Here is a 144,179-nt window from a genome sequence, read left to right on the forward strand (position 1 = left end):
TAGGAAACGTAAGGGCACAGTATCCATTTCAGTGAAATCCAGGCTAGTAAGAAAGACTGGAGCATCAGTGGCTAAGTGGTGTCCACTGCAGTTTAAAGGTAGAGCTGTATATCTAATATCTGAAGGAAATGTTAGTACTATGATCACAGATATGATCTTGGAGTCCATCTCTGGTTTACAGGTCAATCCACGTGTCCGTGGAGGAGAAAATGGAGGTCCTAGTATAAACGCATCATCCACCGCTAGTTGTATTATTGTGGACTGCATTAAAATCATTTTCAAAGCATCCATTTGAGTGCCAGGTTTATTTTACTATGTTACGGTTTGGGACCCTACCTGAGCACCTCATCCAGTAGTGCCACGGTTTACTTCTATATCCAGAGGTCGTCTTGTCAGAATAGACATATGAGTGCTGCTAGGATTGCTGCAGTGGATCTGCAAGGAGTTTGTATGTTCTCCCTGTGTTTGCGTGGGCTTCTCTGTGATCTCTGGTTTCCTCCAACGTCATACTGATAGGGAATATAGATGTGAGCCCCAATGGGCATAGTGATGATAATGTATGTAAAGCATTGCTGAATATGAGAGCGCTATATAAACAAAGCATAATGATAAAGAGTTTGCAAGGGTGGGAGGTCAGCTTGTCAGTGCTCAGACAAGCCGACTAAAGACATGGATTCCTGGAACCATGTCCTATGTTCTGATGAGACCAAGATTAACTTATTTGGTTCAAATAGTGTCAAGTGTGTGTGGCATTAACCAGGGGAGAAGTACAAAGACAAGTTTGCCTTACCTACAACCAGGGCTGCCACTAGGAATTTTGGGGACCAATACTGGCAACATTTTCAAGCCCCCCTTGAGACTCCACCCAGGCGCCACCCCAGCTCCACCTCCACAGTCCCACCGCCCACTCTTGAAAAAACTCAACTTCTCCACCATGTTCTCACCAATCAGATATTAGCAGTTCCCATCAAACACCTGATCACATTCATAACCAGCAGCTTTTGTACTGGCCAAAAGAATTTTTAAGCCGCCACCATGACACAGTAGATTCTTTTGGCTGGGCCCTACTCTACTCTAAACTATTAAATATACATTTTTTATGTATTTTTCTTTAAAGGAATGAGTCACAAACATTTTTTTTTAATTACCATTAATACCACATACAAGGGACAAATACCATCACACCATGACTAGATCACATATTACCATCACATAGTGACCGAATAAAACCACATACAAGAAACAAATACCACCACACCACACCATGACCAGATCACATATTACCACCATATAGTGACTGAATACTAAAATACTGATCATTAATTAAAAAAATAAACAAACACAATACTTAGTGCCATTATACACAGGAACTCTGTATTTACGGTCAGTGTACAAGTAATACAGTGATCACCGATGACATTATATACAGAAGCTCTGCATATAGTGTTAGTGTACATGTAATACAGTGATAACTGGTAACATTGTATACAGGAGCTCTGTATATAGTGTCAGTGTACAGGTAATACAGTGATCACTAGTGACCTTATATACGGAAGCTTTGCATATAGTGTTAGTGTACAGGTAATACAGTGATCTCTGGTGACATTGTACACAGGAGCTCTGTATATAGTGTCAGTGTACAGGTAATCAGTGATCACTAGTGACATTATACACAGGACCACTTTACATAGTATACAGTGTATAGTGTCAGTGTATAGGTAACAAATTAACTCACCAGTGACATCTCTAGCTGAAGTCCTTCATTTTTGCTTTTCTTTTTCATCCAGCACAGACCGCCGTCACTTCTTCCAGCCAGGACTCGTCTCTGCATAAAATAACACAGTTACCTTGAGCACCTCTTCCAGAGCATATTCCCTACTTTGATACTGTGGATCATCAGCTCCTCCTCACTATGCTACACTCCATCGGCCTCAAGGACACCGTTCTCTCCTGGTTCTCCTCCTATCTCTCTGACCGCTCCTTGACTGTATATTTTGCTGGTTCCTCCTCCTCTCACCTTCCACTTACTGTTGGGGTTCCTCAAGGATTAGTCCTATGCCTCCTCCTCTTCTCTTTGCATACTGCCCCTATTGGACAAACAATCAGTAGATTTGGTTTCCAGTAGCATCTCTACGCTGATGACACCCAATTATACACTTCATCTCCTGATATCACACCTGCCTTTTTAGAAAACACTGCAACTGCATCATTTGCAGTGAGATTTGCTGGAAAGAAGACAGCAAAGCTGAGATTTGTTTATGAAGAGGAGGAGCAAGTAAGCTTCCAAACCAAAGAGCTTCCTTTGACCAAAGAATCTTGCCAAGACACTCCAGAGCCAGTGGTCAGTGATGAACACTGTGGTCTGCATCGATCTGATATTTATGGGAGATATATTTTTGGTGTCGTAGCAAAGGGACGAACATAACGTTCACTCACATCACTATAAAACCATTCTAATACCTCCAACTTAATAATGGTCCGATGGATGATGCCGGCCAGGCTAGGTCTCATCTCTATATAAAGGTAAAATTACTGTAAGAAGCATTCCAATACCTACCGCCTGCGACCTCTATGGGAGAAGATATCCTGTAAGTCGAGGAGCTCATAAAATTCTGAAGGACCAAGCACATCCCACAACCAGCCGACATATGAGCTCACCAAGAGAAGGTAGTGCTGATAATTTCCATGTAACACAATAAATTTAATAGCATTTTAAGTGACAGTCACCTTCCGTGTGTATCAAGTTCGTTCCATCTCGGCCTCTGTTAGAAAGTGAATTTAGGAGATTTCTAAGAAACAAGTGCAGTAAAAAAAAAAACCTGCAATTCGAAAGAACTCTGCTGTGACAATTTCTCAAATTCCTTTCAGGTAGCAATGTAAATTCTTTAATTGACATTGTTGTACATGTATTGATTTTCAAGGATTAAATAAAAAAAGGTATATATAAAAGTTCATATTTAGAAAAAGTCTCTGCATACCGCCATCAATACAATAAACAGCGGTATGTGCGGCATTGCATCGACAAGTGACGAAATGTAGCACATATTTCTAATAAAGGACTGTAGGTTAGTCTAGTGCATTATGCAAACTTGTGGACGAGAATTATCAGTAATAACACAGCGATTTCATTTTAAGATGTTAATAAGAAGCTTCTTCAAAATGTAATTTGTCAGTCCTGGAAGGTGCAGCTTGCTGTGGGTTCTGTCCGTTTTCCTAAGTAGAAAATACTTCCGCTAAGCTCTGATCCATTTCCATAACATCAGGTTTAGTAATTTTGTTTTGGCTATCCCTTTTATTTTACGTAATTGTATGTTTTTTTTATAAAATGTGTGTACCTTTCTGGATTAAATATATAAAATGTATTAGCTCTGTTCCTCTTGCTCTGTAAACCGCACCCCTGAAATCATACGCTATCTGTAATGGGTGTCCAATCAGCCTGTAAAAGCAATTGATGGTGGCAGCTAGTAGTGGCTCCTTTTTTATGTTTTCTTATTGTGGAGCTGGCAGTGACCATATGGGGGTGTACATCCCCTTAGTGACGGGGTCAATTTTTTAAAATCTGACATCCCTTTATGTAGTAATAACTCTGGAAAGCTTCAACATATCCCATTGATTTTGAGACTTTTTTCGTAACACATTATACTTTATGATAATCGTAAATTTAAGTTGATATGTTTTAGATTTTGCTATAAATATATCAGAAATTTGACCAACATTTTTACAAAATTAGCAATTTTCAAATTTTTAATGATTATCCCTTTAATCCAGATAGTCATACTACACAAAAACATTAGTAAATAATAATAATAATCTTTATTTATATAGCGCCAACATATTCCGCAGAGCTTTACAGTTTAACAGTTTCAAACACAACAATCATAAGTAACAGCATTAACAATAATCTATATATAAAAAACGAGTGTATGTATGTGTGTATCGACGGTGAGGTCATAATGGTTGCCATGGCGACGATGTCATAATAGGTTGCAATGGTGACGGTTATGTCATAATGGTAGCCATGATGACAATGATGTCATAATAGGTTGCAATGGTGATGGTTATGTTGTAATGGTTGCCATGGTGATGATGGTGTCAATATGTGTAATCGACGATGATGTCATAATAGTTGCCATGATAATGATGATGTAATGAAAGTTGCCAAGGCGAAGATGTCATAATGGTTGCTATGGCGATGAAAATGTCATAACAGGTTGCAATGGTAACGGTTATGTCATGGTTGCCATGGTGACGATGATGTCATAATAGGTTGCAATGGTGACGGTTATGTCAACATGGTTGCCATAGCAAAGGTGATATCATAATCGGTATATGGGCACGGAACTATGGGATGGAGGATGTGTGATGGGAATATGGGCATGGGACTATGGGATGGAGGATGTGTATGATGGGTATATGGGCACAGAACTATGAGATGGAGGATGGGTGTATGGGAACAGGACTATAGGATGGAGGTTATGTATGATGGGTATATGGGCACGGGACTTTGAGATGGAGGTTATGTATGATGGGTGTATGGGCACAGGACTGTGGGATGGATAATCATTATAATTTGTTATACCTAACCACAGTTAGTTACTATGCCCGGGCAACACCCGGCTCTTCAGCTAGTACAATAATTAAAGCAAAATAAAACAAAATAATGCGATCCTGCTCGTGAGAGCTTACAATGTACAATGAGGTGGGGGAAGATACAAAGTACAGGGGTGAATTTACAATGAAGGTCCCGCCATCTTGAGGGGGTGAAGGATAGATAGAGATAGTGAATGGACTACACACACACTTACACATAAAATGACTTTGATTAGGGAACGTGGTAGGCCGCTCTGAACAAATGATTTTGAGGGAGCGCCTAAAACTGTGCAAGCTGTTGCTGGTCCTAATTTCTTGGAGTAGAGCATTCCAGAGGACTGGCGCAGCACGGGAGAAGTGTTGGAGTCGGGAGTGGGAGGTATGGAAATAACATTTCCCTCATGTCTGCTTTACATCGGCACCATTTTTGAAATGTTGTTTTATTTTGCTAGCATTTAAGTAGGAATAATAATGTAGCAGTCATTTTTCATTTTTTCAAGGTAATTTGCAAAATGTATTTTTTTACCACCTAAATGTCACTAACTTCTGAACAAACCACTGTAGCCGGCAGACTCTTAGGCCGCTATTTGGTTGTGAATTGCCATGACAAACACCAGGACCACATGATCAAGATCTCAGGGTGCCGGTGGGGATAAAGAGGTATCCTCCACACTCTGTTAACCATCTAGATGCCGTAGTCACAACCGACCGCAATATCTAAGGGGTTAAACGGCCACGGTCGGTGCCAACACTGATAGTGGCTGATGCAGCAAGTTGTCAGCTGCAGGATTGTCACCTGTCGGAGAATGCTGTTGGAGCGCCCCCAGACACAGGGCCACGAGTTCTTGGTACCGGGCCTCTCTGGTTCGGTTCTGAGGCTGTCACGGTGGCTAGACCCGGTCCGCGACCCTGCTAAGGGCGTCCAATAAAGGTGGTACAGTCTGTCAAGGGTTCGTGACGCCACCTGTGGTGTTCGGTCAGGGTGACCGACGCTGCTGTGGGGTCCGCTGGGGTGATGGAATGGCAGCTGGATGGTATACCTTCCCACAGGTGAAGTATGTCCCCAGGGCTTCCCAGTAAGGTGGATGGTGATGGTGTGAGGTGCAGTCAATAATGAGGACACAGGGATGCAGTCTCTTTACCTCTTTACTGAAGACTTCAGGATCCACAATCCAGAGCACGCTTAACAGGGCTATCTGAGACCGGCTGGTCCGATGGGCACATCCAGAGTTTCCTTCGCAGATGGAAATCGTTGCCTACCACTAGCGCCTGTTTGTGTTGTAGTCCTAGCCTGCTGAGCATTCGGAATAGTCCTCACAACTGCTGTTCTCGTTCGTTCGTTCTCTACAGCTCTCTCTTTCTTTTGGCTCCAGATCTTTCTAGTTCAACGTCCCCCAGGTATGTTATGGCTAGGACGCAACCGTATGACGGGAAGGCCTGGAGTTCTTCCGGGACTCTAGAGACGCCCCTCTCCCACAGTTGCCCCCTATGTCTTCGTAGGTGTTTAGGTGAGACAGCCAACCTATAATTAACTGTCCTGCGGAGTTCGGAGTAAGGCCTAGAGTCAGTTACTCCCGCGGTGTTCCGGCCACCGGCTACACGCCTCAGTAGGATGTTGCCTCGGTCTCACGGCACGACTCCTACTGGCTCTCCTCTGTGCTTGATCTCGTTTACACTGTTCCACAATATCCTTCCCTTCGTGTCTCTCTTGGATACCGCCGCGGGGTGTGCAGGCACGGTTCCGTTACGTTCTGTTCTGTTCGCTAGGCACCTGCCAGGTTCCCACGCCTGACAGGGACCCCCCTGTGTCTTCTCCCTGCAACACCCCCTGCCACGGGATGTTGCCTGAATCCAACCCAGTCAGCTTCTGACTAACTTCCTCCCCGACCCCTAGTTTTACCAGTGTGAGGAGTGGCCCAATAAATAAAGCCTTTTGCTCCCCCTAGTGGCCGGAGTGTGAAGTGTAAAGTGTTCTGGTGATACCTGGTCAGGAGAACTCCTTTAGTGCCATCGGACGTACCATCACTCCCCTTAGTGGCAGAGCATCATACTCCAACGACCAGGTCTCTGGGGTGCTGCACTATTCTCTTATATCGCAGGTCAGTAAAAAGACATTTAGGTAGTCATTAAGGGGTTATATATATATGCCCACTGTATTTTGCGGTTTATAACAGGCACTGGTTAATAAGGCGCAGCCCAAATTTTCTTTTTAATAAAATGGTGGTGCTTCTAATCCGGGCATCTTATTGATTACCGTGAGTGGTGGCTGCGGTGAAGCGGGGCCCCAGGGTCACTGATGGCGGAGACAGGAGTGGGGCGATGCTGCAGACTGCAGGTTGGAAGGAAGGTGTGTTCAAAGGGTGGATGGATCCGTTGACATTTTGTGAAACCCTGGAGCCCCCACACTTCCATTTTCCATTGAGGTGGACTCTGGGGGAAAATGGCTGCAGGGGGCTGCGCATGCACAGATGGTGATCTTGATGCCAAGAGCGCGCCACTCTTGCCTCCACCGCAGCCAGTAAGGTATATTTGAAGTATAATACGCACCTCAATTTTCTTCCAAAATTTTGGGGAAATAAAGTGTGACTTATAATCCTAAAAAAAACGGTAAAAATTATATTATATATTTATATATATTTATATACATTAGATTTTATATACATATATTCCATGCGTTTGAGTTGGAGGTGTATATACCATACACTCAGTGAGCTCCCCAATAACCAACATAGTACTGGAAGCAGCAGCTCGTGTCCATCACTTATCAGTCAATTGAGTAACTGTTCCAACGATTGGGGGCAGAGAAGTTCTGTCCCCTTGAGAAAATGGTGACAGTGGTAGAATCAGTGTGACACCCCATGCCCGACTGGCAAACATGGCTCCAATTAGGAATTTTACATCTGAATACAATAATACCAGCAGGTTTGAACCCTGCTATTTTTTCAGAAATATATATTTTTTTCTTTTTTTTGCTAGCAAAGTTTTTTTTTGCACTTAATAGCTTATTCTATTTTTTTTTCTTATTCTCTCATGTATTTTCATTTGGGATGATCACTTTAAGGGTTAAACCTTCTGGGAGTCCACAAACCAGTTGCGTTTTTTGGATTTCAGTCACAGCTGCTGTTCCTTAAATACTGACATGGTGTCGCTCATAGGGTTAATTAGCCATCTACTGTCTCCATATTGTGGGTATTTTTTGCGCATCTATGGGTTCATGGGTTTAACCATTTATTAAGAGTACATATCAATGTTCTGTTTTCCCATGAATCTTTGTTTATATGACATTTTTCTGCCAGTAGTATATACTAATATACTGCTATTTGGATTTTTGGGAACTTCTGTGGAGGTAGGTTATTGCCATATCAAGGGCACAACCAGCTAGTGAACCTGTTTTTGTTTTTTTTAATGTTTTTATCAGTTTGTCTTGTTGCACGTGATTTGTTGTTATTTACATTAATAAAGTTCACATTTTATATATTTTCCTGGGAGTTCCCAATTTCTTAGCATGCATCTTTTTCTCTTCTATTTTCTCCATTGCTATGCAGCATGCTTTAGGAGAACACCTTCAGTTCAATTATGAATTAGTGGTGCCCTCGGTTTCTTAAGTCTTGCAAACCCCATGCCTGGCTGTCAGGGCCGCCATCAGGGCATTAGTGCCCTGACTGACATATGGGGCCCGATGAGCAGAGGGGGCCCACAGCTGGCCCCATCTCTTCTTCTCATCGAGCCCCAGTGGCAGACGCAGATGCAGGTTCAGTTAAACTCTATTGCCGTGCGGGCCCGCATGGCAATAGTTAAAAGCCACCAGCCGATAGGAGGCTGGCAGCTGATGTCAGAGTGCACCTCGTTTGGGCGGCAGGATTGGAGACACATGGACCATGACTCTCCATTGTGCCCCATCTGTCTTCTTCCTGCCTCATGATCCTGCACCATGTGACATTGTGGAGGATGGAGACACATGGTGCAGTATCATGGGGCAGGAAGGAGACAGATGGTGCAGGATCATGGGCAGGCTGGAGACACAAGGCAGGAACAGGGGGCAGGATGGAGACAGATGGTGTCGGATCATGGGGCAGGATGGAGAAAGATGTAGCAGGAACATCGGGGAGGATGGAGACAGATGGGGCAGGAACATCGGGTTGGATGGAGACAGGTGGGGCAGCATGGAGACAGATGGTGCCAGATCATGGGACAGGATAGAGACATAGGGCAGGATGGAGACAGATGGGGCAGAAACATGGGGCAAGATGGAGACAGATGGGGAGGAACATGTGGCAGGATGGGGACAGATGGAGCAGGATGGAGAAAGATGGGACAGGAACATCAAGCAGGATGGAGGCAGATTGGACAGGATGGAGAAAGATGGGGCAGGAACATGGGGCAGGATGGAAACGTGGAGCAGGAACATAGGTCAGGATAGAAATAGATGGGGCAGGATGGAGAAAGACGCGGCAATAACATGGGGCAGGATGAAGACATATGGGGCTTGTACATGGGGCAGGATGGAGGCAGATTGGACAGAATGGAGAAAGATGGGGCAGGAACATGGGCAGGATGGAGTCAGATAGGACAGGCAGGATTAGGACAGATGAGGCAGGACGGAGAGAGATGGGGGAAACAGATTTGGAAGGAACATGGGGAAGGAAGGAGACAGATGGGGCAGGAACATATGGCAGGATGGAGACAGATGGGGCAGGATGGAATCATATGGGGCAGGAACATGGGGCAATACAGAAGCAGATGGGCAGGAACATGGAGCAGGATGGAGACAGATGCGGCATGAACATGGGGCACGATGGAGACAAATGGGGCAGCAACATGGGGAAGAATAGAGACAGAGTGGGCAGGAGACATGAAGATGGGGCAGGAAAATCGAGCAAGATCAAGACAGATGGGGCAGGAACATGGGGCAGGATGGAGACAGATGTGGCAGGAACATTGGGCAGATGGATACAGATGGGGCAGAATGGAAACATAGGGCAGCATGGAGACAGATGGGGCAGGATGAAATCAGATGGGGAAGGAACATTCGGGTAGGATGGAGACAAATGGGGCAGGATGGAAACAGATGGGGCAGGAACATGGGGCAGGATGGAGACAGATGTGTCAGGAACATGGGGCAGGATGGAGACAGATGGGGCAGAATGGAAACATGGGGCAGCATGGAGACAGATGCGGCAGGAACATAGGGCAAGATAGAAGCAGATGGGGCAGGAACATATGGCAGGATGGAGACAGATGGGGCAGGATGGAATCAGATGGGGAAGGAACATTCGGGTAGGATGGAGACAAATGGGGCAGGATGGAAACAGATGGGGCAGGAACATGGGGCAGGATGGAGACAGATGTGGCAGGAACATTGGGCAGGATGGAGACAGATGGGGCAGAATGGAAACATGGGGCAGCATGGAGACAGATGGGGCAGGAACATGGGGCAAGATAGAAGCAGATGGGGCAGGAACATGGAGCAGGATGGAGACAGATGTGGCAGGAACATTGGGCAGGATGGAGACAGATGGGGTCAGGATGGAAACATGGGGCAGGATGGAGACAGATGGGGCAGGAACATGGGACAAGATGGAAATAGATGGAGCAGGAAACATGGGCCAGGATGGAGACAGATGGGGAAGGAACATGGGGCAGGATGGAAACAGATGGGGAAGGAACATGGGGCAGGATGGAAACTTGGGCAGGAACATAAGTCAGGATGGAAATAGATGGGGCAGGATGGAGAAAGATGCGGCAGGAACATGGGGCATGATAGAGACATATGGGGCATGAACATGGGGCAGGATGGAGACAGATGGGGCAGTAACGTGGGGCAGGATGGAGACAGATGGTGCCGGATCATGGGGAACGATGGAGACATGGGGAAGGAAGGAGACAGATGGGGCAGGAACATTGGGCAGATGGATACAGATGGGGCAGAATGGAAACATGGGGCAGCATGGAGACAGATGGGGCAGGAACATGGGGCAAGATAGAAGCAGATGGGGCAGGAACATGGAGCAGGATGGAGACAGATGTGGCAGGAACATTGGGCAGGATGGAGACAGATGGGGTCAGGATGGAAACATGGGGCAGGATGGAGACAGATGGGGCAGCAACATGGGGCAGGATGGAGACAGATGGTGCCGGATCATGGGGAACCATGGAGACATGGGGAAGGAAGGAGACAGATGGGGCAGGATGGAGCCATGGGGCAGGAACAATGGGCAGGATGGAGATAGATGGGGCAGGATGGAAACAGATTTGGCAGGAACATATGGCAGGATGGAGACATGGGGAAGATGGAGACAGATGAGGCAGGAACTTGGGGGAGGATGGAAACAGACGGGGCAGGAAAATGGGGCAGGATGGAGACAGATGGGGCAGGACCATGGGGCAGGATGGAGACAGATGGTGCCAGATCATGGGGAAGGATGGAGACATGGGCCAGGATGGAGACAGATGGGGCAGGAACATGAGGCAGTATGGAGACAGATTGGACAGGATGGAGTCAGATGGGGCAGGATGGAGACAAATGGGGCAGGAGGGAGCCATAGGGCAGGATGGAGACAGATGGGGTAGGAACATTGAGCAGGATAGAAACAGATTGGGCAGGAACATGGGGCAGAATGGACATATGGGGCAGGATGGAAACAGATGGGGAAGCAACATGGGGCAGGATGGAAACAGATGGGGTAGGAAAATGGGGCAGAATGGAGACAGATGGAGCAAGATGCAGACAGATGGTGCTGGATCATGGGGAAGGATTGAGACAGATTGGGCAGGATGGAGAATGATCAGGCTGGAACATTGGGCATTATGGAGAAAGATGGGGTAGGAACATTAGGCAGATTGGAGACAGATGGGTCAGAATCAGATGGCAGGATAGAGACATACGGGGCAGGAACATGGGGCAGGATGGAAACAGATGGGGAAGGAACATGGGGCAGGATGGAAACATGTGGGGCAGGAAAATGGGCCAGGATTGAGACAGATTGGGCAGGATGGAAACAGATGGGGCAGGATGGAGACAGATGGGGCAGGATGGAAACATGGGGCAGGAACATGAGGCAGGATGGAGACAGATGGGGCAGGAACATGGGGCAGGATGGAAACGTGGGGCAGGAACATGGGACAGGATGAAAATAGATTGGGGCAGGATGGAGACAGATGCGGCAGGAACATGGGGCAGGATGGAGACAGATGGTGCCGGATCATGGGGAAGGATGGAGACAGATGGGGCAGGAACATGGGGCAGGATGGAGACAGATTGGGTAGGAACATTGGGCATGGTGGAGACAGAAGGGGTAGGAACATAGGGCAGGAGGGAGACATGGTTCAGCATTATGGGGCAGAATGGAGATATAGTTCAGGATGCAGACAGGTGGTGCAGGATTCATGGGCAGGTTGGAAGCAGATGGGACAGGATTGAGTTAGATGGGGCAGGAACATGGGGAAGGATGAAGAGATTAGGCAGGAACATGGGGCAGGATGGAGACAGATGGAGCAGGATGAATATGATGGAGACAGATGGGGTAGAATGCGGAGATCATATGGGGCAGGATGGGACATCACATGGGGAGAATGGATACTCATGAGGGCAGGATGGGAGAGCATATGGATGGAGCCATGAATGAGAAACAAGGTGGCGAGGATGGGGATTTTATTACCCTAGGGTTTAATTAAGGGATATTATTACTGCAGTCATGTATTTTATTTTTTGTAGCTACTGTTTTCAATGGGGGGTCCTGATACTGTGCAGAGCAACACTTTGTCGCCTTTTTTCTTCATCTATTGTAGTGTAAAAGTTGGGAAAAGATTAAGTAATGTGTTCTGCGAGCGGTGCTCTAGATCAGGGGTCCCCAACCACTGGTCCACGGCCGGCCCTTTGGGGTTCTTTTAGCGGTCCATGGCGCTGCTGCAGACCTGCACTAAACAATGACGGAGTGCTCTGCAGCTGCTCAGAGCACACTGCAGGTGCATGCATTATCATCGGGATGGGTCGTGTATACGCACGCAGCGTTCATCACATCTGAATGCTGTGACGCACATGTGGCTGCAGGCAAGAACTGTCTGTGGGTAGGAAGCGTGCACTCTGATTTCCCACCCGTGGACATAGTAATGCTGCAGCCGCAGCCCAACTGGAGCAGCAGGGAATGAAGAGGTTTTTTTGTTGTTGTTGTTGTGTGTGTATATATATATCTCAGTACTTTGTGGGCCATCATACTATACTGTATATGGGTGATTACAGGTGTGGGGATATCATTATATATAATAATAATGTTTATTTTTATACAGCGCTAACATATTCCGCAGCGCTTTACAGTTTGCACACATTATCATCACTGTCCCCAATGGGGCTCACATTCTAGAATCCCACATGTTTTTAGAATGTGGGAGGAAACCGGAGTACCTGGAGGAAACCCACACAAAATACAAACTCCTTGCAAATGTTCTCCTTGGTGGGATTTGAACCCAGGACTCCAGCGCTGCAAAGCTACAGTGCTAACCACTGCACCACCGTGCTGCCCAATATATATGGGGGATTACAGGTGTGGGGCCATCATTATATATGGGTGATTACAGGTGTGGGGCCATCATACTATATATTGGGATTACAGGTGTGGGGCCATCATACTATATATGGGGGATCATATGCGTGGGGCAATCACTATATATGCGGGATTATATGTGTGGGGCCATCATGCTATATATGGGTGATTATATGTGTGGGACTTGGGAGTTTACAAGTGGAACTATCATACTATAGACATGTCACAACTAAATGATTATTATGCACTAAATTACAACTCCGTCCATAACACCGCCCCTAAATGACCAAAGCCCCACCCCTGCCACACCTCCACCCCGCTGGGCCATGGAAGAATGATCTTGCTTAAAGCCAGTCCCTGGTGCAAAAAAGATTGAGGACCACTGCTTTAGATAACCGTGTTATTTCCTGCAGAGACGAGCCCTGGCTGGAAGAAGTGATGGTGGACTGTGCTGGATGAAGATGAAAAGCGAAGATGAAGGACTTCACCTAGATATGTCACTGGTGAGTCAGTGTGTTGCCTGTACACTGACACTATACACTGTATACTATATAAAGATGTCCTGTGTACAATGTCACCAGTGATCACTGTATTACCTGTGCATGGACCCCATATACAGAGCTCCTGTGTATGTCACTGATGATCACTGTATTACCGGTACACTGACACTGCATACTAAGTACAGATCTCCTGTGTATAATGGCAATTATGGTAATATTAGTATTGTGTTTTTTTAATTAATGATCAGTATTGTAGTATTCTGTCACTGTGGTAATATGTGATCAGTAATGGTGGGGTTGCATTTATTCCTTGTATGTGGTATTATTCGGTCACTGTGGTGGTAATATATGGTCTGGTCATGGTGCGGTGGTATTTTTCCCATGTATGTGGTATTATTGGTCATTTTAAACATTGAAAAATAAACCTAAACTGTATTGGATATTTTAACAAACGATTAATAGGATAGAATAGAGTAGCATAAGAGTCTGCCTCGATGTGGTGGCGGATTATATAATCTTTTTGCCAAAACAAAAGCTCCTGTCTATGTATGTGATCTGGTGATGGGAACTATTAATGAGTGGTGAGGACGTGGTGCAGAAATGGCGTTTTTCCAAGAGAGGGTGGTGGGACTGTGGACAGTTCGCGGGTGGAGGCGGGGCTTGGTTGGAGCCTGGGCGGAGTCTCAAGGGGGCCCTGAAAATTTTGCCAGTTTGGGGCCCCAAAATTCCTTGTGGCAGCCCTGCTGGCTGTTATCCTTCACAGGGATTTACCAGTGTTCTGATATAACTTATGTGTATGGCCAGCTTAAGTCATCTGCTAGATAACAAAGGAAAGGGTCAGAAAGAAGTGAATTTTTGTGTGCTCTGCAAGAGTTCTTCAAGACTGCTTCAGGACACAAACAGAATATAAACCCTTATTGTTTGTTTGTTCAATGCTAGCATTAGTGCTTCTTTAGTTCAGGTGGAAGCTCCATTTATCAGACACCGGATCCCCAAACCACCATTTCCCTCCATATGGTCAAATGGTGTTGTAGGGTTTGTCTGGAATTTTAAGATGGTTTTCTAGAACAAGAAGTTGGTATAACATGAGAGCTACTCATTGCTCAGTTATTAAAATCCCCCGTGCTCTGGTGATCTCACACTTGTTGTCATGGGGTTACCGCAACAGAGAGAAGCCAGAACACAGCGTTTGATTGCACCTACACCTGTTCATTTCTTTTGTCAGAACAGTGGTTAAATCGGCCTTGTTGGGAGCTCTCAGAGGTCTGAGTTCGATTGACCACTCCCATCCCCTTTATAATCTGGGTCCTGATTCAAACCCATGTCAGAGCTAGCTTATGCTGCATGGCTTGGAGGAGGTGTTTGTATGAGGAGTTTGGAGGAAATATCTGTGACTGTTGCGTGGGTTTGTATGTGTGATAATTCCCTTCCCTCCTCTTACTTTGGTTTTTCCCCCATCATCCACTCCCCGATGCATTCCTCTGTTATATGTGAGTGAATATTTGTATGCCTCGCATTTTAAGTTACCCTTGTTCGTTGGGTTGGTGTACTGCAGTGAATGGTGGCTCCCCTCTTCCCTAGCTGGGGGAAGGGTACAGACGGAGGACAAATACAGGAGATAAGGAAAGGGTGGTGGTCCTGGCATCTTCACCTTCAGAACTATCCCGGGAATATGGTGAGCCAAGATGCCCCTTTGTGTTAGGGACAGGGAAGAAGCTCCTGGTCCCGGGTCACCTGACAGCTGAGTCGTACCACTTTTTGATCAATCACTAACGTCAGTGATGACGCATGCATGGTACCTAAACTGTAGAGTACCTTGGAAATGTGCATTTGGGGATGTGATTACAATAATTAACGTCTTTGATGATTTAAATGAATATTGCATTCTTGTAGTGCATTGAAGTAAAATTAGCCCAATTTATTAAAATGTGCATGCTTAGTACTCTGTAGTAGAGAGTCAAATCTATGAAATCTATGCTAGGGAATAGATTTATAATGCATTTTACACTAATTTCTGGTGTAAATTTGTTGAAGCGCAGGAACTTTTTTCTGATTTTAAAAAAAGTTGCAAACTGTCTCTTCAGAGAGGCAGAGGACTAGAACTCTAGTGCCACCTATTGGAAGCAGCAATCCTAACAGTCAATGTCGACCCTTTAATGAGCCCAAGTCATGTGACAAGGCTCGTTAAAGGGTCGACATTGACTGTTACGATTGCTACTTGCAATAGGTGGCACTAGAGTTCTAGTCCTCTTCCTCTGGAGACAATTTACATATTTCCCAGAGGAGCATTGCAGCTTTAAGTCTCCTCACCTCGACATGCTTAACATGTCACTCTCCGCAAGGAGAAATGATACTTCTTGGATCCCCCCCAAAAAGTAGAAAATTTTTGTCCAAAAGAAGCACGTGTTTGTAGTTGTTACTTTTTCCGCTGGTAATAAGGGTTCTCCCTATATTTCCCCCACGTACTGATAATCTTAAACAGTCAAACAGTGAGAAATGTGGTAAAACATTGATGTTGAAGAGGCTATTCGGGACTTTGGCTTTTTTTTGGCTAAGGGGCTAAGAAATTAATGGGGTATTCCCATCTCCAAGATCCTATCTCTCTGTAGAAGGTGTAACAATAGTAATATCAAATACCTCCAATTAGAAATGTAGTATATATATTTTTTGCAGAACATTGCAGGACCTTAGGTATCCATGGTTACGTCCACTAGCAACTAGCTGATTGTCCCTACCAGTGGGCGTAACAATGGATACCTAAGGTCCTACAATGCTCTGCACATGAGGAAAAAGACATAGTGAATAAAAAAAAACTATACTATATTTCTAATTGAAGGTATTTGCTAATATTATTAATACACCAACTACATATTGGGATAGGATCTTGGAGATGAATATATCCCATTAATGGCAGGTAGTTGCTAACCACCTGCCTGTTCTGCCCTGAAACAATGATGTAATCCGGCTCAGGTTGTGATTCTCCAGCCTGCTCTGTCCACAGGGAGTCATTGCCAATGTCATGATGATTGATGCATGGAGCTGACTGTCAATCAGCGATGACATCCTGTCAACAAAGCATTGTGGAAGAGAAGAAGCTGCTCTGTTAGGGTGGAGCTACCAAAAGAGCCACTGGGAAGAGCGGTCTTTGACCGCTCTGAGCTGGAAGAGATCAGTGCAGGCAGGCTCGGACTGGCCAACAGTGGAACCGGTGACTCCTCGCCTCCGGTCGGCCCTAGGCCCCTGTGAAGCAGTGCTGATGAGCAGTATTATTACACTTGATTCACAATTTGCAGAAGGTATAATTTTAATCATTAATTAAACAAGCTAACAGAATTAATATTACATATAAGCAAATGTTAATTTGTGTACTAGGATTAGGTTATTTTTGCATGTAGGCGAATGGGTGGGCACCAAGAATCAATGCTACTGGTGGGCCCTTTGCCATCTCCGTCAGACATTGGGTGCAGGGCAGAACAGGTAGGTAGGTAGCTACGACCTACCGGTAAGTTCTTAGCCCCGAAGTCTTTACACAATGTCGCATTGACATCACAATCCTTATAGTAATGATACAAAGAACCACAAACGAGAACGTTATATGAATTCACATTTATTGATTTAAAAATCTCTAACAATTGCTAGACATGCTCTTTAAAATACATTGGTCACATTTCCAAAAAAGGTAGTGGAGTTACAGATACATAAAGCTACAGCAGGAATTATGCTGTACTACAATAAAAAAAAAAATAATAAAAAAAAATTGCAGGATACGGGGGTAGTTTTGCAATAGTGTCTTTCTTCAATAGGTACAATCCAAAGATGATGCATTCTTGCTTTTTTATATTAATTATACAAATACATAGAAATATCACAAATATATCCTATGGAAAAGGCAGTTGCCAAAAACACAGGAAAACTATACTTTATGGGAAATGTCCTGCCTTCCTGTTATTTGAAGAAAAAAAACAAATTGCTTCTCACAGTGAATCCATGCCATTGTGACTTAAGTACTATATGAACAGAGTTAAGAAGACACTACGGGTCGGTCGTAGTGAGATCACTCGTGTGAAGATTTAGGGGAATTCCTTTAATAAATCCCCTGCAGCTTCATAAGCGCTGAAACTCCTATAGCAGTTCAAAAAGGAGGTAGTTTACCGAGTTAGTGGGGTCCGCTCCCACAGCATCTCTACATGAGGTAGTCAGAGAAATGTTGAACTTTGGCTTCACTTTGAAAAAAAAAAACCCAACTTTGCGAACATTTGATATTCTGCATTAATTCCAAAAATACCATGGTTTTCTGAATGCACCATGACCAAGCATTCAGACGTATTTGGTAAAAAGGTCAAAATTAGCTGAAACTACACAGTCAAGAACTTAGCTAGATTTTGCTTTCAACGGTAAAATTGACAACATCCGCTAACTTAACACAATAAAATAAAATGAAAGCGTAAAATCATTAAAACATTTGGATGAGGCAATTATTTTAAAGAAATCCCTCCCCCGAGGAGTCAATTAAGGGATTTAAAAGTCCCCTTTAACTTGACCATGCACAAAGATATGGCTCCTTGGTTGGGCATCTGCAGTTTGTGTGATGCGTCTTTTCTCATTCTGAAACCCCTTGATCTTAAATTATATGCTAATTTACGGAATTTTTTTTTTTTTAACTTTTACTATATGCTGGTGAATTTCTGTGATCGCAAGAAAACATTAATAAAAGAAAATGGTGGACCATCTCATCCAGAAGACGTTCATCATTCGTATTTTTCTGTAAGTTTGATCATAATATACTAAACACTATAAGTGCACGTAATGATTTTAGTAAAGATCATCCATGGCATGGTGAATAGTATTTCAATCTACTCCTCCATTTAGAACTTTTAGGAAGATGTTCTCAGGCGTTTAAAATGGCTCAAAATTAGTCAATAAATCTATTTGTTCCTATCACAAACCCAATGGAAAAGAAATTCTTCTCCACTTTTGGAAACTACAAGATGAAAACCTGTTGAATTCGGAATGCCAAGAACCATTAAAACACGTGACTCTTGGCCAGTTTTCTCTAAAATCTGTAGAACAAGCACATTTTTAGGCACAACTGCTGTATCACATGCATCTTGGGCATCATGGCGTTTGAGAATGTAAGTGACCGACTCAGCCGTTAAGCAATACCCGTATTACCAGTGAAAAAAATAAAAAAAAATAAGGCTTTTCGGCAAGTACAGTCACTAATGGAGGGGAAGTATGCTTGTAGTAATGTGCATTATGGGTGCTCTGGGGACACATTTGTGCAACAGCTGCAAACCAGCTAGGAAGTCCCCAAAGCTAAACACTGAATGGGTCTACGACTTATACTATTGGCTTGAAGCAACAGGTTTTATCGGCCAAAATTGGGCTGCTCCATTTATTATCATACAGGTGGTTATCATGAAAAAAGAGATTTCTGGTCCCCTGTTATTTTTAAAAACAGCCAACAAATGGTATAAATAAATAAATCTCCGATCTCCCATCGCTCTTGTGCCGACCCTTCCTTGAGGGTGTCTGTTCATTACATTTCAGTTGTCTTGACATATTGAGGCTGAAGTCAACTAGTGGTGGCGTCAGTGACCTCAGTTGTGACAACTTATTATCATTATCAGTGCTTCTTTACCTGGCTCCAAAAATGTGGTGTGCCAACATGTAATTATTGCAGCCACAGGCCAGTGGAGTACTAGGGAATGGTTAACGCTGTAGCGGCAGGATATTGGTAAGGTTAGGACTATTTTGTACCCTTGTCAGCTGTTTGTAAAAATTCCCTGTGGTTGAAAAAAAACTAGTATCTCCTCCTGACTTTGTGAAGGAAAAAAGATGTTGACCATTGGCTTAGTACGAGCCATCTCCAAGACTAATCCCCAGGTTCTTGCATTCATCCAGTGGTGAATGACTGGTTATTTTTGCTTTGATAAGGAGAGAGGATTATGCAAAGTTAAAATGATAAAAATGACTAGAGCATTGTTGAACAGTGGGATGGTGGAGACTATATTAAAAATGAGACTGTTACCAAAAACTGATATTCTGAGGGGTCTAAGAACCTTCACTAGTGATGAGTGAACATGGTGGCAAACCCTGCTTGTGTTGTGGCTGTCGAACAGCTGTGAGACATACAGCCTCAGGGACTCAAACATATTTTTCGAGCACACCAAAGTCTATTGGCTAGCACATGTGCGTGCTCGAATAACACCTTATCCAAGCACAATGGCTCATCACTAACGACTACTGTAGCCTTTCTCGGATTTCCACTCCTGGTTTTGGCGAAAAGGACTTAATTTAACATTAGTTAAAAGCTGGCCAACCATCTAATATATAGGGTCCTTTCTTCTCTCTCCGACAGATGATGTCACAGAGAGAAGGATTGGGCAGTATGAATATAAATGCCCAATCCTTTTGCTTGGGGGCAGCACCGGCGCAGGTTTGGTCACCGCTCTGTGTATAGTGAGCGGTGGCCGTAACTGTGTCCCCAACACCGACTGACCGCAGGATCAGTGTTAGGGATGGCTGTCAGTGCTGGGGTGCGATTACAGTCTCCGTTCTGTATACACTGAGCAGTGACTGAACCCACTCCAGTGCCACCACGGTGACTGATACCTGAATGCTACTGGGAGGAATTAAGTTCCTTCTGGCAGCAGGGGTCTAAAGGTACTGTCACACTAGACGATATCGCTAGCGATCCGTGACGTTGCAGCGTCCTCGCTAGCGATATCGTCCAGTGTGACAGGCAGCAGCGATCAGGCCCCTGCTGGGAGATCGCTGGTCGGGGAAGAAAGTCCAGAACTTTATTTCGTCGCTGGAGTCCCCGTAGACATCGCTGAATCGGCGTGTGTGACACCGATTCAGCGATGTCTTTGCTGGTAACCAGGGTAAACATCGGGTAACTAAGCGCAGGGCCGCGCTTAGTAACCCGATGTTTACCCTGGTTACCATCCTAAAAGTAAAAACACAAACACTACATACTTACCTACCGCTCTCTGTCCTCCAGCGCTGTGCTCTGCACTCCTCCTGCTCTGGCTGTGAGCGTCGGTCAGCCGGAAAGCAGAGCGGTGACGTCACCGCTCTGCTTTCTGGCTGCCCGGTGCTCACAGCCAGACCAGAGAAGCAGAGCGCCGAGGACAGACAGCGGAAGGTAAGTATGTAGCATTTGTTTTTTTACTTTTTAGGATGGTAACCAGGGTAAACATCGGGTTACTAAGCGCGGCCCTGCGCTTAGTTACCCGATGTTTACCCTGGTTACCGGGGACCTCGGGATCGTTGGTCGCTGGAGAGCTGTCTGTGTGACAGCTCTCCAGCGACCAAACAGCGACGCTGCAGCGATCCGGATCGTTGTCGGTATCGCTGCAGCGTCGCTATGTGTGACGGTACCTTAAGTGATGATACCTGGCAGGTTCAGAACACTATTAACCTGCAGATTAACCCCATATCTGCAGGTTAATAGTTTTTCACATGACAGGTTCCCTTTAAGTACTTTTAAAATCAAATTTGTCCAAGTGGGGAAAAAAAAAAATTATGTGCAACTTAAAAAGCCAAAATGATGGACCGGGATTTTTTTCTTTTTTCTTATTTTATATTTCACTGTCTTCAGAATAACTCGTGGTCAATATATCCTTAAGCCAATGGGATGTATGAATTTTCTATCTTAGCCCTTCGTGCATTCCAGCTCTTTGACCATGACATATGCATAAACTAATAATTACTTATCAAAAGGGGCAACTTTAAAAGCAAGTAACATTGTATAAAAAAATGAACTCTTAAATCATGAAACAAAACTCCTTCCCCCAGTTTCCCCCCCAAAAAAAAATCACATAAGATAAAAGCACAAAAGGCAAAATAACAAAAAATATCATGAAATCAAACAATAAGACCGTTCTACATGTTAGAAAAGCTATGGAACATACAGATTCAGTCTACACAAGGAACGGGGTTGCTTTGAGTATTTCCTCCAATTGTACATTGTTCCATGGGCTGCGGAATACAACTTTAACTCCATGCCACTTGTAACAATTTAAGACCTCACTAAGGGAACCAAACTGATGCCCAAAATACGACTTGACCTCTCCAATGGAATTTCAGAAGTCTATTCGTGCTATTGTCAGGACCACTCGTGGGGTGGACTCATCATTGTGATCTTCTTACCAAACTATTTAAAAAATCACAATAAAATGTATGACTTCATACGATCACTGGCATGAACGTGACTAAATCATGACCTTCACAATCGAAGAAAGGAAAGAGAAATTGACCTAATGAAGTTACTCTCGTAGAACTAACCGTAATGCCTGAGCTTGGCATCAGAAAAGCTGTATTGTTACCCTGTTTAAAGCCACAAGTCATTGATACTTGTGATAATACGTTTTAAAAGGCATAAGACACTGACTTTGTGACCGATCCCCAATGACTACAGAGAAGACCTTTTTACTAACAAGAAGGTCTCCAAAGACTAAAACAGCAATGGCATAAAAGGTGCTATATAAAATACTAAATCTAAAGGATTTGGAAACTGTAAAATACTTAAATGTTGTGTTGTGTTCAGCAGCATGGACGAATATCCATTTATCGTTCTACATGTAGAATTGGAGGATAAGAAAAATGCTGAGAAAAACAAAACAAAGCTTTGACAAAGATCACTGTGTTGATCGAAACGCGTCGTTCTATCACCTGTCTGATGTTTTTTTGTCCCGGAATCCTTAATGGAATTTTAATATTTTTTTCGATTAAAGAAATTTGGAAATTTTATCCCAGGAGCTGGAGGTAAATTTTTTCAGTCTTTACCATAAAACAAAACAAACCCAAAACAAAAAAAAAAAAAAATCACATTTTATGTTATCAACTACTAAATCTTTGTGAAAAAGTTGCGTATAAAGTTAATATGAAAAACAGCATCTGTCTTCTGCAATCTATTGTGTAATTTATATTTCAAAGTATTACTGGTCATTATAATTTAGAAAATCAGGGCCCGATTACGGTAACCAAGACTGGTATTTTTCCCACCGGTCTCGATGACTGGGTGAGATGGAGTTTAGATGCTCCTGATTCATGAAAGCGTGTGCGCTGGAGTGAGATTTTATTTTCGACACGAATTCGAAGGGCTGTGGCGTCCCAGCTCTGCCCATTCCCGCGTAGCTGGGAGAAACTGGAGTGAACGCGCCAAAAGTGGCAAAATTTAGTTGAAACTCTTTGAGTTGCGCCTCATTTTTGCAACTTTTCCAAACTTTTATGGTAAAGTTATGATGTGAAATCTTTAACGAATCGGGCCCAGAGTGAACTAATTGAAACTTTAGGTGCCTCAGTGAAAGAAAGTGATGAAACTAGAAGACATTTATGGACCTTAATATGTGTTGGCCTCAGTCAGACATCGTTTTTTTTTTGACGTGTGAGAAAATCAAACCGTTTCAGCGTGACAACAGTTTTTGTACACTGATGAGAAAAAAAATAAATAAAAGGTCTTTCCAAAGAAAAAAAAGGACATAGACTTGCATTGGTAATTTTGATCCGGCACTCGGATCAATATCAGAAAAGCCTCCATGATTTTGCATGGACCTGTTTGTCCGAAAAAAAAAATCTGACATGTGAACAGCCCTATAAACCATCGGTGAAAAAGAGACAAAAAAACAACGGATAGAGCGCGTACGTGAAAAACGGGCATCTGAATGTGATCTTATTAAAACCATTATGTGAATTACTTTTAGTCTGAGCAAGGGAGGGGGGGGGCTCTTTTTTTTTTTTTTTTTAACGTATATATTTGTATGATCAAATTTCGTAGATTTAAAATCAACCCGATTGACTTATTGCTCGCTTGTGTATTTATAAAAAAAAACTCAGGGTAAAGTCCTAGACAGATAAAGATCACATACCAAGTATGACCTACACATTTTTTTTGCACAAAGCCAATATAATATTCCCCGTTCATTAATATCAGGTATAAACCAAAATTGCACAAGTTAATCTCAGCATTTTTTTTTTTTGCAACTAAATGTCTTATTTTCTTAAACTCAAACAAAATCTATCAATAATTAAAAAAAAAAAAAAAAACACAAACATTTAAAATCGAGGTAGTTTTCTTCGCTCCAGCTATTGAAATAATTTCTCACCCACTCCCAAGAAGAAAAAAAAAGTAAAAACAAAAAACCAGACACATTAAATGGCAACACTGTAACATTTGTATCCCCTCCCCGTAACAGGAGGAGAATCCCTCCCCTTAAAAGGCTTCAAAATTTTTCTTTTTTTAGGTCTGTAAACAACAGCAAAGCTGCATTTATGTTTGTGCACCCGTGTTGAAGATAATACATTCAACTCTGTCAAGAAATAAATAGATAAGAAAGAGTAAAAAAAAAAAAAAAAAATAATAAAAAAACTTTTTTTTTTTTCCTCCCATATAGGGATATGCAATAGTCTTTCTTTTCTTATTCAACTGATGCAGGGCAGCCCTGGTATCCAACTGTCTGCAAATCAGTTCTTTAGTTAATCCTTCCTGAATCTCTGCACACCTGTCTTGCATGAGTCGAGAACCGCTTTGAAAAGTATTGGTAATTGCTCCAGAGGTACATTCAGCAATTTTCCTGGTTAAAAGAAAAAAAAAAAAAAAAAAAAGTAAAATTACCACATCATGTAGCCACGGAAATTTCAAGTGTATCAGCACAAAAACCGTGGCAAAGAAAAAAAAACAAAACTTCTATGAAGGTTCAAATAAATCTATGAACGTAAAAAACAAATGCAATGCAAAGAAAAAGTCAACAAAAAGTTATAGTTTAACTCCTTAAAAGGATTATCTGGGACTTTTTTGGCTATTGGACCAAGAACGTAACGGTAGATAGTTGCTAGCCACCCGCCTGTGTTGAACTGCGACGATCAGTCTGGTTTAAGCGGTCCAGATTCATTTGATGTTACGTCAACAGACCAGCTACTTCTCTTCCAATCTGCTCTTGTGGCCTTACTGCACAAGTCATGCCACTTTAAAGCAGTCTTCCTGCAGTTTGGTGGCAGGGAGCAGGCTGTCGATCAGCATGACAGCCCCGGCAAAAACAGGGAAGACAAGAGGTATGTAGCTGCCACCTACCTGCCTGTTCTGCTGGGTGACAATTTCTCCCGACTGCTCTTCCGCCTCCGGTGACATTGCGTCAACAGAGGAGCTTTTTAAAACTCTTCCACTCTGTCGACCTCATGCTGATTGACAGCAGGCTCTCCGCAGCCAAACTGCGGGGAGTCTGCTTTAAGACTGCATGATGTTGATCGTGGTGCCCCCAAGAGCAGATCGGAAGAGAAAGAGCTACTCTGTTGATGTGAGATCAAATGATGCTGGAGAATGATCTTCGTAGTGCAGAACATGCAGATGGGTAGCAACTACCTACTGGTATATTCTTAGCCCAAAGTTCCGGATAACCCCTTTAATGACTTTCCCATTTTGGGGCTTTAGGATAAAGCAATTCTTCTTTATCACTTTTTTCATCGTCACCTTGAAGGAGTCGCGGTATTTTTATTTATTCGTCGACGTAGCTGTAGGAGGGCTTGGGTTTTGCAGGATGAGTTGTGTTTGGCAGTGGCAGGATTCTCGGGAGCATATAAGTTATTACCAAACTTTTATTAACTCTTCATAGGGAGAAATAGAAAAAAACAACAAACAGTAATTCTGCTGATTTGTGTTTTTACTTTTAACATTTCCCACTATTTACTGCACAAATTAAGAGGTTACCTTTATCCTGCGGGTCAGCACAATTATGGCGATACAAAATTCTGAGAGCAATAGGTTTTACAACTCTCCCTCAACGCAGCTACATGAGCTTAGATGGAGATTTCAGTGGTATTATTTTCTGACATACACTACTTTTTGGTCACTTTTTTTTGGAGATGGAAAATTCTGGATTTTTTTTGTGTTATTTTTAACATTGCTCATTATTTAGTTTAATTGACATCCGCTTTATTCTGTAGGTTGACCAATTTACATAGTGTATATTTTACTAGTGTCACCCAAAATATTTTTTTTTCTCATTCTTTTTTTGGCATGGATTTGCTATATTCCAAGACGATTCACTTTTATTTTTTTCCATAGACAGTTGTGTGAAAGCTTATTTTTTTTACGGAGAGGCTGTCATTTTTACAACTTTTTAATCACTCTTTGTTTCATTTTTTTTAGGCGTCAATATGAGCAAAATCCGGCAATCGTTTTTGTATTTTTTTTTGTCTTACAATGTGCACCACACAGGATGGGAAATGACATCATTTTACAATATGGGTCAATACACTTACAGTGATGACCAATTTGTAGATTTTCTTTTTTTTCAGATTTTTTTCCACCATTCACGATAAATAATAACAAATGGTTTAACATATGTTTAAAATGCGGTGATACCAAATGTGTGAATTTTTCCCCACCAGATAAACCATCTTTTTATTAGGTAAACTATTAGTCCGTCAAGGGGTCTTTAACATGCTTTCTTGTGTTTGCATTACTAATACACAGCAATTGCTTAGCAGTATTGAATTATTGACTGACAGCCCATTAGGCCCCATCTCCAACGGAATCTGATTGGCTGTAGTGTATTTAATGCATTCTATTGCCATAGCAACTCATCGGCATTCCGCTATCACACTACCAAGGTGCTGACGGTTTGACAAAATCATATATGTAGTTGGCATAAAAAAAAAGATTTTGTGTACAAATGAGGAGCTCTTTGGTGCAACATTGACATGACCAAACGTTCAGCGCACCGATACGCCCCCTATAGCGACTCGCGCCTTCTCCAGTGTTGTGCCTGCTATGTACAACCTCCTCAGGGGAGCAGCGCACAGCCTGGTATCGAAACAAGGTGCAGATTTACACAAGAAGCGCTTTCCCTATTTTTGTATTACAAATTTCTTAACAGCGACATTTAAGTGGCGTGATCTCAGTGGAGCGTTTGTTCCAGCGACCATCAATGGCCCCCTTGTAAAAGCTGTAAAAAGAAAAAAATTGAAACACCAGAATTGCTGTTTGTTGTTTACTGTATCTCACCCCAACAGATTAAACCAAAATTTGTTATGTACCACAAAATCGTTGCAATAAAAAAAAATACAGCTTCACGCACACCAAAAAAAACAGGTCCAGCAACAGACAAAGGTTTCAGAATATATCTATAATTGTACTGACTTAGAAATTGTATTGTTAGGCAGAGGCATATCTGGGGGGGGGGGGGGGGGTTGCAGGCAGGGAATTTTGCCCATGGCACAAACGGCTGCCTCATGTGGCTGTCCAAGGTATTTCCCCGGAGGCGGAATTTTGCCGCCACCCCGGACTGGGAGTCAACAGTCCTCTGAACAAGGTCAGAGGAGGTGCAGCGCACTGGCTCCCAGTGAACAATTGTACTCACAATTTTCAGAAGCGAGAACAATTGAAGCCATGACAGCCGGTCAGGGCGACGCCAGTATCATGATCAAGTCATGTGATGACACTGATGATGTAACTTCTGGCGCTGCAGAGGCTCAAACGGCATTGGTTGGAAGTGCTCCAGTGGAGACGAAAACACTCAAGAATTATTGTAACAGGTGGAGCAGGGAGACAGTAAGACGTGGAGGACACAGTTTGATGGTGGTTCTTGTGATGTATTCCTGTACTGATGAGGGTTTTGATGCTATGTTTCTGTACTGATGGGTGTTATACGGATGTATTTCTGTACTGCTGGTGATTCTGACAATTCATTTCTGTACTGCTGGAGGTTTTGGGGATGTATTTCTGTACTGATGGGTGTTATACGGATGTATTTCTGTACTGATGGGGGATCTAGTGATTTATTTCTGTACTGCTGGTGGTTCAAATTATGAATTTTTATACTGCTGGTGGTTCTGATGATGAATTTCTGAACTGCTGGTGGTTCTGGTGATTCTGGCTCCTGGATTTCTGTACTGATGGGTGTTATACGGATGTATTTCTGTACTGCTGGTGATTCTATTAATTTCTGTACTGATGGGGATCATCATCTAATGACTTATTTCTGTACTGCTGGTGGTTCAAATTATGAATTTTTATACTGCTGGTGGTTCTGATTATGAATTTCTGAACTGCTGGTGGTTCTGGCTCCTGGATTTCTGTACTTATGGGTGTTATACGGATGTATTTCTGTACTGCTGGTGATTCTGACTATTAATTTCTGTACTGCTGGAGGTTTGGGTGATGTATTTCGGTACTGATGAGGATCTAATAATTTATTTCTGTACTGCTGGTGGTTCAAATGATGATGGATTTTATACTGCTGGTGGTTCTTATGATGAACTTCTGAACTGCTGATAATTCTGGGTCCTGGGTTTCTGTACTGATGGGGTGTCTAGTGATTTATTTCTGTACTGCTGGTGGTTCTGATGATAAACTTCTGAACTGCTGGTGGTTCTGGTGATTCTGGGTCCTGGGTCTCTGTACCTGTACTGATGGGGTTTCTAGTGATTTATTTCTGTACTGCTGGTGGTTCTGATGATGGATTCTTGTGCTGTTATTGGTGCAGATCCTGTATACATTTAACAATTCACAAATTATAAGATTACATGATAATAGGCTATGTTAATAAAGTTTTATTGAGGTGACTATGTTTTTATTTATGTTCGGGGCATTAAAGGGGTTGTCCAAGTTTGTGATGAGTTTGCAGTCATTCTACGTGACTGCAGACTTCTGAATTCTCACAGCACGCGCTGCACGCTGTCGGGATTCTCTGGTGCAGGCAGTGATAGTAGGAGGTCACAAAACCGCAAGTATGCAATCTGTATACATGAAGTCACGTGCCGACTAGACAGGTGCGGCCTCACTCAATGAAAATGAAGTGAGACTGGACACATTTAGTCGGAATGTGGCCAGAAGTATACAAATAGTTTACTTGTGCTCACATAATCATCCACTCTTGCCACCAGCAAGGGAAAATCTTAAAAGTGTGCAGTGCATGCGCTGTGAGTATTCAGAGACCTAGGCACAAAGTGACTGCAGACTTTCATCAAAAACCTGGACGCGCCCTTTAATTATAAAATGAAGCCCTGTAGCAAATCCTAACAGCATGTAATATCCTCACTGTCAGGATTCAGCTCTGCTGGTTCCAGAAGTCATCACATGGCCACTTCACTCATACTTGCGGTCAAGTAACAACGAGCTTCTGTTCCTGCTTCTCTCATTTTTTCACTGAACATTGAGAGAATTAGGAAGAGCAGCTCGTTGGCACGTGAGTAAGGGTGCAAATCATATACAGTGGGGCAAAAAAGTATTTAGTCAGTCAGCAATAGTGCAAGTTCCACCACTTAAAAAGATGAGAGGCGTCTGTAATTTACATCATAGGTAGACCTCAACTATGGGAGACAAACTGAGAAAAAAAAATCCAGAAAATCACATTGTCTGTTTTTTAACATTTTATTTGCATATTATGGTGGAAAATAAGTATTTGGTCAGAAACAAAATTTCATCTCAATACTTTGTAATATGTCCTTTGTTGGCAATGACAGAGGTCAAATGTTTTCTGTAAGTCTTCACAAGGTTGCCACACACTGTTGTTGGTATGTTGGCCCATTCCTCCATGCAGATCTCATCTAGAGCAGTGATGTTTTTGGCTTTTCGCTTGGCAACATGGACTTTCAACTCCCTCCAAAGGTTTTCTATAGGGTTGAGATCTGGGACCTTGAAATGCTTCTTACGAAGCCACTCCTTCGTTGCCCTGGCGGTGTGCTTTGGATCATTGTCACGTTGAAAGACCCAGCCACGTTTCATCTTCAATGCCCTTGCTGATGGAAGGAGGTTTGCACTCAAAATCTCATGATACATGGCCCCATTCATTCTTTCATGTACCCGGATCAGTCATCCTGGCCCCTTTGCAGAGAAACAGCCCCAAAGCATGATGTTTCCACCACCATGCTTTACACTAGGTATGGTGTTTGATGGATGCAACTCAGTATTCTTTTTCCTCCAAACACGACAAGTTGTGTTTCTACCAAACAGTTCCAGTTTGGTTTCATCAGACCATATGACATTCTCCCAAAACTCCTCTGGATCATCCAAATGCTCTCTAGCAAACTTCAGACGGGCCCGGACATGTACTGGCTTAAGCAGTGGGACACGTCTGGCACTGCAGGATCTGAGTCCATGGTGGCGTAGTGTGTTACTTATGGTAGGCCTTGTTACATTGGTCCCAGCTCTCTGCAGTTCATTCACTAGGTCCCCCCGCGTGGTTCTGGGATTTTTGCTCACGTTCTTGTGATCATTCTGACCCCACGGGATGGGATTTTGCGTGGAGCCCCAGATCGAGGGAGATTATCAGTGGTCTTGTATGTCTTCCATTTTCGAATTATTGCTCCAACTGTTGATTTCTTCACTCCAAGCTGGTTGGCTATTGCAGATTCAGTCTTCCCAGCCTGGTACAGGGCTACAATTTTGTTTCTGGTGTCCTTTGACAGCTCTTTGGTCTTCACCATAGTGGAGTTTGGAGTCAGACTGTTTGAGGGTGTGCACAGGTGTCTTTTTATACTGATAACAAGTTTAAACAGGTGCCATTACTACAGGTAATGAGTGGAGGAAAGAGGAGACTCTTAAAGAAGAAGTTACAGGTCTGTGAGAGCCAGAAATCTTGATTGTTTGTTTCTGACCAAATACTTATTTTCCACCATAATATGCAAAAAAAATGATAAAAAAACAGACAATGTGATTTTCTGGATTTTTTTTTCTCAGTTTGTCTCCCATAGTTGAGGTCTACTTATGATGTAAACTGCAGACGCCTCTCATCTTTTTAAGTGGTGGAACTTGCACTATTGCTGACTGACTAAATACTTTTTTGCCCCACTGTATGTGCTTGATGGAGGGAGAGAGCAAAATAGAGTTCTTGATACCGCAGGTTGGAAAACCTAGATACACCTCTACTGCTGGGTAATTTTTACAGCACAATGAATGACGTAAAGCCATCACATGGTAAAATAATGAAGTTCTGGCAATTAGACGAAGGGGAGGAAGAAAACTCAGGAACAAAAATTAAAAATGAAGTCCCACAGAGGGAGGTTAAACGAGCAACTGTTAACTTATATTGTCGATCGTGTTCATTATGGGCATGCATCTTCCCATGTAAACACAGTTTATGGCCTCATTCAGTCTTCCGATCTTCTCACGTAAGCAAAAATGGACCAGTTACTTAGATCAGGGTTTCAATTTTACTCGTTTGTGGAGGGAGAAAAAATTTTTAAAAAGTTCACGCAACTTTCCGTTGAATGCTCATTCCACGGAGTGATATCTGTGAAAATAATGGAGAGCACTAGTACGAGAAAATCGGATGTCTCAGTGAGGCCTTAGATGTGTGTCCTGATCCAGTCCTGGTGTCCACCATCCACAGGCGTCCACTAGTTGCTGGATACTTACCAGCAATGTAGCGAATCTCAGGCAAACACATCATAAGGTCCCGGAATCTGTTGGGTTGATGTGGATACCTATACTCAGTGAAGTCCTGGCACACGTACCAATATCTCTTATTCAGCTGCTCGAGCTGAGAGATACTGCTAAGACCTTGGATATCTGTTGAAGAAAAAAAGCTGACAATTGAATGGAGGAAGGACCAAAGGTCAAAAATTCTAAGTTTGAACGTCAAACACTTGTTGCGTAAAAGGATAAAATGGCTGCAAGGACGACGTCACACAAAAAAGGTGGGAAATAAAAATGGGATAAAAAGATCACTACATTTTATGATCTAAATCAGAGCTTATGTAGAAGTCCTATAGATTGCCTTCTTATGTTATTTATTAAAAAATATATATATATTATTTTGAATAGTAATGTATTGTTAAAAAAAACCTCTAGTTTTTGGTGTAAATAAACATATGTTGTACCAGAAAAAAAAACAAAAAACAAAAAAAATCTAAAATAATTCACCTTCCTCTCTGTCCCAACATAGAATAATACTGAACAGCTCAGCCCACCATATAAATATCTGTAACTTGGTCAAATGACCCATTTTTGCTTTTTTTTTGGGGGGGGCAGCTACCACATTGCAATAACAGGCGATCAAAACATTGCATCTTCCGCAAAATGGTGTCAGTAAAAATGTCAGCTCAGGGCACAAAAAACGAGAACGCTACAGATATCGAAAAATAGCGACACAAGCAACATTTTTTTTTCTTCCGAGTTTCTCAACTTTTTATACACGTTTGGTATCTGTGAACTTGTACTGACGCGGACAATAGAACTCCAGGTCAGTTTTATCATATAGCGAATGTGATAAATCGAAAACATAAAAAATGCTTTTTTTTTTATTTTTTTTATTTTTTACCCCAATTTCCAGTACATTACGTAGTAGAATGAATGATGTCATTCAAAAGTACTGTTCGTTCTGCAAAAGAAAGGTCCTCGTACGGCTATATTGAAAAATAAAAAAAAAGGTATGGTTCTTGGAGGAAAAAAAAAACGAAAAGGAGGCCATGGCGTGAAGGGGTTAATGATCCGGCGCATCCACGGTCCTTTTACGCACCCCATTAAAAAAAATTTTTTTAATCTTGCCATTTTTTGGGGGGGGGGGGGGTGCGCGACGGTAGCAAAGGGGTTTCAGGCAAAAATGGGCCTTGAAGAAAGCAATACATCATATTAGTTCTAAGTTTTAGAATAGCAGTCGGGGGGGGGGGGGGGGGGGCGGGATATAAATAATAGGCAAAGTCAACAGAGTGCTGAAATATCAATCCTAAAACAAGAGTGACACAACATCAACCGTGTGTGGTCACTACATTGATCTACTGGTGTCAACATTCGCAGATAAAGTGAGAACAGCTGGTGATCCGTCACACAATCCTTGTTTGGATAGGGCTAATCTTCCAGCGCTGCTGCCTGTAATACATATGTGATATGACGCGTGTCCCGGCCTTGGTGGCAGCATTAAACTGCTATTAGATGGTGATTAATAAATGGAAAACTACGCATTGCCTGAGCACAACTTCCAAAAAAGTGCACTGCCACCTAGTGTCACGGAAAATCTGCCGCTGCAAATCACAAAACCCCAGCGGATGCTCACCTTGATTCAGGAAGTTAATGGCCTTCATGCAAACGTACTCTTCATTGCTCACTTTCATTTGCATGAATGTTCGATATAGGTAGATGAGTCTCTCCACCACTTCCACGCCATCTTCACAAAATCTGATGAAACGACACAATTTTATTATAAGTAACGGGAAATTTTCATTTCAATTTTTTGTGTTTTTGCTTGCAGTTGGATAAGTATTACATAGAATTTTGTTAGTTCGAAACAGAACCTGTCAACATGTCAAAAATGCCAACTGTTTGCTTTATTCGCCATACAATCGTGGAACTATATGCTTTTTTAGCGCAAATTTTTTATAGTGTTTACCAGGGGGCGTGGCTCACAGGCTAATTATGTAAAACTATGCAAGACAGACCCCAGAGGAACCAGTAATCCACACCACTTCGATAAACACCGTAAAATTAGGACTACATAAAAAGATGTTAAAAAAAATAATAAATTCAAGAAAATGGAATACTGCGGGGAGGAGCAGAATAAAACTGGTAAATTTTAAACCAGTGACAAGGCTTCTTTAAATAGAAGTAGGTATTGAGCCGCTGAGAGCAACTTCCTCCACCAAGATCATCTAGGATCTCGTTACTGCTGCGGATCCTATGTTAAAATTGGTAGCCATAGATCCCCATCAGCATCAGTTAGGAGGAGAGCGAGTGTGTGTATGTGGGGGTGGAGAGCAAGAGTGGGGGAGAGGGAGCGAGAGTCGGGGAGAGAGGGTGGGTGGGAGATAGCAAGAGTGGGTGGGAGAGAGCGAGAGTGGGTGGGAGATAGCGAGAGTGGGTGGGAGAGAGCGAGAGTGGGTGGGATAGCGAGAGTGGGTGGGAGAGAGCGAGAGTGGGTGGGAGAGAGCGAGAGTGGGTGGGAGAGAGCGAGAGTGGGTGGGAGAGAGCGAGAGTGGGTGGGAGAGAGAGAGAGTGGGTGGGAGAGAGCGAGAGTCGGGGAGAGAGAGAGTGGGTGGGAGAGAGCGAGAGTGGGTGGGAGAGAGAGAGTGGGTGGGAGAGAGAGAGTGGGTGGGAGAGAGCGAGAGTGGGTGGGAGAGAGCGAGAGTGGGTGGGAGAGAGCGAGAGTGGGTGGGAGAGAGCGAGAGTGGGTGGGAGAGAGCGAGAGTGGGTGGGAGAGAGCGAGAGTAGGTGGGAGAGAGAGAGAGTGGGTGGGAGAGCAAGAGTCGGGGGAGAGAGCAAGAGTCGGGGGAGAGAGCGAGAGTCGGAGAGAGCGAGAGTCGGGGGAGAGAGCGAGAGTCGGGGGAGAGAGCGAGAGTCGGGGAGAGAGCGAGAGTCGGGGAGAGAGCGAGAGTCGGAGAGAGCGAGAGTCGGGGGAGAGAGCGAGAGTGGGTGGGAGAGAGCGAGAGTGGGTGGGAGAGAGCGAGAGTGGGTGGGAGAGAGAGAGAGTGGGTGGGAGAGAGCGAGAGTGGGTGGGAGAGAGAGAGAGTGGGGGAGAGAGCGAGAGTCGGAGAGAGCGAGAGTCGGGGGAGAGAGCGAGAGTCGGGGGAGAGAGAGCGAGAGTCGGGGGAGAGAGCGAGAGTCGGGGGAGAGAGCGAGAGTCGGGGGAGAGAGCGAGAGTCGGGGGAGAGAGCGAGAGTCGGGGGAGAGAGCGAGAGTCGGGGGAGAGAGCGAGAGTCGGGGGAGAGTGGGAGGGGGTAAGAGGAGAGAGGGGAAATTGAGTGGGAAAGAGAGGGGGAAACAATGAGGAGAAAGAGGTGGAGAGGAAGATGGGGAGGGAGAGGCAGGGGAAAGGGAGAGGGAAGGGGAGAAAAAAACAGGAGTGAAAGAAAGGAAAGAGAGAGAGAAAGTGGGTGGGAAAGAGATGCTCTTTGGGGCTTATGAACTCAAAATTCCCAACTCAAATACCTAGGTTTGTTATTATTATTATTATTATTATTATACATTTTTATAGCGCCATTTATTCCATGGCGCTTTACATGTGAATACGGGGCAAATATAGACAAATACATTAAACATGAGCAGATAACAAGGCACACGAGTACATAAAGAGGGAGGACCCTGCCCGCGAGGGCTCACAGTCTGCAGGGGGTGGGTGAGGATACACTAAGAGAGGGAAGAGCTGGCTGTGCGGCTGTTCAGTAGGTTGAGGATCACTGCAGGCTGTAGGCTTGTCGGAAGAGATGAGTCTTCAGGTTCTTTTTGAAGGTTTCTATGGTAGGCGCAAGTCTGATGTGTTGGGGTAGAGAGTTCCAGAGTATGGGGAAAGCACGGGAGAAGTCTTGGATGCGGTTATGGGAAGAAGAGATGAGAGGGGAGTAGAGAAGGAGGTCTTGGGAGGATCGGAGGTCGCGTGTAGGTAGGTACCGGGAGACCATGTCACAGATGTATGGAGGAGACAGGTTGTGGATGGCTTTGTATGTCAGTGTGAGGGTTTTGAACTGGAGTCTCTGTTGCACCAAACTACCCCTTAAAGGATGGTGTGTCTTATTACCCTAAGAGCAGCATGATGCAGGGGCAGAGTCCCTGATTCCAGAGATGTTACTCATTGTGCTGCTTGCTGCAGTTTGGATAATTGTAACAAAACTACAGCAAGCAGCCCAGTAAGTGACACATCTCTGAAGTCAAGTTCTCGGTCTCTACATTATGCTGCTCTCAGATTATGGGGCAAAAACTTATCGACAGGCTCTCTTTAAATATTTTTCATGCAGAGAATCGCTATGCAGTTATACGTATGTTCCCACAACACTGTTTCCAGCTGAAGCAGCTGCAGAATACAGACCGGCATGGTCTTAGGTGGGAGTGGAGATGATCAGGACAACACGGTGTGCAGGAAATACAAGAATTACTGAGAGACCAGTCTAGCGCACAGACAACGGCTTTTCACATAATCCTTCTAATTAGATGGTTAGTAACTGTTCCCTTGAACTGCTCACCCAGGTGGAATCTGTTATACCATGTGTGCATTTACTAAACGCTAGTACAGAGCTGGCAACTCCTTCCATGCCAGGACAGCTCTGTGGGATGGATGACTTACAGACGCCTACTGAAGACATATATTATGTGCTACCTGCCCTTGTCTAGAAGGGTTAAACTATGGCATATAACTTTACAATCTCTCCTATAAACTAGCAAACAAGAACTCCTTATATTTAAAGGAGGAAAAAAACATGAAAATCCTTAACTAGAAAGAATCGGAATTCAGGACTCCAGTAAAGTGGGATGGTGACCTGTATGGTAGCATATAGGATTTTATGGGATTTTTGGAGTATGCTTGAAATAATACCCCACTCTGAAAATAAGCCCTATTTACAGTCAAGAGCAGCACTTGGGGTGTGTGGCAAACTGGGCAACTTCCCAGAAACCCCAATCTCCTAGAGGCCACCACCATTTCTATTCCAAAGTTAAAACCGATTAAGGACCTTTGGTGCCTGTGAAAAAAATTATCACTTTCATGTAACTATTAGGTCACCAAAGGTTCTTTAACTGCAGAAGTCTAGATGGACTAAAGAGGACACATGCTGGTATGCAGGTCTGGCATTTGGGAGAAGGGGGGTGGAAACTGGGCAATTTGTCAGGGCCCCTAAGAGAGTGGGGGCCACCCATTATTTATTTTCTAAGCTAGGAATTCTTTAGAACCTTTGGTGACATCACCGTCTTGTAATCATGATGTCACCAATTGTCCTTTTAACTGCATAAGTCTAGAGGAACTAAAGAGTAGACTGGCTGCTATGTACTGTTAGTGTGTGTGTGTGTGTGTGTGTGTGTGTATATATATACATACACGTGCTTTTCACAAAATTAAAACAAAGTTAAGTCATTTATGTTCTTGAATACAAACATTGAAACCCCTATATTATATAGATTCATAACAAACAGAATGATCTATTTCAAGTATATATTTCTGTTAAGGATTAACATTAAGGATTTCTGTTAATGCTGAGCATGGAAACGGGGTCATGACCTGTTGGAAAAAGAGTAGACTAGCAATCCCTTATATTTTGAAAAGCAATTTTAAAGAGTATTGGCAAGGGGCTAGATGTAATGTTCGAGAGGAGGTGGAGGCTGCTGATATCAAACAAACCTACTGATGCCAGGGTGATCGGACAATAGTCTAACGTAGGGATGGGCAATTAGTTTTCCCAAGGTGGCACATGAGATATTATGACTGTTGTAGAGGGCCAAACCAACGAGCCAAACTTAATTCTGCTTATTACTGTTATTATTGTTTTATATTAAATTTGTATCACTTAATATTGAGGTGAATTATGTCTACTGAATTGCTGCTACTGTTCATACATGTTACAGCAAGACTTATTGTAACTTGTATTCTTATCCGTAGCAGCTAATCAAAGCCCCAATGTAGAATTACGTCCCCCATACTGCCCTGATGCAGAATGACATTCCCAAACAGTCCTCATGCAGAATGAAGCCACCACACATCCCCCTTGGAGAATAATGTCCCCCACACATCCCCCTTGGAGAATAATGTCCCCCACACATCCCCCTTGGAGAATAATTTTCCCCACACATCCCCCTTGGAGAATAATTTTCCCCACACAGCCCCCTTGGAGAATAATTTTCCAAACACAGCCCCCTTGGAGAATAATTTTCCACACACAGCCCCCTTGGAGAATAATGTCCACCACTCATCCCTCTTGGAGAATAATGTCCCCAACACATCCCCCTTGGAGAATAATGTCCCCCACACATCCCCCTTGGAGAATAATGTCCCCCACACATCCCCCTTGGAGAATAATGTCCCCCACACATCCCCCTTGGAGAATAATGTCCCCCACACATCCCCCTTGGAGAATAATGTCCTCCACACATCCCCCTTGGAGAATAATTTTCCCCACACAGCCCCTTTGGAGAATAATGTCCCCCAAACAGCACCTTTGGAGAATAATGTCCACCACACAGCCTCCTTACACATTGTGTCTGGCAGTGGGCTCATAGAAAACACGGAGATGAGATGATGGAGTTTATAATATTGTGCGTACAAAGGGCTTTCTCCAGTTGTCTACCGCCAATAGAAATGATTAATTTAGCTATGAAATAATTGGATTTGATTGACATTTTTCTGGTGCCAACTTGCCCAGAGCCCCAATAAAAAAAAATCTCCTGATTCACAGTAGAAATCGTGTCTGTTTTCATTTCAGCCCTACAAATCCACACTGCCTCAGCCAAGAAAATAATATTGGAGTGTTGAAGTTCTTTTTACAAAAGCCTGAATGCTTAGAATGAGAAACAGCAGGTGCAAAGATTGCAGAATTGCCAGGTGCCGGAATCCCACGCGGAGAAGTCCTAATGAACTGGATCCTCAAGAGCAGCGTGCATTCCTCCAATACCAATACATGACATCTCCCTGTTTCTTCAGATCAATTCCGCTTTGTTTTAGATTTCAGGTCACTATAAACATATCGCGACGGACTACAGACGATTAAGAAACTGAGATTGCTACTGATAAAAGTCTGGTAAACTGGAGCAGAGAACTTAGGTTTAACACTTGGTTAGGACCAGATTCTAACCACACTGTAGACCTATTTAGTGTACGACACCATTATGCCAGCCTTCACTGACTGGCTGAGATGAAAGGGTAACTTTAGTAGATATAAGAAAAATAAGATAGCGCTTGTAACATTGAACTTGCCACATACATGGCATTTATGTTGGCCGAATCAAGAATTTTGTCGGGATTGGCCAATCTAACGTGTATTGGGGCTTCTCAACTTCCTTGAAGACAAATATCAGAGAAGAGAATTATCGGGTAGGTGGATTTCAATATGTACAATCCTTTTGCTCTCTGGGAAGATACGTTCATGTGTATTTGATATCGTTGCAACTGAGCAAGTGTCTACAGCCATTCTTGTCAATGTACAGTGCAGTAATTGCAACTCACCTCTATTTTAATAAAGAGGATCAAGATGCAATACCAGACGTGAGTAAGCATGTAAAAACACAAATGCAAAAAAATAAAACCCTTTCTCGCAATCTTGAAAACTCCCTGTAAATAAATCACTATATTATTACAATTGGGCAGAGTCTCACTAGACTGATATTGGACTATGAATTCACTCTTGTGATGTAACCGCTACAACTTTGTGGTTGCACAGCAAGCAGAGAAATGACCGGAATTAACAAATCACACGATTAGAACAGTTCAGTCCGGAGTGGGAGTTTATAGCAATGTGAAGCTTTCCTAGAGTCAGAGTTTTCACGGCTGTTGAGCAATGTCACCAACACATAGAGGTGTTCTGTATGAATCCGGAGGTGTAGGAGTTCTACAAAGGAGCCACGAATAACAAGGTGCAGATAACTTTTGGGTGTGCAAGCTTGTTAGTGGCTCTCCGGAGCTGGCCAGAGGCTGGTGCAGCTGTGCATGAACCTACAACCAGCCCTAAATCAAGCTGTAATCTGGCGCCCGATAAGGGTCTGATTATTAAAAAAACACACGTCGTTAATCACTGGGAATAATACATAGCTGCAAATGCAGATAAGGCTAGATTTAGAGAGACCAATACATGCATTGCAGAGACCCTGGCTCATTTCTAGTAATTAATGGCTCAAAAGCCAGAGGTCATAGTTGTAAAATAATTTTACATTTACATTAATGTGAAATCTGAACTTTGGTGATGTGGATGAGGTAACTTGGAGGGTAATGTGGCACGGCTGTTTTATGCCATTTCATCATGCAGTGACTATAGTTATAAGCAAAAACCCTTTTCAGGGGTGCAGCTATGGGGTTTGCAGCTACCCCTGTGTCATATGAGAAGGTACAAGTATTATAAATGGTACATGACAGGAGTAGTCAATAAGCTTCAATTAAAGGGTTATTCCCAAAACAGCAAGTTATCCACTATTCATTGGATAGTGGATAACTTGTCTAGCTGGGGGTCATACAACTGATACCCTCAGAGATTTGGAGAACAGAGCTTTGCAGAGCCTGGTCTTGAATGTAGCGGAAGCTATACATGTTCCATCTCTGCCCCATTCATTATCTATGGGACTTCCTGAGAAAACAGTACAGTGTGTTGCTTTGTCCAGAAGTTACAATAGACAATTACTGGAGTGGAGGTTGAGAATGTGCAACACCACTCCATTCATGATGTTTTGACATTGCTGAAGGTCCGATTGGTCAGATCTTCAGTGATCAGAAAGTTATCCTCCATCATATACATCTATAACCCTTTAAAACCACATTTACATAATGCTCTGGATCTAGGCTTGGTGTGTATGCTGTCAAACTACACAACAACAGATCGTCCAAAAGGTTCAATAGACCTGACTGATGCCAAAAGACCCTATCTTTTCTCTCCGGGCTCAGTAGCTGAGCCTGCTTCATACCAAGCAGGCACAGGCTGATACCTAGATGGTATTTGTCTTTAACTACAGCGTTCACTCCATTCTTTGCAGTTTAATGGATCTAAATGTCAATTGCTGGTGCATGTGTCTCTTTATCAGGCATAGAATTCTATGCCTGATGAAGAGACCTGCGTAGTCTCGAACCAGTACAGTACCAGTACAATGTGCCTATAAAGAAGAGCGCAGTTTAGAAATGTAAAGCTTTATGTACCAGTACAATGTGTCTATAAAGAAGAGCGCAGTTTAGAAATGTAAAGCTTCATGTACCAGTACAATGTGCCTATAAAGAAGAGCGCAGTTTAGAAATGTAAAGCTTCATGTACCAGTACAATGTAACTATAAAGAAGAGCGCAGTTTAGAAATGTAAAGCTTTATGTAACAGTACAATGTGCCTATAAAGAAGAGCGCAGTTTAGAAATGTAAAGCTTTATGTACCAGTACAATGTGCCTATAAAGAAGAGCGCAGTTTAGAAATGTAAAGCTTCATGTACCCGTACAATGTGCCTATAAAGAAGAGCGCAGTTTAGAAATGTAAAGCTTCATGTACCAGTACAATGTGTCTATAAAGAAGAGCGCAGTTTAGAAATGTAAAGCTTCATGTACCAGTACAATGTGCCTATAAAGAAGAGCGCAGTTTAGAAATGTAAAGCTTCATGTACCAGTACAATGTGCCTATAAAGAGCGCAGTTTAGAAATGTAAAGCTTTATGTACCAGTACAATGTGCCTATAAAGAAGAGCGCAGTTTAGAAATGTAAAGCTTCATGTACCCGTACAATGTGCCTATAAAGAAGAGCGCAGTTTAGAAATGTAAAGCTTCATGTACCAGTACAATGTGCCTATAAAGAAGAGCACAGTTTAGAAATGTAAAGCTTTATGTACCAGTACAATGTGCCTATAAAGAAGAGCGCAGTTTAGAAATGTAAAGCTTCATGTACCCGTACAATGTGCCTATAAAGAAGAGCGCAGTTTAGAAATGTAAAGCTTCATGTACCAGTACAATGTGTCTATAAAGAAGAGCGCAGTTTAGAAATGTAAAGCTTCATGTACCAGTACAATGTGCCTATAAAGAAGAGCGCAGTTTAGAAATGTAAAGCTTCATGTACCAGTACAATGTGCCTATAAAGAGCGCAGTTTAGAAATGTAAAGCTTTATGTACCAGTACAATGTGCCTATAAAGAAGAGCGCAGTTTAGAAATGTAAAGCTTCATGTACCAGTACAATGTGCCTATAAAGAAGAGCACAGTTTAGAAATGTAAAGCTTTATGTACCAGTACAATGTGCCTATAAAGAAGAGCGCAGTTTAGAAATGTAAAGCTTCATGTACCCGTACAATGTGCCTATAAAGAAGAGCGCAGTTTAGAAATGTAAAGCTTTATGTACCAGTACAATGTGCCTATAAAGAAGAGAAATGCAAGCAGAAAAATATTCTTTTGGCCTTTGCCATGCAGCCTGTGGCTCACGCCTCCCTGCCAAAGGTTGTAAGATCGAATCCCTCAAGGGAAGCAGAAAATTAATGTATGTGTGTATACTGTTGTAGCGTACAGAAAAAAACAGGAGACATCACTGTGCTGTACAGACTGCCCTGACCTCCTGGGACAGCATGACATCTCCCCCAATTCTAACAATAGTGGTGTTGAGACAGCATCGAGCTTCAATACCATGTAGATAAATAAATGGCAAATGTGGGATGATCCCTTTCCCCCCCAAGCAAAATCCAAATAAAAGAAGGTGGCTTCAGCATCCAGTGATGATCAACTTGTTCTATTATTGCATCACAAATACAGAAGCAGCAGCAACGTTTCTACCCCTAATATAAATCTGGGTCTTTGTCAAGCTAACACAGGAGGAAGCAGCCCTACCCCCTACAATCAAAAGAACTGTACATAAACAATAAATATGCCTATATAATAAGTTGGGTCGAATGAAGGTTGAGAAGATGATGTGAACACATGCTTAGGCATATACCTTAAGCTTGTCCTAATAGGTTTTCATGCAGCGAATGATGACATGTCTAAATACAATCTGTGTACAACGCAACAGAATATGTGAGCTCTAAATAAACAGCAGAAATAAATATACAATATTTTTTAGGTGCACAGATTAGACTACAGATGGAAAATCTAAAAGTATAGATGCAACTTCTCTATGTTAAATGGAATGCATCATCAGAAAATTACCTATTGTAATTGTAAAATTTTGTATTAAATAGAATTTTAAAACATTTTTTTGCCAATGTTTATTTTTTCTTCATATTAAGATTTTTATAGGAAAAAAAATTAATAATCTTTCAATTTTCATACCGACTACTGGGTCTTTTTTGACTCATAATTCCTGTGCTATCAGAAACAGTTTTCAGCAGGCTCCTTATCATCAGAGGCAGGATTACAATGGCAGGCAATACCTCTACACACAGGTGATAACACAGGTACCACCAATCACTGCACTCTCCCTTCACAAAGACAGTTTCACTCTCTGATGAAATGCTTCAATGCAAAGTATAGGGCCGGGGTTTCAACATTGTGGTTAATGCACATGTATAACTCCTGAAACAACAGGAAGTAAAAAAAAAAAAAAAAAAGGTCCCAGTGGCCAGGGTGAACACTGCAAGGTTTCAATATTTTGTTATCTTTTTTTTTTTTTTTTTTAGACAAAATGTGATGTGTAGCAAAAAAACCCATAAAATAACAACATTGACAATTTAAGCTTAAAAGTCAGTTTTCCCGCAGGATGATCGTTTCACTTGTTCGTTGTCAGCCTGTATCCATTAAACGATTATCGGGAAAGGACCAATCGGCTGGTGGAAATGCGCTATAATTTTTTATTTCAATGTATCAGCAAAAAACACTCCTAATCTCAACTGCATCCATGCGACACTCACCACCGATGTTTCCAGATGCAGTAATAGTAACTGGAGCCAGTTATGGCACTCACCTATGCAGATCTTTATCAGATGGAAAGAATTTCGAGGTGACATCTGCCAGATCCCCAAAGATCTGCTTGTTGTAAGTAGTAAGTGAGGAGAGTAATATTAGCTCCTGCCATGTTGTACTCAGCAGGCAGGTGTAATCTTTGATGGAAAAATCGGAGAAAAATGGCAACTTCTTCACCCATGTGATCTGACGGAACAGGAGCTCATCTGCAAGTCGGCAGAGCAAGGCGAACAGCTCGGACTGGGTCACCTTGTACCTGTGCGTGTAGACACAAAGTGCGACCAGGTTAGAAGAAACAAGCAAAAAACTGAAGAAAGAAACGACAGAAAGTGTCACAAACCATCAGTATAAAGAATTAGATGCTGAGTAGTGATGAGCGAGTATACTCGTTGCTCGGGTTTTCAGGAGCACGCTCAGGTGATCTCCGAGTATTTGTTAGTGTTCGGAGATTTAGTTTTCATCGCCGCAAATGAATGACTTACAGCTACTAGCCAGGCTGAGTACATGTGGGGGTTGCCTGGTTGCTAGGGAACCCCCACATGTAATCAAGCTGTCTAGTAGCCGCAAATCCTTCAGCTGAGGCGATGAAAACTTAATCTCCAAGCACTAACAAATACTCGGAGACCATACATGCGTGCTCTGGAAAACCCAAGCAACGAGTACACTCACTCATCATTAATGCTGAGGTATTATTATTATTATTATAGCGCCATCTATTACATGGCGTTTTACATGTGAGGAGGGGTATACATAATAAAAACAAGTACAATAATCTTAAACAATACAAGTCATAACTGGTACAGGAGGAGTGAGGACCCTGCCCGCGAAGGCTCACAATCTACAAGGGATGGGTGAGAATACAGTAGGTGAGGATAGAGCTGGTCATGCAGCGGTTTGGTCGATCGGTGGTTACTGCAGGTTGTAGGCTTGTCGGAAGAGGTGGGTCTTCAAGTTCTTTTTGAAGGTTTCAATGGTAGGAGAGAGTCTGATGTGTTGTGGTAGAGGGTGTGGGTAGGGGTGATGTGCGGGAGAAATCTTGTATACGATTGTGGGAAGAGGAGATAAGAGGGGAGTAGAGGAGGAGATCTTGTGAGTATCGGAGGTTGTGTGCAGGTAAGTACCGGGAGACGAGGTCACAGATGTATGGAGGAGACAGGTTGTGGATGGCTTTATACGTCATGGTTAGGGTTTTGTACTGGAGTCTCTGGGCAATGGGGAGCCAGTGAAGGGATTGACAGAGGGGAGAGGCCGGGGAATAGCGGGAGGACAGGTGGATTAGTCGGGCAACAGAGTTAGGATAGATAGGACGGGTGCGAGAGTGTTAGAGGGGAGGCCACAGAGCAGGAGGTTGCAGTAGTCAAGGTGAGAGATGATGAGGGCATGGACTAGGATTTTTCGCAGATTCATGATTGAGGAATGAACGGATTCGTGAAATATTTTTGAGTTGAAGTTGGCAGGAAGTGGAAAGGGCTTGGATATGTGGTTTGAAGGAGAGATCAGCGTCAAGGATTACCCCAAGGCAGCGAGCTTGTGGGACTGGGGAGAGTGGGAATCCATTTACTGTAATGGATAGGTTCGTTGGGGGGGTCGCATGAGATGGGGGAAAGATGATGAATTCTGTTTTGTCAATGTTAAGTTTCAGAAATCTAGCGGAGAAGAAGGATGAAATAGTGGACAGACATTGAGGGATTCTGGTTAGTAGGGAGGTGATATCTGGTCCAGAGATGTAGATCTGTGTGACATCTGCATAGAGGTGATACTGAAAGCCATGAGATTCTACGAGCTGTCCCAGGCCAAAGGTGTAAATGGAGAAGAGCAGGGGCCCAAGGACTGAACCTTGTGGGACTCCGACAGATAGGGGGCGAGGTGAGGAGGTGGTGTGTGAGTGGGAGACGCTGAATGTCCGGTCTGTTAGGTATGATGAGATCCAGGATAGGGCCAAGTCTGTGATGCCAAGGGATGAGAGGGTCTGTAATAATAGGGAATGGTCCACTGTGTCAAAGGCAGCCGACAGGTCGAGGAGGAGGAGGACAGAGTAGTGTCGCTTACTCTTGGCGGTTAAGAGGTCACTGGTGACCTTAGTTAGGGCAGTTTCAGTGGAATGGTGTGACCGGAAGCCAGATTGCAAGCGGTCAAAGAGGGAGCAAGAAGAGAGATGGGAGGACAGTTCAAGGTAAACGTGTTGTTCCAGTAGTTTGGAGGCATAAGGGAGAAGTGATATAGGGTGATAGCTAGATACAGAGGAAGGGTCAAGAGAGGGCTTTTTGAGGATAGGTGTGATGGAGGCATGTTTAAAGCTTGAGGGGAAAACACCAGTTGTTAGTGATAGGTTGAAGAGATGGGTTAGGGTTGGGATGAAGATTGTGGTGAGGTTTGGGATGAGGTGGGATGGGAGTGGGTCAAGTGCACAGGTGGTGAGATGCGATCTTGAGAGTAGAGTGGAGAGTTGATCTTCTGTAATGGTGGAGAAGTTGGTTTTGGAGGTGGAGGGCTGGGAAGTCGGGAGGAAGGGCTCTGAGGGTTGTTGACCAAAACTGTCTCTGATGCTATCAATCTTCTGATTGAAAAATGAGGCAAAGTCTTCAGCGGAGATAAGTGGGGAGGGAGGAGGTGCTGGGGGACGGAGGAGAGAATTGAAGGTGTTGAATAACTTTTGTGTGGTCTTGAAAGGAGTGAGGGACTGTTTGAATGCGATGAAGTGCTCGTTGGAGTGAGATCTTTTCCATGTGCGCTCAGCAGCCCTGGAAGCTCGCCTCAGTTCTTTGGTCAGGCTGGTGTGCCAGGGCTGTCTGTTGATTTTGCGAGCTTTGGTATGTGTAAGTAGGGCAGCAGATTCCAAAGCTACAGCTATTGTGGTGTTATATAGAGCGGCAGCGTCATCCGCATTGTGTAGGGAACTTATGTCTGTGAGAGGGAGGAGGGATTCAGAGAATGAATGTAGGTCAAGATGTTTAAGATTTCTGCGAGGGTCTGAAAGTTTGTGGGGTGGGGATTGTAGACATGGAGTGGAGAGAGATGAGAATGTGAGAAGGTTGTGGTCAGAGAGTGGAAGAGGTGAGTTAGAGAGGTTAGATAGAGAGCAGAGGCGGGTGAAGATGAGGTCCAGTGTGTGACCATCTTTGTGAGTGGCTGCAGAAGACCATTGAGTGAGGCCGAAGGAGGAAGTGAGAGTTAGAAGTTTAGTGGCAGCTGAGAGGGAAGTGTCAATGGGGATGTTGAAGTCGCCCATGAGGGGGGCGGTAAATGACAGCCAGTTGGAGGGGGAGTAGATGCGCACAGAATGCACCTCAAAGGAAGGGAGGGTAATAGAGGGTGGCAGTGGAATTGGGGTGAAGGAGCAGTTATCTGACAGGAGAAAATCAACTCCTCCGCCATGTTTGCTGCTGGGGCGGGGTGTGTGAGAAAGGTGGAAGCCACCGTAAAGAGTGCAGCAGGGGAGGCTGTGTCAGAAGGGGTGAGCCAGGTTTCGGTGATGGCGAGGAAGGAAAGTTTGGTAGTAACAAAAAGATCATGGATGTAGGAAAGCTTGTTGCAGACAGAGTGAGCGTTCCACAGAGCTCCTGTGGGACTGGGGAAGCGGGGGCTGGGCGAATGGGTATAAGGTTAGAGAGGTTACGGAAGTTTGTGATAGAGCGTGGATTGGAGGTAGAAATGACTGTGGGATTATGGTGAAGAGGACCAGGATTTGGAGAGATATCAGAGTAGTGCACCAACACCAAGCAGAGGGGAGCAAAACCTTCATAATTACATCACCACTATACTGACATGGGGGGCACAGGACCTCGCGCTCTCATGGTCAGTGGCAATCCTAGTGGCCGGACCCCCACCGATGATACATCGATTGTCCATTCTGAGTATTTGGCTAACATCTCTCTTCTCAACCCCGACACGCGTGTACACTCAGTGAGTGTGCACGCTATGTGCATCCGAGTGGGGAGAAGGGAGCAAACAATGCCCCACACAGACAGCGGTAGGCCAAACCTTTTACTTTTTTTTGTTTCTTCAGGCATTGCGGGTTACCATTCGTATTTGCTTGTCTGCAATGTGTCACAGCACAACACTTGCACAGGAAATACGGCAGAGAGCAGGGTCAGTAGTCGACATGGACTGCTAAGCTGTGCTACATCATCATGCCCCCTGGTCATGCACAGTTCACAGCTATAGGTAGGACCAGGCGCCATTTTGTTGTAGACCAGCGCTATGTCTTGAGCTGAAATTCTTCTCTGTTGCTGCTACTTACAGTGTTCAGAGTGCAGCAGCCGGAAACTATTGGACTGCTGCGCTTTGCACAGTAAGTAGGTGTGAGCGATGTCAGCAGATCGAGCACGAGGGCAGCGGTGAACACAGGTTGGACAGTCTGGCATCAGTAGCCCAATCTATTCTTACAGCTGGATGAAGTCACGGTCACAGCTCACTTCTACTTACAGCGTGCAGAGTGCAGCAGTCAAATCATTGCACTCTAAACACAAAGTAGGGGTGAGCGGAGAAAGCCAGTTGCTGCACCAGGGTTGTGGAGGCGACTTGTTACAGAAGCGCCTGTGCAGCTGGTTGACCTGCAGAGGGTCCCCGAGGGAAGAGAAGCCCACTCCACTATAGAAAACAGTCCATGTCAGTCTGTGCTGTCTCACTGATTTGCGTCTGCCCTGTGCTCCTATATGCACCACCTGCAGGCGCAGGGAAGAAAGGGAGTTTCACTCTTTATAATGCAGTCACCAGAACTGGCTGTACAGGTGTGGAAAGTATTACCCAAGTAAAAAATTTACCAGACCTGCTCTCCCCATGTAATAGTCCCCTAAGGGAACTAAAAAAATGTAATCTCTCCCTTCTACTCCATTATAAAAAAATAAATACATGTTGCTGGCATTTCCGCATCCATAAAAGTACAGTCTATCAATATTTAAAATAAATTAGCCCCTATGGTAAATACCATGAACAGAAAAATAATCGAAATACCAGAATTATTTTTTTCTCCCAGTCATCCCACCACCTCATAAAATGTAATAAAAAGGGATCAAACCATCGTACGTACCCCAATCTCAAACCCTAACACATCATCATAACCGGAAAAAAAAAACATTCTGGGTTTTGGAAAATGGTGACACAAAGCTAAAAAAATTTAAAACATTTTTTTAACCAAGATTTAAAAAAAAAAAAAAAAATCTATGCAAGTCTGATATTTTAACTGTCTGGAGAATCATAAAGACGGGGGTCATTTGTACGGTCTATTGAATGCTGTAAACAAACCTCAAAAAACAAAGGAGGAATTACATTTATTCATGGCAGGATAATTATATTGTACTGCTGGGAGGGGAACACTTCAATTTTCGTTTCAGTTAGCGGGAAAGCTAGAACCCGCCGTACCAGCAGTCCTCGGTCACAATGTCCACTGATCAGGATCACAAAATGGCGCTGAATTGTGATCCTAAAATTACCCCCCAACCGCAAAGGGGAGGAGTAACATCAATCACATGTGAGTAGATCCCACCCACATTTACAGCAGTCGTAATGCGAGCTGCCATTATACTTGGTCCTCATGTAAAATCTGAGCAGCTGCTCCCTCTAGTGTTTCAAAATTGAAAATGACAACACTTTTTATATAAAATATTGTACTATTAAATTATATATTAAATATTTGAAAACAATTAAAATATTAATGCTTTACATTAATTTTACTTTCTCTCTATTTTATATAATAAATTCCCTACAAAAGAAATATAATCCTGGTGGCAATTTATCCTCTTTGTGAATAGAAGGATCAGGTGATCAGTCCAATCGGTTATATGCCCACCGATAAACTTAAAACTGCAGTGGCCAGAACCAAGTGATATGATATTATGTATATGTATATATATATATATATATATATATATATATATATGTATATATATATATATATATATATATGTACATATACATACATATATATATATATATATATATATATCATAGCCACGTAGTATATTGCACAGCCACGTAGTATATAACACAGCCCACACAGTATACAACACAGCCCACACAGTATATAACACAGCCACGTAGTATATTGCACAGCGCACGTAGTATGTAGCACAGGCACGTAGTATATAGCACAGCCCACATAGTATATAACACAGCCCACGCAGTATATAACACAGCCACATAGTATAGTATATAGCAATGTGGGCACCATATCCCTGTTAAAAAAAACCAATTAAAATAAAAAATTGTTATACACTCACCTTCGTTGGCCCCTGGATCCAGCCGAGGCCTTTACCGACGCTCTGTTCCCAGTAATGCCTAGCAGCATTAACCCGTGATCATGACCGCCATGTGATCTCGGAGCATTGCCGCAATGCATTCTTGGTACCGGAGCGCGAGGAGCGAGAAAGGCTGCGGCAGACTTTGACAGGTGAGAATATAATGTTTTTTGTTTTTTTTTTTAATTATTTTTAACATTCTATGTTATTACTATTGATGCTGCATAGGCAGCATCAATAGTAAAAAGTGAAGCGGTGCTTAATCCCGCCCCAATATCGCTGATTGGTCGTGGCTGGCTGGCCGCGACCAATCAGCGACCCATAATTTCCGTTACAGACAGACAGAAGTTAGAAACAGATGGAAGTACCCTTTAGGTAATTATATATATATATATATGTATATATATATATATATATATATATATATATATATATATTTATATATATCGTATGTATATATATATGTATGTATATATATATATATATATCGTATATATATATATATATATATATATATATATACTAGATTGTGGCCTGACTCTAACGCATCGGGTATTCTAGAATATGCATGTCCCCGTAGTATATGGACAATGATGATTCCAGAATTCGCGGCAGATTGTGCCCGTCGCTGATTGGTCGAGGCAACCTTTATGACATCATCGTCGCCATGGCAACCATTATGACATCTACGTCGATACTGTGCCCGTCGCTGAATCAGAAACATGGGATTTCTATGTCCTTTATGACATCATCGTCACTGTGCCCGTTGCTGATTGGTCGAGGCCTGGCGGCCTCGACCAATCAGTGACGCGGGATGTCTACGTCCTTTATGACATCGTCGCTGTGCCCGTCGTGCCTGGCGGCCTCGACCAATCAGAGACGCAGGATTTCTAAGTCGATACTGTGCCCGTCGCTGATTGGTGGAGGCCTGGCGGCCTCGACCAATCAGAGACGCGGGATTTCCAGGACAGACAGAAAGACAGACAGACGGAAAAACCCTTAGACAATTATATATATAGATTCTAGGTTCTTCAAAGTAGCCACCTTTTGCTTTGATGACTGCTTTGCACACTCTTGGCATCCTCTTGATGAGCTTCAAGAGGTAGTCACCGGGAATGGTTTTCACTTCACAGGTGTGCCCTGTCAGGTTTAATAACTGGGATTTGCCTTATAAATGGGGCTGGGACCATCAGCTGTGTTGTGCAGAAGTCTGGTGGATACACAGCTGATAGTCCTACTGAATAGACTGTTAGAATTTGTATTATGGCAAGAAAAAAGCAGCTAAGTAAAGAAAAACGAGTGGCCATCATTACTTTAAGAAATGAAGGTCAGTCAGTTCGAAAAATTGGGAAAACTTTGAAAGTGTCCCCAAGTGCAGTGGCAAAAACCATCAAGCGCTACAAAGAAACTGGCTCACATGAGGCCCGCCTCAGGAAAGGAAGACCTAGAGTCACCTCTGCTTCTGAGGATAGGTTCATCCAAGTCACCAGCCTCAGAAATCACAGGTTAACAGCAGCTCAGAGTAGAGACCAGGTCAATGCCACAAAGAGTTCTAGCAGCTGACATATCTCTACAACTGTTAAGAGGAGACTTTTTGCAGCAGGCCTTCATGGTAAAATAGCTGCTAGGAAACCACTGCTAAGGACAGGCAACAAGCAGAAGAGACTTGTTTGGGCTAAAGAACACAAGGAATGGACATTAGATCAGTGGAAATCTGTGCTTTGGTCTGATGAGTCTAAATTTGAGATCTTTGGTTCCAACCACTGTGTCTTTGTCCGAGGCAGAAAAGGTGAACGGATGGACTCTACATGCCTGGTTCCCACCGTGAAGCATGGAGGAGGAGGTGTGATGGTGTGGGGGTGCTTTGCTGGTGATACTGTTGGGGATTTATTCAAAAATTGAAGGCATACTGAACCAGCATGGCTACCACAGCATCTTGCGGCGGCATGCTATTCCATCCGTTTTGCGTTTAGTTGGATCATCATTTATTTTTCAACAGGACAATGACCCCAAACACACCTGCAGGCTGTGTGAGGGCTATTTGACCAAGAAGGAGAGTGATGGGATGCTACACCAGATGACCTGGCCTCCACAGTCACCAGACCTAAACCCAATAGAGATGGTTTGGGGTGAGCTGGACCGCAGAGTGAAGGCAAAAGGGCCAACAAGCCTAGCTCATAAGATGTAGAACACAAAATAGAAGGGCAGAAAACATTACCCGTAGTAAGCCAGGAGTGTGTCTGCGAGGAGGACACTCCTGGCTTAGTATGGGTAATATTTTCTGCCCTTCTAGTTTGTGTTCTACATCTTATGAGCTAGGCTTTTGAATACCTTAGGCTATATGGGAAACGTGCAATGTAAGTGTGATCACATTCTATATAATTATTATACTTGTCCCTGGTAGCCATTATGATGGATACACTTCATGTCCTGCGAGCTTCCTAACTTTTGGCATGTGCTAGTGGTTGTAACCCCTTCTTTTTCCTATTTTGTCATCTGTACCTGACTATTTAATAAACGTATTTTTGATTATTTAAATTATATTTGGGAGTTTCTTGTCTTTTGTTTATTACCTATTGATATTTAAGTAGATATAGTTGGGCACTAAACTGAATTTCTACTTTTCTTAATCATTGAAAATCTCTTCTACATGATCAGAAACTTTCTTCCCGAGAACAAAGGAATCTGTTGTGAAATCGCCCGGACGTGATATGGCAATTAGAAGCAGAACTTTTATAACGTAATTTTTGTAAAGTTTTTTTTTTGTCAATTTTATAGCAAAAAAATAAGAAATGCTGCAAACAAGTCAAGAACGACTGACAACGTAAAAGGCTGGAGGAATAAAACGCACAACCGTCAAGGTGACGAGTGATGAACGGGGGTCTTTGGTTAGAAGGAGAACCTGACATCATAATGGCATTATGAAAATCATCAGGGATGGGACATCACCATTCAAAAATTTTATTACATGCAGATGGGAGAATATATCAATATGCAAGAGAAGGCCAAGGAGATTTACGAACATTTAAGTGCAGGAGGTGACATTCAACAGCCAAGAAAGAAACATCTACACCCAGTCTTAAAAGCAAAGTTTCACACTGGAGATGTCTTCAAGGAATATATATTTGCCAGCTGTAGAAATATTTCCTATTGTTGCTGGATTGGAAACTCTCCCTCTGAGCACTGCAGTGATTAAAGGGAATCTATCAGAATGTTTTTGCTATGTAATCAGAGAGCAGCATGATTTAGGGATAGAGGCCAATTCCATTGATGTATCACTTACTGAGCTGTGTTGCTTTAGTAGGAGAGTAAAGGTACCGTCACACTAAGCGACGCTGCAGCGATACCGACAACAATGTCGATCGCTGCAGCGTCGCTGTTTGGTCGCTGGAGAGCTGTCACACAGACAGCTCTCCAGCGACCAACGATGCCGAAGTCCCCGGGTAACCAGGGTAAACATCGGGTTACTAAGCGCAGGGCCGCGCTTAATAAGCCGATGTTTACCCTGGTTACCGTTGTAAATGTAAAAAAACAAACACTACATACTTACATTCCGGTGTCTGGTCACGTCCCTCGCCTTCAGCTTCCCGCACTGACTGAGCACCGGCCGTAAAGTACAGCGGTGACGTCACCGCTGTGCTGTGCTTTACGGCTGGCCGGCGCTCACCAGTCAGTGCGGGAAGCTGAAGGCGAGGGACATGACCAGACACCTGGAATGTAAGTATGTAGTGTTTGTTTTTTTACATTTACAACGGTAACCAGGGTAAACATCGGGTTACTAAGCGCGGCCCTGCGCTTAGTAACCCGATGTTTACCCTGGTTACCAGTGAAGACAGCGGGAGATCCAGCGACAAAATAAAGTGCTAGACTTTCCCCAGCGACCAACAATCTCCCAGCAGGGGCCTGATCGTCGGTCGCTGTCACACATAACGATTTCTTTAACGATATCGTTGCTACGTCACAAAAAGCAACGATATCGTTAACGATATCGTTCAGTGTGACGGTACCCTAACACTACCTCCTAAGTCCTCTTCTTTTGTGTAACCATGCCCCTTACCACTACAGTGTACACAGAAAGCATCCAATCAGTGGAGTGGGCAGGGCTATACACAGCTCAGCATTCAGAGCTCTGCTAGATCTGCAGCAGAGAAAATGGTAGTTACCTGCCGATAACGGTATTTCTCTGATCCCATGATGGCACCACGGAGAGAGGGGTCCGCCCCCAGGGACAGGAAACCTACAGATGAAAAAGGGCGTACCTCTCTCCCACATCAGTTGGATTACAGAGCCTTATACAGAACTTCAGCTGCAACTCAATATTTGTACAAATTAAACTTAACCTATTTAACTTAACAGAGGCACCGTGACTAAAACTAATTACTGGTACCTTACCAAGTGCACACCTGTGTGTGAAAAGGGAGGGAATATACGGGTGCCATCATGGGATCAGAGAAATACCGTTATCGGCAGGTAACTACCATTTTCTCTATCCCCATGATGGAACCACGGAGAGATTTGAATAGATAGCTCTTAGGGAGGGACCACTGCCTCTAGAGCCCTTCGCCCAAAGGTAGTATCAGAGGAGGTCAAGTCTAAGCGGTAATGCTTGAAAAATGTAGACTGGGAAGACCAAGTGGCCGCTCTACATATCTGTTGTATCGAAGCGCCAGCTCTCTCCGCCCAGGATGATGCCACTGCTCTGGTCGAATGAGCCTTTATTTTCTCCGGGATGGCTGTCCCGCAGGATGAGTAGGATAGGGCGATGGCGTCTCTTATCCATCTCGCTAACGTGGCTTTCGATGCTTTTTGTCCCTTCCGTGGACCCTGGAAGCAGACAAAGCCCTATCCTTCCTGCACTCCCTAGTGGCTGACAGATATTGGATCAGACATCTTTTTACGTCTAGGGTGTGCAGTGTTTTTTCCCCCTCATTTTTAGGGTTGGGACAAAAGGAGGGCAAAGAGATTTCTTGCGTTCTATGAAACTGTGACGATATTTTAGGGAGGTAAGCCGGGTCAGTTTTAAGAATGACTTTGTCATCAAGTATCTGAGTAAAGGGTGGACATGAGGATAACGCTTGTATATCGCTGACACGATGAGCCGAGGTTAGGGCCACTAGGAGTGTGGTTTTTAGGGATAAGATCTTTAAAGGAACTTCTGTCAGGGGCTCAAAGGGAGGTTTGGTTAGAGCGTTTAATACAAGGTTTAGATCCCATGGAGGAGAGTTGTGGAGGGGAATGGGTCTGGATCTAGATGAGGCTTTAATGAAACGCATGACCCATCGATTTTTGGCCAAGTCGTAATTATACAGTGCTCCTAAGGCTGCCACCTGGACCTTTAGAGTGCTTGTAGCTAAACCTCTTTCCAGACCTTTCTGTAAGAACTCAAGTATTTTCCCTATTGGAATCTCCCCGGACGGGTCTGCCCCTGATACCGACATAAACTTTTTCCACACTTTCCCATATATTCTAGTGGTTACGGGTTTCCTACTCTGTAATAGAGTGGACACCAAGTTGGGAGATAACCCTTTATCCCTCAGCAACCTCCTTTCAAAAGCCATGCTGTCATGTGTAAATTTTTTACATTGGGGTGAAATACTGGACCCTGGGACAGAAGTTTTGGAGAGTCTGGTAGAACCCAAGGACTTGATATGGACATGTTTCTTAGCCAAGAAAACCATATTCTGCGGGGCCAAAATGGCGCTATTACTATCACTGTAGCTCTCTCCTCCCGAATTTTCCTCAACACTAAGGGGATGAGCGACATTGGAGGGAACGCATAGGCGAGATGATAGTTCCAAGGAATTGTTAGTGCGTCTAGAGCTACAGGGTTCCTCCGGGGATCTATTGAGCAGAATGTTTTCACTTTGTGGTTTTGGCTGTTCGCGAATAGGTCTATTTCCGGTAGACCCCAGAGATTCACGATTTGATCGAAGACCAACTGATTTAGCTCCCACTCTCCCTGCTTTAAGCATGTCCTGCTCAGGAAGTCTGCAGTCTGGTTTTCTGAGCCCTTTAAGTGGAGAGCTGTCAAGGACTTTAGACTGTGTTCCGCTATGTGGAAGATGGATTGGGTTACCTCCATCAGTGCTCGACACCTGGTGCCCCCTTGGTGGTTTAGATATGCGACCACTACTTGGTTGTCCGAGAAGACTTTTACATGATGCCCGTGAAGGAGATATAGGAAGTGTGTTAGGGCCAGCTTTACAGCTAACAGTTCTTTCATGTTGGAAGAGTCTAGCTCTTGACTTCTGTTCCAATTCCCCTGTGCCACTTGATCGTCTATGTGTGCTCCCCAACCCCAGGGGCTTGCATCTGTCGTTAGAATTTTTTCTGTCGGTAGAGCCCAAGGAACCCCTTTGGTTAGATTCCCTGGGTCCGCCCACCATGCTAGGGAGTGTATTGTGTTTGGTGATATACTTAACTGCTCGTCTAAATTTCCGTGCAGAGATATGCCTGAATCTAAAGTCTCCCATTGTAGATCCCGGGAATGACATTGTGCCCACTGTACGGCCGGGATACAGGCAGTCATGGAGCCCAACAGGGACATTGCTTTCCTCAGGGTAGTGACTGGGGATACCGTCAGCTGCAACACTGCCTGTGTCATTTTCTGAATCTTCTCCTGAGGAAGATAGCATGTCTGCGTGATCGAGTCTAGGACTATCCCTAAGTACCCTTGTACCTGGGATGGCACCATCTTGGACTTGGCTATGTTTAGCAGCCACCCTAGACTCGACAGTGAAGTCATGACCTGATTCAACTGTTGTTCGCAATGTTGGAATGAGTTCCCTACTACAAGGAGGTCGTCCAGATAGGGAACTATTAGGATGTTCTGCTCCCGTATGTGGGCCATTACTTCTGACATTATTTTCGTGAATACCCGAGGAGCAATAGCTATCCCGAAGGGGAGAGCCCGGAATTGGAAGTGTTTTACTTCCCCCTGGATATTCACTGCCAGTCTTAGATATTTTTGGTAATCTCTGTGGATGGGCACATGGTAATATGCGTCTCGTAAATCTAGAACAGTCATGAAACACAAGGGAAAGAGTATTCTTACGCAAGATTTTATTGTCTCCATTTTGAAATGTTGTAACTCTAGGAAACTGTTTAATTTTTTTAGATTGATGATCGTTCTGTATGATCCGTCCGGCTTCTTGCGAAGGAAGAGGGGAGAATAGAAACCTGTGCCTCTTTCCTGGTATGGGACTTCTTGCAATACCCCTTTCTGGACTAGGTTCAGAATTTCCTTCTGGAGAGCTGACTGTTCGTGTGACTGTTTTTGAGGCGTTGTCATGAAGAAGTTGCCAGGAGGGACACGAAATTTGAATTTGAGGCCTTCTCGTATAATGCCTAAGATCCAAGGGCTGTTTGAAATTCTTTCCCAGGCTGGAAGAAATTCGGCTAGTCTCCCTCCGACCTGGGGAATACCTTCATTGGGATTTTTTATTATCAGGAGGGGGGGTTTGTTGAACAAGAAGCCCCTATTTTTATTTCTTCTGTCTTCCCATCCATCCTTATTTCCTTTTGGGGGTCTTCTCCGCATAAACTTTCTGTTCCGAAAGGAACGTCTATATGACTGGTTAGGGAACCCGGGGAAAGATTTCTTTTTATCCCCCGCTTTGTCGAGGATGTCATCTAATGTTGATCCAAACAGGAATTCTCCTTCGCAAGGTATTGAGCATAACTTGGTCTTCGTTTGCAAGTCCCCCGGCCAGCATTTTAGCCACAGGGCACGTCTTGCTGCGTTGGAAAAAGAGGCCGACCTGGCTGCTAATCTCACTGAGTCCACCGAAGCATCCGCCAGAAAAGCTGCTGCCCCTTTCATCATGGACACTGACTTTTGTATTGTGTCTCTTGAGACTTTTCCCTTTAGCTGGGAATCCAAATGTTCAAGCCATACCATTAGAGCACGGGCCGTGCAAGTGGCTGCGATGGCTGGTTTTAGACTACCTCCTGCTGCTTCCCATGAGTGTTTTAAGAAAGTGTCTGCTTTTTTGTCCATCGGCTCTTTTAGAGTGCCCATGTCCTCGAAGGGCAGGGCAAATTTTTTGGAGGCCTTTGCTATGGCCACATCCAGTTTGGGTGCCTTGCTCCAGGATGAGCAGGCTGGGTCGTCGAACGGGTATTTTCTCTTGGGAGTCAAGAGAACTTTTTTATCCGGTTTTTTCCATTCTTTCTTGATTAAAGAATGAATCTTCTCATTTATCGGGAATACCCTTCTTTTCTTCTGTTCTAATCCGCTGAACATTATGTCCTGTGCTGTTCTTTTGGGACGTTCATCTACCAGACCCATGGTTGTTCTAATGGCCTTTACCAGTGCGTCTGTCTCTTCGATGGGAAAGCAACTGCGTCCCCCTTCTGACGATAGTGAAGAGGTCTCGGATGTTGATGAATCATTAGAGTCAGATGTTTCACTTTCTGATTCGTTTATGCTGGGTTCAGGAGATTTATGACCTGATCTACGTCTTTCCTTCGGAATTTTAATGCCTTTGAGGGCACTCTCCACCTGATTTTTTATTAATGTTTTCAGGTCTGATGCGAACGCCGGGGACTCCTCCTGAATGGTTTTTTCTATGCAAGACCCGCATAGCTTTTTTTCCCAGGAGGAAGGTAGTTCTTCCGAACATATCGCACAAACTTTGTGCTTTGATTTAGTTGTACCCTTCCTTCCCTAGAAGAAAAAGTAATCTCGTATTACATTATTACTTTCACGTAGATCACTCACCCCTTGTGAATGAGAGATACCGTCTCTGGCCTCGGGACTACATCCACTGGATTCGTCGCCGGTCGTGTAGATTTCCCAGAGATTTGGCTGCGTTGTGACCCTGAGCGACCACTGCTGCTGCGCTGCTGGGACGAAGCATTTCCCTTCCGCTGATGCTGTGAGCGCGGGTGCCGCTGCACCTGTGATTGCTCAGGTGACAGTTGTGCACACTCCTGTGCCTCTTGCTCCTCTCTACCACTCATAGTAGCTCCACTCTGCAATTTTTTAGCAAAGAGGGGATTTCCACGCTTACTCCTTAGGGAACGCTGTTTTTGAATCTGCCGCCGGCAGAAGCGACCATCTGCGCAGGCGCGCGCGTCACTTCCGGTTCGCGGCACAGGCGTCCTATAGGGAAGATATTATTGGGGACGCCTGTGCGCGCGTTTTCTCGTTCCGCCTGCCCCCGCACTTCCGGTTTGGGCGGCGGTGATCGGCGGTGCTGTGGGGCGCTTTCCGCTCTAGCGCTCCTGTGCCCGCTATGGAAAGATAGCCACCGCTACCTCCATGTACCGACTAGCGGTACAGAGGCTGAATCGGTGACCGCCGTCACCTGCCTCCTTCCTCCCCCTTTTTTTTTTCCACGGGGAAGGCAGGCTGGAGCCTCTTCACTGCCTTCCCCTGGCACACTCACCCACAGGGCCCGCCGACCCCAGCGGTGGTGCTTCAGGGTCGGAATAAAAGGGGGGAGAAAACCCGCTGTAACCAGCCGTGACAGGGCGCCCCCTGTCAGGAACCGACCGGCCAGCTCCCTGGAATCCCACGAAGAATCCTTCAGGTACGTGCTGTAGGTTCCCCGTCAGGGACAGGAAACCAACTGATGTGGGAGAGAGGTACGCCCTTTTTCATCTGTAGGTTTCCTGTCCCTGGGGGTGGACCCCTCTCTCCGCGGTGCCATCATGGGGATAGAGAAAACTGTGATTTTTATCAAAACTGTGGCAGGCAGACCAATATGTAACATATCACTGGAATTGGCGTCTCGACCCTTAAATAACGCTGCTCTCGGATTACATAGAAAAAACCTAGGGACAGATTCCCTTTAAGCTGTAAGCCATGAGAAATCTGCAAATTGCTCATACCCTAAAGACAGAATGTATATTTTTTGAGCACTGGGTTCGCACCCGTACATGGCGGATAACACCTTATCTGAGCATGCTCGCTCATCATTAGTTATCACCATTCCTCGGGATAGTAAAAGAGACCGGCACTTTGTTCTTCGGATGAATTTAAATAAATTTTATTTAATCACAGTTGCATCATATAATGAGACGTGTATCCGATCTACACAAGCTTTTTTTCTTTTCAAACATAATACAAGAAAAAGAAAAACAAATTTTTTTTTAATTAGCCCGCTGTTGGCCCAAACACATGACATCATCTTTATTACATATTCATGAGCATGGACAACCAATGATCATCATACAAGAGCAAGAATACATCAAGAGTATAAAAAGAAATATATGACACAAGCAGGCAGAAATACACTTGTAGAATCAGGATTTAACTTAAAGAAGAACTGACTTCAAGAAAATATGAAATGACGACGAATTCAAATCATTCAAGAACAAAAAACGATATATAAAGACCTGGAATAGAAGAGAAAAAAAAATTGTTATAGAAAACTAGTATCTACAAATTTGCAAGTTCCAAAGTTTGCAAGAAGTTTAACTCAATTACGCCTGTCGCCCTCTCCTTGGTTACATTTGTTACAAGAAGAATTTGTTTCATTGCTTGATATATTTATTTTTGGAGAGTCTCTCCCTCATTTGTATGGTTGTTTCTCCCGCATATCATAAACCACGTGGACATTACACAATTGTTGTCACGGGGAGAATAATTTCCCATAGGAAAAACAACATTCCATTCTCGGTATTTTTTTCTCATATAGGATAACCATTGGTTATTTAGCTCATGAATATGTAATGAGACCATGCCATGCTTTTGCACCCATTTACATTTTTTCTCTTTTGGTGTTAACCTTGAAAAAGCCTCATGTAGAGGCGAAACGCGTCGTGTTATATAATGCAACTGTGATCGGACGAAGTCAAATCATTTTATTCGAAGAGTGAAGCCGAACATATTTGAAGTTCAGTCTCTTTTTATTTTGAATGTACAGTGACTTGAAAAAGTATTCATACCCAGTGAATCTTTCCACATTTTTCACATGACAACCACAATCTTAAAGGCATTTTTTGGAGGATTTTTTTCCATGAGTAACACTAAGTAGTAAGTATTTTCAAAGAGTAAAAGAAATTCTACATTCTTTCTTTATATTTAAAAAAAAAAAATCTTTAAATTGTGATGTGCAATTGTATTCAGCCCCCCCTAAATCAATACTTTAATTTTCCTCAGAGGCCTCATGAGACACAGAGACTGTTGTGGAGGCCGAACCAATAGGCTGAAATTAATTCTGCCCAATATTAATATTAATACCAAATAATTATAAACAACAACTATCACTAAATATTGAGCATAATTAAGTATGGTTACATCCCATAATATACCGTATGAGCCCCCTATATACAGTATTGGCCCCCACACATCCCTCTATATACAATGAGCCCCCATAAAGCCTCCTATTTACAATATGAGCCCTGATGTAGCCTTCAATACACAATATGTGAGCCACGACATAGCCTCCTAAATTCAGAATGAATCCCCACATAAACACTCTATAAACAATATGAGCCCCCATATAATCTCTCTATATACAATATGAGCTCAAACATAGCCTCCGTATATACAGCATTAAGGTACCGTTACATTAAGCGACGCTGCAGTGATCTAGACAACGATCCCGATCGCTGCAGCGTCGCTGTTTGGTCGCTGGAGAGCTGTCACACAGACAGCTCTCCAGCGACCAACGATGCCGGTCCCCGGGTAACCAGGGTAAACATCGGGTTACTAAGCGCAGGGCCGCGCTTAGTAACCCAATGTTTACCCTGGTTACCTGCGTAAACGTAAAAAAAAACAAACACTACATACTTACATTCCGGTGTCTGTCCCCCGGCGCTGTGCTTTCCTGCACTGTCAGCGCCGGCCAGCCGTAAAGCAGAGCGGTGACGTCACCGCTGTGCTTTACGGCCGGCCGGCGCTCACAGCCAGTGCAGGAAAGGACAGACACCGGAATGTAAGTATGTAGTGTTTGTTTTTTTACGTTTACGCTGGTAACCAGGGTAAACATCGGGTTACTAAGCGCGGCCCTGCGCTTAGTAACCCGATGTTTACCCTGGTTACCAGTGGAAACATCGCTGAATCGGCGTCACACACGCCGATTCAGCGATGTCTGCGGGAGGTCCAGCGACGAAATAAAGTGCTGGACTTTCTGCTCCGACCAACGATGGCACAGCAGGATCCCGATCGCTGCTGCCTGTCAAACTGAACGATATCGCTAGCCAGGACGCTGCAACATCACGGATCGCTAGCGATATCGTTCAGTGTGACGGTACCTTTAGCCTCCACATTGCCTCCTATATAGTGTGAGCCCCTACTGTCCCTAAATACAGCACAAACCACCACAAATGTTTTTTCTATACACAGCATGAACTCACACAAACATGCAATACACATGTAGAAAATCAAACAAAAAAAACCCCGAAAACAACACCACATACTCACCTCGCTACGGTTCCCCCAGTGGTCTGCTCTAGTCTGTGGTGCATGGACTCTACGCATAGCAGACATAATTACATCATCCAGTCTGCTACCTCAGTCGCACACACTGATTGGTTTAAGAAGGAGCAAGTGGCTCCGTCCTCCACCAGTGTTTTCACTGATGTCTGCATCCCGAGGATGCGTGTGGTGGCCGTGGGCAGAGGTGGACGGGCGGCAGGCAAAGGCATGGTGTTTTCAGCCCTTTGGCTTTCTCAATCTGCGGGCTGGTCTTGAACAGCCAGAAGGCTGAATGTGGCCCATAGGCCACACTTTGCCCAGCTTCGATCTAAATCATCCATTATAGCTCTAGCAGTATGTAGGGTCGTCATCTAGCTGGAAGATGAACACCCCAATCAAATTTTTTTTTAAGACTTGAAAAAGGTTTTCTTCTAAGATTGTCCTGTATGTAGCACTATCCATCAACTCTGACCAGCTTCCCTATCCCAAATGAAAAAAGCATCCCCACCCACAGCATGATACTGCCACCACCATGTTTGACAGTGGGGATAGTGTTTTTCGAGTGATGGGCAGTGTTCGTTTTCTGCTACACATAGTGTTTTGTAATTAGTCCAAAAAGTTCTTATTTTGTCTCATCTGACCAGAGAGACTTTTTCCACATGCTCATTTTGCAAACTGTAAAGGACATTTATGGCTTGCTTTCAAAAAACAGCTTTCTTCTTACCACTCTGCCATAAAAGCTAGATTTGTGGAGCATACGATTATTAGTTGTCATATGAATAGATTCTCCCACCTGACCTGTGGATCTCTGCAGCTTTTCCATAGGGACCAAGGGCCTCTTGGCTGCTCTCCTTGCCTGTTTAGGTGAACGGCCGTGTCTAGGTAGGTTTGCAGTTCTGCCATACTCCTTCCATTTTTGGATTAGTATTGGCTGAACACTGTTCCGTTAGATGGTCAGAACTTGAGCTTTTTTTTTTTTTTTTAGAACCTAACCCTGCTTTCATCTTCTCCAGGACTATCCTTGACCTGTCTGTTGTGTTCCTTCATGATGCTGTTTGATCTATAATATTCTCACACAAACCTCTCATGCTTTCACAGAACAGCTGTAGTTATACTGAAGATACTTTATATATGGATGGATACTTTATATATGGATGGACTCAATGTACTAATTATGTAACTTCTGGAGGCAATTGGCCACTCCAGGTTTTATTTAGAGATATTAGACTACAAGGGGCTGAATACAAATGCACGTCACAATTTTCAAATTTATATTTTTTAAATATTTAGAAAACCATATATCATTTCCATTACACTTCACAAATTCTTATTATTTACTGTTGGTATATTACATAAAATCCCAATAAAATACACTTAAGCTTGTGAGTATAGTTTATTTTTTTAGCACCAAAATATTCTGCAGCACTTTACAAATCAGAGGAGACATGTACGGATAATATCAGATATTACAGCAGGGGCTGAGAACCTCCGGCCCGCATGCGGTGGCTTTTCATGCGGCCTGCGGGAAGGTCCACGGAGTCCGCAGTGTCTGCCGGCCCTTTAACTCCAAGTGCACGGTACGCAACGTTCATCACAGAACGCTGCCTGCTCTGCACATGAATGATGTCATTGGGGTGGGCGGGGTTAGCGCCGAAAGCCCTTGCATCCTCCTGTCCCGGAAGAGGAGCTGCTGCCAGAGTTCAGAGTGATCTCTGTGCTGGCAGCTGTGTCTGCAGGTGATCTGTGTCCCTCAGCTATGTGCCCACTGTGATGTTTGTGCCCCCACCCCGCAATGTGCCCCAATATGATCTCTTTGCTCCCCAAACAATAAGCCCCCTGTGATCTCTGTGCCTCCCAGCTATGTGCCCCCATGCCATCTCTGTGCCCCTCCTTTGATCCCTGTGCCCCTCAGCTATGTGCCCCGTGATTTCTGTGCCCCCCGCTATGTGCCCCAATATGATCTTTGCTCCTTCAACTATAAGCCCCCTGTGATCTCTGTGCCTCCCAGCTATGTGCCCCCATGTCATCTCTGTGCCCTTCCTGTGATCCCTGTCACCCCAGCTATGTGCCCCGTGATTTCTGTGCTTCCCAGTGATCTCTGTTCCCTCTGTGATCTCTCTGCCCCCCTGCAGCTATATACCCACTGTGATCTGTGCCCCCAGCTATGTGCCCCCCGTGATCTGTTCCCCCTGTGATCTCTCTGCCCCTCCAGCTATATGCCCCCTGTGATCTGTACCCCCCAGCTATGTACTCCCGGTGATCTCTGTTCCCCCTGTGACTTCTGTGCGCCCCCAGTGATCTCTGTTCCCCTTGTGATTTCTGCGCGCTCGCGCTATATGCCCCCTGTGATCTGTGCCCCCCAGCTATATGCCCTCTGTGATCTGTGCCCCCCAGCTATATGCCCTCTGTGATCTGTGCCCCCCAGCTATATGACCCCTGTGATCTGTGCCCCCCAGCGATCTCTCTGCCCCTCCAGCTATATGCCCTCTGCGATCTCTGCCCTCCAGCTATGTACCCCCATGTGATCTCTGTTCCCCCTGTGATTTCTCTGCTCTCCAGCTATATGCCCCCCTGTGATCTCTGTGCCCCCAGCTATGTGCATCCCTGTGATCTGTGGCTCCCAGCTTTTTGCCCCCCCCCCCCCCCGTGATCTATGTGCCCCCTGTGATCCCTGTCCCCCCCCAGCTATATGCCCCCTGTGATCTCTTTGCCCCCCAGCAATCTTCCTGCCCCTCCAGCTATATGCCCCCTGTGATCTGTGCCCCCAGCTATGTATCCCCCTGTGATCTCTGTTCCCCCTGTGATTTCTGTGCCCTCCAGCTATATGCCCCCCTGTGATTTATGTGCCTCCCAGGTCTTTGCCCCCCCCCTGCGATCTCTCTGCCCCTCCAGCTATATGCCTCCTGTGATCTGTGCCCCCCAGCTATGTACCCCCTGTGATCTCTGTTCCCTCTGTGATCCCTGTGCCCCGCAGCTATATGCCCCCTGTGATCTGTGCCCCCCAGCTATATGCCCCCTGTGATCTGTGCCCCCCAGCTATATGCCCCGTGATCTTTGCCCCCCAGCTATGTACCCCCGTGATCTCTGTGCCCCCAGCTATGTGCATCCCTGTGATCTGTGTCTCCCAGCTTTTTGCACCCCCTGTGATCTATGTGCCCCCCTGCTATGTACCCCCCTGTGATATTTGTGCTCCCAAGTGACCTGTGCCCCCTGTGATCTTTCCCCTCTAGCTATGTGCCCCCCAGCTATGTGCCCCTCCGTGATCTCTGTGCCTCCCAGCTATGTACCCTCCTTTGATCTTTGTGCCCCCCTGTGATTTCTGTACCCCCCTGTGATTTCTGTATCTCCACTGTGATCTTTGTGCTCTCCTGGAAAAGCAGCTGTGAGAAGCAACATGATCATCACTTAACATCACAGCTGAACCAAAGAGAAGCAGCTCCAGCCATCACATTAAGGGTGAAATTAATTGTTTGACTAAATATACCGGGGTAATTTTCAAGGTGATCATTTTTATGTGGCCCCCAGATGATGGTAGAAATTTCCAAATGGCCCCCGGCTGGAAAAAAGTTCCCCACCCCTGCATTACAGAGTAACACACAACTCAACATATACCAAGAGAAGTTAGGGTTCTGCTCATAACCTTACAATCTATGCCTATCCTTGGACTTCACCAATCTCTAGAGTGCCGACTGGATGTTTTTCTACCGCAATCCTAGGTGTTAGCTCATTAATTGGTGGGATTTCCTGTACTTTTATTTCCAGGAAGAATAGAAGAGGAATCTTAGAACCTAGCGATCTAAGAAAAGGTGATCTGACTCTGAGGAACTCTAGTATTTACTGACAAGTGACGGGTCCACTTTTGGAACAGTATTTGTAAGTTGTCTTTTCTACTGCTGCGGTACAAGCGAGTAGAGAGTAGGGAGAATACAGTTGATTTTTGGATAAAAATTATACAAAAACTTTACTGTAGATTCAGATAAAACAGGTCATTCCCAGTACTAAGAAAATATATGAGCCAAATTCTTCGTGTTTCGAAACTATAAATTAATGCTTATTCATGGATATGAGCGAGGCAGTTGTGAAACAGGGGTGTACACCCTCAGGGCTGTCAATGATTTGTACACTTACCCTTCCTCGATCAGCATTGGTGTGGTGAGCGGTTCCATATCTTCCGCAGTTAATAGTTGGTTAATGAAAGTTTGCCCCTGAGGGTCTACACTTCGTGTTTGAGATGGGATCAAAGCAGAATGAGCAGAGTAGTTAAAAAGATGAGGTAGATACTGATAGTGCGTTGGTCCAGAGTTCCCCAAATACTGTTCCCGTAGAGAAGCAAGTCCATTCAGTTCCAGTGATCTACTGTAAAAAGGATGCAGAAAACAATATCAGAATCGCGCGAAACATAAACCAGGTCTACCATCACTACATGTCATGGCCTACAAGGCGCATGTCACCTAGAGGAGGGTGTGGATATGGGTGAAGGCTGGTTGCTCTCAGATACCCCATTGCCAGGAGAGCTGTGGTCACTGTCTCCATTGTTACTCCAAGAAGTGTTGGCTTCCTCCTCAAACTCTTGACCGGACATGATTCTTTCAATCTCTTCATCGGAAATCTGAAAGCAGAGATTATAGAATAATAAACCCGTTGAGATTAACATTGCGCTAATACAATTGTAGCGGTCCTGTACAAAAGAAAATTATTGAATTAGTGATAAATTGTTTGTTAAACTATTAAGTTGGAACCTGATCAACCTCATTTAGGACTTGAATTTCCACTCCTCCTTGGACGACTAATCTCCATTTACATTACACAATTTTTCGAAAGAGCAAACAAGAATTTTTTTCGCAAAAGCTTTTGTGCATGATGAACGAGCGTTTTTTGACACATCGTTCAGTCGTTCAACCCGTTACCCAATTATCGTGAACAGTCGATGGGTCGTTAGCGTTCGAATCGGACGTATTATTCTAGCTACGCCTCTACTCTGTGCTTCTACTCTGCTGATTGGTGGTGTTTTAGGAGTCAGCTATGACCAAATACATATTGGAATATATCATTAAGGGGGTTATTTATCCAACTTTAGAAAAAATTTAAAAAAAACAAAAAAATAAGAGACTTCTTTTTCCCAGTATTATGGTTCTGGGATGAGCAGTGATGCTAGTTATGAGCGTGCAGCAAGTGGTTATATGCTGGCCAACGGTTATCAAAAAACAACAGTGATGGAGTGAGGGATGAAAAGATTGTTTTTGTTTTCTAACTTCATACATTTGCAGCTGATTATTGTTAATATATACAGTACAGACCAAAAGTTTGGACACACCTTCTCATTTAAAGATTTTTCTGTATTTTCAGGACTATGAAAATTGTACATTCACACTGAAGACATCAAAACTATGAATTAACATATGTGAAATTCTATACTTAACAAAAAAGTGTGAAACAACTGAAATTATGTCTTATATTCTAGGTTCTTCAAAGTAGGCACTTTTTTGCTTTGATGACTGCTTTGCACACTCTTGGCATTCTCTTGATGAGCTTCAAGAGGTACTCACCGGGTATGATCTTCCAACAATCTTGAAGGAGTTCCCAGAGATGCGTAGCACTTGTTGGCCCTTTTGCCTTCACTCTGCGGTCCAGCTCACCCCAAACCATCTCAATTGGGTTCAGGTCTGGTGACTGTGGAGGCCAGGTCATCTGGCATAGCATCCCATCACTCTCCTTCTTGGTCAAATAGTCCTTACACAACCTGGAGGTGTGTTTAGTGTCATTGTCCTGTTGAAAAATAAATGATGGTCCAACTAAACGCAAACCGGATGGTATAGCATGCCGCTGCAAGATGCTGTGGTAGCCATGCTGGTTTTGTATGCCTTCAGTTTTGAATAAATCCCCAACAGTGTCACCAGCAAAGCACCAACACCACCTCCTCCTCCAAGCTTCACGGTGGGGACCAGGCATGTAGAGTCCATCTGTTCACCTTTTCTGCGTCGCACAAAGACACGGTGGTTGGAACCAAAGATCTCAAATTTGGACTCATCAGACCAAAGCACAGATTTCCACTGGTCTAATGTCCATTCCTTGTGTTCTTTAGCCCAAACAAGTCTCCTGTTTCCTGTCCTTAGCAGTGGTTTCCTAGCAGCTATTTTACCATGAAGGCCTGCTGCACAAAGTCTCTTCTTAACAGTTGTTGTAGAGATGTGTCTGCTGCTAGAACTCTGTGTGGCATTGACCTGGTCTCTAATCTGAGCTGCTGTTAACCTGCGATTTCTGAGGCTGGTGACTCGGATAAACTTATCCTCAGAAGCAGAGGTGACTCTTGGTCTTCCTTTCCTGGGGCGGTCCTCATGTGAGCCAGTTTCTTTGTAGCGCTTGATGGTTTTTGCCATTGCACTTGGGGACACTTTCAAAGTTTGCCCAAGTTTTCGGACTGACTGACCTTCATTTCTTAAAGTAATGATGGCCACTCAATTTTCTTTACTTACTTTACTTTGTACTATGGCAAGAAAAAAGCAGCTAACAGTCTATTCAGTAGGACTATCAGCTGTGTATGCACAACACAACTGATGGTCCCAACCCCATTTGTAAGGCAAGAAATCCCACTTATTAAACCTGACAGGGCACACCTGTGAAGTGAAAACCATTCCCAGTGACTACCTCTTGAAGCTCATCAAGAGAATGCCAAGAGCGTGCAAAGCAGTCATCAAAGCAATAGGTGGCTACTTTGAAGAACCTAGAATATAAGACATAATTTCAGTTTCACACTTTTTTGTTAAGTATATAATTCCACATGTGTTCATTCATAGTTTTGATGCCTTCAGTGTGAATGTACAATTTTCATAGTCATGAAAATACAGAAAAATCTATAAATGAGAAGGTGTGTCCAAACTTTTCGTCTGTGCTATATATATATATATATATATATATGTATATATATATATATATATATATATACATACATACACTAGCTATTGAACCCGTTCTATGCCCGGGTGGCGGGCATTTATATTGGTATATGGTCTCCATCCTGGTATGTGCTGCTCCCATCCTGCGCCCTAATCTTGTCATGTGGTGCTACCATCCTGCACCCCCTTCCTGTCATGTGCAGCCCCCATCCTGTTTTGCGTGCCTCCATCTTGTCAAGTGCTACTCTCTTCCTGTGCCCTGATCCTGTCATGTGCTGCTCCCATCCTTCGGACAGAGTGGCGCGCCTACCTATATATATATATATATATATATATATATATATATATATATATATATATATATATAGTCTCAGACAATCTCACAATATGTGTTGAAAAAAAAAAAATTAAAAAAAATTTAAATCTTGTCCTTTTCACATTGGCCACTGGGGATTTTTTCAGAATCTGTCTTCCTGTTTCTGAAAATTCATGTGTACATAAGCAGCAATGGTCAGACTCCCAACCCCTTCTTTTTTAATGAAAAATCAAAAAAGCAGATGCAAAAGTCATTGTGAAGGAAGGGGGAGTAGGGTCAGCTTTGACATCGCCTACTGAGGTAGGTGGATCCTGTGTTATCAGCTGTGTGTATAGACCACTATTATCAGTCACTGTATTCCTGCCTCTGATGATAATGAGCCTGCTGAAAAGAACTCCTGAAAGGAAAGGAAGTATTAATTTCAAATAACCCCTGTGACCAGTGTAAAAATCATAAGATTATTAATTGTTATTTAATAAAAATCAGGACATAAAAATACCCAAAACATGGCATTTTTAACCCCTTACTATTAAGTCACTTCTCACCAAATTTTTCAATTCCGACTTGTTGTCACTTTATGTGGTAATTACTCTAGAACGCCAATTATATCGGGGATTCCGTGAATGCTTTTTCATGACGCATTGCACCATGTTAGAGGTAAATTTAGGTCAAAGGGATTTGTGTTTATGAAAATATCTAAAATTTGACAAAAATGTTTAAGAATTAGCAATTTTCGAACTTTGAATTTGTGTAATATCATTTAAACTGTCTACTTTACATCATCCCAAAAAAAAACAAAAATGTTTTCGCTAGGATGTTCGGAAGGGTAAAAAAGTAGCAGCAATTTTTCAATGTGTTTACCGTATTTTTCGGATTATACGATGCGCTGGACAATTAGACGCATCACAAATTTTGGGGAGGAATATAGGAGGAAAAAAAATGTTTATTAATAAAATGGTGGTGCGTCTGATAGTTCGCTTTTACAGTAGGTTACCGGGGAAGGCTGGGTCCCAGGAGACAAGTTAGTTTCTGCAGGACATGGCGGTGGCAGAAGGTTGGGCGATGGTGTGGTCCCCTGGGCTTGGGAGGAGGGGGTGTTCGGCAGTGCGAGGGTGCTGCAGACCCCGGGCTTTCACAAAATGTCTGGAGTCCCTGCACTTCCCCTTCTTTTCAAAGTGGTGGACTTCGGGGAAAAAGGCCAGATGAACACATATGCCGACACGGCCCTCCGAGGAGAGAGAAGCCATCGCACAGAGAGAGTGAGAAGAAGTTTGGACAAAGCCGTTACCTGTCGGGACAGCGGGACAGGCCTCTCAAATTGGGACCGTCCCGCTGAATCTGGGATGGTTGGGAGCTATGGTTAATGCCGTCTCAACCATTGGCTCCCTGAGATCAAGTTGCAGGGCTGTCGATGGGGTGAGAAATAGAGACCCCTACCTCTAACAAACTTCTAAGTGCTGCAATCACTAATGATCGCGACATTAGATGGTCACATAGCTTTCCAGGGTTATGCCGAACTCCTTGCAAAATACGACGCACAGGTGCGTTCAATGTTGGGGGGGGGGGGGGGGGGGGGGGTTGGGGGAGGAGGGTTTAAGAAGATACATACAACACAAATCATGCTGTAAACATTAGGTCATTTTTTGATGATAGCGTCCTTTTAAGATGATTCATAACACTGAAAAATGTCACGTTCTTGGTCATCCTTACTTGAACAGGACCAATACTCTTGTTTCTTCCACCCGGCATCCCATCTTCCCTGATCGCTGTATAACAACAAAAAAAAAAAAAATAAATAAATACTAAATGTGCACAATTCACATAAACTTTTATATTGCGACACAATCATGCCATAAGGCTTCAATAGTGAAAGGATGTATGGAAATAAAGAGAAGCTTGTAAGGAAGCCGCTGTAACGCATGCTATGGCCACAAGGTGGCACTGGTGCACTGCGACAAGAACACTAATGGGTAAACTGCGGGAAGTGATTAACCCTATAATACTCTCCTAAAAATAACCTCTTCATTCTTTCATCAGGAGTAATAACCCAAGCTTTAATGATATTTTTTACTTTCTAAAATGTATACAACGCCAGTGAGTTTTACTACTTTTGCTGTATTCTGTGCCAAATAAACTCATAATAACGTTAAAAATTGCCAACTTGTCTTGACATTAGCGAAATGTAAAAAGTGATGAGAAATTTAGGCTCCCAGGAGCACTGTTGTAGTAACATTTATTGAGTGGTGCCCCAGAAAGCAGCAGGGATTTTCCTCATTTTACATTTTCAACGTCAGAAAGTTCAAAATGTATTAAGACTTGTGCACCGCCTTATAAATCTGCCACTAATGACTTTGACTTCGATATCTGAAATCTCATGCACACACTGCTTATGTTTTCCTTGCAGATTTGTACCATCAAAGCGTATTTTTTCAAATCTGCAGCGTGTCACTTCTTTCAACGTTTTTGCAGTTGAAATGAAGGAGAAAAAAAACTGCATAGAAAAATGCACGTAAAATAGGCATTAAAAAAGTGCATATTTTTCTGCCAATACTCAAAAATTAGTTGCAAATACTGAACATGTGCCGTTAAAGGGGTTGTCCAGGTTTGGGTCTCAAGTCAGCAGTCACCATCCGTGACTGAAGACTTGCGAATCCTCACTGTGCGCACAGTGCATGCTGTCAGGATTCTCCACCGCCGGGAACGGGACTGCAAGTATGTGATTTGCATAACGTGATCCGTGCTGACTAGACGTGTGCGGCCTCAGTCAAAAACCGGTAAACTGAGCAAAGCCTGACATGTCTAGTCGGAATGTGGCCGAAACGATGCAAATCACATATCATGACAGCGCGCACTGTGCTCGCTGTGAGGATTCACAACTATGCAGTCCCATACAGTGACTGCAGACTCGAACCCCAAGTCTGTACAACCCCAGTAATGGGTCCATCCGATGGTCTAATGCAGTGTTCCCCAAGTCCGGTCCTCAAGAGCCACCAACAGGTCATGTTTTCAGTATTTCCTTAGTATTGCACAGGTGATAATTGCATCACCTGGACAGGCAAGCAGTCAATCACCTGTGCAATACTAAGGAAATCCTGAAAACATGACCTGTTGGTGGCTCTTGAGGACCGGACTTGGGGAACACTGGTCTAATGTGTATGGGACACTGGCCGACTGATGCTCAGGAGAGATATCGATCCCACGTCCGATATCTGACTGCCAATTGCATTGTTCTCCATGAGATAAGTAGACGGACGATGTCTCAGTCGGCGGCTTTCTCATAAAGAACAAGGGTGCTCCGGGCCAAGCGAGAGTTGGCCGAGATGGCTCTCAGTTGAACGATCGGCAGAAGAAACGTCTTTACCCTGAACAGCCGGTGTGAACAAAACCTTTGGTAATTTGGAAAGTCCTCCATTCAGACTCCTTACACCCCCACAGTGGCTATAAGAGATTGTGCATTACACAGAAATCCCACTCATTTCACGGGGGGACTTATCACAGAGAACTTCCCCTATGGAGTCGCTGTAGGATAAATTGGTGTCCCAGCAGCAGGACATTAGGGAAGCCATCGGTGGAGTTTTCTGGATCAGGACAAGTACGTACAGAACATCTGCTGACGTCATACGTAGTATATAGGTGCGTAGAGGGCCGACGTGAACTTCCTGTACTTGTCCACGCATATTACGACCTGTCCCAGCTCCAAAAAACAAAACCTCAAGGGCGGCCCTCAGCCTACAATCCACCACCACTTGTTCAAGGTGTCTGCATTTCAAAGCCTGAATCTGGGTGTCGCTTCCGTCACCCGGCTTCCTGCCTTTTGACCTTGAATACAGTAAATGGCGGGAAAAATTCGGACCCAGTACAGTGGGGAGATGACTAAATCCCAACATCACACTCTCTTATGAAAAAAAAACAAAACAATGGAGGCCAACGCCTGGATGATACTTTCCAGGGGGCACGAAGAACACCCACGTAAAGGAGTCTTAGAAAAACACCGATAGTGACGAGTACTCAAGAGGAGAATTTAGGCACTGACAGACACTTTGTTGTACAGTTGAAAAAAAAAAAAACATTTTCAATTGGATCTGTTTTTTTCCCCCCTACATTGAAGTCTATAGAAACGGATCCATTAACCCTTTCAATTTCCATTTTTGCGTTTCCGTTTCTTCCTCGCCTTCTTCCCAGAGCCGTAACTTATTTTTCTATCCACATAGACGTATGAGGGCTTGTCTTTTTTAAGGGATGAGTTGTACTTTTGAAACACACCAATTCACATAGTGCATCGGAAAACGGGATAAAAAAAATTCCAAAATGGGGAGAAATTGTGAAAAAATTATTGTTTTTTTGGGAACAGTTATTACAGAGTACATTTTATGGTAAAAAAAAATGACCTTGCAATAGGATTCTGCTCATCGGTACGATTCAGGAGATACCCAATGTGTCCAGATTTATTTTTATTATTTTAGTGGTTAAAAAAAAAGTCATGTTAGCAAAAAAAACTATTTTTCGGGGTTTTGTCGCCATTTCCATGACATGTCACATTTTTATTTTTGGCTGATGGAGCTGTATGACGGCTTATTTTTTGTGGGTTGAGACGATTTTTTTTATTGAGACCATTTTGCAATAGATGTGACGTTTTGATCGCTTGTTACAGCATTTTTTCTGGTATTGCAGTGACCAAAAAATGTAATTTTGCTGTTCTTGAGTTTGTTTTTCCTTTAGTATTTAGTTTTCAACAGCTATTTACAACCATCCAATAATTCAGGGTCCAATCAGACCTTTCTGGTGTTGGATTACAAGTTTTCCCCTGAGGGTATGTAGGGTCAAAGTTATTTATTTTATTTTTTTAGGTGGTTAAAATGCCTACTAGAAACGGTTTCAGGGAGTGTACTTTCTTTGGAAAAGTTTTGGGGGAGTTTTTGGTTTCTTACATTTTTTAAGTTATTAAGTTTTTTGGGAAAAGTTCTTTTTTCTTGTTGGATAATGCTTAGTTTGGTTCGGATTCCATCAGGAAATGCTTCAAAGTGACGTGAACTTTTTTTCTCAAGGCGTTTTAAAACAACAAAAAAAATGCTCAAGAGGAAAAAAAAAGGCTCAAGATATTGAGCGTATGAGCAGCAATTTGGTCTTATAATAAAAATGAATAGGAAAAGTCTTTCTAGTATTTTTCAATACGATTTTTCAGGTGTTTTTGAAGTTAAACCTGTTCCCTTCCCTCTAGTATCTATGAGGCCATTTACCGATTTACCGGCTTGAAACGGATCCAATAAAAACTCGATCGGTTTCGAGCGGGTAAGTCTTAAAGCGCATCCGTTCACATTGTTGGTAATGATTTAACAAACCGATCAGTTTTCTTTTGTTCTTTACCACTTTTTAGGGAACAAAAAACTTTTCTATCCAGCTAAAAAAAAAAAAATTATTGCAGTTCGATCGGTGTGTTTAACGGCACGAGTCTTTGACACTGGCTTAACTCCAAAAAAAATAAAAGAAATCGGGCTTGCATTCAATCTACCTGATCCCACATCTTCGCTGATTATTTGTAGAGAAAAAAAATGTTGGAGCGCCCTCCATATGCTTCAGATGGCCAGCTGGTCCTGCTGAAATCAGCCGATTAAAAATGTTCTTTTTTCTTTTTTTAAGCCATGTTCACACTTTGTTTTTGCGTGTTTTTTTCTGGGGCCAAAACCTTGCGCTCTTGGCTGTAAAAATGTTGGGTTCGAAACGTGGTACTGTAAAATGAAGCTATTAATTTGCAAAAAACGCAGAAAAATAGCTGAATAACGTGTTTGGAAGTTTTTTCTGACATTTGATTACTTTAGTAGTGGAATTTAGGCAAACCCCAGAGGAGATAAGTCTGAGAAATTGATTAACTATTAACAAGCTGGATCCCTGTGATCAAGGACAAGAGAGTGTTTGTATACAGGTCCTCCAGGTGACCAATATCTGCTATCTGATTTCGGGTTATCTCTAGCCTTGCCCTGGAGGGCTGAGGGGGATATGATTGCAAACAGTAACAGAGTCATTGTCTACTTCAGAGGGTTTCTAGTTAGTTTGATCTGTTAAAGCTTGTTTTTTTTCTTCCCGTAGCAGTAAAACTGGCCATACATATAGCTGTCAGCCAAACGATCGTGCAAAATGTTTAGGCAGGCTTGGGCAAAAACTGCTGCAAAGTAAGAATGATTTAAATACAAGTGCTAATAGTTCATTATTAACAAAACAAATGAACAATAAAATAAATTAAATCAACATTTGGTATGAACGATTTTTGCCTTCAAAGCAGTATCAATTTTTCTCTGAACGCTTTCGCAGTTTTTGAAGGTACTCAGCAGGGAGGTTGATCCAAACATCTTGCAGAACCAATCACAGATCTTCTGTGGATGTCGCTTGTGTAAATCCTTCACTCTTCCCCAAACAGACTGGATGATGTGAGATCAGGGCTCTGTGGGGGCCGGATCATGACTTCCAGGACTCCTTCTGCTTTTTTACACTGAAGGTAGTTCTTAATGACATTGGCCGGATGTTTGGCGCTTTTGTCCGGCTGCAGAATAAATTTGGAGCCAATCAGACGGTAATGTATGATGGATAAGTATCTGCCTGTTTTTCTCAGAATTGAGGGCATCTTTAATCCAGACCAAATCCCCAAATCGATTTGCTGAAATGCAGCCCCAAACTTGCAAGGACCCTCCAGCGCACTTCATTGCTCCCTGCAGACTCATTATTGTACCCTTCTCCAGCCCTTATGCGAACAAACTGCTTTATGTTACAGCCAAATATTTCCCATTTTGACTCATCAGTCCAAAACAGCTGCTACCATTTTCCTGTCTTTGTGTATGACTTTTGGGATGCAAATATTTCATGAAGACCACTTCTGGAAAGACTTCTCCAAATAGTTCTGAGCTGATGGCACTGCTGGACATCTTTGGATTTCGAAGAAGAGTAAGCCTAGTACAGTATGATCTTAATCTGGTTCACCAAGTTCCATCAGCTCACAATTGCAACCATGGTCCTTAACATTCCTCATTCCTTGGTGCTTGTTCCAAAGCCTAAGAGCAGCACATCATGAATCTCTTCTTTGCCTGGGAGACACCTTGCTGATGCAGTAGAACTACCTTGTGTCTTGTTGCTGTGCTCAGTCTTGCGATGGTGTATGACCTGTGCCATGAAACTGTCTTCCACAGCCTCACCTTTATAGAAGATTTTGGCTGTTCCTCACCCATTTTTAAGCTTCCTTCACAGTTATTTCTGTTCTAATTAATGAGAGTGTTTCAACCTACATATGAAAATGATGATCATTATCACCTGTTTGGAATAATTGGTTCATCCTACACCTGACTATAATCCTACAAAATTCCTGACTGGGTCCAAGTCTATCTAGAAGAATAGATAGCAAAATGGAGAGGAAAACCCAATCAAAAAAGTCCCAATACAAAGTGTGATGTATAAATACAAGTCATTTTATTGAGCATAGCAGCAACAGGGGTGTTAACATAAAGATATTAAAACCATAATTAAAAACAGGGACGCACACACAGAATAAATCACAATGTGTGAAGGAGAACAACAATCAACATAGTTTAAATATAATCCTTATAGAAAAGATATCCTTACTCAAAAAGCATAGTGATAAATCTCCTTATGAGAGGAAGGGGGAATAAAGTGTCAGTGCACACCTCAATGTGTTAAGTAATAATAAATATAGGTGTAAGATGCTAAAGGCAAAAGGAGGTATTCATCTCATCATAAGTCCATATGTAGTGGATCACCTCGTTGTGTAGGACATATACAACAAGGGAATAATCAGTAGTGTACTTACATAAATGTAGCTCCTTCAGCCGCGTGGCGTCCACCCTGACGCGCGTTTCGGCTTCCGCCTTCGCCCGACCCTCTGATGTGTCCTACACAACGAGGTAATCCGCTACATACGGACTTATGATGCAATGAATACCTCCTTTTGTCTTTAGCATCTTACACCTATATTTATTATTACTTAACACAATGAGGTGTGCACTGACACTTTATTCCCCCTTCCTCTCATAAGGAGATTTATCACTATGCTTTTTGAGTAAGGACATATTTTCTATAAGGATTATATATAAACTATGTTGATTGTTGTTCTCCTTCACACATTGTGATTTATTCTGTGTGTGCGTCCCTGTTTTTAATTATGGTTTTAATATCTTTATATTGACACCCCTGTTGCTGCTATGCTCAATAAAATTACCGTACTTGTATTTATACAACACTTTGTATTGGGACTTTTTTGATCGGGTTTTCCTCTCCTTTTTGTTATTTATGCTTTTCCGATTGTCCCTCCCCCTACTGTAGTCGTATCTGTTGGGTCACTATATTGCCACTAGCAACTATACAATTTAAGCAATCTATATAGACCCTTCTATAGATCTAATATATTTTCCTTGTTAAACTATTCTAGAAGAAGTGATGCAGTTTTAAAGGCAAAGGACGGTGGTTGGCTTGTCCAGATGAAACCAGTGGGTTTTGCCAGCTATTATTCAATGTATATAGGGGGCCTGAAGATTAAAGCCCCCCCATTCCCAACAGATAGCTGTTGACCGATGGTTTGGCCGACAGCTGTTTCTCCTAACTCTTCAAGCATCTAAGGCTTCTTTCACACTTCCGTCAGTACGAAGCCGTCACAATGCGTCGGCGCGATGTACCAACGGATGTTGTGAAAACTCAGCACAATGTGGGCAGCGGATGCAGTTTTTCAACGCATCCGCTGCCCATTGTAAAGTCCCGGGGAGGAGGGGGCGGGGTTCCTGCCGTGCATGCGCGGTAGGAAACGCAGGATCCGACGTACGAAAAAACATTCCCTTGAATGTTTTTTCGATACGACGGTCCGCCAAAACACGACGGACGCAACGTATGGCCATACGTCGTGATCCGTCGGCAATACAAGTCTATGGGCAAAAAACGCATCCTGCGGGGAACTTTGCAGGATGTGTTTTTTGCACAGGACGCATTGCGACGGAGGCCAAACGACGCAAGTGTGAAAGTAGCCTAAGAGAGCCACTTCTGTTAATACCTTTTTCTATTAACTAGCATGGCCGCCATAATGATAACCTATTACACACAGGATGACTGTCACCATAGGTATTAATTACCTCTCCAGCAGTCAATGTCCAGGAGTCAAAGGCCCAAGGCCGGGGCTGTTTATATAAAGAAGTGTATGTGAATGCCTATTGTGTTACTCAATGAGTCAAAACTACTCTTCTCAGGCTGATACTATCTCCTAATCTCTATTTTCTTTATCTTTGTCTTGACTGCAAACTTTCCCAAAACTTCCAGGTGTCACCAGAACTCTGTATTCCCCCCCATACCTGTAAATCAAACCTTCATTGTCCCTTGTGTTGAAACCATTATCTGCTGAAATAATTTGTTTAGCTCTAACTGATGCGTTTCGAGTCTAGCTGACTATCCTATAGTTAATCTACGATTAAGAGTCAGCCAGACTTGAAACGCGTCAAGTTATATTTTTTTATGCCCATGCTACCATTTTAGTGAAGTCACGATAATGACTTTGACAATTGGCTTGGCAATTTTGCAATCAAATTATTTAAGAACCACCCCCATAAATAAAAAAAACAAACAAAAAAAAACCATACCTTTGACCTTTTTTGTCTAATAGTTAAAAGGGTTGTCCAGTGAAAAACAACCGCTTCATTCATTCTCTATTGGGCCTGCCGGAAAATGCTGAGGGCAGCCCTCGTTAGCACCACAGAGAAGGAATGGAGCAGCGGTTGAGCATGGGAACCTACAACTCCATTCTAAAAGGGATATAAGTGTCCCATTTTGCCAACTGGTAGGAATCTCAGTGATTAGACCAGTGATCTGCAAATTATCACCTAACCAGTTGATAGGTGATAATGTCATTTCAACAGACAACCAAATTGGGTGACAACCAATATGGCTGCCACAACAAAGGGCTCCACAATAGAGACTGTCAGGTCTCCTGCTTGTTTAGGTACCTTCACACATAACGATATTGTTAACGATATCGTTGCTTTTTGTGACGTAGCAACGATATCGTTAATAAAATCATTATGTGTGACAGCGACCAACGATCAGGCCCCTGCTGGGAGATCGTTGGTCGCTGAAGAAAGGCCAGAACTTTATTTCGTCGCTGGATCTCCCGTGGACATCGCTGGATCGGCGTGTGTGACACCGATCCAGCGAGGTCTTCACTGGTAACCAGGGTAAACATCGGGTAACTAAGCGCAGGGCCGCGCTTAGTAACCCGTTGTTTACCCTGGTTACCTTCCTAAAAGTAAAAAAAACAAACAGTACATACTTACCTACCGCTGTCTGTCCTCCAGCGCTGTGCGCTGCACTCCTCCTGTACTGGCTGTGAGCGTCGGTCAGCCGGAAAGCAGAGCGGTGACGTCACCGCTCTGCTTTCCGGCCGCTGTGCTCACACAGACAGTACAGGAGGAGTGCAGAGCACAGCGCTGGAGGACAGACAGCGTTAGGTAAGTATGTACTGTTTGTTTTTTTTACTTTTAGGAAGGTAACCAGGGTAAACATCGGGTTACTAAGCGCGGCCCTGCGCTTAGTTACCCGATGTTTACCCTGGTTACCGGCATCGTTGGTCGCTGGAGAGCTGTCTGTGTGACAGCTCTCCAGCGACCAAACAGCGACGCTGCAGCGATCCGGATCGTTGTCGGTATCGCTGCAGCGTCGCTTAATGTGAAGGGGCCCTTTGGCCGAATGCTCATGTGCTCTATAGTAGAAAGCCGACAACTGACATATGGACTGGTGGCTTATCTCATGGAGAACAATGCGATTGGAAGTCCAAAATTGGACATGTCTGATTGACATCTCTCCCGACCATCATTTGGCTGGTGCCGCCGTACACATTATCGTTATCGTCCAGATATCGTCAGGTTTGGCTGACATAGGTCTAATTTATATGACCAGCTTAATTCAAGAGTAACCGCATCATCTTAAACAGGGGATCCCTGCAACACAAACACATGTTGCAAATGGATAGTCTCAGGAGTAGTGACGAGCGAATATACTCGTTACTCGAGATTTCTCGAGCACGCTCGGGGTTCCTCCGAGTATTTTTTAGTGCTCGGAGATTTAGTTTTTCTTGCCGCAGCTAAATGATTTACATCTGTTAGCCAGCATAAGTACATGTGGGGGTTGTCTGGTTGCTAGGGAATTCGCTCATCACTACTCGGAAGTGATCACCCTAATAGATGTCCCCCGTGTATGCCATCTGTATTTGCCTATTGGGTCTCTCAAAAGACATATTGCTGTGTAATATATTAGTGGTCAGAAGATCGCACAATCCAGTCCTACAGTGGTGCCACAAAATACCGTCAATAGTCAAATTAGGCTCATTAAAAGTCGAAAAAGGTAAAAAGTACAAATTAGGTTTATTAAAAATCAAAAAAGGTAAAAAGTACATATAATTAAAAAAGTTTTAACATAAAATCAATTTTCCTATTAAAAAATACACATATAGTGAAAATTAATTAAATAAAAAATACATAAATGATACGATATGATACACTTTATTGATCCCGTGGGAAATTATGGTATCACAGCATATTGGCAAAATACTATAATATACACAGACACTTAAACATTGGTATTATTATGGCAATAGCCGATATGCATCTTTTTATTTTGCTAAATTTGCACTATATGGACATTTTAAAATGGGATCATTTATTTTATCTAAGAATGATAAAAATATATATACATACATATATACACACAGTAACATATATACAATAACAATATTATATACAATAAAATAAAAGTGTTATTTTACTTAACACTGTGTTAAAAAATGGTGGAATTGCGGTTTTGTTTTTTCTTTTTCAGTTAATTATTCCTCTGAAAAGTATAAAAGCCAAACAATCTACTATATAATTGGGTCACCTTCCGTCTGTCTGTCACAGACATTTATTGGTCGCGGCCCCTGTCTGTCATGGAAATCCAAGTCGCTGATTGGTCGCGGCAAAACAGCCACGACCAATCAGCGACGGGAACAGTCCGGAAGAAAATGGCCGCTCCTTCCTCCCCGCAGTCAGTACCCGGCGCCCGCATACTCCCCTCCGGTCAGCGCTCACACAGGGTTAATGGCAGTGTTGACCGCGGTGTAACGCACTCGGTTAACGCTGCTATTAACCCTGTGTGATCTAATGTTAAAAACAATAAAAAAAATAAAAAATCGTTATATACTCACCCTCCGGTGGCCCCCCGGATCAGGAACCGGCCTTTCCCGCTCCTCGGGATGCCCTGGTGACCGCTCCATGCATTGCGGTCTCGCGAGACCGCTACGTCATCATCACGCGAGACCGCAATGCACTCTTCAGACCAGAGCGTGCGAGGAACGTCGGTAACCGCTTCGATCCGGGGGCCAACGGAGGGTGAGTATAACACTATTTTTTATTTTAATTCTTTTTTTTTTTAACAGGGATATGGTGCCCACATTGCTATAGACTGCGTGGGCTGTGCAATATACTACGTGGGCTGTGCAATATACTACGTGGGCTGCGCAATGTACTACGTGGGCTGCGCAATATACAACGTGGGCTGCGCAATATACTACGTGGGCTGGGCAATATACTACGTGGGCTGGGCAATATACTACGTGGGCTGCGCAATATACTACATCGGCTGCGCAATATACAACGTGGGCTGTGCAATATACTACGTGGGCTGTGCAATATACAACGTGGGCTGCGCAATATACTATGTGGGCTGCGCAATATACTACGTGGGCTGCGCAATATACTACATCGGCTGCGCAATATACAACGTGGGCTGTGCAATATACTACGTGGGCTGTGCAATATACAATGTGGGCTGCGCAATATACTATGTGGGCTGCACAATATACAACGTGGGCTGCGCAATATACAACGTGGGCTGTGCAATATACTATGTGGGCTGCGCAATATACTACGTGGGCTGGGCAATATACTACGTGGGCTGTGCAATATACTACATCGGCTGCGCAATATACAACGTGGGCTGTGCAATATACTACGTGGGCTGTGCAATATACAACGTGGGCTGCGCAATATACTATGTGGGCTGCGCAATATACAACGTGGGCTGCGCAATATACAACGTGGGCTGCGCAATATACTATGTGGGCTGCGCAATACACTATGTGGGCTGCGCAATGTACAACATGGGCTGCGCAATGTACTACGTGGGCTGCGCAATGTACTACGTGGGCTGGGCAATGTACTACGTGGGCTGCGCAATGTACTACGTGGGCTGCGCAATGTACTATGTGGGCTGCGATATGTACTACGTGGGCTGCGCAATGTACTGCGTGGGCTGTGCAATATACTACGTGGGCTGCGCAATGTACAACATGGGCTACGCAATGTACTACGTGGGCTGGGCAATGTACTACGTGGGCTGCGCAATGTACTACGTGGGCTGCGCAATGTACTACGTGGGCTGCGCAATGTACTGCGTGGGCTGTGCTATACACTACGTGGGCTGTGCTATACACTACGTGGGCTGCGCTATACACTACGCATACATATTCTAGAATACCCGATGCGTTCGAATCGGGCTACCATCTAGTGGGTTATATTGTCTCCAAAATGATACATACATGATGTTAAAAAAAAAATAAAAATAAGCAGTAGTAGGCACAGTCCATGGACATATTTTTTCAGTCTAAAACAAGTGACAACATGAACGTTTTCATCATGACCAGGACCAGACCCAACAACTACTGTTCTATAATGAGTCCAATGGGACGTATCTGCACAGGTGGCAGAAACAGGCGGACTCTCCCACCGCAGCAATAATTTATGTGATGTTTAATATTTTATTGAGCCAGAATCTGGATGCAAGAACAACCGGTAAATGAGAAGTTCTGATCAATGTGTCTTTTGTAAAGCGTGGCGCAAAAGTGGTTAAATTGGACAAGAGGACAGTCATGATATGTCCACGATATTGGCTGATATTCACAATCTGGCACTGCAGTTACAGGTACAGTCCACTAGGTGGAACATAGACACCATTAAGTTCCTGGCATTGGGATGTGGACTAGACTTACTCGTTGTTCTGTGCACATCCCCGACTCACAAGTCATGCTTTCATTCTCCATCATTTACTCTGTCCGATTACATATACAGAAAATCTCATTATTGGGAGGAAATACAAAGTCCAGCATGGACAAAAAAAAAAGGAGCAGTTGCTCATAGCAACCGATCAATACAATCTGTGAAGATATGAAATATGATTAATTACTACCGGAACTGCTCCATTTTACGCGCTGTATAAGGAGTGTAATATGGGCGCTTTCCTGTTCCCGTTTTATGGCGGAACGTCCTGACTGGACATAGAATTTCGGCCACATTGCGCTTGCCTACGTCTGTGCTGGTTGTACACAAAAGTAGATTCACTAATAAATGTATTATAAATCTGTATAAAATGGTCTTATAGGTTAGTGTCTTCGTTGACCGTAGCGACCAATCACAGCGCAGCTTTCATTTTTTAAGAGCGGAATTTAAAGAGAAAGCTGTGCTGTGATTGGTTGCTATGGGCAACAGATTTATTTTTTCTTTCCGTTTTTATTAATCTGCACCTTTGTTAATTCTATCGTAAGAAGCTTGTGCTTGCAGTTTAGCAAGGTTGCTTTCAGATGGACCTCCTGGGGTGCTACGGACCAGGACATACTTAAATATGATACAAGTCCGGTTCAGTAGAGCCCTAGGTATTGGGGCCATAATTAAAATGGGAATGAAGAAAGTTACATCCTCATTCTTAAGACTGTAGGGGGTCCCAGCATTTAAATACCAACCCACCAATCATTTATGCCTTATTAAAATAATTTACCAGATGAGAAAACCCCTTTAAAGGAATCTATCACTGGAGATTTTAAATTTAATCTGAGTACCTCTGCTAAATGCCTCTGTTCCACTGATTCTGGGACAGTTTTTCTTGCTCTTCTGTACCCCTCTATTCCAAAGTTATGCCCCCTGTAATAAAGAAGTAAATTCTCCTTTCAAGAAACTGGGCGTGCACCACAGACCTTTTCTATGGGCGTGGCTGTGGTTTGATTGGCCAGTCTCAAAGGAGGAAAAAACACACCCACAGAGAAGTTCCAGTTAGTTGAGGGAAACATTTTCTTCATTAGTACCGAGGTTCATAACTTTGGAACGGAGGGGCACAGAAGAAAAAGAAAAACTGTTCCAGAATCAGTGGATAGCGCCAAATGGAGAAAGTACTCCACTTAAATTAAAAATTGCAGCCAGATTTCCCCTTTAAATGACTATATATGGCATATAAGTTTTATTTAATTGATTTATACAAATGTGAAGATGCGCCAGTGAGTTACCTTTCCTGTTCATCCCCATTTGGAGGCACTTGAGTAGTCGACAATACTGGCAACGATTCCTCTGTTTGCGCGACATGACGCAGTTCTTGTCACGGCTACATCGGTATACTCGCTTATTGCAGATGCTGCGCTTAAAAAATCCTTTGCAGCCCTCGCAAGAAATGATGCCATAATGGAGGCCCGTAGCACGATCCCCACAGATAAGGCACGCTCTCTGATCAACGCGGTCATCTAAGAAAAAGGGAGAGGAAAAAGAAATAAATATATATGATGTGAATCATAAAACAAATGAGGAGTTTAACCCATTATCTACCAATGTCCTTTTTTTGGAATGTGAACCATATAACAAATGAGTAGTTTAACCCATTATCTACCAATGTCCTTTTTTTGGGACTTTGGTTCTTTTTTTTTGTTTTTTTGGAATCTTTGGTTCTAGCAACTAAGATTTTTATAATTTTTATAATTAGGTCCAATTTTTTGTGTTGTGTTTGTAAAATGAATGTTTTCAAAATAGGAAATCATGTCATTGTCATTTTTAATTGAATATTGGGACGTCCTTTTCTGAAAAATCCGTACTTGTAAAAATTTTGCAAATTAGGTTTCTGATTCTTTAGGACCCAAATCATTAAAAATCTGTCATTAAAAAAAAAAAATGAAAATTGCTAATTTGGCAAGTAATGGGTTAACCGTTGAACAGGAATGATTGAAAACATGGCTGTCCATGGATTTGCCGATTACTGCAACACCGTCCCATTCAGGTGAATAGGGCTGAGCTGCAATATCACACACAACCTGTGAGAAGGTGTGGCGCTATTTTTCAATACAAACTCCCATGTTTTTCTAATCCTGTACAACTTCTTTGAAGGAATTTACTAGAAGCATTGCAATATAAAAAGGTCATATGTCAAATCCTGGACGACAATGCTGCAGCTTTTTAGCCCTAGGGGTTTAGAGCAGAATTTGGTATTTATTAGTAGAGGTTTTTCTTTTTCCATTGCCAGCACATTCCTTCCAGTAATGTTATGTGACCACATTGCAAAAATAAAAATGTAAATACTTGCATTACTGGTAAAATAAGAACTCTGGGCCTTGTGTTCCTCAAAACTCTAAAGTTCTTCCATCTGCTTCTCCTAGAAACTTCACAATTTTCCAATTGAATCTGAATTTCCCTACACTGTCAGCACTAGATTGGACAATATCAGACTCTGTAGGGTCACGCTCACAACTGGAAATGCCAAGTTGGAAATTTATTCTTAAATTTCTAGGATTAAAGGAGTTGTATGAAGTTAAGAAGTTATTCCCTATCTGTAGGATCGGAGAAAACTTCCCGATCGTTGAAGGACTGACTGCAGGAATCCCCACCGATCTCAAGAATCAGAGTTCTGAAGATCCCCATATGAATGGAGCAATGGTCGACCACATGCGCCTGTAAACCATTCATTTTCTTTGGGACTGCTGGAGGTATCTTGAGCGCAGCGTTTGGCTGGTCTTTGGCACTCCCTTGTTCTTGGGACCTGTAGGAGTGCTTGGATCCCCCCAGCGATTGGGAAGTCCTATCCTATGGCTAGAGATAACTTCCAAACTTTATACAACTTCTATAATTATGGGAGAAAAGCACAATACAGATTTAAATAAATGTTTCATAATTGTTTTATTATGGGGAAACAAATTATTTCCTAAAAGACAGGTCAGAAGAGGTGACAGGTTTGCCTTTAAATGGGTTGTCCAGGATGGACATATTGATGACCTACTCATAGGGCACCACCAATCGGCTGAAATTCGCCCCAGCCCGGGAAAAAGTATCGTACAAGGCCGGTTACCCCAATCGTTCTAAAAGACAGAAGTACAGTAGATTGTTTTGCCTCGCATTGATCATCTACAGCTAATCATTTGAAATAGACAATACACTACGAGAGATTTATTCTAATCCCAATGAACAGGATTAATGAGCATAGGATACATTTACAAATAAATGAAGCATCTCTACTTTAATAAAGCTATCCTCCAGCCTATTATCTTCAGAGCAAAAGCCAGCATACATCATTAGCAGAGACGAAGGCACAGATGCCTAGAGCCATACAGTCACATAGATCTCCTAACTTGGACCAATGGTCCCGATGCCCAGTTTTGTAATCAACACACAAAATAAATCTTATTTAGTTCTATACAGTACAACTTCCACTGGCCCCATATCTGTCACAATGGGAATACGAGATCCTATGGGGTTCTTTATTGTCTCCAAAGACATTTGACCTTAAACGAAGGAGGTCTATGGTGAAGGCCCCACCATCTTTCTACTGGAGTACTGTCTGTATTTCAAAGATTTCCAATACCAATGGAAGATAAGTAAATAGAAGGCACCAAGATGTCCGCAATGGGAGTGAGGAGCATTAAAATTTAATAAATTGGTGTTCTCAATTTTGCAAGTTATCTCCTGAGCCAAGAACTATCATGTTTTTACACTTATATTATGACCTTACTGAATAGAATCCTAGGCTAGAGGGAAAACCTAGAAATGATCAAAACTAGGGTCATCACGTAGAGAAAAAAAACACATTTGAGATAAAGCGATGTATGCGAAACTGGACTGAAGAAAACTCTGAATTAATACTAAAAACCTGGGATAGTTGAGAACTTCCCGATTGCTAGGAGTCCGACCAATCCAGAGAACTGGGGCTCTGAAGAGCCTTGCGTGAATGGAGCAGTGGTCAACCATGCGCACTGCCGCTCTATCCATTCTTACTGGAGTGCCGAAATCCAGACTCGGCTATCTCTGGGGCACCCATTGAGAATTAATAAAGCAACAGTGCACATGTTTGACCAACCACTGCGCCATTTACATAGACCTCTTCAGATCTGGTTCTTGGGATCGGTGAAGTCACAGTGGCTTGACCCACAGCGATTGACAAGTTATCCCCCTTCCCATGGATTATTATTATTATTATTTATTTATATAGCACCATTGATTCCATGGTGCTGTACATGAGAAGGGGTTACATACAAGTTACAAATATCACATACAGTAAACAAACTAACAATGACGGACTGATACAGAGGGGCGAGGACCCTGCCCTTGCGGGCTTACATTCTACAGGATTATGGGGAAGGAGACAGTAGGTTGAGGGTTGCAGGAGCTCCGGTGTTGGTGAGGCGGTAGCTCCGGTGTTGGTGAGGCGGTAGCTCCGGTGTTGGTGAGGCGGTAGCTCCGGTGTTGGTGAGGCGGTAGCTCCGGTGTTGGTGAGGCGGTAGCTCCGGTGTCAGATGGATGAGAGATAACTTCCAAATTGAAGACTACCACTTCAAAACTTCAAGAAAACTGCTTTCCTAAAGCTTTAACAAGTTTTATTGATCACCATTACCATGATGGTCATCTTTGCACCTGTTATATGCTCATGTTCTACTGGTATCGAAAATCTTTGAGATTTTGCACACCAGTCCATTGGCTTTATCTGGTAAGGTTGGCATCCCAGCTCCTGAGAGATTGGAGTGTTGGTGGCATTGATCTTTCACTGGTGACAAGCAATTGGGTAAAGTTTTGCATATTATAGCACAACTTCTTGAGGTGGGCACCCAATTATACCCCACCACTTACTTGTGGGGTTGTAGACATTAACTCCTACGTTGCGCCTTTTGGGTTCTCTATTTTTCATGCCTTGATAACCACGTTCACACCACAGCTTTTTGTGCACATTGTGTAGTGACAGAGCTGCTAATCCGTGGTGGGGGTATGGTTGTATTACTCTGCACGAGGCAGCTTGTTCTCCAGTGATAATTTCATGCTGATAAAACATTGATTGTACTGAAACAGCAAAACACAGCCTAGCAAGTGACATATTCCTGTAATCAGGCTCTATCCCTACATCATGCTGCTCTCAAGACTACATAGCAAATAACTGCTGACAGATTCCCTTTAAACAGACAGGGGGTAATACTTTATTTAACCTGTGGGGGCACTGCAGGGAAAGTGAACTTTAGCTTCCATGCTACAGCTGATTAATAAACTCACCCATGAACGGACAATAGTCCCCCCACTATATGAAATATCTAATGATCTCCTTTTTCATCCTGTCATCTGTACTGCTTTTCAACAAAATTACTTATACGGTACCCATATGATCAGTCACTACTTTAATTGACAGATCTCTAGTTCTTGGCATTTTCAGTATCATTTTCTGCCCACTTTGTATTTAATAGTCCAGTGGGCGGTCCTATTTAGTGAAAGACAATCATACAGGGGAAAATAATCACTAGGTAAATAAATAAAATACAAGTTATACTAAAACAATATATCAATCTTCTCAGCTCTTCTTGTTCTACTATTTCCAATGCACCAGTACTTCCATGGGCTGATAATATCAGGAGTGTACAGGAAACACCGTGACTGACTGTTACAGAGGGGGTGAGGATCCTGCCTTCATGGGTTTACAATCTACATGGTATTTGGGAAGGAGACAGTCGGTCAGGGAGTTAGAACAGCTCTGGTGGTGGGGAGGTGGCAGCGGGGTTATTGCAGGCCGTAGGGTTTCCAGGTTACATTGGAAGATTTCAATTGTGGGAGACAATCGTACATGTGGCACTGAATCCTAGACAATGGAGGAAGCACCAGAAAAATCTTGGAGGCAGCAGAGTGAGGTACAGGGAGGGGAAAAGAAGGTGGTCTTGTGATGACTGGAGATTACATGTGGGGAGGAATCGGGTAATGTATAGAGGACATTATTGGGTGGCCTTGTAAGTCTTCGTTAGCAATTGAAACTCGATTGGAAGCCAATAAAGGGATTGGCAGAGGGCAGAAGATAGCAAGGTGAGAAGTGGATTAACGGACCTATCTAGGCTGCCGAAGATCGATCTTCCTACAGATAGTTCATCCATCAAGTCATCATTTCTAGAGATGGAGCCAAAGGTCGTAAAGAAAAAAAAGAGAAAAAACTGGAGAGGTAGGAGAGTGTTGGTTGGCAGACCACAGAGGAGGATATTATAGTAGGTGCGGTGGGAGATGATGAGGTCATGTACTAACATTTTTGTTGATTCATGTTTTAGGCAAAGGCGATTCTCGAAATATCTTTGAGCTGAAAACGGCAGAAGGTGGTGAGGGCTTGGATGTGAGGTTTGAAGAACAGAGCAGAGTCAAGGCTTACACCGAGGTGGTGGACTTGTGATTCAGGGGGAAAGTGATGTAATTTACTGTGATGGAAAGACCTCCTAAACGCATGGTAAAAATGGGCTGACACACAACTGTTGCCCCATCACATCAGACTAAACACTCCAATGGTGTTGCCAGTGCTGATCATCGACTGAAAAAAAATCCGTCACACACAACCAGTGTTTTCAATTATTACAAACGCTCGCTGGTCATCAGTAGAATTGCACGGTCCTCCATTTCGCCAAACGATCGTTCATTATGGAAGAAATCGGCCAATTCTTGCAAATATATGGACTCCATAACATGTCTGATTGAACTTCGGCAAGTTCATCATCCGCCCATCAGATACATCTGGTGGTCTATATGAACCCATGGCACCAGATCAGGACATCACAAATTTGTATGGAATTACAATAGAATGATCCACATGTCCACATTCCTCTTAAGACCGATTTTAGGATCATGTACATGCTTATTTGAACAAGACTCAATATAAATCCTGATTTCCTCCTAAACAAGAGGATTTTTCCCAGATAAACCCTACTGTGAGATAAGGCGCTGAGATACATTAAGGAGAGTTATTTTAAGTGACTTGCAATGTGAAGCATGATTTAAGATTAAACGCAGATCCAAGATAATGAGGATACATCTAGGTTAACGAACTAGAATGCTCCAGTCATCATTCTGGCAGTTTCCTCTCTTCGTCTGACATCTCCGTCCCTGAAAATGACGGCACGCCAAGTAGGATTGTGCTCACGGAGTCGGCAGCCCAATTCTGTCGCAGTGGGAAAGTTACCATCAGACGATACCAAATCTCACATGACAGCTCTTCTAGCTCGCGGACATTCAATTTACATTTTCTGTACTATCTGACAAACGATAAAAGCCGGCATGAAGCGATTTTAACCCCTTTCTCGCTAGCTGGAGACATCTTTGGAAACTAAAGAGTTTCTCCAAAAATATTCATCAGGGTTTCGTTTCAGTGATCACTTTGAAGAATGCTACGGTTGGCTTCTTCCAAGCCCAAAATGGCTGATAAGTGACCTATAGCTCATTCTACAGTATTACAAATGTGATCTCTAATTATCAATGGCCAATGCTCTTAACACCTACATGATCAAGCAATTTTCCATTTTTGCACTGTTACGGTATTTCTCCCACCCTTCTTCCAAGAGCCATAACTGTACCCTTCCCTCCACATACCTGTATAAGGGCTCGTTCTTTGCAGGAAGACTTTTTGTTTTGAATGACTTCAATCGTTGTACCATATAATGTCCAGAAAAATGGAAAAATTATTCCAATGGGGAAATGTGGAATTTTTTTATTTTAGTAATTAGTAGTTTAAAAAAAATCATAACTTTGTGGGGAAGAAAGAAGGTTTAGATCCCCATTTTCTGAGACCTTTTTTCTATTTTTCTGTGAATGGAGCTGTGTGTTTGTGTGCCAAACCTGACATTTTTATTGAAGCTATTTTGTGGTACATATGACATTTATATAGTATTTTATTGCTTTTTTTTTCTTTAGGAGGAGGGGGAACGGACTGTGGTGACTAAAAACTGCAACTCTGGAATTTAATCAATTTCTTTTTGGTATTGTATATATTTTTTAAATAATTTTATCTATTGGTTGACTGAACTTTTACAAACATTAGAATACCAAATACTTAAAAAAAAATTTTTAATTGGGAAACGGAGGGTGATTTTATATATATATATTCATATTTTTTTGTTATTTCGGCTTTATTAGTCCCATGAGGGACTTTAACCTGAGATCACTTGATTGCTTGTTGCTTGTAGCGAAAGTGATGATTTCATATTAATCCCAGCTACGTGCTGGTCGTCATAAGCAGAACAAGATGACATTAATGGTTAAAGATGTTGACCGGGACTTGAACATTGATGGCTTATCCTTGGTCATCATTGATCAGTGGGGGTGCGACACCCGCCACCTCCTCCGATCAGCTGTTCTTTGTTCCGGCAGAAGTGATCAGTTGCTTCACTGCACAGCTTCCTCAACTAATAAGGGGTGGCCGAGCAAAATCCTGGACATCCCCTTTAAAGTGAACCTGTCAGCTGTTTTTTTCAGACATAAAACTAACGTCATCTATGTGAAGTCCCTGTAACACTGCTGACGTCCATACCTTGGCTTTATAAGTCTGTGTCTTCGTTTTATAGAAATCCATCAGCAAATTTTTATGTAAATCATATCCAACTGCAAAGTGCTTGGCCTGCACTTACAACTTCCTGACTCCTCCCCCTCTTTCACCGCCCACAGCCGGCCTCTTGTTAGTGACTGACAGGCCACTCTTCTCTGTGACCTAGTTCCCTGCTTGAAATCTTGAGAAAGCGCCATCATTCCCGAGGTTGAGTACCAACACTGGAAATAACTGCGCTTGCACGGAATCTCTGGAGGGAGAGTAAATTACAGAGAAGAGTGAATAGTCAGTCACCTACACGAGGCCGGCGTCGGGCGAGGAAAGAGTGAGAGCGGCAGAAGAGCTGCAAGTGCAGGACCAAACCCACTGTACTTGTGGCTCATTTGCCGATGGCTTTCTATAAAATATGGACTGTATGGACAACATTAAACAGACTTTACAGACAAAACATTACTTTGAAGTCTAAAAACCTGAGGACAGGTTCCCTGTAATGCACTAACAGCACGAATCAGGCACTGGTTGCGTTACTGCTATCACGTCAGGGGATTGTGTGTCTCAGGTGGCTAGTAAAAGACGACTACCCAAAGACTGATAGGCCACAGATAGGGAGAGACCTAGGTCAAGCCGATGGTTCACAAAATGGCCTGGCAATAGGGGTTTGATGCCAATGGAAGGATGGTTTACATGTAATTTGCACTTTATGGTCTATTCGGTCCTAGTTATGTTTTCTCTAGTTTTTCACATTGTATCTGCACGGAATTAGTAAATGGGTAAAGTTTTGGCCAATTCAGAGATATAGCACATGCAGTAATCTACATTGTTCACTATTATTGACATTCAGGTAGGGCTAATATATTACTTTAGCAACATGATACATTCCCAGTTTGATGACACACTCAACTACTGTACATCAATCACATCTTGTTAGGAGCCATGTATCAACTACTGTACATCAATCACATCTTGTTAGGAGCCATGTATCAACTACTGTACAATCATATCTTGTTATGAGCCATGTATCAACTACTGTACAATCATATCTTGTTATGAGCCATGTAACAACTACTGTACATCAATCATATCTTGTTATGAGCCATGTATCAATTACTGTACAATCATATCTTATGAGCCATGTATCAACTACTGTACAATTATATCTTGTTATGAGCCATGTATCAACTACTGTACAATCATATCTTGTTATGAGCCATGTATCAACTACTGTACAATCATATCTTGTTATGAGCCATGTATCAACTACTGTACATCAATCATATCTTGTTATGAGCCATGTATCAACTACTGTACATCAATCATATCTTGTTAGGAGCCATGTATCAACTCCTGTACAATCATATCTTGTTAGGAGCCATGTATCAACTACTGTACAATCATATCTTGCTATGAGCCATGTATCAACTACTGTACATCAATCATATCTTGTTATGAGCCATGTATCAACTACTGTACATCAATCATATCTTGTTATGAGCCATGTATCAACTACTGTAGATCAATCATATCTTGTAATGAGCCATGTATCAACTACTCTACAATCATATCTTGTTATGAGCCATGTATCAACTACTGTACAATCATATCTTGTTATGAGCCATGTATCAACTACTGTACATCAATCATATCTTGTTAGGAGCCATGTATCAATTACTGTACAATCATATCTTATGAGCCATGTATCAACTACTGTACAATTATATGTTATGAGCCATGTATCAACTACTGTACAATCATATCTTGTTATGAGCCATGTATCAACTACTGTACAATCATATCTTGTTATGAGCAATGTAACAACTACTGTACATCAATCATCTTGTTATGAGCCATGTATCAACTACTGTACATCAATCATATCTTGTTAGGAGCCATGTATCAACTACTGTACATCAATCATATCTTATGAGCCATGTATCAACTACTGTACAATCATATCTTGCTAAGAGCCATGTATCAACTACTGTACATCAATCATATCTTGTTATGAGCCATGTATCAACTACTGTACATCAATCATATCTTGTTATGAGCCATGTATCAACTACTGTACATCAATCATATCTTGTTAGGAGCCATGTATCAACTACTGTACAATCATATCTTGTTAGGAGCCATGTATCAACTACTGTACAATCATATCTTGCTATGAGCCATGTATCAACTACTGTACAATCATATCTTGTTATGAGCCATGTATCAACTACTGTACAATCATATCTTGTTATGAGCCATGTATCAACTACTGTACATCAATCATATCTTGTTATGAGCCATGTATCAACTACTGTACATCAATCATATCTTGTTATGAGCCATGTATCAACTACTGTACATCAATCATATCTTGTTAGGAGCCATGTATCAACTACTGTACAATCATATCTTGTTAGGAGCCATGTATCAACTACTGTACAATCATATCTTGCTATGAGCCATGTATCAACTACTGTACATCAATCATATCTTGTTATGAGCCATGTATCAACTACTGTACATCAATCATATCTTATGAGCCATGTATCAACTACTGTAGATCAATCATATCTTGTAATGAGCCATGTATCAACTACTCTACAATCATATCTTGTTATGAGCCATGTATCAACTACTGTACAATTATATCTTGTTATGAGCCATGTATCAACTACTGTACAATCATATCTTATGAGTCATGTATCAACTACTGTACATCATATCTTGTTATGAGCCATGTATCAACTACTGTACATCAATCATATCTTGTTAGGAGCCATGTATCAACTACTGTACATCAATCATATCTTATGAGCCATGTATCAACTACTGTACAATTATATGTTATGAGCCATGTATCAACTACTGTACAATCATATCTTGTTATGAGCCATGTATCAACTACTGTACAATCATATCTTGTTATGAGCAATGTAACAACTACTGTACATCAATCATCTTGTTATGAGCCATGTATCAACTACTGTACATCAATCATATCTTGTTAGGAGCCATGTATCAACTACTGTACATCAATCATATCTTATGAGCCATGTATCAACTACTGTACATCAATCATATCTTATGAGCCATGTATCAACTACTGTACAATCATATCTTGCTAAGAGCCATGTATCAACTACTGTACATCAATCATATCTTGTTATGAGCCATGTATCAACTACTGTACATCAATCATATCTTGTTATGAGCCATGTATCAACTACTGTAGATCAATCAGATCTTGTAATGAGCCATGTATCAACTACTCTACAATCATATCTTGTTATGAGCCATGTATCAACTACTGTACAATTATATCTTGTTATGAGCCATGTATCAGCTACTGTACAATTATATCTTGTTATGAGCCATGTATCAACTACTGTACATCAATCATATCTTGTTATGTGCCATGTATCAACTACTGCACATCAATCATATCTTGTTATGAGCCATGTATCAACTACTGTACATCAATCATATCTTGTTATGAGCCATGTATCAACTACTGTACATCAATCATATCTTGTTATGAGCCATGTATCAACTACTGTAGATCAATTATATCTTGTAATGAGCCATGTATCAACTACTCTACAATCATATCTTGTTATGAGCCATGTATCAACTACTGTACAATCATATCTTATGAGTTATGTATCAACTACTGTACGTCATATCTTGTTATGAGCCATGTATCAACTACTGTACATCAATCATATCTTGTTAGGAGCCATGTATCAATTACTGTACAATCATATCTTATGAGCCATGTATCAACTACTGTACAATTATATCTTGTTATGAGCCATGTATCAACTACTGTACAATCATATCTTGTTATGAGCCATGTAACAACTACTGTACATCAATCATATCTTGTTATGAGCCATGTATCAACTACTGTACATCAATCATATCTTGTTAGGAGCCATGTATCAACTACTGTACATTAATCATATCTTATGAGCCATGTATCAACTACTGTACAATCATATCTTGCTAAGAGCCATGTATCAACTACTGTACATCAATCATATCTTGTTATGAGCCATGTATCAACTACTGTACATCAATCATATCTTGTTAGGAGCCATGTATCAACTACTGTACAATCATATCTTATGAGCCATGTATCAACTACTGTACAATCATATCTTGCTATGAGCCATGTATCAACTACTGTACATCATATCTTGTTAGGAGCCATGTATCAACTACTGTACATCAATCATATCTTGTTATGAGCCATGTATCAACTACTGTAGATCAATCATATCTTGTAATGAGCCATGTATCAACTACTCTACAATCATATCTTGTTATGAGCCATGTATCAACTACTGTACAATTGTATCTTGTTATGAGCCATGTATCAACTACTGTACATCAATCATATCTTGTTGTGCCATGTATCAACTACTGTACATCAATCATATCTTGTTATGAGCCATGTATCAACTACTGTACATCAATCATATCTTGTTATGAGCCATGTATCAACTACTGTAGATCAATCATCTTGTAATGAGCCATGTATCAACTACTCTACAATCATATCTTGTTATGAGCCATGTATCAACTACTGTACAATTATATCTTGTTATGAGCCATGTATCAACTACTGTACAATCATATCTTATGAGTCATGTATCAACTACTGTACATCATATCTTGTTATGAGCCATGTATCAACTACTGTACATCAATCATATCTTGTTATGTGCCATGTATCAACTACTGTACATCAATCATATCTTGTTATGAGCCATGTATCAACTACTGTACAATCATATCTTGTTATGAACCATGTATCAACTACTGTACATCAATCATATCTTGTTATGAGCCATGTATCAACTACTGTACATCAATCATATCTTGTTATGAACCATGTATCAACTACTGTACATCAATCATATCTTGTTATGAGCTATGCAGTGCTGTATTGTATGATATAAATGGCACTGGCAATAACCAAGTGGTAAGCAGCTAAACTACCCCTTTACCCCATAATGACTCTTTGGAACCACTCGTGTGGACACTCAGAATCTATCAGCCTTGGAACAAACTGATTATGTATTGATTTACAATCATGAATATGTATTCAGCCATGCTGTGGAAATGGTGGTCGTAGTGCCTCTTCATACAGCTGGTGATCTTTGGCCACGTAAACATGACAGCGATCAGCATGTTGATTTGCTGCTGACGAATTGCAAACTGTATGTGGACTGAAAGATTGGAATAATATTCATCCCCTTCAGTTTGGATCAGCTGAAGAAGGACCTTTGAATGAGCGCCAATCGGACAACGTATGCCCATGTGTATAGCCACGCAATCGCTAAATAATTATCACCATATATTAAAGGCCCCATATACGTTAGACAAAAGTTATCCAAATCTGACGATATCGGCCAAGAATCTAATATGTGTGGGGGTCTCCCAACTCTCCCCCAACAGGTGACGTCGGAGGAGAGTAATTCATTCCACTGATCCTTTTGTTTTGGGTTCTAAAACATATAAGTGGTTGGCCAACTTTCCTGTGTGTGGTGCAGTCGGATGGAGATCGCTGGTGGCCACACGATCGTTCAGCCAAAAGCTTTCTTATGTGTACAGGGGTCTGAACAGGAACATTCATTGATAGGATAAGCGCTCCATACGTAAAGTGCTCCATCGGTGCTATATAATAGGATTTTTGGTACTTAGGAGCGGAGGGGCCTACTATATTAGTGGGTAAACGGCATAAGACCATTGCACAAAACAGATACCAACAAGGAGCATCGAAGCGGTGGGCGATAAACAAGGGTTGGACACACCACTGGTGCAACCTAAGGGCCCAAGAGGTAAGGGAGCCACATCCACCGCCATGTCAGGTGGAATTGTGCATTATGATGAGCTATTGGTCTCCACGGGTCCATATACTGTTCTCCGTCTGTGTCCGCTCCTGAAATAAGAATTCTCAGCCTTAACACTTTTTTGTACCAACCCTTTATAATAGACCCAGAAGTCTCTTATAATGGATGAAACAAAAAAAATATACGTTCTTAACTAATGGAATCCAGAATCTCCCTAATTGTATGGAAATAGAACAATCCCTTCTAATGTGTATCATCAATGGAAGGCCCCCCAAAACACAAACTAAAAGTTAGCTGAACCCACTGGTATCTGCCGACAATCTAATATCTATGGGGACTCCCAACTCTCCCTCAATAGATGATATCGGGGAACAGCAGGATACAGTTTGTTGAATTTCCACCAGCAGATCCTTTTGTTCACCAGGAGATGAGCCGCTGACGAGCGTTCCTGTGTAGAGAGATAGTCAGTTTAACGATTGTTCAGCCGCCAGCCATCTAATGTGTATGAGGGAACTGAAGAAGAACTAGGACATCTTTGTTAGATCTTTCCTCACCATTGGGCCACATTTTGATTTTACTTGAAAAAGGGGGAAGGAAGCTGTGGGTTTTTAGGAATTCCTTTCAAGCAGAAGAAAATGTCACAAACCTGTCACTGTGAGCTATTTATATGAAGGGAGGAGCAGGCTGTGGACAATGGTGGAGGATCAATAGCCTGACATTCCAGGGGCAGATCTATTCAATATTACTGTACAGATGAGGACAACCCGAGAACCATAAAGCCTGAATGACAACTTGGGGTCACTCCAAGACAGTGGAGCTTCCTGAACTCTAGACACATTTCTGAATATAATGGGAAGAACACTTTTACTCATCTAGGCTCTACATATATGTAAAAAAGCAAATATATATGTTATATGTTATAAATAAATATATAATCGCCCTTGGAGATACCAAGCGGTAGATATTGCCGTAATGTTTCTTATTGTCATTTTACCTGTCTGTAGAGATGAAACATGGCATGGATAGCACCATCTATTGGACTGATATTAAGCTGGAGGGGTTACAATGGCCTTACAGTAATGTGAGTGGATGGGTTACGTTAGTCCCTTCGCTATGACACCTAAAATATAACTGCCAGAAAGACCAGATCATGGCAAAACCCCAAAATTCATCCCTCACCAATGCCTACAAAACATCTCAGAACAGTGCTTTGAGCAGCGGAAGCTCATACACACAGACAGCAGATGCTCCTACAGGGAAATCTAAAGTATTACTATGGTAAAAAGTACAAAAACATATTGAACTGTAATCATTTAATTTTCCCAAACCTCCTAAAAAAACATGCCTATTTAAAGGGTTGTCCACCTTTAGGGACATTAGGTTTGTTTTTTACTTATATCCATAACTGTATAATTGGTGCTAAAAATAATTTTTGCAATTGGGTTGTCTTTACAATGTTGCACCGTTTGCCTTCCATAGCAGCTGTGTAGCACTGTCTTTTGTCGGCTGCAGAATGAGCTAACTGAGAATCCTTCAGTCAACTTACTATAACCTTACCAAGGAGTTTATAACTTATCTGTCTTTTTCTCCGCTCCTCACAGCGGATTTATAACCACAGACCACATCAAAGTTGTATCTACTGAGATATACAGAGCTTGTTGAAGCCGAACAGTAACATTTTTACTGAAATCTAATAGCAAAAATTATTTTAAGCCCAAAATAAATGATTTTAACTAAAACAAATAAATACATTGTCCCCAGAGGTGAATAACCCCCCTTAAGTACAGCTACACCCAAAATCTCCAACAAACCCCCCCACTCCTATACTTCACAGAACCTGGAAAGCTTTGATACTCATTGATCAGAATCTATGAAGGATTGCTCGTCCCTGTAATGACAGTCATATTGGTTCTCATCCAGTTTCTAATTAATCAGATAAAAAAATAAATTGAATTGAATCTACCTTGCATCTACTGGTGAACTCCTTTTTAATTAAATTGTCATTTAAAGAGGTTTCCGGGGCTTTTATTTTTTGCATCACTACCAGATCATAGGGGGTCAACTCCCGGCACCTCCATTGATCAGCTAACTGAAGGTGCCACAAACCACAGGAAGTGGCACAGCGCCGTACATTGTGTAGTGGACATGAATGGTACTACAAGTGAATGGGAGCGTGACTGCAGTACCACTCCTGGCCACTGCACAACGTACGGCGCTGTGCAACTTCCAATGCGTGGCGGCACTTTTAAGCAGCTTTCCCAAGAAAAGGTCATCAATGTTAAAGTACTGGAAACCCCATTTAAGTATTTTTTTTTTTTTTTAAAGTAGATCCTAGTGAAAAAAAAAATTCCATGTTTGATGTTGACCCCTATCTTGATGGAGCTAGATATACGGACATGAAAGTCGCTCTGCTGAATAGAATATTTTTTGTGACGTTGTCCATGGGCATCATGTACTGTATAAACGAAGGCTACATCGGTATTTGGAGAATTAGGTTGCCGCCTCCTGAAGATGCCCGTTTGGTTAGTTGATGTCAATTCTAAGCGCGTTATTTACGGCCTCTCGGGGAGGTTGTTTGGGGCTGGCAGTTGTCAGGAGAAGAATGCTCTGGTTGCAGATCACTTGGACAACTCTGTTAATCTGTTTGAACATCTGAGTGAGGACAATCCTCAATTCCTTCTTCTTTGCTTTGTAGCCCTGAATTTTCTAATCTTGTGCAATGCTTTATCAAGATAAAATATAGGTTCGGGATTAACCTTCCCCTGGCATATCAGGTTATCGGCTCTGTCCCTGTCACATTTACCAAACCTTTCCTTAATGTACAAAAGAGACTAAATCAGAAAAGAAATTCATTAATTGTTACCTAAAAGATTGAAGAATTTGCCAGATCTGAAAACTTTCTAAAAGAGGAGTAAATTAGGGGTAAAATATTATGGATATATTTTTCTTCGCAAATTCTAATTTTTGGACTAACAAATATCAGAAAAATGTTATGCAGTAACTTGGTACTCATTTTGTCTGAAAATGTTCTTCTAAATTTCCCCCCCCAAAAAAGCAAAGTAATCTGAGTCAGCAACATCTAGGGCCATCAAATATCTATTCAGTTACATGGGGGAAAAAAAGGAAAAAAAATTCACGGAGAACAAATAATTTTTGGACTAACAGAGATCAGAAAAATGTTATGCATTAACTTGGTACTCATCATTTATTGAAAATTTACTTCTAAATCTCCTAGAAAACGCAAAGTTATCAGCTTCACCAACATATAGGGTCATCAAGTATCTGATCTCTTTACCACCATGGGCAAAAAAAAAGCAAAAGAAAAAAATCCACGGAGAACCAATAATTTTTGGACTAACAAAGATCAGAAAAATGTTATGTAATAACCGGATACTCATTTTATCTGAAAACTTACATCTAAATCTCTTAGGAAATGCAGTTATCTGAGTCACCAACATCTAGGGTCATCAAGTTTCCGAGCTTTTTAGCTACATTGGCACAAAAAAAAAGCAAAAGAAAAAAATCCATGGAGAACCAATAATTTTTGGACTAACAAAGATCAGAAAAATGTTATGTAATAACCTGATACTCATTTTATCTGAAAATTTACATCTAAATCTCTTAGAAAATGCAGTTATCTGAGTCACCAACATCTAGGGTCATCAAGTAGCCGATCTTTTTAGCTACATTGGCAAAAAAAAGCAAAATAAAAAAATAAAAATAAATCCATGGACAGCCAATAATTTTTGGACTAACAAAGATCAGAAAAAAATTATGTACTAACTTGGTTCATATCATTTTTCGAAAATTTACTTCTAGATCTCCCAGAAAATGCAACGTTATCTGAGTCACCAACATCTAGGGTCATCAAGCATCTGATCTCTTCAACTACATGGGCAAAAAAAAGCAAAAGAAAAAAAAAATCCATGGAGAAACAATGTATCCCTCAAGCTTTGATGCACCATTTGGGGACGCACATTTGTGGCACAGTTTTGGCCAAGGACCTTAACTGTGCCAGAGTTATGCAATGTATGTTGGAAATGCACCGTATTAGCTGATCTGTGTGCGAGGTCACTGTCTGAACACAACTCTATGATGTCAGAGCTGACATACCTACAAAACTTGATCGACGACTCTCGCAGACTGTGCCACACAGAGAATACATTACCCTTGTATGGTCAGCTGCTAAAAAGCAGCAGTTGACAAGCGAAACTCAACGTAAGGCCCCCTTACACATAAGACTAACGTCAGCTGAACTCATCACCAGGTTCAGCCGACATCTTCTATATGGACCTTGGAGGCCTCCTGACTCTCCCTCTATAGACTAGAGGACTTGGCGTGTCCGATTTCAGATTGTTTGTTCTTGGCGATTTAAGAAGCCACCAAGGAAGTCGTAGAGATTACAGAAGCACATAGAAGAGCAAGTCCCTCCTGTGTATGGAGAAGTCGGGAGAGACATCTGCCGGCTGAAATCTTGGTCGAACTGTAATTTTGCCGATAGGCTTCTATACTGTGTATGGGGCCCCTAAAGCTCTGTTCACACGTCCGGTGGAAATTTCAAATTTTTTTTTTTCAATCCGTTTTGGGACCATAAAAAACAGAAATAAAATGTTCCAGTAAAGAATCCATTCATTTAGTAGCGTCCTAATGTCTTCAGTTTGTATCTCTTCCAGCTGCTATCCATTTTTTTTTTCTTTTAGTTGAAGCTAAATTTTTTATTATTTTATGCAAAATTGGATAACAACTGGATCCATTTTATTTTAAACATTACAGTCTATGGAAAACATTATTCATTTTATTAAAACTAATCATAATGGATGGGGACCTGCTTTGTTCATTAATGGATCCATTTATTTTTTAGCACAGTGCATGTCCGGAACACGTGAAGAGTTCTGAGAAATCTCTATAAAAAAAATGGAGATCAAAGTGCCTGTTTTTTAAAGATGGATCCATTGTGAGCCCTCGCGGGCAGGGTCCTCTCTCCTCCCGTACCAGTTATGACTGGTATTGTTTAAGATTATTGTACTTGTTTTTATTATGTATACCCCTCCTCACATGTAAAGCGCCATGGAATAAATGGCGCTATAACAATAAATAATAATAATAATAATAATTCTGGAAACTTTAGTGTATTTCATCCGTTTTTGCTGCTTTCCTGACTGACGGATCCAGTGTTTTTTTTTTTAATACTTAATTTGGTACAAAGGGATGAAAACTTTCTATATCAACAGAGCCTAAAAGCAAACTTCATCTCACAGTATTGTGTTGCAGAGTCTTATCCTGAAACAGTCAGCAGCTTTGCACATCAAAGACACTTCTGATACAAGAGATTGCACATTGTTTCAGGGTAATTCATTCTTTGTGAAGCCAAAAATGTTCATCGCACACAAACTGAAGACCTGTATGATGCTGCACGGACCTTTTGAAGCCAGTTGGGTCATGCACATAGACCATTATATATTTAGTCATTTATTTTATGGCTCATATTGGCCATAGTGATAAAGGGAATGTAGATTGTGAGCCCCAATGGGGACAGCGATAGTGCGGGGTGAGATTAATGGCAATATATCAGTAAAATAAATACTGAAGTACACCAACACAAACACGGAGAGAAGATACAAACTTTTTGCTGGTGTTGTCTTTGGTGGGATTCGAACCCAGGACCCCAGGGATGCAAAGCAACAGTGCTAACCACTGAGCCACCATGCTGCCATGTTTAATTCTTGGCAGATCCCGTTATTCACACAATGTAATGTATTTGGTAAGCAGAAGACCTTTCTGCTGTTACAATGATGGAATCAAATACTTCAGAGACATCTTGGAATGCTTTGACCAATCCGGTCTTGGAGAGGCGTCGAGGGAATGCAGCAGCCGATCACCTCTCCCTACTCCACAGAAATAAGACATCCGGCATCGTCATACAAGATTTTCAATATGATAACGGCTGGTTGGTAATTAATACCTAAGCTTAAGGCCAAATGTAAGATAGAGTAAACATGCTGGCAATCACAGGACATGTCCTGCCGATATCGCTATTCTATGGGCACAGAACAATGTTTCCGTGCCCATAGAATTTCACCTAAACATTATAGTAAATGAGTGCAGATCAACTTGTAGATTGTTGAATGTCGATTGATTAACAACCTGGACCGACCAGTCTAAATCTGGAATAAGTAGTCGAAACTGTTGAAGAGTCAGACTCAAGGCTCCCATACATATTATAGCAACCCCCCCCCCCCCCAACACACACATTTAGACTAAAGTCAGCCAAACCTAACGATATCATCGGGATTGGATGACAGCCTCATATACATCTTGAGCCTCCAGACAAATGATGTTGGGGGAAAGATGAGCACGTTGTAAATCCAATGGTCAATCCTTGTGTTCTCCCTGGTGACGAGCTGTCAGAAGAGTCTGGCAGTGGCCAGCTCATAGAAAACACAAGAGCTTGGCCTGTGTTTAGGGGATCGGAGAGTGATAGATATTGGACACACATGATCGTTTGGCCAACATCTAATGTGTATATGAGCCTTAAAGTCAACCAAATGTGTGGATTTTGGTGGGATCATATGCAAGGTGGCCTCCTAACTCTTCCCTGTTGGTGGAGAGGATCGGCATGTAGTATTTTAATAACCGATCCTATTGCTCTCCCTGAAGATGAGCCACAATCAGAGATGTCTGAAAGCAGCTTACTCTCCTCTCCCCATAAAGAACTCATGCCAACCCCGACGAGTCCAGAGTTGCATGGGGTGGTCAGACAAATAGCGGTCCTTTGAAACGGATTCCATCCGGCACCTATCGGATTTCTATAACTTCAGAAGCAGAACCCTTGAACATGGTGGGATTTGTGTGTTATCCTTTTTTTCCCCATGGGCTTCAACACTATGAAACCTCTCCAAAAAGACCATCAAATATCACTCCTGAGCCGGACCAAATTTTTAATTTTTTTTTAAAACCCACACCTAAAACTGATCCCTCGTATGTTATCTATAGTGCAAGTGCTAAAAAAAAAAGACCTAAAAATATCAGATAACGTCACTTGTTCCCTTGTTTCTCTTGTTCAAATTTTAATAAATGTATTAATTTTGGGGGATTTTTTTTTTTACATAAAAACTAATGGTCAAGTTTAATATCAGTCTTCAATGTATCAAAACTGTTTAACGCTGGCCTTTTCCCCCAGAATCACACATCATAGCCATTTACTGTATGTCAGCGACTTCACTTTACTGTTCCTGGCAGCTGAACTTTGTAGCAGTGAAGGGAAAAAAAACTGAAGGATAAGAATCTTTGGATTTTTACAAGGCCCTGTAGGAATTCCAGATGACCCTATTAAGGACTCCCAAGGTCCTATTGATTTCATGACCCTATGCTCTCTTCTTCCTTTGCATATTAATGGGGACTCCTTGTGTTATGCTGCAAAGTATTGGGTGGATTGAAGGCAACATTACCATTGACCTCTCCATGCTCCCGATGCTTTAATATGCAAACCACCCCCTTTAACCTTGATATTTGAGGCTGTTTCTTTCATATCTAAAAGAAATGTAAAGTTATCCCTGCCACTAGGTTATGGGATATATTTCAAAACGAGGTAACAAGGGGTTGAAGAAGGACTGGTTAAAAATCGGGGCAAAATTGACTTATTTGGGGAAATTTTGGGATATAAATGATCATTTTGTAATTATTACACGTGTTAAGCTCGCATACATGCATATATAAAATGTCCTGCAGGCATCAAGATATCTTTGGAGTGTGGGAGAAAATTCCTCAAAGATGTTGTCATTGGTGCGATTTGAACCCAGGACCCAAGCGCTGGAAGGCAACAGAGGCTAACCACCAAGCTACCACTCTGTCCTACTAAATAAGATTGGACTGAGCTATTCCCAAAGGTGGCAACAAAGACATGTGATCCAAATGATTGCCTCGGTGAAGTAAAGCTATGGCTTTAGCATTCTAACAGGTAGAAACTTGGTGTTAATGCAAAATTTTCCAACTAGCTTCAGTACTAGTGGAGATATTCTCTGCAGAAAAACGCGAAAAACTGGAGCAATTTTTTTTTTTAACATTATGTCAAAATGTATTTCCTACTGGTTAGGCAAACCTATTCCAAAAACACTGAAAACGAGCATATGAAAGCAACGAATCTTAAAATTATGGACCTAATTTTGGAGTCACAATACCAATCTAAACTCTGCTGCCAGTAAACACTTATGTTGGCTGAACCCGTTGATATCGACTGGTTCGGCTGACGGTCTAATGTCTATAGGGATGCTGGCGAAATGATGTTTGGGAGTGATGTCTGATTTTGGACAGCCGATTGCATTGTTCTCCCGGAGATCGGTTACTAGCCGATGTGTCAGTCAGCAGCTTTCTCATACAGAACACAGGAGCACTTGGCCAAACGAGACCTCCTGTGTATGGAAGAGTTGGCCGAGATGGCTGTTGGACGAACGATCTTTCAGCCGATATCCACAGCCATCTAATGTGCTTGGCAAACAAATTATGACATTAGAGGTTAGTGGTGGTAAATAGTTTGGGGTGGGGAGCACATGAACTACAACAACAACATGTGGTGACCACAAGCTGGAGTTTATCTTTAGTGCAACCTCTGCAGGCCAACTTCATTGCAGCACAAGTGCTAAAGCAAACATTGATGCAGTGTGTGAAAATGACAAAGCTTACAACTCAACCTCATCTTGAACCCTGTAGAATTTTATGGCTTTGGCCCTGTAAAGCATCCCAAACCCCACCCCACCCCCTTTCTCACATTAAAGGGGGCATTGTTTCAAAAGGTCACGGTAGGGTTCCTTCCATGTTCTCATACAATATAGGTTTTGAAGTGACACCACCAGAGTAACAGAATAAAAATATACATTCTTTTAAAAAAAAATTTATGTCCCAATCCACCCTTTCAAGAAGATTAGTCTTCCCCAAATACCGGATTTTTTTCCGGAAACGCGTCAAGAATCAATTATTCATTGTCAACGACCCAAAAGGCTCAAAAGCCAAAAGACAAAGAACAACAAATAATTAGTGATACCATTTTTGGCTACCAGAAGTAGTACATGGGAAGCCATTGTTTAAATAAAGTATTGCCTGTAATGAAACTGTTGGTTTAACTCAACTCCTTCCAAAGGGGTTACCATATCGCTGCATTTCGGCAAAATTCATTATTGACCAAAAAACCTATGGAATAAAAACGTCCAACAGATCTATGGTCTCCGAAGATAAAAGTAATTACAGTTACAGCAACATGACCAGACTTCAATGTGTTAAATAACCCCCTCAAAGAGCTTTGAATAGAGAGATAAGATAAAGCTTAGTGAGATAATACACATTTTTGAAGGGTAGAAAGATAAATCTGGAGATGTTAGAGCTTGAAAATAAATACACGATTTAGTTTAAAAAAAATAAAAAAATAAAATATATATATATATATATATATATATATATATATATATATATATACACATACATATACACACACATCAAACATTTCTTAACACAAGCTATAAAAAAAGTTATTTTAACCATTTTCCAAATTTAAGTTTATCATCAATTGAGAACTATTTGGTCAGTGGCTCATGCCAACAGCTTCTCAATTAATATGGACAATTTATCATGTGGGTGAGATAATAAAGAAAACTTTAAAAAAAGGAAGTCTAAAAGGTCCATTTACACTGCCGGTAGATTAATAGTTGTTTACACAGGTAGACCGACATAGTTCTTGGCAGCCAGCGCAGGTCCTGCTTACGACAGGACGATGTGCTGCAGAGATTGATAATCTTTTGTATAAACCAAAAGATGATGTGACCAGATATATGAATGTTTTGCTTGTTGGTCTCATGATCGGCAGGCGGTTATTGGCAGCGATATTTCTGCAGTGTAAAAGAAGAAAATTTGGCTGCAAAATCTAGTGATGTTATTTTTACGATTGAGACCTTACGGTCGGAAACGTATCAACAAATATTTATCGCCATGATGCCCATTGAATTTTAATGGATATTAAATCAAAGGTTATTTTTCATTTACATTTTGTGAGGCCAATTTTTTTTGGGTACTTTACCTGGACAAGCCGAGGGGTCGGGGGAACATCCCAGTACTATGTGGCATTAAAAAATTGAGGTGGTGAGCTACTATTCCCCCTTTTTTTTACTCTTGCTGGTGTAAATGAATCTTAAGAGTCCATGATAATCCTCAAAAATGGATGGATAAGGCAAGAACTATAAAAAATAATATATCTATAATGCACGAGGTACACACGGCTTAAATCATAAAGTAGACCTCAAAAAACATATAAAACCACTATTTATTGTTAAAATCAAGGCGACAAACCCAACCCTTAGTGACCAATAAACACAAACAAACCAAAAAGCACAAAAAACAAAAACAAAAAAACGTGCTCTAAAAACACCATTGAACTAATGGGGATAGCTATATGACACTAGTCAGATACACTAGATGCTCCCCTACCTAGCTGCGGAGGTTGACACCCTAGGGGGAACGTACTGGCGCCCCCGCTCCACGATGACTGTCCCTAGGGGCCCTGGTGTACCCTATACCACTTAATGGTCACCTCTACCCAGCATCTAAAGGGTCCTCTAGTACTATACAGAGATCAACTGTACTAGGGAAAGCCTATACCCCAGAACGAACAAGGAAGATGATAGACACCTATGACGGTAGGTGAAATGCCAATATAAGTATAGCAGATAGTACTACAAAAATAACTGGACTAAAAGCAGGTAGCTGGCCAAGATTGGATATTTTGCTACCAGACCGAACCGTATTCACTGGAGCATCCTCAATAGGTATCCCTGATGTACCACCAGTTGCTATGTCATCTCAAGATATTAGTATATACATAAGCTATCGGTACTCATCTGCCGGCATGTCAGCACTGCCGCCATCTATAGAGAACGCCTCAACGCGTTTCGCCTGCCACGGCTCTTCAGGAGGCCAGATACGATGATAGGTAGTGTCACTTATGATGATCGATAGTGTTTATTGGTCACTAAGGGTTGGGTTTGTCGCCTTGATTTTAACAATAAATAGTGGTTTTATATGTTTAATAAGGCAAGAACTATCAAGATTTTGCAGCTATATTAGGATCCTAAAAAGAATCCTAGTCAAGAAGAAAAATCTAGAAATGATCAAAATTAGGGTCATCACGGAAAAGAAAATTGAGATTACGCTATGTATAAGATAAGCAGGGATTGTAGAAAATAATGATAAATCCTAAAAACCTAGTTAAAGGAGTGTTACAAAGTTTGGAAGTTATCCCCTTTATCCATTGGATAGGGCATAAAGTTCCAACCGCTGGGACCCCTCACTGATACCCAGAACTGGGGCTTTGAAGAGCCTTGTGTTAACGAAATGTTGGTCGATCATAAGGGTACCGTCACACAGTGGCATTTTGATCGCTACGACGGCACGATTCGTGACGTTCCAGCGATATAGTTACGATCTCGCAGTGTCTGACACGCTCCTGCGATCAGGGACCCCGCTGAGAATCGTACGTCGTAGCAGATCGTTTGAAACTTTCTTTCGTCATCTAGTGTCCCGCTGTGGCGGCATGATCGCATGGTGTAACAAAGGTGTGCACGATATTGTATACAATGTGCGCATAGTAACCAACGGCTTCTACATCGCACATACGTCATGAAATTATCGCTCCAGCGTCGTACATTGCAAAGTGTGACAGCAGTCTACGACGCTGGAGCGATATTGTTACGATACTGGAGCGTCACGGATCGTGCCATCGTAGCGATCAAAATGCCACTGTGTGACGGTACCCTTAGACTGTCCCATTATTTGTTCTTAATGGGACTGACAGAGACGGCCTCATGATGCACTTTGCTGGCCTTTGGCACTCTCTTAAATGGAGTGGTAGTGTGCATGATAGATAACAGCTATTCACAAAATGATCCTCAGTGCCCCGATTCTCAGAATAATTGGGCGTCCCAGCGGCTGGACCTCAGGTGGCTGAGAACTTATCTTTAATATATATCCAGGAACTTATCTTTTATATATATCCATGGTTATAGGGATAATTTTAAATCTTAAGAATACCTCTTTAAACATATTAGATAAAAGTAGGTCAAACTCGGATGGTATTGGCTGACCATCTAAATGTGTATGGGGCCCTCCTGACTTTCCAATAAGAGTAGATGTTCGGAGAGAAGGATTCAACCACTGGAATTTCAATGGTGAATCCTTTTCCTCTGGCAGGGGTCCTCTCACGGAGAACATTGGGGAGTAGGGAGAGCTAGTCAGCTAAACCAAAATTTGGTGGACAGTTCTATAATGTGTAAAGGAGACCATTTTGGGAGAAATAAGAAAATAAGGCAACACAAAAAAATATTAAATACAACTGCGAATTTTTGGGCACAATGGCTAAATTGAGGTTAGGTACAGTATGTGATCAGCAAACTATTACATTGTTAGGCCACGTGCACACGTTCAGTATAAGGTCAGTATTTCACATCAGTATTTGTAAGCCAAAACCAGGAGTGAGTCATAAATACATTAGTGGTGATGTGTTTCTATTATATTTTTCCTCCGATTATTCCACTTCGGGTTTTGGCTTACAAATACTTATGTAAAATACTGACCAAATACGGATACTGTGAATGTTGCCTAAGGCTACTTTCACACTTCCGTCGGTATCGGGCCGTCGCAAACCGTCGGCCCGACGGACGTTGTGCTAAATGTAGCACAACGTGGGCAGCGGATGCAGTTTGACAACGCATCTGCTGCCCATTGTGATGAGAGGGGAGGAGGGGGCGGAGTTCCGGCCGCACATGCACGGTCGGAAATGGCGGACACGTCGCACAAAAAAAGTTACATTGAACTTTTTTTGTGTGTTGCGTCCGCCAAAACACGACGGATCTGTCGCCCGACAGATGCGACGTGTGCTCATCTGTCGCGATCCGTCGCTAATACAAGTCTATGGGCAAAAGAAAGCATTCTGCAAGCACATTTGCAGGATCCGTTTTTTGCCCATAACGACGGATTGCGACGGAGGACAAAAGACGGAAGTGTGAAAGTAGCCTTATGCTGGCCCTTCAAAAAAGACTTAGGCCAATTAATTGCCCGTCAGAACACTCATGCGACTGGGTCAACCATCGACATTTCAGACTAATGTAGAAGATCAGAGAGACAGACAACAAAAATCAGCAATGAGCCTGCACGAAGGCTTTGGTTTGATTTAGAATTTGAAAAAGTATAGATATAAACACTGGCGCTCGGCAAATGACTGACCCAAGGGTAAGATTTGTATAAAGAGCTGCTGGTGATTGAAGCAGGTTCTGTGTATACCTGCTAGAAAGCAAAGCCTAAAAAAACAAGAGAATATATCACCGTGCTACTCCATATAGGTGTAAAGCCAAATTGTGAAGATGTTGAATATGCAAATGAAAAGAAATGAAAAGTTTATTTTTATTTGCATATTCAACATCTTCACAATTTGGCTTTACACATGTATGGAGTAGCGCGGTGATATATTCTTGTATTTGATTTAGAATTTGGTTGGTCACATGCTACGTTTTTATTTTTAGCCATTAATGGTCCCAAAAAACTCAGCCTTGACAAATCACATTTTTGACAGACTGCAGTCCGCTATCGGACATGTGTAACTTCCAAAAAGAATGGGCGGCTAAAGTTGTTGGCAGGTTCGCATATTTTTCTAACATAACTAATCAGATGCAGGATCTATTCAGGATAAATTACCAGTAACAACAGCCTAAAGGCCCCCATACACAGACTAATGTTGGCCGAACCCACCAATATTGACTGTTTTGGCCAATAGCCTAATGTGTAAGGGGGCTTTCCATTTTAAGGAAATAAGCATTCAGCATGTCCAATATCGGATTGACGCACCTTTTGTTCTTGTGAGATACAGCAGCTTTCTCATAGAGAACACAGGAGACAGAGCAAGTGACAAAGGGAGTGCGCCTGTGTATGGGAGGGTCTTGCAAGATAGCTGCCAGTTGAGCGAAAAACCATTGTTCGACTGACAGCCACTCTATTCTCAACATTATTCTTTGAAGGGTCTGTGTTAAGTTGGAGAACCAGAAATGTCCATTGTTATTCCTATATTATAAAATATTACAGTGAAATATTAGAAAATGTATGAATGATAGACATGAAGGAATCGATTGAATGCAAATTGAATTTGTGTTGAATTTTTGAAAATTGTCTGAAACCTAGCAAAATTGAACAATCTACGATTTGATTCACGCAAAATGCCAAAAGTAACCACCATAATTTTACGCAATGCAGAATATTGCATCAGCCAGAGAGAACTCTCGGTGTGTGTCCAAAAATGCTGTGCACATTATATATAGCACAGCCATCACATAGCATTGCACAGGCCATCATAGCCAGTATAAAAGCTGAGGGAGGGAATGTAGCGCAGCAACCATTTCAGAGTGAATCTGCTTAGTGAGAGGGTGTCAGAGCTCACAGCTTAGCCCTAGAAATAGGGAAAGATTTAAAAAAAACCACTCTGAATGAACTGTACATATCCTACATGAATTAACAAGTGCAGAACGGTTACCATCTGCTTACGCATAGCCATATACGTGGAGGTCACATTGACATTACTAAGGGCTCGTTCAGACGAGCGTATTATGCGGACATGTTCTGTCAAGAGTTAAAATTGCACAGCACACAAACCAATGTAATTCAATAGGGCTGATCAGATGAGTTTTTTCACATGAACCGGGTGGGCATCTATGTGGAAAATATCACAGCATGCACTATTCTCTTGTGTATTTAAGATAAGATTCGCCAATTCAAGTCAATGGGTGCGCCAATAAAAATCAAATCCCATGTAGATCCTCTATTGTCAAATTTTAAAAGATTGGATCATCTTTAGTGAACAAGATTGGTAACTGATCCCGAGCGGTAGGTACGCTTTTCTTTACCCAAAGTAAAGGTTCAGATTGCTGCCACCTCCTTGTATATAAATGCTTTCCCCCAAGGCAATGTAGCTTGTTGGCCCCAACACTGGAGCTTAGCACCACCAGAGCACCCCCTTGGCTGTGTCCTGTAATTTACCACGTATCTTGAGTCCACTTATCAAATGAAGTGAAATGAATTATTAGTGATCAAGCTGAGCCTAAATGCAGCCATGTTCGCAAGAATGGGATAGAATGGACTTTGAGGCACATAATAAGATCTAATCATTACACATAGGAGACAAGAGGTTTACATACTGGTTGATCATTCATCCCTATGGAAAGTTAACTAAGCAAAAGTAATGGCGTCACGTCTACGGTAGTGTCAACACAAAGCGATATAGTATCACGCAGTCACCAATATTGCACCACAGGTGCTGATGTTTGAGTCTGGAGATGATAGATAATATCAACAGTTATGTAGTATAATGTGGAAGTGTATAAAAACTTAACAGATCGCAATCTTCCCCGTTTCCAGCGATGTTCCAATTCTCTGCAGAAATATGCCAAAATCAGTTCCAACCAGCCCGCTCACGTCGCGTCTCCTGTGTGGACTGCAAGTCTTTGAGAGCTTCGATGTGAGCCTCATAGGCTTAAATTAGCAATACAGTAGACGCTATGAGATCCAGCTCATCAGAACTGCGGTCAAGAAGAGGATCACAACAGCGCTGGAAACTGGAGAACATTGGCGATTGGTAGGTATTTATACACATCCATACTACACTACAAATTTTCGATAAGGGATTCTTGCCTGGAGCACGCTTCTTTGAAAAAAAAATTCCGGATGGATCAGGAAATGTTAAACACAATTATCCCAAGGAATTCCTGCTAAACTGGATCTAGGGTGGGTCTGTTGGGTAAGGCGGGGGAGGGGAGTATCTACTGTAAGACCAGTCAAATGGTCTGATCTGATTTCTGACCCTTCTGCTTGTAACCCTGGAAAATGATTACACTCAATTAAAAGGTAAACAAAAAGGGCTGAAGGGGTCTTGTCACTTATTGATCCCTTACAGATGCTGAAATCCACCTCCCCCCCCCCCAACAGACACACATTGTGAAAAACCACCCACCCCCCAGCATCGGAGACTTCCTGCATGGTAACCCATGTGCTGAAAGACTGGATTTTGCTGTTTTGCTAAATTGGGCAGTGATCTGACCCCTCCTACCAGATAAAGCCATCAGGTGAGAAGGTCACGTAGAAATAAAAAGTTAAGAGATAAAAAAAAATACAAGTGGAAATGATGACTGGTCGCCCGTATTCCTGAAAGGCCTAACTCAGGAGTTCCTAAGTATCTGGGATCAGGGTACAGTGTAGTAACAAAGGAAATGCAGAATTCAGCTGGATACAGAAGCACTGCAGGGGTAAGCCCGTATACAAACAATACAATGTCATTGGGATTAAGGGTTTCAGGCAAATAACCACCACCCAAGACATTCAAGACCACAGTCTTAAATTATAATGCACAAATACGCAGAGGCATCCATCATAAAGCTGTTGGACTGGAACCCCTGCAAGCAATATGGCCTCCTCTTTAGGCAACTGGAACCATACTGAGGATTGGGTATACCAAAAAAAAAAACCTTCTGCCATCTGTGAAACGGCCTGACCATTGCCCAATGGTGGGGAAAAATTGGACAGATTGGGTTTAATTCTGTAATAATTTACTAAGCAGTTAAGATGTCCTACTGGCTGAACCTTTCAAGGTAGAGACTGACCAATAATAATGGAACATCTTAAAGGGGGTTTTGGCGACTTTAACATTGATGGCTTTTCCTTAGGACAGGTCATTAATGTCTGATTGTTGGGGGTGAGACACTCAGCACCCCCCCATAGATCAGATGTTCCCGATATGGACAACTCGTGGCGATTAGCCTTTTCTGAAATATAATACTTAGGTTGACGGTAGAGTTAAACGTCTGTTCTGGTTTCAGGGCCGTGTATATGGCCCTAGGGGAACTAGAATGAGAATCTGCTATGGAAAGTGGCCTGTGTGGTACATTGCTTATATCAGGATTAGGAAGGCTGGTGATCACTATATGTGTATATATGCGCTGACCTGGAATCACGTGAGGCTGCCAAAAAATGAAAATGGGAGGAAATGAGGTCTATATCATCATATACTCTAGTCATTCACTGGCCCTAGTCACATATACAGTATACACACAGATATATACACACACAGATACGCCCACACATAAATCTCTCAGAGACGGCTTCATTCACAGCTGTCTGTCGTTAATCGGTGTCACCCTTGACCAGCTGTCGCAAACTAATGTGACGCAAGGACATCCCCCTCCACGCATTAGTTAACACATAAGAACAGATATTCACCCTGTGTGTGTGTGTGAAGATATATATACACATATACACCGGTATACATACATATATATATATATATATATATATATATATATATATATATATATATATATACACACACACACACTGTATATACTCCCATACATAACGCAGAGCAGATAAACATTTCTGAACATAACCCGGGTCATGCTCAAGGTGTCCATTAGAAATCCATTTACATGGAATCCATCACTGGGTAATGTGAACGATTTATCTGACCCATGCAGATAGGAAAACAGCTAATACCGGTGTATTATTTCATAAATGATTCATGTGTTCATATCTGGTGCAAAAGGTAATAGCGGTAATAACTGGAATCATCACAATGTGTGCGGGTCTAATGCCGCAGTCCTCCGAGACCAAGGGGATTATTACAAGTTTTAGAGGCCTAACTGATCAATTTATCCAAGTATAAGATAAAAAGGGAATATGCATAAAACATACTCCAAAAGTGAATGGATGAGGCAGATAGATGGTAGATAGATCATAGAGATAAATAGATAAATAGATATTAGATAAATAGATAAATGATAGATAGATAATAGATATAGCTAGATAGAAGTTAGATAGATAGATAATAGATAGATCATAGTTGGATCCTAGATAGATGGATAAATAGATAGCTAATAGATTAATAGATAATAGATAGATAATGATAGACAGATAGATGAAAGATAATAGATAGATAAATAGATAGATAGAATATAGATAGATGATAGATAACAGATAGATAGATGTTTGATAGATGATAGATGAGATATAGATAGATAGATAATATATAGCTAATAGATAAATAATAGATGATAGATCATAGATAGATGGATAAATAGATGATAGATAGATAATAGATAGATGATAGATAACAGATAGAAAGATAGATAATAGATAGATCATAGATAGATGGATAAATAGATGATATATAGATGATAGATAATAGATAGAGATCGATAGATAATAGATAAATAGATAATAGATAAGTAGATCATAGATAGAATGTAAGCCTGCAAGGGCAGGGTCCTCGCCCCTCTGTATCAGTCCGTCATTGTTAGTTTGTTTACTGTATGTGATATCTGTAATTTGTATGTAACCTCTTCTCATGTACAGCACCATGGAATTAATGGTGCTATATAAATAAATAATAATAATAGATAATAGATAGATCATAGATCGATGGATAAATAGATAATTGATAGATGATAGATAATAGATATAACTAGATAGATGATAGATAATAGATATAGATAGATAATAGATAGATGATAGATAATATTTAGATAGATAATAGATGATAGATAAATTAATAGATTGATGATTGACAGATAATAGATCCACACGAGATAGAGGTATAGATAGACAAATATATAAGTAGAAAAAAGACGGATAAAGAGACAAGTAATGGAGAGTTGGATAGATATACCGTACGTAGAGAAATATAGATGGAAAGATTGAACGAGAGATCGTAAAATAGATAATAGATAGGCATTAGAAACACAGAAATAAGGTAGATATGAGTCAAATAAAATAACCTAGGAAGCCAGACAGATAGAAAGATAGAAAATATGAGAGAAATAAAAGCGCAATAGATAGAAAGATAGACTGCAAGATAAATAAAGATTATTATTATTATTATAAATAGAAGATAAATATGAGATGATATGAGACAGATAAATGGCAAATATGAGAAATAAAACTGCAAGAGACAAATAAAAGAGGGATAGGAAGGACAGATAGATATACACAGATAACAGATAGATATACATAGATAGTGTTTTATAATGACTTGTTGTCCGTGGGAGTATTTCTGTAGGTTTCATTGATACAGATAAATAGACAGACAAGTGAAGCCACTGGCCAGTCCTCTTCAGCAGAACGCTACATTCCTGACTTTCCTAAACTAACAAGCTTAAAGTTTACGAAACTTCCTTTCTTAAGTTGCGAAACTACAACTGCTCCTCTCCATTTCCGGGCCTGACCTATAAACGCCTTCATGAGCCCAATTACTTTAGCACTTTGACATTATGGCCCACATTTTATATTGGTGATGTCTTTGCCAAACCCTAGAAAGTCATTACCAAGGATTTAACCATATATGATAAACCTATATATCGGCACAATACCACCCTTATAGTTCACACACATACAAGCCTTATAATACAGCATTTTTTTTCGGTAAACCATGATCTGTAATAACATGAATTGTAACCATTGTGTATAATTCTTTACCGGCACATTCTCACCGGTACAATTTTAGTTGTAAATGCGTAACGCAGCACGCAAATGCAAATAACGGAAAAAAATAAGATATCGCTAGATTTCCACCAGGAACACACCCGTATCTGCTACTCATGTCTGCCTGTGTTTCCAAATAAGAAGAATGCAGGGATGACTAGTTGACCCAACCACCCTCGACCTTCCACAATGACCTCTGTGGCCTGGTGCTGGGCCCAGAGCCTCAGTCTATAGGGTACATACCTTCCCATGTGTCCATCTCCTGCCTGTCCGGGTGTGCTGAGGTGCAGCCATGGAGCTGGGCATGTCACCATGCAACCAGCAGCATGATGGGGACAACGTCTCCTGTTGCTCGAAATGCCTACTCTACTGAGGGCTGGGAGGGACAGGACCCTTCCTCTCTCAGGTCAGTTTACAAGCTGGTCATGTGACCACACAGTTCAAGCCCTAAGGTCAGTTCTGGCCTGGGGAGGGAAGCAGGGAAGGGAGGGTTTATTGCCCTGGGGTTATCTCAGTGGAACTGATCACCCTTATTCTCTGCATATTACTGCAGTTCATGGTCGAAAACCTAAATAGCACCCTTAAGGAAAACAAATTGCAAGATAAGGAGGTATGGGGTACACCTTCTGTCTTTGTTTTGTGTTCATTTTGTATATATTTTGCCTGTATATTACATAATAAAGTTGGCCCTGGTTTACTTTTCACATACAGAAATATTTTTATATATTTTTTTAGCGAATATTTGGCAAATATATAGTGAAGTGATACAAAATTGCATTTCAACAACACAGGGTTGAACTAGAGAAAGAAAAAAATAAAATATAATGCGTTTTTGCTGATTGTTTCTGGAAGTCCTCACCGATTAAGAAGATACTTTGGGACATTCACATTATGATCTGCTATTAACCTACAGAAATGGACAGGAAGTGATGTAGGAGCTGCCCCCCCGAGATCTGACGGCACGGACCTGCAATCAGGTCAGAATATTACCTTCCATAATGAGTAAATCCTCATACAATCCAGGATATGCCAAGGCCGGAAGACACTAGATGCTCATCATTACACACAATCACCGCCGGTTATGGGCAGCACGTAGGCAGATTGGATGCTTATGCTGATGAGCTGTGAGCTCAGAGATAAGGAGCTTTTGGCATTTACATGAAGATGATCCTGCAGGGGGCTGAGGAGGGTCTACAGATCTTGAGATTCTCCACAATTACAAATATACGCATTCCAAATTTTTATATATACATACATATATACTACATGGTGGCCCGATTCTAACGCATCGGGTATTCTAGAATATGTATGTATATAGCAGCCACATAGTATATAGCACAGGCCACGACATATTCTTGAATACCCGATGCGTTAATACAGGCCACGCAGTATGTAACAGTGGCCACGCAGTATATAACACAGGCCAAACAGTATATAACACAGGCCAAACCGTATATAACACAGCCCACGCAGTATATAACATTGCCCACATAGTATATAACACTGCCCACGAAGTATATAGCAGCCATGCAGTATATAATGCAGCCCACACAGTATATAACATTGTCCACATAGTATATAGCATTGGCCATGTAGTATATAGCAGCCATGCAGTATATAACGCAGCCCACACAGTATATAACATTGCCCACGTAGTATATAACACTGTCCACGTAGTATATAGCAGCCATGTAGTATATAACGCAGCCCACGCAGTATATAACGCAGCCCACGCAGTATATAACATTGCCCACATAGTATATAACACTGCCCACGTAGTATATAGCAGCCATTTAGTATATAACGCAGCCATGCAGTATATAACGCAGCCCACACAGTATATAACATTGCCCACATAGTATATAACATTGGCCATGTAGTATATAGCAGCCATGCAGTATATAACGCAGCCCACACAGTATATAACATTGCCCACGTAGTATATAACACTGTCCACGTAGTATATAGCAGCCATGTAGTATATAACGCAGCCCACGCAGTATATAACACAGCGCACGCAGTAAATAACGCAGCTCACGCAGTATATAACACAGCTCACGCAGTATATAACATTGCCCACATAGTATATAACACTGCCCACGTACTATATAGCAGCCATTTAGTATATAACGCAGCCCACGCAGTATATAACATTGCCCACATAGTATAAAACACTGCCCACGTAGTACATAGCAGCCATGTAGTATATAACGCAGCCCACGCAGTATGTAACACGGCCCACGTAGTATATAGCAATGTGGGCACTATATGCGTGGTTAAAAAAGACTTAAAATAAAAAATAAACATATACTCACCTTCCGAAGGCCAATTGAAATCCTGGCGCCTGTGTGCGGTGCACGCGGCAACTTCCGGTCCCAGGGTTGGTATGATCGCAGGACCTGTGAGGACGTCGCGGTCACATGACCATGACGTCATGGCAGGTCCTTCTCGCATAGCATCCTTGGCACCGGAACCTGCCGCTTGCACTGCCGAGGACACCGCGCCACGTCGGAGGGTGAGAATAACCTTTTTTTTTATTATTTGTAACATTAGATCTTTTTACTATTGATGCTGCATACGCACCATCAATAGTAAAAAGTTGGTCACACAGGGTTAATAGCTGCGTTAATGCAGTGCATTAGACCGCGGCATAACGTGGTCCATTAACGCTGCCATTAACCCTGTGTGAGGGCTGACTGGAGGGGAGTATGGAGCAGGCACTGACTGCAGGGAGGAAGGAGCGGCTATTTTGCTGTCGGACTGTGCCCGTCGCTGATTGGTCGTGGCAATTGTCGTGGGCGTTTTGCCACAACCAATCAGTGACTTTGATTTCCATGACAGACAGAGGCCGCGACCAATGAATATCCGTAACAGACAGAAAGACGGAAGTGACCCTTAGACAATTATATAGTAGATATATATACTCTCCCCAGTCCCACAAGCTCGCTGTCTCGGGGTGACACTGATCTCTCCTTCAAACCGCATATCCAAGCCCAGGGCCGGACTGGGACTAAAATTCAGCCCTGGCATTTGAAGTCACACAGGCCCACTTGTCACATGGTGACTGTATAATATCTTTGTACACTTGTAGGTTACAAGAAGTGAGGGGAGTGTAACACGACTATATAATATGCAGTACAGCCCCCATAGAATGTAATGCAGCACAGCCACCATACAATATAATGCAGCCCAGCCCCATAGAATGTAATGCAGCCCTCCCCCCCCCCCCAATAGCCCCACAATCCAGTTATCACTCATTGATATATAATAATAATAAAAAAACAAACACTCTACTCACCTTTCCTCTTGCCCCGCACTGCTCCTGGCTCCGGTCTCAGCAGCTGCAGTCTGCCTGCCCGGTCACACAGCAGGTGCGCGATGATATGATGTCATCGCGCACCCGCAGTGTCAGCTGCAGGCAGAGCGGGGAATGATGGGAGAGGGAGCGACAGCAGACGCTCTCTCCTCCATCAGTGCATTCAACTGTACCGGCGTCTATGACGCCGATATAGTTGAATGCGGGGCCGGGAGTGTGCCGACAGTGGGGGGAGTGTGCCGACAGCGGTACACTCGAGCGGCCCACTACTGCCACCAGCCCTTCTGGCATTTGCCAGAACTGCCCTATGGCCAGTCCGGCCCTGTCCAAGCCCTTTCCACTTCCTGCCCCCTTCAACTCAAAACTATTTCACGGATCCGTACATTCCTAAACCAAGAATCTGCAAAAACCCTAGTCCATGCCCTCATCATCTCCCGCCTTGACTACTGTAACCTCCTGCTCTGTGGCCTCCCCTCGAACAGTCTCGCACCCCTCCAATCTATTCTAAACTCAGCTGCCCGACTAATCCACCTGTCCCCCCGCTATTCCCCGGCCTCTCCCCTCTGTCAATCCCTTTACTGGCTCCCCATTACCCAGAGACTCCAGTACAAAATCCTAACCATGACATACAAAGCCATCCACAACCTGTCTCCGCCATACATCTGTGACCTCGTCTCCCGGTACTTTCCTGCACGCAACCTCCGATCCTCACAAGATCTCCTTCTCTACTCCCCTCTTATCTCCTCTTCCCACAATCGCATACAAGATTTCTCTCGCGCATCACCCCACTCTGGAACCCTCTACTACAACATATCAGACTCTCGCCTACCATAGAAACCTTCAAAAAGAACCTGAAGACCCACCTCTTCTGACAAGCCTATAACCTGCAGTAATCACCGATCGACCAAACCACTGCACGACCAGCTCTATCCTCACCTACTGTATCCTCACCCATCCCTTGTACATTGTGAACCCTCACGGGCAGGGTCCTCTCTCCTCCTGTACCAGTTGTGACTTGTATTGTTCAAAATTATTGTACCTCTTTTTATTATGAATACCCCTTCTCACGTGTAAAGCGCCATGGAATAAATGGTGCTATAATAATAAATAATAATAATAATAAATATATATATATTTACACACACACACATATATATATATATATATATATATATAATATCTCACACAAAAAAAAGAAATTAGACACATGAAGAAAGAGGTAACAAAATGCGATGGAAAGACCGGACAGCAGCTGCAATCTATCAGTAATTAGAAAGTTATCCTGCCATTTAGTGAAAAATAATATCAGCTGGTTCAACTGATAGCCTATAAAAAGATGTCTCATTATCAAGGTGCCACACCAGAAATATCTCACGATGGGTGGGTAAAACCAGTGAGCTATCCCAAGACCGTTGCAACCTTATATTTTTGAAAAATATATTGATGGCATTGAGTTATAAAAGAATTTCTAAACTAGGGAAGATTCTATTGAGTACTGTTGGGGCCATAATCTGGAAGTGGAAAGTACATAATTTCACCATAAACTGGCCACAACCAGGTACACCCTGTAAAATTTCAGACAGAGGAGTGAAAAGAATCAGAAACGTTGTCCAAGGACCACCTGTGGAGAGCTAAAGAAAGATCTGGAATCAGAAGTATAATTATTTCAATGAAAACAATAAGCAATGCACTCAACCTCCATTGTCTCTATGCAAACGCTCACCATGCAAGACTCCATTGCTGAACAAAAAGAATGTTCAAGCATGTTTAAAGTTTGCTCAACAACATCTAGAGAAGTCTGAAATACTGCGAGAATATAGTCTAGTTTGACGAGACCAAAATTGAACTCTTTGGATCAGGTATTCTAAGGGATGCTATACTGGAGTATCTGAAGAGGAATAACCTCATGACCCAGTATCAGCACGGGTTTACTAGGGACCGTTCATGTCAGACTAATTTGATCAGCTTCAATGAAGAGGTTAGTTCCGGACTGGACCAAGGGAACTCCGTGGACATAGTGTATATGGACTTTTCAAAAGCTTTTGATACTGTGCCACACAAAAGGATGATACATAAAATGAGAATTGGGCAGCACGGTTAGCACAGCAGCCTTGCAGTGTTGGAGTCCTGGGTTCAAGCCCCATTAAGGACAACATCTGCAAAGAGTTTGTATGTTCTCTCCGTGTTTGCGTGGGTTTCCTCCGGGTTCTCCGGTTTCCTCCCACATTCCAAAGACATACGAATTGGGAATTTAGATTGTGAGCTCCAACCGGGACAGCGACGATAATGTGTGCAACCTGTAAAGCGCTGCGGAATATGTTAGCGCTATATAAAAATAAAGATTATTATTATTAGAATAATGGGGATAGGGAAAATATGTGTAAGTGGGTTAAGAGCTGGCTCAGGGATAGGAAACAAAGGGTGGTTATTAATGGAGCACACTCGGTTGGGTTGCGGTTAGCAGTGGGGTACCACAGGGGTCAGTATTGGGCCCTCTTCTTTTTAACATATTTATTAATGACCTTGTAGTGGGCATACAGAGCAGAATTTCAATATTTGCAGATGACACTAAACTCTGCAGGGTAATCAATACAGGGGAGGACAATTTTATAATACAGGATGATTTATGTAAACTAGAAGCTTGGGCTGATAAATGGCAAATGAGCTTTAATGGGGATAAATGTAAGGTCATGTACTTGGGTAGAAGTAATAAGATGTATAACTATGTTCTTAATTCTAAAACTCTGGGCAAAACCGTCAATGAAAAAGACCTGGGTGTATGGGTGGATGACAAACTCATGTTCAGTGGCCAGTGTCAGGCAGATGCTACAAAGGTAAATAAAATAATGGGATGCATTAAAAGAGGCATAGATGCTCATGAGAAGAACATAATTTTACCTCTATACAAGTCACTAGTTCGACCACACTTAGAATACTGTGCACAGTTCTGGTCTCTGGTGTATAAGAAAGACATAGCTGAACTAGAGCGGGTGCAGAGAAGAGCGACCAAGGTTATTAGAGGACTGGGGGGTCTGCAATACCAAGATAGGTTATTTACACTTGGGGCTATTTAGTTTGGAAAAACGAAGACTAAGGGGTGATCTTATTTTAATGTATAAATATATGAGGGGACAGTACAAAGACCTTTCTGATGATCTTTTTAATCATAGACCTGAAACAGGGACAAGGGGGCATTCTCTACATTTGGCGGAAAGAAGGTTTAAGCATAATAATAGATGTGGATTCTTTACTGTAAGAGCAGTGAGACTATGGAACTCTCTGCCGTATGATGTTGTAATGAGTGATTCCTTTCTAAAATTTAAGAGGGGACTGGATGCCTTTCTTGAAAAGTATAATGTTACAGGTTATATATACTAGATTCCTTGATAGGGCGTTGATCCAGGGAACTAGTCTGATTTCCGTATGTGGAGTCGGGAAGGATTTTTTTTCCCCCAAGGTGGAGCTTAGTCTTTGCCACATGGGTTTTTTTTGCCTTCCTCTGGATCAACATGTTAGGGCATGTTAGGTTAGGCTATGGGTTGAACTAGATGGATTTATAGTCTTCCTTCAACCTTAACTATGTTACAATGCTATTATAATACACACCATGTTTAGAGGCCAAAATGCACTGCATATCACCTCAAAAACACCGTACCAACATCAAACGTCATATAACTGAAGGAAGGATGAATGGAAAATGTACTGAGACATTCTTGATAAAAAATCTGCTCATCTACCAGGATGATTAAGATGAAATGAGGGTGGACATTTCAGAAAGACAATGATCCCAAACATACAGCCAAGGAAACTCTCAATTGGTTTCAGATAAAGAAAACAAAGCTGCTAGAATGGCCGAGCCAATCACCGGATCTGGATCCAAGAAAAAAAATGTATGGAAGGAATTCAATCTCAGAGTCCAAAGAAGGATGTGAACAGTTTTTGTGTGGAAGAATGGGACAAAATCACACCTGAGCAATGCCTGCGTCTAGTTTCTCCATACAGGAGGTGTCTTAAAACTTCATCACCAACAAAGGTTTTTGTAATGAAGTATTTAATAAAATTTCCATAAGAGTGTAATATTTTTTCTCTGTGTCCATTTCTCATTATTACACAGAACTTTATTTACAGACATCTATGGTCTGATTTCTTCGCCTGTGTGGATTGGATGGGTTGCTACCGACATCTGGTGAGAATTTAATGTCAATAGAAATAGATCTATTCAGAAAATTGGTGTGACACACACAAAGAGAGAAATCCAGTCTTCTCCCACCAACCATATGGGCAGCAAGGTGGCTCAGAGGTTAGCACTGTCGCTCTGCAGCGCTTGGGTCCTTGGTTCAATTCCCACCAAAGACAACATTGGCAAAGATTTTCTATTTTTCCCAGTTTTTACCTGGGTTTCCTCCTGGTATTTTTTCCTCACACACAAAAGACATCGTGCTGGGGAATGTAGACAGTTATAATATCGTTAGGACACTGTGAAATTTAATGTCGCTGTATAAGCAAATAAAATAAATAAATGGGGGCTCCTCACTCCCCCTGAGAGATTGTAGGGGGATGGGGGAGATCTAATATCTATGATGTAATATTGAATATCTATTTTATCTATCAATCACTACTAATGATGATTCAAAAAAACCAAACAGTCCCATCCTGGCAGGGGCATTGTTTAAGTACAAATAACGACTATTCTCCATCAAAAATATCTTGCGTTTATCATTTGTCCTTATGTGGCTGAGAGTCTGAAAAAGTATCAATAAGGCTACGTTCACATTTGCATTGCGTCGGGCGCAACCGCGGTGACGCATGCGTCATGCGCCCCTATATTTAACATGGGGGCGCATGGACATGTGTTGTCTTGCGTTTTGTGGCATTTTTGGCGCAAGCGTCAGGGTGCAGAGGACGCTGCATGTTGCATTTTTTTTTGCGTCCAAAATCAAGCCAAAAATGGACGCATGCATCACAAAACAATGCGTTTTGCATGCGTTGTGCGTTGCGTCGCCGACGCAACGCTCAACAACGCAAATGTGAACGTAGCCTAAATGAACTAATGGTCCACCAGCTATGGCTCCAGTGATACTCATATTAGCAGTGAAGGGTTAACAGAAAGAGCCCTTTCCAAACTGATATATGCAAATCATCTCTTTAATGTAAAGTCCTATTGTGTCCAAACAAGGAGAACAGGAATTTGCATATCTGTAACAAATTCATTATGCAGATGAAGCAATTGTTGTGTGTTTGTGCATTCACTGATGGCATCAGATTGGATAGAGGGGCATGGCATTAACACCTTCAAGTACACCTTACAGAATCACTATCCCCCCACACACCTTTGCTACATGAACTTCAGAGTCCACCACAGCACCACATAGATTTTTTGGGCTATACATGTTACCAAAGGTAGCAAAAATATATATATTTACAATGAATTCTCGCCATTTGTTCTTGCTATCCTCTTAAGCTTGATGCACCCTTACACACTAAATTCGGCTGAGCCATGAGATTTTGGGGTCCTCCCGATTCTTCACGAACAGATGTCGTCGGAGAAGGATCCAGCCTGTGTGATTTCAATGATCGGGGACAGACGATTCTGCCAACGGCTCTCTCATAGAGAACTCTGGAGTGCTCAGCCAAGCCGAATGTCGGGGAGTCGGGAGCGATGGGTGTTGGGAGTTGAACGATCATTGATTTTTCAGGCCACTCGCAGAGATCTAATGTGTATGGGCTGCTGTCAAAGCAGAAAACATCAGCAAATTAATTGTATCCAATATCAAACCGTAATAAGAAACTTTGGTTTTCCCAAATGATTGGATAATAAAGGCATTAAAAATTAAAGGAATGTAGGAGATAAGAAGATCAAAGCTGCTCAACTTGTCCGCATCGTGACTAAGTTGCAATACCAAAAACACCCATGGGAAAATGTGGCGCTGTGTGCAAGAGACTCAGGATTTAATACCCTCTGTATTTCAACATGTCCAATACTTTGTTTTTAAGAGACAAGTCACCGGCCTGGTAGCAGATACTCCCACTGTAAAGGAGGAACTGAATGAGCATTAATTTGTGCAAGGGCGGAAGAATAGTTGACAGCCAAATAAACAGATGGCCATTAGCTATTGAAAGTATTTAAAGCACACATGGCACTGAAAAGTCATGATTGGTCACCTATGCTGGTGCCCTATATCTGGTCTGATCCTCCTGCATCCAAGGTGGCTACCACAGTGGCTTGGTCAACACAATAAGAAATCTGGAAAATGCCTGCCCTGCCATACCTGTGCCACTCCGGTGGGTATCTCAGAAGCAGGAGGACTGGAATTGTTCGCATCAGTAGTGGAGGCATTGGGGAGGCAAATGTAAGGTCACTTTTCAGTGCCAGGGTGGATCTATTGTGCAGTTGGCTGGAGAATCGGCAGGTCCTACTTTTGAAACCCTAAATCAAAGAACCGCTGAGGAACTGGGTAGGTTAATTTCACAAAAGTCCATATTCCCAGAGAGGCTCACAATGTCAACCAAAATTTAGAAGAAGTTCATTGACCCCAAACATAAAAAAGCGCAAACGCATTGGCTTAACAGAATGACCATCACGTCAGTAGACCCATCACGTGGTGCCAAGACGAGGGCAGAATACAGAGTTGTCATCCATAACCCTTCTGGTCTGTAAGCAGCTGTCTGTATACGGAGTGAAAGGGTCAGGTGGGGTTCCCAGAGCTGATCCTATTTTTGTTCATATGATACACCTGTCAGTTTGTCCACGTGACCTCAGAGTTCACTGTGTGACGGCTCTTCAGCTGGCCTGCGTCCAACAAGCCAAGATCTCTCGCATAGTTGGAAGACGACTGGTATTCTTCCTTGCAGCAATGTACAAATCAAGCTGCAACCCAAACCCTCCTGTACTATCAAAGGGCATTACGGCCATGGACTAAAAAAAAAATTAAAATCACTTGAGCTCCTTTAATCCTGTCTGGTAACAATTGTATTTAGTCGTTACTTCTCTATTCTTGTAATTGCCGACATTACAGCTTCCGACATTTAACAATAAAGCGATACCATTCTCTTTGTCTCATCTTAATATGACTTTAAAAGGGATGTCTTTATTAAGACACCCCATTTCATATGCTATTTTTTTTTTTAATAAATGGACCTTATAGACTATAATTGGCTTCTAGGTAAGGAACGAACGGGGCAATTTAAAGGGAACCTGTCACCTGAATTTGGCGGGACAGGTTTGCGGTCATATGGGCGGGGTTTTCGGGTGTTTGATTCACTTTTTTCTTACCCGCTGGCTGCATGCTGGCCGCAATATTGGGTTGAAGGTCATGCTGTGTCCTCCGAAGTACACGCCTGCGCAAGGCAAGGTGTGTACTTCGGAGGACACAGCATGAACTTCAACCCAATATTGCGGCCAGCATGCAGCCACCGGGTAAGGAAAGGGTGAATCAAACACCCGAAAAACCCCGCCCATATGACCGCAAACCTGTCCCGCCAAATTCAGGTGACAGGTTCCCTTTAAGGAATCGCGTACATAACCATTTCCAAGTCCAGCTCCGAGGAATCATCTACTTTATGGAAGAACACCAGAATGCCATCTCATCTGCAAACCCATGAGATCAGCGCACACGGCCATATTTTGTACATTGCCACATTTACCTACGTGCATCCATCTGAAATTTTGCCTAATGCTACATTTTTCCAAGTAAGGCAGAGGAAAAAATGACCGGCCGCACGGCTAGACCTGCGACCGTCGGCAAATCAATGCCAAACTCTAGGCTTGGTCATAGCATCTCCCACTCCCGGAAAATCAAAGTCAGAATTTTTACAACGTCCACAAGGTAGTGCCTCGAAATTTTACCGCAGCGTTGTGTCCATGACCAACTCCAAACCCCCTCATCCTAAACGGATGACCATGGATTTCACCTCTTACAGAAAAATCACGCAAGACAAATGGACCTGTTTTATTATTTTATGGCACTTAAGACCCTCGGTCCTAATCGCACACCAGTCTGTCATATCCCCTTTCCCACTACACAATAAAACATTAGCAAACCTTTTAACCTGCAGAAACCGGTGACATAATGTAACCGCTTGACCGTCCCCTCGCAGTTGTGAAAGAGTTAAAAGATTCTGCTTCAGTGTAATCCTGAATATTCACACAACCATCCAATGCACCACTGCATTTTCATCCCCAGTGGTCTTCATTCACATGTACAATGTCTTACTGTGCACAGACCCTATTTCTGGAATGAAGCTGGCCAGGGGGGTGTTGATTGCAAAATACAAAAACAAAAAGAAAAAACACAGGACAAAGTGCGGACTGCAATCTGATTGTCTCCAACTTGCATTTAAAACAAAGGGAGACCACAAGAAATAATACATTGTCTTTGTGCTGACAAGGGGAAACCGACCATCACCTGCCTATAAGTATACAACAGCTTAATGGACCTCTTAAGAAGAAAGAAAATCCATTAATGAGGTTTATTCTAGAAGTTTTTGTTTGAATTGTTCTGGAACATTCTAGTGTGTTCTATACTCTAAAAAAAAAAAAAAATAGATTAAATTTAACTATATCAAAATATAACTGTTACATCTATAATATAACGCTGGGAGCGTCACTCTGTCTGAAGCCTTTATAGACTGCGCAAGCGCTGGCGCAGTCTGGACCCCACAGAGTGACGCAGCCCAGGAGATCGCGGTATGCGTAAGCACTGAACGCACACCGCGATCCCCACCGGAGAGGCAGGGACGCGCCAGGAGGGTGAGTATATTCACCTGTCCCCCGTTCCAGCGCTGCGTGCGGCTCCGTCTCCCGGGTCCTCTGCCTGTGACGTTCACAGTTCAGAGGGCGCGATGATGCGCTTAATGCGCACCGCCCTCTGACTGAACAGTCACAGCCAGAGGAGCCGGAACACAAAGCGGCACGCAGCGCTGGATCAGGGCCAGGTGAATATAGCAAGTGCTGGGGGGCCTGAGCTAGCGGCGACTCCGACACCTGACCCCCACAGCTCGCCGGTGTCCCCACCTGCTCAGGCCCCCCAGCACTCGGCGCCCAGCGACGATAGGGGAGTATGGTATTTTTTTTATATATATCGCAGCAGCATACGGGGCGTATAATCCTATGGAGCATCTTATGGGGCCATCAACCATAATGGAGCAGTGTACGGGGGCATATAATACCATGGAGCATCTTATGGGGCCATCAACCATAATGGAACAGTGTACGGGGGCATATAATACCATGGAGCATCTTATGGGGCCATCAACCATAATGGAGCAGTGTACGGGGGCATATAATACCATGGAGCATCTTATGGGGCCATCAACCATAATGGAGCAGTGTACGGGGCATATAATACCATGGAGCATGTTATGGGGACCATAAACCTTTATGGAGCAGTGTACGGGGCATATACTATGGAGCATCTTATGGGGGCCATAAACCTTTATGGAGCAGTGTACGGGGCATATACTATGGAGCATCTTATGGGGGCCATAAACCTTTATGGAGCAGCGTATGGGGCATATGGATGTGAGCAGCAAATTACAGAACGGGGGCGCAGGATGGGAGCAGCACATGACAGAACGGGGGCGCAGGATGGGAGCAGCACATGACAGGATGGGGGCGCAGGATGGGTGCAGCACATGTCAGAATGGAGGCGCAGGATGGGAGCAGCTCATGTCAGAATGGGGGCGCAGGATGGGTGCAGCACATGTCAGAATGGGGGCGCAGGATGGGGGCGCAGGATGGAGCAGCTCATGACAGGATGGGGACGCAGGATGGAGCAGCACATGACAGGATGGGGACGCAGGATGGAGCAGCACATGACAGGATGGGGACGCAGGATGGAGCAGCACATGACAGGATGGGGGCGCAGGATGGGTGCAGCACATGTCAGAATGGAGGCGCAGGATGGGAGCAGCACGTCAGAATGGGGGCGCAGGATGGGGACGCAGGATGGAGCAGCTGACAGGATGGGGACGCAGGATGGAGCAGCACATGACAGGATGGGGACGCAAGATGGAGAAGCACATGACAGGATGGAGACCATATACCAATATAAATGCTCGCCACCCGGGTATAGAACGGGTTCAATAGCTAGTAAGTTATAAGCAAACAAGCCAGCACTACACCTCAAAGGCCTTGATCACATGTTGCATTTTTGCCACAGGATAAAAAAAAACAACAACGGTTTCCAATCCGTGTGTCACTCGAGGTTTGCAATCCGTTCTTTATCCGCGGTTTCCAATCCGTGCGTCACTCACGGTTTCCAATCCGTGCGTCACTCGCGGTTTCCAATCCGTGCGTCATTCACGGTTTCCAATCCGTGCGTCATTCGCGGTTTCCAATCCGTGCATCACTCGCCGTTTCCAATCCGTGCGTCACTCGCCGTTTCCAATCCGTGCGTCACTCGCCGTTTCCAATCCGTGCGTCACTCGCCGTTTCCAATCCGTGCGTCACTCGCCGTTTCCAATCCGTGCGTCACTCGCCGTTTCCAATCCGTGCGTCACTCGCCGTTTCCAATCCGTGCGTCACTCGCCGTTTCCAATCCGTGCGTCACTCGCCGTTTCCAATCCGTGCGTCACTCGCCGTTTCCAATCCGTGCGTCACTCGCCGTTTCCAATCCGTGCGTCACTCGCCGTTTCCAATCCGTGCGTCACTCGCCGTTTCCAATCCGTGCGTCACTCGCCGTTTCCAATCCGTGCGTCACTCGCCGTTTCCAATCCGTGCGTCACTCGCCGTTTCCAATCCGTGCGTCACTCGCCGTTTCCAATCCATGCGTCACTCGCCGTTTCCAATCCGTGCGTCACTCGCCGTTTCCAATCCGTGCGTCACTCGCCGTTTCCAATCCGTGCGTCACTCGCCGTTTCCAATCCGTCCATCATCCGCGGTTTCCAATCCGTCCATCATCCGCGGTTTCCAATCCGTACGTCACTCGCCGTTTCAAATCAGTGCGTCACTCGCGGTTTCCAATCCGTGCGTCATCCGCCGTTTCCAATCCGTGTGTCACTCGCCGTTTCCAATCCGTGCGTCATCCGCGGTTTCAAATCCATGCGTAATCCGCTGTTTCAAATCTGTGCGTCATCCGTGGTTTCAAATCCATGCGTAATCCGCGGTTTCCAATCCATGCATCATCCGCGGTTTCAAATCCATGCGTAATCCGCGGTTTCAAATCTGTGCATCATCCACGATTTCAAATCCATGCTTAATCCGCGGTTTCCAATCTGTGCACCATCCGCGGTTTCCAATCCGTGCGCCATCCGCGGTTTCCAATCTGTGTGCCATCTGCGGTTTCCAATCTGTGTGCCATCACCGGTTTCCAATCCGTACGCCATCCGCGGTTTCCAATCTGTGCGCCATCTGCGGTTTCCAATCCGTGCGCCATCCGCGGTTTCCAATCCGTGCGCCATCCGCGGTTTCCAATTCGTGCGCCATCAGCATTTTCCATCCGTGCGTCATCAGCGGTTTCCATCGTTGCTTCATCAGCCTTTTCCATCAATGCGTCATCAGCGTTTTCCATCCGTGCGTCATCAGCCTTTTCCATCAATGCGTCATCAGTGTTTTTCATCCGTGCGTCATCCGCGGTTTCCAATCCGTGCGTCATCAGCGCTTTCCATCCGTGCATCATCAGTGTTTTTCCGGTAGGGATAAAGAAAGATAAATTACAAAGCTTCTTCTACACTTTATAATGTTAAACATGAGCAGCACAATGATAGCACAGTGATGCCGTTCGTGTTTTTGACAAACCCATAGACTTATTGGCCCTCGACATCCATGCTGCTGGAAAAAAATGAACATATCTCCATGTGCGTCTGAGTGACCAACTCCAGTAGGCGCGCACACACAAAATTGATGCACGGCAGAGAGCACATTCTCTCCGACAACATCATTATAGTCTTTGGCCCCGTCGCTGAATAAGTCCGAATCCAGTTATATGGAGGGTTCCGACACCATTGAATTGGTGCCGAAACACAATGTGAAAGCACCTTAAGAAGGGGCAGGGAGAAATTGCTGTCGGTCAACAACTATGTGTGAGATCTTCTGGAAACGTTATAGAGCAAACTGTGTTTTTGGACTCTCTCTCTCTTCAGGCTCGAGTTGCAATTTTTTGGTCTCTAGTTATACTTGAAAGTTTTGGACTTCCATTGTTCCAATTTCAAAACAATCAAAAAAATAGACCATTTATAGAAGAATTCCATAATGCATAACGTTAGCCCACACTACGGTCCCTCTGCTGGCCCAGGACTTGGCTACTCCACCACACTCAATCCCTGAAGGAGAGAAGGGCCAAATGTACCCTGAGCTGCTTTCCTCTCGCTTTTGCAAATTCTGTGATGCTTCACCCTGATGCCTCTGGGGAAGGCGGATAAGGCCAACCTGGACCGGTACGCCTCCCCCTATGCGTTGTTTCCATGGTATAAGTGCCCTTGGTAATTATCTATTTTACGACATAATAAGCTTCTCCTAACCTATAATTATCTGTTCAGTAATTAAATCCTCTGCTCTTCTCCTATTGGCCCTTTCATAATGTGCCTTGGTACATATTTAATTTACCAAAATGTTGTATGTTTGGCTGATAACCTCAATTTTTCCCATCAAAGTTGGCCAACCTTATGGGCTCAACCATTTGTTCATTGGAAATTACAAACTAATCATCGGTCTCATCTAGGGCTGTAGGTATCCCATCCCATTACATAAAAGCTCAAGCCTGAGTCATCGCCAAAAACAAGTTGGTTCCCTATGCCTGGGAATGTGCCTTGTTATCACCAATCATCTAACCCTGGGGCAACTGCATTAGGAATTGCTGTAAACCTCCGCAACTTCATTTTTACAACCCTCTGCCACACCTACCTGAAAATATCAGAGCCAAAAGAAAGTGCCCTCACTTCAGTCACAGGTCATTCCTGAATATCTACTAATGTTCTTCTCCAAATCATGAAATCTCAAAAAACCAGACTGGTTTCATTGTGTCATCAGTCCTTAATTCCCCCATATGCATTAATGAAAATTGGCCAAACCCACAGATTTCGGTAGAGCCAGCAGACTATCTGATAAATATGGGATCCAGATGATGGAAGAGAAGGATTGAGCAGTTGTTGTTATGACGTCCAAACCCTTTGTTTTCAGGGAAGACAGACAAGAACATAGCTGTTTTAGTTGAACGTGCATGTGCCTACGACAGAGAGAAGGGAGTAAACCACTGCCTGACACCTCTGGCGACAGTGGCTAATCTCCCAGAAGGTCAAAAATTAAACATGCATGATTTGTCTTTCTAGGATTGGACTGGCCCACCGGAGAACCGGAGAATTCTCTGGTGGGCCCAGGCACTTACACCTGCTGGCATACAGGGTCGGCAGCTACCTAGGGCCCCCAGCCAGTGGCGGGTCGCTAATAGCGGCATACCCAGCAGCTATGGGGCACATGAGTCAGGGGGGCCCGCCTTGTGCCAGCAGAGCAGCAGCTGGAGACAGGAGCCTGTCCCCGCTAAAGAAAAACGAATATTCACGCTTCTCCCACACCCCCATGGGAGTGGAGAGGAGTGAATATTCATTTCACATAGCGGGCAGTGTTAGCCGCAGGCTGAGGATAACACTGCCTGCAGGGTAGACGCTAGTATGTATGGGCTGCTTCCAGGTATGTCATTTCCGGGAGACAGCTAGAATGTATGGGCTGTAGTCAGGACGTGGAAGGAGCCCATACATTCTAGCTACAACCGAGAAAGCAGCCGGCGACAGAGATGCTGCCGGGATGTACTGCGGCAAACGTGCGGAGAGGTGAGTGGTGCAGTGTTGTGTGTGTGTGTGAGAGTGGTGCGGTGTTGTGTGTGTGAGAGTGGTGCGGTGCTGTGTGTGTGAGAGTGGTTTTGTGTGTGTGTGTGAGAGAGAGAGTGGTGCGGTGTTGTGTGTGTGAGAGTGGTGCGGTGCTGTGTGTGTGAGAGTGGTTTTGTGTGTGTGTGTGTGTGTGTATGTGTGAGAGAGTGTGGTGTGGTGCTGTGTGTGTGTCTGTGGTGCGGTGTGGTATGTATTGGAGAGGACAATTATGTGGGTGATGGAGCGGGAAGTGATGGGGAGGTGGGGAAAAGGCAATGATGGTTGTGGTGGAAAGGACAATGATGGTGGTGGGGGGAGGCAATGATGGAGGAGATAGAGAGAGCAATGATGAGAGAGTGTTGGGGGAGAAAGCAATGATAGAGGTGGTGGAAAGGGCAATGATGGGGTGGTGGGTGATGCAATGATGGAGGTGGTGGAATGGGCAATGATGGGGTGGTGGGTCAGAAGGCAATGATGGTGGTGGTGATGAGGACAATGATGGGGTGGAGGGGGAGAACAATGATGGAGGTGGGGGGGCTGCATTATAACCCTATGAGGGGGGCTGCATTATACTATATGAGGGGGCTGCATTATATTCTATGAGGAGGCTACTTCATATTCTATGAAAGGGCTACCCCTACCCCTGCTACATAATTAAGATGTGTACTACCTTATATTATACTCTGATATTAGCGTGTTTTACCGCACAATTGGTGGTCTTGTTTTTATTTCTATGAAGCTACATAGTGGGCCCAAAGAATGATTTTATCTGGTGGGCCCAAGGTGCTCCAGTTCGACGCTGTGTCTTTCCCTTTACATTAGGTGTTAGAGAAAAGTTAAGAGGTCCCAGTACACATTATAAGAAGTTGCAGGTCCAGAAAAAAAATAGGGTGGTTCGCCAACATTAGTCTAATGTGTATGGAGGTCTTAAAATGAATTAGTCCCAGGTTTTTGCTATTTAATCTGAGAGCAGCATGATGTAGGGGGAGAGACCCTGATTTAATTGGCGTATCACTTACTGGGCTTTTTGCTGTAGTTTTGATAAATCACAGTTTTCTCTGCTGCAGATCAAGCAATTCTCTGAATGCAGAGCGCTGCATGACTCCTCCCACACCACTAATTGGCTGCTTTCTGTGTACACTGTGCATAGGCAGAAAGCGACCAGTGATGGGGGCGTAGTTGGACTAACTGGCAGAAGGTTTACTAGTCCTCTAGTGATAATCTCCTGCTGATAAACTAATGTTATATCAAAACATCAGCAAGCAACCCAGTATCATATAACCCATATAATCATATAACTGTGCCATACACCTAAAAACATGAGTGGAGAGCAAGGAGGAAAGAGGGTGTAGCATTGTAACCCTGTAATAAAACAATCTGAAGAGTAAACAAATAGAATATTTTATTATAATCAAGGTGAATAGAGAAGCATAAAAACAATGAAAAAACATATAGACCAACATGGTCTGTATGTGGAGATCCAACCCTTATCCCTGCAGACCAATACTAAAACAATATCACAAGACATGGGTAAGATCATAGAAAGCAAATAAAAGATAAACAAAAAAGCTATAGAATGACTACAGCGAACCAAAAGGTCACAAATATAAAACAAATGTATATGAGAACAATACAAATACAAGATCCTAGAAGGCGTGTGACCTAATGGTGCTACCGAAAGAGAATATGCCGTGGTTATGACGTGAGCCCACGCGTTACAAAAACAAGTGTGACAAAACCTGGACAGATTCCCTTCAAGGCTCTAATTACTTACTATTTCTGCCTTCCATCGATGGTATACACAATGTATGTCACTGAAGAGTCAAACAGAAGCACATACAGCCCACAGGCTCTCATGTTTGCACTTTCACAAGACGTCCCTGCACAGAGTAAAGGCCTTCAGGCACAGGCTAATGTTCACCGAATTTACAAATATTAATGGGTTCAGCTGCGGTGTACAAATCATGAAGCCCATAATGGAGGCCCTAATTGCCGTCCTCCCACTTCAGCAAAAAAAAATACTAGGCGGAGTCACAAAAGAGCATATCTAATAATAATGGCCCACACATAGCCCTCCATATAGTATAATGGCCCACACACATCCCTCCATATAGTATAATGGCCCACACATAGCCCTCCATATGGTATAATGGCTCACACATAGCCCTCCATATAGTATAATGGCAAACACATAGCCCTCCATATAGTATAATGGTCCACACATAGCCCTCCATATAGTATAATGGCAAACACATAGCCCTCCATGTAGTATAACGGTCCACACATAGCCTTCCATATAGTATAATGGCAAACACATAGCCCTCCATATAGTATAATGGTCCACACATAGCACTCCATATATTATAATGGTCCACACACAGCACTCCATATAGTATAATTGCCCACACATAGCCCTCCATATAGTATAATGGCACACACATAGCCCTCCATATAGTATAATGGTCCACACATAGCACTCCATATATAATAATGGTCCACACATAGCCCTCCATATAGTATAATGGTCCACACATAGCACTCCATATAGTATAATTGCCCACACATAGCCTTCCATATAGTATAACGGCACACACATAGCCCTCCATATAGTATAATGGCCCATACATAGCTTTCCATATAGTATAATGGTCCACACATAGCCCTCCATATAGTATAATGGCCCATACATAGCCTTCCATATAGTATAATGGACCACACATAGCCCTCCATATTGTATAATGGCAAACACATAGTCCTCCATATAGTATAATGGCCTACATATAGCCCTCCATATAGTATAATGGCAAACACATAGCCGTCCATGTAGTATAACGGTCCACACATAGCCTTCCATATAGTATAATGGCAAACACATAGCCCTCCATATAGTATAATGGTCAACACATAGCCTTCCATATAGTATAATGGCAAACACATTGCCCTCCATGTAGTATAATGGTCCACACATAGCCCTCCATATAGTATAATGGTCCACACATAGCCCTCCATATATTATAATGGTCCACACATAGCCCTCCATATAGTATAATGGTCCACACATAGCACTCCATATAGTATAATTGCCCACACATAGCCTTCCATATAGTGTAACGGCACACACATAGCCCTCCATATAGTATAATGGTCCACACATAGCCTTCCATATTGTATAATGGAAAACACAAAGCCCTCTATATAGTATAATGGTCCACACATAGCCCTCCATATAGTACAATGGCAAACACATAGCCCTCCATATAGTATAATGGTCCACACATAGCCCTCCATATAGTATAATGGCAAACACATAGCCCTCCATGTAGTATAATGGTCCACACATAGCTTTCCATATAGTATAATGGCAAACACATAGCCCTCCATATAGTATAATGGCAAACACATAGCACTCCATATAGTATAACTGCCCACACATAGCCCTCCATATATTATAATGGTCCACACACAGCCCCATATAGCAGGGGTGTCAAACTGCATTCCTCGAGGGCTGCAAACAGGTCATGTTTTCAGGATTTCCTTGTACTACACAGGTGATAATTTAATCACCAACTCATTATTTGTGTAGGTGATTAAATTATCACCTGTGCAGTACAAGGAAAACCTGAAAACATGACCTGTTTCCAGCCCTCGAGGAATGCAGTTTGAAACCCCTGCCATATAGTATAATGGTCCACAAATAGCCCTCCATATAGTATAATTGCCCACATAGCCTTTAGTGATGAGCGAATATACTCCTTACTCGAGATTTCTCGAGCATGCTCGGGTGTCCCCCGAATATTTTTTAGTGCTGAGTTTTAGTTTTTCTTGCCGCAGCTGAATGATTTACATCTGATAGCCAGCATAAGTTCATGTGGGGATTCCCTAGCAACAAGGCAACCCCCACATGTACTTATGCTGGCTCTCGGATGTAAAATCATTCAGCTGCGGCAAGAAAAACAAAGTCTGAGCACTAAAAAAATACTCGGAGGACACCCGAGCATGCTCGAGAAATCTCGAGTAACGAGTATATTCGCTCATCACATAGCCTTCCATATAGTATAACGGCACACACATAGCCCTCCATATAGTATAATTACCCATACAAAGCCCTCCATATAGTATAATGATCCACACATTGCCCTTCTTACAGTATAATGGTCCACACATATCTTTCCATATAGTATAATGGCCCACACATAGCCCTCCATATAGTATAATTGCTCATACGTAGCCCTCCATATAGTAGAATGGCCCCCATTGATTAAAAAAATAAATAAAACCACTCATCTCTCCTCATTCGCTTGTTGCTCTAGTCCCTGCATCCCTGCAGCATTTGTGCCCAAGCTATGCACTGCTTGGCACAGCAGGCACGATGTAGTGCCATCATCACACCATCTGCGCTGAAGCGTCAGAGCTCAGTTGCGCAACAAGAATGATGGAGAAGAGAGCACACTGCTCCCTGTTCCATTATTGCATTCAACAATATCGACATCCAGGATGCCGGATAAGAGTTGAAAGTGCCATGCCGTGTGTGTGAGGAAATGTGGGGGGAGTCTGGCACCCCGACTCACAGGCTCCTTAGCAGCAGCGTGGCCTATCACAATTAGTGGTACATCACTGGGTTCAGCTAACAGTAATGTGTATAGTAGCCTTAAGAGATAAGCCGTCGCCAGAGATGTCCGACTATGGCTCTCTCATGGAGAACACGGGAGCGCCTGTGTGTGGACCTCGAAGCTCCTGTGTATGGCCCCAAGCCAAAAATGGGCAAAACCGTTGTTTGGCTGACAACTAAAGTGTGGCATCACATAGCCGATATAAATCCCAAAAACCTTCCATAGGCATCCATGGGAAATGATTGGTGGATGCACACAGATTAAAGTGTACGCCATGGTTTACTTTATATGGCATAAGAAAGTACACCCCACATGTACACAACATTTGCATATGGTTTTTATTTTGATTCGTTTTTCTTTGAAATATTGAAAGGTATCAATATAATGACGCAAAATGGCCAAATGTTAAAAAAAAAAAAAAAATAACAACTATTAGGCCATTTTCACACATTGTATTATTGCGTTTTGTTTTTTTTTCCCTGCAGGCAAAACCTGCCCTCTTGGCAATAAAGACGCTGCTTATAAATATAAAAAAAGAGAAGGTTTTGCTGCTTTTTTATGTCAATTTTTGCAGCGCTTTTTTTTTTCTTAGTACTGATTGCGTTTGTCATTTGTCTACAGTATATGTTTAACAAAGTTAGTTTCATACACCAAAAAAAGCAGCAAAAAATACAGTAAAAACACATGGTTGTGTTTTTTGCACTCATTGCTTTTTATGGTTGCAAAAACTATGAAAGAATTGACTTGCACGGATTTATAAAACGCTGCAGTTTTCCAATTCGGAAAAAAATTTAAAAAAAACAAGCGTGTGCATAAGATTTCTGAAATCTACGAGTTTTTAATTTGCATTAAAAAAAAAAACGCAGCAAAAAAGCAACATGTGAACATAGCCTGATAATCCTAAGCGCAGTCTGGCCACTGGGTGGCGCTCTTTCTAAATAGGACCGGTTAGTAATAAGCGCAGGGCATCGGGGCAATCATTGCCCATAATTAAAAGGTATAATACCTCCTTCACATATTGCGTTTTTCTGCAACTGGATTTTCCGAAAAGTACGGCCGAGAGATGCAAAATGCTACAACCTCCGGCACCACCTATTAAAAAAAGTGCACAACAGACACAAAAATGCTTTGTGCGAACTCAACCTAAGAAAGCAAATATTGGTCATATTGATGGTTTTGACCCATGGGGAATTTTCATTCTCTCCACATTCACTTTTTTTTTTTTTTTTTTTTTTACATCCCCTTTATTAAAAAAAAAACAAAAAAACAATTAATAGACACTAGCAATGCAGTATCCCACATCATCAGCAGAGGGCGCCAGAAGGCATTCACTGAGCGGACCAAGAGTTCGTATCACATTACTAAATGTTATTGTCCTCACATTTATCTAAAATCGGCTGTACGTAGCATCACTTCACCCCTCTAGTTATACGAGCACAAACCATCGGAAACAATTTACGCACAATCAATTGATAGGGAGCTAAGTTTAACTACTTCCATCTAAAAAAAAAAGCTGTGGAAATAGGAAAAAAAAAGTATATTTTATTTGGCAGCCTTATGGCCCACCTATAACAATTATTTTAAATGTATATATTGAATAATAAATCGATTAAAAAGGTAAAAAAAAAAAAATTTGATTATGCACTCCCTAGAATCGCCACTAGGGGCACTGTCAGCCAAGACACCTGATCTAAACATACGTAGAAGTGCGAACCTGGAAATAAATGGGAAATCGCATATATAGCACTTCCATAAAAAGTTCTAAAAAGTAAGTTTCTCTTTAAGAGCAAAGGTGAACTGGTTGAGGGATGTTCTCTGCCATACAGGGAAAGTGGTGGGAATGTAATACATTTGAATTTACTTGTGGTTTTTGCCACAGTGAGCGAATACAAATTCCATTAATGTGCAGACGGCACCGGCTGCCATAAAGAAGCTTCCGTCCGCGAAGAAGCCACTGGGAATCGCACTGCTGGGCTCTACTACTGGATCACTGCAGCGCTTATTGGATCGGATAAATCAGACAATAAAATATGCTGCAATTGTTATTGTTATTCATGCAGATAATAACCTTTCGATTTTATTTAAAAAAAACGGTCTCGACCAGATAGTGATGACCACTAAATCATATCCTGTGAAACGTTTAGGAATTACAACCATTTTCCTACAAAGCCTCCTCCTATCAGGGGCTCAAAAGTAATTGGACAAATTAACTTTATCATAAACAAAATGTTCATTTTTAATAGTTTGTAGAGAATCCATTGCAGAAATGTCGGCCTGAAGTCTGGAAGCCATGATGGACGTCACCAAACGCCGGGTTTCCCCCTCTATGACTCTTTGCCGCCTTTATTGCAGTGACTTCAGATGTTGCTTGTTTGTGGGTCTTTCTGCCTTAAGTTTTGTCTTCAGCCGGTGAAATACTGATGGATGGGGCTGAGATCTAATGATTGACTTGGTGATTGCAGAATATTCCACTTTTTTGCCTTCTCCTGGGTCGCTTTTGAAGTATATTTCGTGCCATTGTCCATCTGTCCTGTGAAGCATCGTCGAATCTGAGCAAAAAGTATGGCCCTGTACACACAGGATTCATCCAGCTGCTTCTGTCTTCCGTCACATCATCAAACACTAGTGACCCAGCAACATTGGAAGCCATGCATGCCCGCGCCATCATACTGCCTCCACCATGTGTTACAGACGATGTGCTGTTCTTTGGACCATGAGCCGTTCCAAGCCTTCTCCATATTTTCTTCTTCCCATCATTCTTGTATAGGTTGATCTTCATTTGCTAGGCGGTTTCTTTAGATTTTTTTGTCAAAGTCTAATCTAGTTGTTCTATTTTTAAGGCAGATTAATGGTTTGCACCTTGTGGTGAACCCTCTGTATTTGCTCTCATGAAGCCTTCTCCTTAAGGGTACCGTCACACTATACAATTTACCTACGATCACGACCAGCGATATGACCTGGCCGTGATCGTAGGTAAATCGTAGTGTGGTCGCTGGGGAGCTGTCACACAGACAGCTCTCCAGCGACCAACGATGCCGAGGTCCCCGGGTAACCAGGGTAAACATCGGGTTACTAAGCGCAGGACCGCGCTTAGTAACCCGATGTTTACCCTGGTTACAAGCGTAAAACTAAAAAAAAACAAACAGCACATACTTACATTCTGGTGTCCGTCAGGTCCCTTGCCATCTGCTTCCCGCACTCACTGACTGCCGGCCGTAAAGTGAAAGTACAGCCGCTGTGCTCTGCTTTCACTTTACGGCCGGCAGTCAGTGAGTGCGGGAAGCAGACGGCAAGGGACCTGACGGACACCAGGATGTAAGTATGTGCTGTTTTTTGTTTTTTAGTTTTACGCTTGTAACCAGGGTAAACATCGGGTTACTAAGCGTGGCCCTGCGCTTAGTAACCCGATGTTTACCCTGGTTACAAGCGAAGGCATCGCTGGATCGCATCGCTAGATCGGTGTCACACACACCGATCTAGCGATGACAGCGGGAGATCCAGCGATGAAACAAAGTTCCAAACGATCTGCTACGACGTACGATTCTCAGCAGGATCCCTGATCGCTGCTGCGTGTCAGACACAGCGATATCGTAACGATATCGCTGGAACGTCACGAATCGTACCGTCGTAGCGATCGAAATGGCACTGTGTGACAGTACCCTAAGGTAGAGTTAGATACTGAAATACCTACTCCCTGGAGAGTGTTCTTCACTTGGGTGGATGACGTGAAGAGGTTTTTCTTCACCATGGAAAGAATCATGCGATCGTCCACCACTTTTGTCTTCCATTGACGTTCAGGCTTTTATTCCGTTCCCAAGCTCACCATTGAGCGTTTTTTTTTTGCAGAATGTACCAAAATGTGACCACTCGTAACATTTCTGCTATCTCTCTGATGGATCTCTTGTTTTTTTTATCCAGCCTAATGATGGTTTGTTTCTTTTCCATTGAGAGCTCCTTTGACCGCATACTGTGGGTTCACAGCAACAGCTTACAAATGCAAATGGCACACCTGGAATCAGCTCCAGACCTTTTACCTGCTTAATTGATGATGGTTAACGAGGGGAAAAAGCCCATGAAGCCCAATAAAGAGATTTTGAGATAATTGTCCACTTAAATTTGGCTCCTTTAAAAATAGGCAAGTATATATTAAAGAGCTTCAATTACTAAACTGCTAATAGTGGCAGACCACACGGGTGCTACAGGGCTATGAGCAGACACTGGCACCAAGCCCAAGGATCAAGGATGCAAATACAGCAGAAAGCAATGATGGAGGAGGAAGTTATCCGCCGACAGTTATCCGCTAACGTTCCCTCCTTGGTCATTCTTCCTGTGCGTCTGATGGCTCAGCACAGCAGGCTCAATGACGTCATTACATTGTGATTGCTGTGCCAAGCAGTGCAGACCACATGCTGCAGAGATCAGAGCAGAAGGGGAACAGGGAGAGTTGAGTTTTTATTTCATTTCAATCAATAAGTACTTTGTGGCGGTCATCATACTACGTGGAGGGCTATTTGTGGGGCCATCATACTAGGTGGAGGGCTACTTGTGTGGCCATCATACTTGGTGGAGGGCAAATTCTGGGGCCATCATATTAGGTGGAGGGCTATTTATGGAAGGACTATTTGTGGGGAAATTGTATTTTGCTGACTAGAAGACGCACAGGACAATGGGGCGATGCTGTGGGCCGGGAGGAGTGGAGTTCAGGAATTCAGAAAATGTCTGCAGAGTCCCCACACTTTTAATCCTTTCACTGCAGTGGACTGTGGGAAAATGGCCGCTGGAGGTGGAGCATGCACAGATTGAGATCTTGGGAACCGAGATCTCAATCTGCGCATTCGCCACCTCTGTCGGCCATTTTCCCGAAGTCCATCACAGTGAAAAGGATGGGAAGTGCGGGGACTCCACAGACATTTTGTGGAGGCCCGGGGCCTGCCGCAACCTTGCACCACTGAACACTCCCTCCTCTCAGCCTGGGGCCAGCAGCATTGCCCCACTCCTGCCACCGCTGCCAGCTTCCTGCAACAACGACCCTGCCTCCTGGGATCCAGCTCCACTGCAGCCCCCCCCCCCCCTCTCCGGGGAAGCTACATTCAGATTATAAGACACACCAATTATCCCCCAGAATTTGTGGAAAAAAAGGGTATTTTACAATAAAAAAAATAAGGTATACTATGTAGAGGGCTCTTTATGGGGACATCATACTATGTGGCAAGCTAGTTAGGGGAGGGCTATTTGTGGGGGCCATTATACTATGTGAAGGACTATTTGTGGAGGCCATCATACTATGTGGAGACCAACATGCTATTTGGAGGGCTATGTGGGGCTATCATACTATTTGAAGGGCTGTTTAGGGCCCATGTGGAGGCCATTATGCTGTATGGAGGGTTGTGTGGGGGCCATTATACTGTGTGGAGGGTTGAATAGGGTCCAATATACAGATGTGGAGGGCTGTGTAAGAGCTAGAATACTATGTGAGGGCTATTTGGGGGCCCGTCATATTATGTGGAGTGCTATAGTGCTATGGGAGGCCATTATGCTGTATGAACGGTTGTTTGGGGTCCAATATACTGTATAGAGGGTTGTGTGGAGGGTTGAGTGGGGGCCATTATAAATTTATACTATTTGAGGGCTTTGTGGAGGTCATACTAATTGGAGTGGTATAGTGCTATGGGAGGCCATTATACAGTATGAAGGGTATTTTGGCGACCATTATCCTGTATGG

The 144,179-nt window shown here is 42.9% G+C and overlaps 1 protein-coding gene across 1 annotated transcript; it reads right to left on the minus strand.

Annotated features, from left to right (window-relative positions):
* Positions 1 to 23,837: 23,837 nt before the first annotated feature.
* Positions 23,838 to 117,129, minus strand: NR6A1 (nuclear receptor subfamily 6 group A member 1). The gene is made up of 9 exons (XM_069748471.1): positions 116,975 to 117,129; positions 84,040 to 84,270; positions 70,410 to 70,465; positions 65,942 to 66,099; positions 65,619 to 65,846; positions 42,886 to 43,140; positions 32,629 to 32,750; positions 30,993 to 31,145; positions 23,838 to 24,210 (listed from the first exon to the last, which is right to left on the minus strand). Exons 1-9 carry the CDS (start codon positions 116,988 to 116,990, stop codon positions 24,113 to 24,115), a joined length of 1,317 nt encoding a protein of 438 aa, XP_069604572.1. The 5' UTR covers positions 116,991 to 117,129; the 3' UTR covers positions 23,838 to 24,112.
* Between the last annotated feature and the right edge of the window lie 27,050 nt (positions 117,130 to 144,179).

The sequence above is a fragment of the Ranitomeya imitator genome, chromosome 2, assembly GCF_032444005.1.
Source record: "Ranitomeya imitator isolate aRanImi1 chromosome 2, aRanImi1.pri, whole genome shotgun sequence".
Classification (NCBI taxonomy): Eukaryota; Metazoa; Chordata; class Amphibia; order Anura; family Dendrobatidae; genus Ranitomeya; species Ranitomeya imitator.

Coding starts and splice junctions, on each gene's coding strand:
- NR6A1 (XM_069748471.1), bottom strand. Junction 66,100..70,409: donor AGAGTATTGGTCCTGTTCAA/GTAAGGATGACC, acceptor CTCTGCTTTCAG/ATTTCCGATGAAGAGATTGA. Junction 32,751..42,885: donor TCTGATAAAGATCTGCATAG/GTGAGTGCCATA, acceptor TCGTTTCATCAG/ATTTTGTGAAGATGGCGTGG.